Below are 142,249 nucleotides of genomic sequence, written 5' to 3' on the forward strand. Positions count from 1 at the left end.
CATATGGACAACAATATATGAAAACACCCTCCTCTAACTTCCTCCCAAGGACTGAGACAATCTCATTCCTTCTTTAATGGTCCCAAGCATGCAAACACTCACTCACACAGTTTTACACACACACACATACACACCCCTCAATATATAATATTAAAATTTTTTCTCTTTAAAGCCCTCTCATGCTTGCACCCACCCCCAGTGAAGGATGAGCGTAGGGACGAGTGTAGGAACATTTGGCAGCTTTCCGTCCCACTACCCCCTTCCCTAAATAACATCCACTAGCAGTCATACTCCAGGTATTTAATAAGGATTTGCAAGGTCCTCCAAACAGCTGACACATTCTCCCCTTCCCATCCCCCCCCACAAGACAACAGCCCCGGTTCCATGCACGTCAGTTAGTGGTTCTCTCCCCCACCCCCCCAAAAGTCTCTTGGTGGGCTTTACCGTATCCTTGTGAAGAGGTTAAGAACAGAAACAGACTCCTAAGATTAAAAAAAAAGAAGAAAAGAATGATTAAGACCCACATTGTTCTCACTACCTGATCACCTGTATGTTACGAGGGCTGCACAACAGAATGGTTTCTCTTTACAGGATGGCACAATCAACATGGAGGCAATTTTAATCATGATTTATAAAATACCAAGGAAAAAGAGTTTACAACCTTGATTAAACCAATTTTTTCTGTTTATTAAGACACTTTCTAAATTAAAAGGTGTAAAACAAGCTAGTTGATGGTTAGGCAATCAAAAACATTTTAATTAACACTGGCTGAGCCCCACTGCAGTGATTATTCAATTAACTAGGCATAAAATAGGGAGTAGAATAGATCTTCCATACAGATCAGTGAAGGACATCTGGAATGACTTGTTGCCAGTTCCTGCCTAGTCTGCAACACCAAGCCACAATATAAAAGGACAAACTGTTGTGCAGCATGTCAACTGACAAAGGTGTTTTCTCCACAAAATGTTTTCTTCCCAGGTGTTTTCTTTGCAAAAGAAAGCAGCAGTTCAGTTTTTAGAGATCACCTGTAGGCATTAAGTTCAGCTTTCATTTTAAACCCAGTTATTTTAAAAGAGAGGTACTTTTAGCAAAACTTTTTAAGTTACTGGTTTTTAATCAAAGCTATTTCTCAAGGATTACCTCCTTCAATATAAAATTCCCATCCCTTTAGAGGCTATCCTCCATAATCCACCCCCACCCCCCATATTTGGAGTGGGTTCACTAACCAGACCTTGCCAGTGGCAGCACTGGCTTTATGGAATTCCCTTCCAAGGGGACCATGCCCAGCTCCATTCTTAACCTTCTGCCCATTTCAAGAGGGCATTTCTGACTGCTGAGAGACTGTGCTGCCCTATGGCACATTGCTTTATTACGCAGCAATTTTTATTGCTGTAAGCTGCCACATTGGCTCAAGACAACAAGGCAAAATATCCAAGCTCTTCAACATGAAAAGCATGTATCTGTGCCCTGTAAACTAGTTAAGCAACTTGGCATGGATTTCCATGATCCAGTGCAATCTGCCTTGCCAGTGGTGGGGTGCTGAAGCTCTATCCAAACACAGTCTTGATTCAGCCTCTAACTACAGAGATTATGCCAGACCAGTACACTTATTTGCAAACATGCGCTTGAAAGATGGGCAAGAAATTGCTTCTTGGTCTTAAGTGGTGCAGAAATTCTCAGGAAGCCAGATTCCACAGCAAATACCTTTTGGACTTTGCACTCCAACAGACAGCATGTGAACCTGCATGCTTATCTGGTCAATAAGATGTGCAACCAGTCTGTTGATTCACTCATCACGAGCTCCACAGAGTGGAAGCAGGTTGCAACTGATATAGAAGCACAAGAAACAGCTTCCCACCCTGAGGGGCAGGCAATTCAAACATGTCTCTGCATCATAAACTCCCAAAGGAATGTTCTACTGCCAAATGCAGAGAAAGCTCAACAGACACAGAGTGACCCAACCCCAGGAGGAGGCAGAGAAAAGTAAGAGGTTCCCAGAAGCCCTTCAACATTCCTCACAGCACACTTGCCATTCTCAGAAGCGACACTGTTGGCCTTGCATGCAGTGAGAAGACAGCTCAGCCCCTGAACACAGTCATTTTTACCTTAGTGGAGCGGGTTTTGCTGAAGACATTCCAAAACCTCAACGTCTCATCCCCGGCCCCTGTGACGATGGCCTCTCCGTCAGGTGACATTGCCTGTGGTGAAAAAAGATTGTCAGCAAAAACCAGACAAGTGCATTTCTTGGAAGTTGTTTTTGCCACAAACATGGACACTACATATGTAAACAGGTAGGAAGGAGAGGAGGCTAGAATTCATTGGCTCCCAAAAGCCTTTTCAGATGAGGGCGCAAACCTCAGCCACTGCATGTAGTCAGTAAGATTAAGAACAGCACCATCCTTCCAAAAACACCCTTCTCCTGCAAATTAATCCTCGTAGGTTGGGGGGGGGGAAGAAAGAGGAAGAGAATCAGTCATTGTAACAGACAAACACAATGCAGGTCACAGGAGTTCAGGGAACAAAAGCTCACCAAGTAGAGGACTCTGTAAGAATGCCCAGTTAGCTTTGCCACCTGAGTCAAGGACGGGTATTTCCAGACAAGGATCTGGTTCTGTGAGTATCCATGTGTGCTCACCTGTGGAAGGAAAATCCTTTCAGGTCACTGTCATAAAGAAGAGCAGGCCAGCACAGAGTTTAAGAGGGAGGAAGGGGTTCCGACACCTTCCAATTCCAAACTACAAATGGAACTACAGTACTATCAGTTGCTGGTACCCTCTAATTGTAGAGGACAGTACTTTCTAGAGCAGCAATTTACAATCTTTTTCATCTCATGGCACACTAGCAAGGTATTAAAATTGTCAAGGCACACCATCAGTTTATTGACAATTGACAAGACACATCATGCTGTTGGTGAAGGGCTCACATCCCCCAAAGGCCCTACTAATAAATGAGCCTCTCCCAAACTCTCACAGTACACCCGCAGACCATTTGCAGCACATCAGTGTGCCATGGCACAGTGGTTGAAAATGGCTGCTCTAGAGGTACCACTCCAGGGGATAGTACCCTCTAGTTGCCAACTCAGAACCTAGTGGGTGCAAGAGAAGCTCAGACAATAGGACTTGCTGCAGTCCACGCAGAAAGGGGGGGCAGAAAAAGGCCCACTCTCCATCTCTCTACAATGGTCTCCATCAGTAAAACGTAACTTCTAACCAGGGAGATTAAGCAAGCAAGAACTGAAATTCCTAGTTCAAAACTCAAGATCAGCCAAGAAATCTCTTGGCAGCTGAAAAACTTGGCAGTGCCCCTTACTGTGTTGTGACATTACTGAATATATGAGAAGCACTGACATGCACTTGTTACATGCTTATATAAAATGCCAACCATGACAATAGACTGGGACAAGGAACGGAATCCATGTCTCTAATAAGTGTATTTTTATTCCAACATCCCTCTAAAGAAGCTCAGGGCAATGAACATGGTTCACCCCTGTGCCATTTTATCCTCCTCTACCCTAAGAGGTAGGTTTAGTGGAGAAAGTACATGGCCCAAGACTACCTAGCGAGCTTGAGCTAAGTGGGTGGCTGCAATCTCCCCCGCCTAGGTCCAAACCAGTTATCACAGCAAATAAAGTTAGGAGAGGCCAATAGAGACTACAACCCCAGCTCCCTATATGGAACACTTCTACCATCCCATAATTGACTAACCCATCACCCCCATGAAGAGGTCCTTACTAGTTCATTGGCATGTTTGGACCAAGCGAGATTGCAGACTTGCGAGCCTGTGTCAATACACTGCAAGGGCTGCCCGGTTAACGTGTTCCAGAAGCGGATGCAGCGGTCTGCTGTCCCACCCCCTGAGGCCAGCAGCCCGTGCTGGTGGGGGGACCAGGCAATGGCTTTGACAGCTGCAAGGTGTTCGGTGTACTGCTGGACGGGGCTCAGACTGGAATGATTCCAGACAAGAAGCTGGAAAGAAAGCAGAGAGAGGAGTGTGACGTAAATCTCCTTGTTTTTAATAGGCTCCAGCAGCACTAGCATTAATGGGAGGTAGGCCCATTCCTGCCCTCTCCACCTACCTCCACCCCACCACCCCTCCCAATATAAGATGGTCACTTTTATTGTAACAGTAATATTGAGACAATGTATTGAATTTCTCAGGGCAGACCAAAGTAAAACTGTCTTATTTAGTGGTTGCAAGGTGAGAGTAACTGTCACCGTGAACACTCTTTCTAGTGGCCATCTGCTGGTGTTTCTTCTGCATCTTTTTAGATAGTGAGACCTGTAGTTTGATTTTCTTTGCAAACCATTGTGAACCTTTTTGTTGAAAAGTGGTATGTAAATATTCTAATTTATCTATGGTTAACAGACACAAAGCATACACAAGCCATCACTAATATTCCAACAAGTTTTGAGAGAATATGAGTGCGCAATCCCAGTCCAAGAGTTATGCTATGAAGAGAATACATCATGGAGAGCCAAGCAGTCTCCCAGAAGTTCTTGCATCAGAGTTGCATACAAATATGTTGTGGAGAGTTCTAACTCCCTTCAGCCCCGAAACCCACCTTTGCATTTTTCCTTCTGTCCTGGAGCACCGTGATAGCCTACCTCCCAGTCTAACGTGGGAAAGGAACTTCCCTGCAAGGGAGCCCTACTGCTACTATTCCCATTATTGATCTGTCATTATCAATTTGTCACCTTTATTAGCTTTAGGGCCTAATTAAATGCCTGGGCAACACCTCCTGCTTTTGCACTTTAACATCCAATATTAATGGAGTTACTGGTTAGTTACTGTTCTCACTGGGTTATCTCTTCAGCTTCTTCTATGCTGTAATATCTTTGAAATCTTGGATTGCCTTGGGGCCATCTTACATAGATGGAGTTGGCACACTGGTTAACTGTCAAGTGTTCTATGAAGTTGATGATGCTCGAGAACTGGCCTATGGGGGAGGAGGAGAAGTGACAGAGGCTGGTCTGGTCCAAAGTATTGTGCCCTTCCCCCCCCCCCCGAGAACAGAGCCAAGAAGCTTTGCCTAGCTGAGATTCAATGTAATCCATTCAGCTTCTCTATTTAGAGATCTAAACTATTTCGAAGGCTACATTATATACACATAGGAAGCAAGCCCCAGTCACTGTACCTTGTTATCGTTGCCGCCAGATGCCAGGAGCTGGTGGTCTGTGGACCATTTCAGCCCACACACCTCTTGCCGGTGGCCTTGGAGGCGCCGCTCAGTTTGCATGGGAGGCGTTCGGATGTCTCGCTGAAGGATCATCCTGTCTCGACTGCCAGAAGAAAGCTGATCTGCGTTCCAGGCTAGAGCACCTTGAAGATTGAGAAAAAAAGTGCTCTACATCACGTTAGACAAGGGGAACACACATGCCTCCTTCTACAAGCAGGAGAGCTGCCTGTCACTTGCAGAGACTCTCCCTTCACCATCACTGGTTGAACAAACATGCAGCCATGGACATGTTCATAAACATTCCAGATGCTCAGAGGAAAGCTGTCGAGCAGCAGAATGTTTCCAACTATAAGTTCTGTCTGTTTTGACTGGGCTTTAAAGAGGGCTTTAAAATGGACCTTCTTCCATTCACAAAAAATTGTTATCTCAAGGCAGACCATGAGTACTCAGGTCCCAAACAGTTTAGGGTCACTATTTATAAGACATCAACTGTCTACATAATGTTTTATTTTTCAAATTCTGCAAGGGAGAAAAGGCACTTGTTTGTCTTGTTCTGTTTTTCTTACCTACTCTGGCTGTGTGACCCTCCAGCATGGAGAGCTTCTTCCCAGCTGCAGCATCCCAGATCTGTACAAACCCCTTGTGGGTTCCAACCGCTACCAGGTTGCCCTGAATACAAAAGTGGATGTAAAGCACAGTTTATTCAATGGCTTGCCCAGAACACCTCCAGAAATAGAGGTGGAATCTCTGCACTGTTTCTCCCCCCCCCCCCCCTACACCCTTTCACTTCAGCTGTAGAACAACTCTGGGAAATAAAACCACCACTCACTATGCCTGCCCCCTCCAAGGTGAGAATTTAAGGCATTTTAGAAGATCACAGTAACACATTTTTGATACAATTTATAAGATTCAGTGTTTCTGGAACACATTTACATGCCACAAGATTATGGTTTATGATTTATCAGATAGAAAACCACAACAAACTCATGAAGTAACACCATTTAAATAAAGCAAACTGACTTGTCACTTTTTAAATACATCTAAAAATTTAGATTTAAAATTTTATCTCAATTTAAAATTTTAAATAAATCTAAATACAACATTGCTTAACTTTATGGCCAGCATCAGATTTTGCATATTTTCTGCACTTAGAATATGCACAGCCCAGACTACACTATTGTTACAAGAAACTGACTCAGCTGTTGGGCTCTGCTCCCAAATCTCACTCCCTAGCTGCAACGGCAGCATACTGACCCGCTCCGACCAGCCCACGGATGTTACAGAATCGCCTTCCACAGACAGGTCACACAATCGGGTCACCTTGAAAAGGGAAAACACAAGCAAAAGTCAGCACAGATCTCTAGAATTGGGGAGGAAAAAAATGACTCTGTTTCAACTCGGAAGCCTTCCAAGCCATCGCCTGCATGGCAGCTGAAAAGCAAGGAAGGGCAGCTGTCAAGAGACTGCCAACATCACTCAGCTTTCTATTACCAGATACTCAACTTTATTCTGGACTGAAACAGGAGCAACACTTCACATTTACACCAGTCAGGCTTTTTGAATGTTTTGCTAGAATGTGCAATCCTAAACGGGGGATGGCCCAGTGCAAGTTCCTTGTGCCTGTCCAGGAGAGTCACAAACATGCTGTAAAGCACGTTTGCACCTCCTCTGGTGTCAGCCAGGCCGGCGCAACAATGTGCGCTGGCCCATGTAGGCTGTATCCAGCTTCCACAGTGATAGAACCATGTAAGTTCACACCAGCTGAGCTCGGCTGGTACAGGGGTCTGGGAGGAGCGTGGAGAGGAGGTGTTACAGGGTGGAAGAGGGCAGGCAGGCCTGTGGGCATGCGGTGGGGCCAGGATCCAGCATTTGTGCCAGGCAGCCCAGCATAGCTCAGGACTGCTTGGATCTGTGCCACCTCACACTGGATATGGGGTGGGTCAGCCAGCCTCTCCATTCCAGGACAAGTTAGGATTGGGCTGCCTGGCTTGCCTGTTCTCTTAAGCATTTAATGCAGGAACCACAGTGTGCACACACACACCTGGGCTGACATTCCACACAACTGACTGCCTATTAACCAAGGTTGGAAGAGAAAGCAACAAACACTGCAATCCTAGTAATGCTTACTCATAAGTAAACCCCAACAAATTAAACGAGGTTTAGCCCCTAGTAAGCATGCTTTTTCTTAGACTTGCACTGCAAGTCTTTTTGAATGCAGAAGATAGGAACATCACTACTCCCACCTGACTGGTACAGGCACTCCAGAGATAAACGCATGTCCCAAGGCCTACGCTAAGAACATTGAGGGATGACCAGTCAACCAGGTTCAAGTAGAAGTCATCCTGCAGTTCAGGAGCGTCTAGGACTTTGAATGGAATCTTGGAAATCTTTCTTGTTGGTTTTCGAGGGGATCGTAGCAACTTCTGGCTGTAGATAGAAACAGAGTCACTGTTAGCCCTGCAAAGGCACCAGATGCATTTTTACTTCCCACTAGAACATAGAAAACACAATGATCTTAATATTAAATGATCTGTAGTGTTCAACGTACAAGCACTAAAGTGTATCAAGACATCTTAAAGTCAGGAGCCCCATTCAAATGCAATGTTAAACTATGGTTTAATCAGGCCCCAATGCAGTATCCTGGATCATTAACCTACTCAGAAGTCTGGTATTACAAAACACAATTCATAAGAAATAAGGAGCTACATTTACTAGACTTTATAGCAAGTCAATTTAATATAATAAATGGGCTTGCAAAGCTTATCTTCTCCCCTTACATGCAAGACGGACATATGAGAACAAGAAGCTCACGTTCATAAATACCAAGCCACATTTTAGCATTAAAACTGGATCAAGCAGTTGTTAAACAGCATTTACCCCAGAGTTCCCCTGCAAGGCAGTTTGGTCTGGTTTGGTGGGTAAAATATCATTCCAACAAACCACTGAACTGGAATGAGCAATAAGCTTTAATTAGCCTGGTTTAAAAGAAGACTTCCTGGTTTGTAGGAGGCACTCGGACATCACACATCAAAGCAACATTCAGCAGGAAAAACCAGGAAGTTTTTTTATTAAGCTAGATATGCAAGGGGAACACCACAGCTTATAACTTAATCCTGATCCAACCATTCAAATCGTTTGACTGGGAACATAAACTAGGTTTTTATTTGCAATTCAGAATTTGCTTCCTTTCACACACAAAACTTGCCAATTACAAGTAAGAATTGGATAGTGAAGCAGTTCCCAACGTCCAGCTTGGACCTTGGGACCGCAGTAAGTCTTTGTGGGGATGGGGTGGGGATGATAACTCAATCCCCAGGATCATGCTGCTGGTGGGGCCAAAAGGGGGACAACAGCAAGCACTGGTGTCCTGGGAACCCCAGGAGCCCCTCAATAGGGCTCCCCAAGTAAACAGTAAAAATGCGCCATCACAAACCACTTCCAGTTTCATGCAAACCAGAAGTGGTTTGCAATTGCACTTTTTCACTATTTACAGGCTTGGGGAGCCCTGCAGAGCCCTGCCAGTGCTTGCTATTGTGAGTAGAAACAACCCCCCTCTGGCCCTGACAGCAGCATGATCCTGGGAATCGCATCGCTGCCATCCCTCACCACCCTGAGTCTTAAGGGCCAGGGAGGAGTGCTTCCCTGTTTGGTGGGTCATAACCCACCAGTTTGGGAATCACTGAGATCTATGGGTGTTTCCACAGTATGCTTTTGAATGCTAGGCCAGGACTTTTCTCCTGGCTCTACTAGCTTTCTAAGTTCTGTTTTAATACGAGGAGGCATTTAAACCTAGAACCTGCCACCTACAGTCCCGAGTGCTAAAAACTAATCTAAGGTCAGTAAGAAGGAGGTAGAGAAGAGCACAGCAATGGGTGGATCAGACAAGACAGACAAACAGCACTGCTCCATGCGCTGCTCCAGGCTCTCCTCTACCCTACTGACAATTGGAAGGGTGATACCAGTTCCAGCTCCTAAATCTCTTAGGGGCAAGAAAGAAGCCTCTGGAACCTTTACCCTGTATTACAGTGAATGGGGGGTTAAGCCAACCTTTTGTTGCTGACAGGGGAGAGAGAATATGGAGAGACCTCATTGCCGTCATCCGGACTGGAACGTTTCGTGGTGAGGGAGTACTGCATGACAACATAGAAGAGGAGTGTTGTATAGAATAATCCCAAATGGGCAGCCAGAAATTAAAGATCTTGTCTCTCTCCTTCTGCAAATTCAAATATAAGCATTGGTCCTTTACTGGAGGGGTAGGCAGGCCAGTCCAAATCCCACTGACCAATTTCTAAAACTGCAATTCTATATGGCCAGAATTCTGCCATACCTGTGTGGCCAGAATGTATCGTTCATGGCATGCAACAGGCAATTGCTTCTGACCCCGTGCCACCCTTTTACATCTAGTTCTGACTGGTAAAGCCCAGGCATCTAGTAAAGATAACTTAGATCCTACAAAGTGTGGTACTTTTACTATGTGAAAACAAAGAGGAAGATTCCACCCAAGGACCATTTCCTTCAGCTGGCACACTTCAGGGTCACCCAGGTATGTAGTTGTCAAGAGCCTTCCTTCCAGGGAGGACTGAAAGGGAGATTGTGGCCACAGTAGATCAGCAAGACAGTTAAAGCAGACTGCCTTGGCCCTGGTCCAAGGTTCAATCCTTCCTTATTCATCTACCCTACCGTGAACAGACTCTTCTTTTCGGGTGTGGAGGGCTGCAGCCGCCTGTCCTCGGTCTGGGGGTCCTGCACCTTCTCAATCCCAGCTCCCAGGAGTTCGTTCTTTAGCAAGGCCGAATAAGCAAGGCCATCTACACAGAGAAGAAAACCAGGGAGACCTTGAAGGTGGCTCAATAAGGCATCTAGCAAGTACCAGCTGCAAGGCATTAAAGACCTGGTTTCACTCCCTCTAGTGGAAAAACACAGAAGGTTCCCCCCACCCAAGACAGCACCATCCAAAGATCAAGTTGTTCAAGAATTAGGTCCTTCCCAAGGTCAAGAGATGCCCAGATGCAATATATCCAGTATTCACAAATGATTACAGATTCAAGAACAAGAGATGAGCAAGGAGGACACTTCTCTACCTTTGCCATTGTCTGAGGTGGCGTCTTTTGCTTTCCTGTTCTGACTCGGAGACTTCTCATTTTCCTAAAAGGGGAAAGAGATGTACACTAAGCCAGAGGTTTCCAAGATCCAACATCCAGCATTAACTCAGTTACTACAAACTGAAGGGAAAGAGTGGCAGATGGGAGAATGTAGCTTGTTTTACTTATAATTTATATTCCACTTTTCAATCAAAGCAGCTTACTATTACAATTATCACTATAGATGGGGCCTCAGTATTCAAAATCTCAAGGTCCAAGAATGGGTCCCTCATGCACACCGAAAACCACAGATAAGCAAATCCATGGATTTTGGCCCATTAAACCCTCCGAAGCGGACTCGAGCTCTGCTCCAGACACTTCTGGAGGGCTTTCAGATGCCTTCAGGGGCTGTGTGCATCACCTGCAGCCTCTGTGGGCTTCAGAATAACCAAAAAAAGTTATTTCCAATTTTGGAGGACTTTTTTTTCTCCTCCTTTCAGCCATTCTGAAGCCCGAAGAGGCCGCAGGTGAGTGCGCAGCCTCTGCAGGCTTCAGAAAGCCCTCCTGTTCCCTTCATCTGCACTACTCAAGAGTCAGAGGGAGTACTCAGGTGCTCTTCTGTTTGTTTTTGTCTACTACACTTTATTTCCCTACTTTCTCCAAGGTGGAACTCAAGACAGCTCATGAGGGGTTCCCAAATAGTCACTCATCCAAACACTGACCAAGCAGACTGAAATCTGCCTAGTTACACAAAGAGGTTGCATTACAGAGCCTCAGACCATACCCTGTGACCTTGGGGTGCCTTCTATTGGTATACATGGAATGGCAGTGGCTTAGATTAGTGGTTCCCAACCCAAGATACATGTACTCCCAGGGCTCCTTGACAGGACCTTTAGGGGTACTCGAAAAAGAACTGAATAATGGCAGAAAAAGGCAGTTTTGTATTAGAATGCCTTGAGGGGCTGGCAAGGCAGAAAGGAAGGTAGTTAGCTGGTTGTGAAAACCCCACCAACTGTTAGTTTTTGGTCATGCTGAAAAAGTTGTAATGTAAAAACAATGCTGAAAAAGTTGTAAAAAAAAGCTGTAAAAAACATAAACAAGTTGAAACAATGTGGAAAGTGATCAATCACTAAGAATTTCTCAGGACATGGATAACAGTTTGGTGCAAAACAGTGAAAAGGCAGTCTTCAGTTCTTCAAACAAGTAAGAAGAGAAAATACTGCAATGAATACAATACAGGAAGTATGCAGTACATAAAGGTTTTAGGATATAGGAGATGAGGACTGTCCTAAGCCCCAGCGTACAGGGTAGCACAAAACCTTCCTTACTCTTCTGGCATTTACAAACAAAACATGCCAGCTGTACAAACAGGGATATGGAGCTGGTAGACAGAGCTCTCTTCTTATGCCTTCATAAAAAATAAATACCGAAGTAAGCTGAATGCAGTTCCAGAATTAAGACTGTATCTTACATCAGTTGAACCTGATTTCAAAAAACTATGTGCCTCAAAACAAGTTCGAGGATCACACTAAATATTTGTTGTGTTTTATAAAAATTATCCCATTGCCTTTTAATCCCATTATTGGATTATTTATTTAGTTACGACATAAATTCAAAATAACAGCACCTATATTACAAACATTTGCTAATACGAGGGGGATAATTTATGGAAATGGGCTGCCAAGGGGTACGAAGTGAAAAAAGGTTGGGGAACACTGGCATAGATGGTGTGCTCCCTCTACTCCCTTCCTCCTGGGGCTAGAGATCTTTTTAACATCCTAAGGGACAAAGCAGGGAAGAGTCAAGGTGTCTGCTGCTGCTGATCTCACTGAAGAACTCCTGATGAGCTTCCATGGAACTCCAGGGTTCCTGGAATACAGCCTGAAAATTCGTTCAGTTAGGGTTAAAAAGGAGAAAGTCCCTTGAGAAAAATTAAGGAGACTTATCACCTACACTCTATGCATAAAACAGTGCCCAAGAAATGCATGCTGAGTCACAAGGAAGGAAGGGTAGCTGAGAATCAGCAAACAACCAGTGACCTGCTGGAGGTCTGCTACTGAGCTTCTTGCAATGAAGTGGTCCTCCCCCAGGCTGGTTGAAGCCAGTCATTCCTCCCCATCAGGCACAGACTCCAAGAGGCTTTATTTGCAACACTTACATTTATTCTGTGGAAGCTTATGCTCCAGTTTGCCCCAGCTCTAGAAGGAATAAACCTGTCGCCATGTTTGCTAGGGGAAGAAACTGGGGAGTTGGAAGGCGTCAGAGTTCGCCTCATGTCTGCTACCTGCAAGTTTGGAAAACAAAATAGGAAGAGGAGAACATGGTAATCTCGCTTTTGCCTGATACAGCTTGGGTTTCTTTCCCACTACAAGAAGAGCAGCTGGACTCAACGATGTCAATAAAGCTCTTAGGATATTTATATATCATTTTTCAACAAAAGATTTCTCAAAGCAACCAACATTACAGAAGCAATGAGAAGTCAGTTCTCAGTCCCCAGAGTTCATAACTGAGAAGGAGACACCAGCAAACAGTCACTGGAAAATATGCTATGCTGAGGTCAATTGGAGAAGGTGGTCCCCTCCGCTAAATGTAAACACTGTAAGATGTTATCTGTTTGGTTCTACCAGATTATGCTCAATTCCTCTTCTTCTGCATGATCTTTCATAGTACTATTACGATAGCAACTACTAGGTTCTACAGCAGGGGCAGGGAGCAGAGATAGGGATCTACTAATAGATCTTTAAGTGATCTGCTACAGATTAGCATTTCTTAGTCTGTTCTGCTTAATGGCAGCAACAGCAGAAAGGCTATAGTCTCCTTTTCTCCCCCTCTGAGAGATTCAGTGCTCCCCAGAGATAAATTTTTCATGGTTAGAAATGCTGACAACTTGCTGCTCCATAAAAACTGGGAAGCTCTACCAAATAAGGAAAAACTTCCACTGTGCTTTTTCTGACATTTCCAAAACTCCTGATAAACAGGATGAACAGCTTGTATGATACCCAGGGAAATGTAACATCAAGAAGCCATCCAAGATGACTTCTCCTTTATACTCATATCAAGTGAAAAATTTGTAAGTAGTTTTACAGGACTTACACAAGGCATCATATTTTCATTCTGGATGTTGATCTGACGAAGAAGGCGCCTCTCGTAATCTTGGTCCATGATGGAAAGGTGGGGGAGGAAAGCCAAGGTATCTGACAACTGCCTTATGATCTTTCATTCATGGAATCCCGAGTGTTACCAATCTGCTACAAAAAAGAAGTACCAACATGTCAAGTGCTGTCCTCATGTACATTGCAGAAATCATCACCAAGGGAAATCACTACACATTCCTTGTTCAACTCCTCTTCAAGAGTTGGTAAAGAGCTGTCATCAATGGCATTGAATCACAACGCAACGTATGTGTCACCATTTTATATCAAATTAGTGCTCAAACGATCCCAGAGGTTTCACAAACCAGGTGCCTAAACTATGCAGTATTTCCCAACTCCACAAATACGAGCAAGGCTGAGTATAATCAAAATCAAACAGTACTAAAAGCTGGAACCATGACATATTAATTAGCTCACTTCTCCACTCACCTCCCCCCCCAGTTCATGTAATTTATTATGCTTGTTAGCTGCAGGCCAGGAAAAAGCACATCCTTCTAACCATGAGGGCTAGAAACTTATGGTGTTTTAAAATTAAAAATGAAGATTCTTGGGAGGCTGAATTCAAGGCATGGGTAGAGTTACACTCCTGCAATAACAACAGCATATACACTGCCCTGAAAATATGCTATCCTCTCCACACCTATTCATGCACTCTCAGCACTCCTACTCACCAGGGAGTGAACTAAGTGATCACAATTCAGTTCAAAAAGCCAGGAGCCAATCACCAATGCTTACTTTGCAAGAAGTCTTGCTCAAGATCTATTCATTGCTTTAAAAGTCAACCACTCTGACCCTTGATCTTCCAAACAGCCCTAGTCAGTTGCCATTTAAAAATACACCTCAACCAACAGCAAAGGACATGACTTGAATTTCTTCTGTAATCTCATGTCCTCACAAATTTTAAAAATGCTTTCCTAGTACCCTGTTCTAGCCATACTGATTTGAGATCCACATCCCCCCCAAACTGAGAGATTAACAGTCTAGTTTATCAAATGAAAGACACCCCCCCCACACACACACAAAGCAGTAGCCTCTGAAACACAAAGTTACTACATTAACAGCTGCAAACATTGCCTTCCTCCCCAGTCTACATTATAGATACTATGTCTACCCACCCTTAAAAATCTCCTCAAATGCAAGACCCCGTAAATCTGTACACCCATGTACCTTTGCCAATCCAACCTCCCAAATATAATACTGTTCTCCATACAACCACCAGGCCCACAAATATTAGCACCTACCCAATTATTCAAGGGCAGCTACACCCTCATTACACACACATACCCAAAGGTAATTTTCGTGAGGCAAACCGTGTATAGCAAAATCAAGACAAACTCTTGATTTGGAGACATGGATTTGTTTTGGTGGGGGATATCATGGGAGTAGTGATATACAGTATTTGGCAGGATATATTGATCTGATCTATAGGGAGGAAACTGCTACATCTGAATAAGTGGGCAGTTGCAAGGCAATTCTACTTGCAACTGCCCACTTATTCAGATGTAGCAGGTTCCTCCCTACAGATCAGATCTATACATCCCACCAATAGCCTGCTGGAAACCTGGCAAATACTGTATATCACTACACCCCATCATAAGTTCCCCCACAAAAATAAATGCATATCTCCAAATCAAGTGTTCTCCCACCCATGCCTTCAGCAATTATGCTCCATAACCTAGTCCACTTATCAACACAACACATTCAACTGCCCTTGCATTACAACCATTCTTCTCCCTTTGTAGACTAAAATCCAGACAACCCTGCTTAAGGACTGTACCCCTGAAAAAAGCCTTCTAACAAAAGCCTCCCCAACCCAGCAGATACCACGCAGCCAATGACTAACATTGCCCAGGTTAGGTGGGAGTCACAACCATAACTTGTCCCCATAATGACAAAGGTGAGTACTACCACCTTTTCATCTCAACTACAATTTAAACCCTCCCTCCACAATGAGCTTCCATAAGACACACTACACTAAAGCAAGGGTTATCCCCTTATCCCCATAAGACACACTCCACTAAAGCAAGGGTTCTTTCACACAACACCCCATTGTTCAACAGAAGGGAGGAATCCTCCATCACTCCCAATTTGAGATGGGGGCTTCTCCAAGAAGACCAAAGTCCCCTTACACTTGAGCATGGGGCGGGGTAGACAAAGGAGGAGGGAAAGAAGCCTGGAAGAGGAGTACTACCTTCTTTCATTCACTCAACTGCAGTGTGGTCTCCCTCCCTATCAATTAACCTCCCTCCTGCAAAAAGTTCAATGATACAATTCTCAACACAGAAAAATAAGTAACTTCTCCCAGACACTCCCAATTCTTATCTTCACGTGTGCTGGGGGCAAATGGAAATGGGGCACCCCTCCTCCACTCTCTCACAAATTAACACCTGTATATTAGCTCCTCTTCCCGGAATAGCCCCATCTCTTATGAATAGCCTATTAATCCAACCCATGCATCAGAGCCCCCTTCTTATTGCAAAAATGAGCAGAGGAACTCTCATCCCTCACTTGGGGGGGCCAAGAAGGAAGTAGGGCAGGTGCCTCACTTTTACAGTCACCCCACTGAAGTTTAGTTCTCCTACCCCAGTAATACAATCCCCCACTGGATCAAAAGCCTTCAGGTATTAACTCCCCTTAGGGCTGGAAAGAGAGGGTTCCCCTTCCCACCCACCCCAGACGTTCAGGACTAAGACAAGACAGGAAAAACACCTCCCTTTCTCCTACACATCGGCACCCTAACCACATCACCCTCCACAGCATGACACAAAAGCTTCATACCCATTCACAATACTGCAGAAAAGGGGGGGCTCACTCCCAGACTCCTCACCTGAGCAGTAGGAGGGGAGGGAAGAGGATACTTTTATTCTCTCAGCTCCAACTCACTTGCCCTTCCCCCCATAAAACAACTCCAACTACCCCACTGTGTTAAACCCCCCCTCCTGCTTAGTGCTGAATGGGGGGGTTCCTTTCAAGCAATACCCAGAAACCCAATCGCCACCCAGGGTGGGGGGGTAAGAGGGGGGGCACCTCCTCCCATCACAGCTGAAGCCCCCCACCTTTCAAGAAACACCCCAATACTACAACCCCCCTCACCTCATTTCATTCAAGGCCTCCTCCCCACTGCAGGCAACAGAAGGAAGCCCCTCCTCCCCCATGCTCCACCCCCCTTCACCTGGGCAAGGGAGGAGTAGGTCAGATGGAGAACCCAGGAGGGCGCAGGGCCCCCCCTCACCTACCCAGACAGCCCTCCTCCCTTCAGAGCCATCCAATATGGCGTCGCTCTTGCTCTCTGCCCTCCCCTCCGCGGCCCCGCCCACTCCTATCCCCACCCTGCGCGCGGAGCATCACGGGAGAAGCCGGCGCCTCCGCCCCTCCCTTCAGCCATCGACGTTCTGTGATTCGCTCGGTTTGAATGAATACAGCCCGAGGGTTGCGGATGGGGGGAGGAGGGGAAAGGCGTGCTCGTTGCCCTTGGCAACCGTTTCAGGCCTAGCAGCTTCAGGGGCAGCCTCCCACCCCTGTGAAAAGCAAAACAAAGATGACAGTCCACCCAAAGCAACAGCAGCAGGGGGAATAAACACATATGCTCGCTTCTAGGACGAGGGGGGGGGAAGAAAAACAATGTGCTTGGGGGGAGGCCTATGTGCTTGGGGCTTGCTTATAGCTATACTATAAAGCTATAGCTATGCTATAAGCAAGACACTATACCAACTATAGCACGGACGTGTGGTGGGTGGGGAGGCAGGTGAGACAGTGCCTCCCCACCGGAGTCCTTCAAAAAGCGCTACCACCGTGTGAGGTGTCCCACGCGTGGCTTGTGGGTGCTTGGGCACCTCACAAAGTGGTAGTACTTTGCCTCCCCACCCACCACACTTCTGAGTACTCACACACCTCACACCGTGGCAGTGCTTTTTGAAGGACACAGGTGGGGAGGCTGTGCCTCACCTCCCTCCCCACCCATCACAAGTCCCTATCTCACAACAAAGCACATGGCTTGTTGGGGCTTGGACGCCTCACACACTGGCAACGCTTTTCAAAGGACTCCGGTGAGGAGGCACTGCCTCACCTGCCTCCTCACTACCAAGTATATTTCTGAAGTGATTATTATTTATACTTATAATCTAAGTTTTGAATAAAAACACATAACATCGCTTTCTGCGCTTCTACCTTTGGAAAATACTGCAATCCGCGAAAAAATAAAACTCTTTTCTCCCACCTTTCCTTAATAGATCGGGGTCTCCAAACTTTTCAGTACAAGGGCCACATCATATATTTTACACTTTTTCACAAGTCAAAAAAAGATCAGTTTTATAAATGAATGAATGCAATTAGAATGACTGAATAAGTTCGACTTGGATCTTTTTGGTAAGCAGCATGATACGATTCAGAACAAAAGAGAAATGTGACCATTTCAAAGATGGAAGGCTGTGCTTAAATGATATAAATGAGAAATGATATATATATAAGGAGTAAAAATGTCAAACATTAGGAAATGCTCTGACAAAAAAAAAATAAGCTACTGCAGGCCAGTTAAAACCTTGTGGTGGGCCAGATGTGGTTCCTGGTCTGCAGATTGGAGACACCTGTTACAGATGATACACACAGAGACACACATGGGGGGGTGTATGGTGTCTGTTTAAATGCAACAAAAGCATAAGCCTCACAAACAGAGGAGGGAGTAAACAAATAACTGCATAATCCTAGGCATGCTTACTTAGGGAGAAGTCTCACTGTGGCTTACGGAACTTACTCTCAAGCATGCTTGCATAGGATTGCAACCTAAGGGCCCAATCCTATCCAACTTTCCAGCTCTGGTGTAGCCACAATGCAGCCCCGTGGTAGGGGAACACATGTTCCCATACCTTGAGAAGGTCCCAGTGACTGCCCCTCTACCACAGGATGCAGCGCACACTGCACTGGCACAACTGCACCAGCACTGGAAAATTGGATAGGATTGGGCCCTAACTCAGGCTGCGATCTTATACACACTTACCTGGGACTTATGTCTGAGTGCATGTGCCTAGGATCGTGCTGCATATAAATGGGGAAAGATGGATTCTAATATTAGGGGGATTTACCGGTGGAAAAATATATTAGAGCATTTTTTTAATAAATGAGTTCTGCTCTTTTGCATATTGTCTTGATTTTTAATAGGCACGCTCCAACTACGACCCAAAGGGCTCTCAATCTAATGTTGCAATCCTTTACACCAGAGATTTTCAATCTTTTTCATTTCACAGCACACTGACAAGGCACTAGAATTGTCAAGGCCCACCATCAGGTTTTTGACAAGACAAGGCACACCATGCTACCAGTGGGGGGTTCACATCCCCATTGGTCCTCCTACTAATAAATTACCTTCTCCCAAATTCCTGTGGCACATCTATGGACCATTTGCAGCACACCAATATGCTATGGCACAGTGGTTGAAAATGGCTGCTTTACACAATTACCTGGGAGAAAGCCCCACTGAACTCAATGGGGCTTACTTCTGAATAGACAAGCTTAGGCTTGTGCTGCAAAAGAGACACAAGGGAGATCAGAAGGAGAGTTCTGGCTCAGCCCAAGATAGCTTCATATATTCTCTACCTCTCCTCTCTTAACTGTGCCCAATACTATAGCCAAGTACCTAGAAAATTTTCTGTACACAACAGAGGAACACATAAATAAGATGAACAGGTCTTCTGAACATGTGCAGTGTTCTCTACAGTCAGGGAGTGAAGCAGTCAATTTCTGTACCTTTAGATTTAATGAACAGGGCTTCCCTGCAGGGCTGATGGTGATACTCCCACTCAGGTCTGAGGGAACTCAGTTCAAAAACTAAAACTTTTAAACTACTACTAAGCTCTATTCTGATACTTCTTATCTATGTCTGTTCGTTTTCACCACTGCCAGTTACTCTTAGATAATGTACATCATATGCTTTTGAACATTTGAAATTTGCTATATACTTGCTAAGCATTTTTTTGTATTGGCAACCTTCAGTCTCGAAAGACTATGGTATCGCGCTCTGAAAGGTGGTTCTGGCACAGCGTCTAGTTATTTGCTAAGCATTATTCATTTTCAAAATACCAAGCTAAACTGCAAGTAATTTCAGTTCCTCTTATGCAGTTATCCAGTCATCCCCTTCCCAACGTTCTTCCCATATCAGTACAACAAACAAACAAACAAACACACACGCACGCGCGCACACACACACACCAAGGACTTAGCACAACAAATGAACAGAAACAAGTTTGTGTGCTTTTACCATACTTATATTAATTTGTTTCTATAAAAGAGTTCCTGCATCTTCAGAAGCAAAATAACCACTTTCCTCATCACTAAAATAACTTTTTATTTCTTTTGGTCCAGTACACAAAACTACAAAAACAAGGGCTTCTAAAACTATACACAAGTGTCAGAACTGGTTTGCCAAGAGTCAGAGACATAGACTGGGGTTTGTGTGTGTGCATGCGTAAAATGTGTGAGGAAGGGATAGCGGGGGGGGGGGGAACTTGGTACAAATAAATAAAGCCAAATTTTATTCCAAGGCAACTCATATTCTCTGCTGACAAATCAGTCTCTGCAATGAGCTATAAATTCTGTGTGCAAATTCAATAAACCCCAAAATATTTACTATTTTTTCCATAAGTTATTCTACCCTTTTTACCCATGGGAAGGAGTGAGGATTGTTGAAGGCCTCTTCTTAGATAATACTTCCTATTGGTATTTTGGTACAAATTGGTATTCAGTTGCAATCATGAGGACTAGAAACTTTAGAAACTTTATTTTTCAGAAAAGCAAAAGGTCAGGATTCTTGTGATGCTGCTTTCAGCATCCAGCTGATGTGTAGAAACAGAACGCACACTGGTTCAGAAAACATTAGATTAGTTGGGAACTAGAGACAGGTACCAGGTCAGGGAAGGGCAGATCAATCCCCAAAACATCAAGGTAGACACACTGCTCAGTGGTGGGTAGAGCACATGCTTTGCATGGAAATGGGCCCAGGTTCAATCCCTGGCACCTCCAGTTAAGAATATATGAGTAGTCTTGATGAACATACAAAGATACATCTAGTCCAGCATCCTGCTTCCCAAAGATGTCTTGGAGAATCTCTCAGGCAGGGTATGAAGGCAACAGTCTTCACCCACTGTTGTCCCCCCGTTTCCAGTATTCAGAGGTAAACTGCCTCTGAACATGGAGAGTTTATTTTCAAATTTTTAAACTGTCTTTCATTCAAAGACCCCGATGGTTTACAATCACCTAAATGTCATTAAAACAGCAACAATTCCAATTTTTTTAAGAAATAAAAATATATGACAAGGTTCTATATGGCTGCTGATAGACTTCCATAATTTCAAGTAACAGAGCTGAGAAAAGGCCCCCTGAGATCTGCTGTCATATGGAGCAGACAATACAGGGCTAGATGGCAATAGCTGGACTCAGCACAAGGCAGCCTGATATGTTTCAAAAAGACTCACAGAGCTCAGAGACCAAGCCAATACTGTAATGCAGACAGACCCAGGTTCAATCTTCAGCCAAAACAAACTCAGGCAGCAGGGCTGAGAAAGACCTCTCTCTGCCTGAAAAAACTGTCAAGTCACTACCAGTCAGGTAAGAAAACACAAAGATGGGTGGACCAATGGTCTAAAATGCAGCTCTTCCTAAGATTTGAGAGGACCACAATTTAAACAAAGGATGGAACACCCAGCTTGCAAAGAATAACAGGCATGATGTTAAAAACAATGCTATTGGTCAAGATGCTACCAAATGCTTTCCACTCGAATCACTGATCGCCTTCTCTATTACTCACGGGGTCCTGTTGAGCTCTGAACCCACAATAAAGTGAAAAACATTGTTAGAGATGTTTGAAAATGGTGTTATTTATTTTACTCAGAAGTAAGCCCACCATGTTGAGTAAGACTCAGGCTGTAATCCTCTCTTATTCACCGGAAACAAACACCTTTGCTTACTGGATAGTGAACCTCGTTTTATGATGGCAAGCCCATTGTAAAGTGAACCCACTGTAAAGTGTGGCTCCACTGTATTCATCCCAAGGCATATCTATATAGACACGGTCTTCCCAAGAAGACTGAAAATTTGGCTACCCTAGCTAACAGTCACTGACACCATCTGTGGATTGGTGGTTATCTGCACCAGTGGCACCCATTGCCAAATAAAAAATAAAAATAAAAATAAAGCCACACAAAACAATCCAAGGGTGGATTCAAAGTGAGAATAAAAAATGAAACAGAATTCCACAGCCCCAGAACTGAGCGCCCTGCATGAGCAAGGAAATAAACCTGAGGAGAACTGTTTTCTATTGTTCTACCAAACTACTGTCCCTCCACACAACTTTAGGACAGGGAGGGGGACAAGAAAGAGTTGTTCCTACAAACTGCAGGAGCAGGGAAGGGAAGGCTCCCTGAAGAAAAGAGGCACAGAAAGAAGGCCAGGGAGGCGAAGGCAGCCCATGGATTTGGAGGAGCATCCAACAGCATGGCAGGGTCACAGATGAGAAGTCGTCGTGTAGCACCCCAGAGATCCGTGGCTCCTCACAGGTGCTCACTGAGTGCAAGGGAAAGAGAAAAGAAGCCATTTTGCATCTGCTCTCGAGTGCAACGTATTTAAAGATCTTCTCTCCTGACGTTCTACTGTGACCCCTCCACATACAATGATTTATTTTTTTAGCGTACATCTCACCTTTCCAATTCTGAGCAAAGCTCAAGGTAGACAACCAGTTATGTCAAAACAATCCAAACTGCTAGGAGAATTTAAAAAAAAGAAAAGAAAAAAGACCCTGTAGAAAACTTATATAAAACTGACAGAACCATCCCATCGAACAAACAGCAAGATAGATTGAGAAGATGTGTTTTGCCCCGTGCTGTTTACAAGCACTGAAATGTCCCTCATCACAGGTGTGGAAATTTCTGCCTTCCAATTCTGTTTCTTCTGTGACCAACAACGTGTCAGCACCAGTCTACTGGGTTCCCAGTTCCCAGCCATGAAGTCCCCCTCCCCATCTCCTGATGAAGCATGGGGTGCTACCTCTGCCACCAGCACTGAGTGTTCAAGAAATGGCCTGGCCAGGTAAGCCCGCTGATTGGTGTGGACCTTGATGCCATCCTCTTGATACCACCCTGCAACCACAGCCAGTGGCACCAGAACAAAGAGTGGGAATTGGAAGGGGTAAGCCTGGGGGGGGCATTAAATTTCTTAAAGAGAAATAACAGTGCATTTCACATTAACCCCTTTTTACCCTGCCAACAAGTGTACATATTTGGTCCTCCTTGTGTATGTGTAACACTGGGCAGAAATGGCTTAAGTAGTTCCACCCTGAGCACAATAAGAAGTGAGCTTAAGAATTGCTCTTACATATATTGATGTTTTTTAAGCATTGGGGCCCAGCAATGGGGAAGCAACCTACTTATTATTATAGATGCCTCCCCCACATCCCTCAGTGCTGCCTATGACCCCAATCAGTCATGTAGCAGGTAATGGCTTTGCACTTCTCATGTGTAAGGGAAATCGTCTACTAATGGCCCCCATGTGCTTGGTGGAACCAATAAGGGCCAAAGATCAGCCGGCACATCACATGACTTCACATGAACCATACAGAAAGCCTCCCATGGAGACGCTTCTGCCCCACAATGTACTAGGGCTATTATGCTAAAGGCCTGTCCCTCTTGGCCAGAACAGCCCCTCCACAACTTTCTTGTTGGCAGAGGTCTGTGGGTTCACACTCACCTGGCAATGCGGGACAGGATCTCCTTGACCCGGACAACCAGTCTCTCGTGTTGCTGGGGATTGCTCTCAATAGCACTGTGCAGCTTAGCCATATAGAAATCCAGGGTGCCCAATGTGGGAGTTTCACCTGTGCCTGCCAAGGGGAAAGCCTGTTAGCTACCCATTTGCCTGACAAACCCATCATTTGAGTGGTGGGTATTTGCCTATTCTGGTAGTTCTTGGGAGTGATGAACAACTCAGCCCTGTCCCCTAACTGCTAGAAATCTCATTCAGTTTTTGAGATACTTTCATGTAGTTTCAAGCCCACCTTTGCAGCATTAAAGACTAGCAACTTTATTTTTTTTTTTAAATTTAAACATAGAAAAAGTCAAGTATTCTGAAGTCTGTACTCCACAGCCTTTTTTTTGTATTCATGCAGTAGACATGCAGAAAACACACAGTTCTGGTCTCTGAGAGCATTAGATCTGCCAGTGGACATACAAAGCCATCTCAGTCTGGTCATCTATCTAAGTTGACTCTTAGCAGCTCTCAGTACTTTTCAACTTTGCTGCCAGAGGTCTTATCTTCAGTTAAGGGGACTGAACCTGAAACTTGCTGCATTCAGAACAGGTGCTGTGCTACTTAGGTACAACCTTCTAATTTTATGTGGGATTGCCAAGAGCTTCAGCTCAGTCAGGGGGCTACAGGATTGGCCACTTTGTGCTTTTCCTGCTGTACCTGGGATGGGGAGGCTGGCAAAGCTGGTGGTCAAGGCCTGGCGCACTGACTGGAGCTGTTGCTGCAGTGCCAGTGTCTGTCTCTCCTCCAGGGCAAGCTCTTGCTCCAGGCGGTCCTTGGCACAGCTCATGCTTTCTGTATGCTTCTGCAAGATGGCATTCTGCTCCTCAAACTCCGTGTTCATCTTACGCAGTCGTCGCAGCTCAGCTTCCCGTGCTGCTCCAGCAAAAAAAAAAACATATCATGCCACAAAGATGTGCATCAGGGTCTGGATACCTATCCCCCCCCCCCCCCACAATCCAACTCAAGGCAAATACAGGCAGTCATTTCATTTACTGCAGTCTGTGCACAGCCACCCAGAGGGCTGCTCATCCACAATGTCTGCCAAGCACTGAGGAAAATTTTACTTCTGAGAAGTGGTAAAACTCTTCCCATAACTCAGTATGCGTGTAACCACTCAAGGATAAGGTTGTCTGTATCAGCCACCACAAATTTTACCACAACAGAATAATTTGACCATATGGTTTTTACCACACAGAATTCCTCAAGACTTGGCATGCATGCAAGTTAGAACCAGCCTAAGACTTCTTGGTGCTTGAGGTGGTGCTGATGTTCAATACCTGGTGATGTTTCTCCCACTCCCTCGAGCAGAAAAAAAAAATGGGAGACTAGTAGGGCAATCCTATGTGTGTCTACTCAGAAGTCCTATGGAGTATACTCCTAGGTAACTGTAGGATTGTAGCATGAGTGGAAGAAGAAGTGCAGAGGAGAGGAGAGTGGTGAACTAAAATGTTGGGGGCTGCACTCCTCCACACTTCTTCTCTGTCTCCCTTTTCCAATCTAGAGAGAGGGAAGAAGAGCAATGGAAGCAAATGTGCTGACAGAAATGGGCACCGCTTGCCAACCTGTGGTGTCTGAGGCAACTACCTCAGCATCCAGTCCTATTCAACTTTCCAGCGCCAATGCAGCCCCAAGGTAAGGGAACAAACATTCCCGTTCCTCGAGGAGGCGACTGCGACTGCCCCTTCTCACTGCAGGATGCAGCGCACAGCCTGTTGGCATGGCTACCTCAGTGCTGGAAACATGGTTAGGATTGGGCCCTCAGTCAGCCTCATGACTGGGCTGGCACTGGCATAAGTCCAGGGGTACACAGGCTGACTATACTGTGCAGCTAAGCACAGAAGAGAATTTGGAACACATTAATGGTAACATTCTCTTACCAGTCAGTTTGCATGTAACCATACAGGAACACTGTATCAAGGACTTGGGAGAACTGAACTGTAGAGAGATGATAAAATTCCCCTCTCGTGACACAAATGTAACCACTTGAGTAGGCTAGTTGCCTGAATGGCTTGATCAACTTATATGCAAACTGTAGCTCTGTTGCCGCTCCCCCTGACAAAAAGTCACTATATCCCTACCAGCCATCTTGCAGTCAGTTGTGTACCTTTATTCTGGTCCAAAAATTCTTCTGTAAATATGGGGACATCAAAAGTTGAGAAGCCATCGCTGCCGCCTTCTCCAGGCTGGAGGTGAATGAAGACATGATGGTCAGGGATACAAAATAATCCATCTTTGTCCACAATCTCCAGAGACAGATTTCTTACCTTGTACCCATTCAGCAGAGTGTTTATAGCCCCAGATCCAGCATCCTCTAGAAGAAGTTAAAAAAAGGGGGGGTGAGAAAAAAAGTCAACTGGGGCAAAAAAAAACAGTAATTTGTTGGACAGCGCACAATGAACATACAGCATAGGAAGGACTTGAACCCAACTTTCAGCTTCAAATCCAACTCTCAGCCCCAATGATTGCTTTTCTTCAGGATGAAAACTGGAAGCACACTGTCAATATCACACACACACCCACAGAATTGCCTGCCCTCGTACAAGTCTGCCCTGCCCTTGTGTTCTTGTACCAGCTGCTGTTTTGAACATGTAGGTTCAAATTAATTAGGTTGCTAATTAAGAAGCAAGCCCACAGAAGCAAATCACACAGAGACACAAGAGGCAGACTCATTTGAAGGCAAATAGTTGTTAGCACATCAGGCAATGGTTAGATCATTTCCTCACATATTGTCTCAGCAGAAGTACCCCCTCCCCCCCCACACAGGAAATTGTTTGGAAGATTAGAAGAGAGCAGCAAATCATACAGAGACACAGTGGGCACACTGCTCCATTGGTAGGTACCTTGGGCTCACCAGAAGCTTTTCATGCACACCAGTAATTTTTCCATAGCACATTGGCAAGTCCCAGTACACAGTCTAGGAATTCCTGCTTTATACTGGCTTCTCCAATCTCCTCTAGTCTCTGCTGCTTGTCACCCAACCTTCCAGAACAGCCTCCAAAGTTACATTCAAAACACACCTTTCTTTATCTTTTTCTCCTGGATCTTTTCAGCACACATTTTGTAGGCTTCTGACTGCTGGTATTCCCTCAGCTCCTTCATATACTGCTGCTTCTCCCGCTCAGCCTCATCTAGGTACCGCTGCAACCAGAAAAAGAATTTTTTTTAAAAAAGAGCGTTACATCAATACATGCTTTTTTTCTTCTGTTTATGCAATAAAATAAAATTAAAAAGAAAAAGAATTAACATCTCCAAAGTGTCAAGCTCTTCAGACACAACCATTTCTTCTTTCTGCTTTGTGTAGTTATTATATAAATGCCTCTTCAAGGAATATGATGGTTTATGAGAATGCCATAGGTGGGGGGGGAAGCAGAACTCTTGACCTCCAGGGCCTTACAATCTAAATTTTGACACAGCAGGGAGACAACAGAGCTGGGAAGCAAGAGGAATGAGATTCATGTTACTCCCGACTAATGTTCTATACAGTCTTATTAAGAAATGAAATGCCCTCATTCACCTTCCTTCATTTACCTACTACCGCGTTTCCCTGAAAATAAGACACACATTTTTGGCTCAAAAAAACTAGGTCATTTTCAGGGTAGGTCTTATTTTTTTTTAAATGTACAACAATCCACATTCATTCATGTACAAAAATATACCTTACAAAAATATCCCCTCAGCAACCCAGGAGGATGGATGCCTGCCTGCCTGTCTACTCAGAAGTCAGTCCCTTTACAGTTAATGGGACTTACTCCCTGGAAAGTGTGGAGAGCCTCAGAGCCTGGGGTAGCCTTGCTTGCTGCTTCCCGCATCAGCTCCTCCTCAGTGTCTTCTGCCCAAAGCAGCACAGCGGGAGTTTTCTAGGTGGCGCGTGGGAGTGCAGCGTTCTGGTCACGTTGTCCACCCACCCCACCCCGCCCAACGACCCTCCCCCCCGGCCCTGATCACAACTAGGTCTTCTTTTCGGGGTAGGTCTTATATTTCAGAAATTCTCAAAAAACACAGTAGGTCTTATTTTCGGGGTAGGTCTTATTTTCAGGGAAACACAGTATTGCCTCACACAACACTTGGGAAAAAGAAATCAGCACTTTACATACTTGCTTCTCCGTGGGCTGCAGTTTACTCCATTCTGCCCCTAGCATTTTTGTGATCTCTGGGAAGGGCAAGTCTGGGTGTTGCATCCGGATCTGCTCCCGCCGTTCATTCAGGAAGCGAACGTAGCCTGTCACTGGGGCTTTGGGCCCATTGGGGAGAATCTTCTTCCTCTTCTTGCCCTTTGGCCATCCTCGTTTCTTCACTGGCTATGAAGGAAAATTCATTGGGTTTCTGATTACAGTATTTTGCCTAATGTCAATGTGTGTATCCCAGAATCCCATAGGAGCACAGAAAAAGCAAAGGATGCGATAGCAGGATTGGGATTTTCAGGCACAGTTAAATGACACTGAGCACATGTTTGTCCCAAAGAGTCATGTTTCCAGCAACCCCATCCTTTTCTTTGGGTCACTGCTACTGCATTTACATTTTCCCCACATCGATTAGTGGTAAAAGCAAAGGCCATAGTGCTGCAACACGGGGCTTACCTCCTCTTCACCATGGGACTTCTCCCCAATTGGCCGAGGGGCCTCGCCCTTCTCTTGTTTAATAGCCACCAGGAAGCTCCCATGCTGGGTTTTCCCAGAGGTGTTTCTGTAATTAAAGTTTAAGATATTATAGCAGATTTTTTTTGTGGCAAATGGAAACCTGGGCCCTCATACCTTCCCAAACTTCCATTAAGTCAGATCCTGGATATTTTCAGAATCCTGGATTTCATTAAAAACAAAAACAACCAGCCTCATGGCTAAGAATATCGGTTTAATAGGAGCAGTATTTGAAAAATTTCAGTACCAAAAGAATAACTGAATAAGACTTTCATCAGTTTGAGGAAGTGGCTCCTGGTCTCCCCAGTGAAATAATTGATATAAAAATATTAAATCTACATAATTTATTTGGAATTTCTGGTTGCAAACTTTGGATTACCCTGGTCTAGAGCTTTGTTTCTTTCAGCACAATCCCATGCACATCTACTCAGAAGTAAGCCCAACTATATCCAGTGGGGTTTACTCCCAGTCAGTTGCGTCCCTACCATAGACTTCCCTGGGGTAAATCCCCAGGCGCTGGCTGCTAGGACCCCACGGAAGCCTCTCTGAGGCTCCCAACGGGGCAGAAACTGTGCTTCCGGTTTGACAGAAGCACAATTTATAGCGCCGGGGAATCTCACAGAGCTTTCTCCGGCATGGGCTGTGGTCGCGCGAGGCTTCATGAGCCTCTGGTGAGTGGGGGGGGGCAGTAGATATCTGCACGGGGGGGGGTGGCAATAGCCCAGGGTGCACCATCTCGGAGCTTTGCCCCAGGTGCAGGGCTGCGGAGGTCCGCGGCTGCTCCCAGGAAAAGTGTACATAGGACTGCAACCTTTATCTGTTTTTTAGTGGTTTGGTCTTCAGCATCTCACTTCTTCACATGAAAGGGTTTGAAATTCAGAGGTTTGGACATAAAACAGAGTACCAGAAGGATGGTGTGACTGTGGATGTGTGTAGAAGTAGATCACTAAAGAGTCCCAGTTGAAGAAATACAAAATTCAACACTCACAGCAATCTTGTGGCCTGCTGTTTGGAGCCATGGGACATGGCTGTTCTGTCACGTCAAAAACCGCAACTGCTGCTTGTCCCAAGGGACCTGGAAAAGAGAACTCAAGAGTTATTCCAAGATACGGGGGCGGGGGGGGGGGAATGGGAGTTTTCACATGACAGCCTGAAATACTTCCAACACTCTTTGTTTGCACATGTGAACACACCTCCTGCAAGACAGTGTAACCCTTCTCCCCCTCAAGAAAACTGCACAATACAGAAAAATGAGCCCAAGCAGTTCAGCTTTGAGTTCCCCACAGTGACCAACCACATGCCTCTGGGAAATGCACAAACAGGGTCAAAAGGTGATGCTTTCCCCAGTTGTTTGCTCTTAACATCTGGCATTCAGTTTCTCTGCATGGGGACATTTGGTTGTAAGTGGCTTCCATAGACAAAAGGAAGAACATCTTCACCTAGTGAATCTGTGGTGGAATCAGCAATTAATTCTGGAAGAAAGTACTCCATAGAACATGTACTGTGAAGTAACGAAACATGAAATAATTTATGGAATTCTATGGAGCTGGCTGCCACTAGCTTGGGTGCCTTTTAAAGGGGGGGGGTAGATGCATTAATTCACAAAGGAGATGTATTAACCCCATGTTCAGCAAGTGTCTACCTCTACATGCCAGGTGTTGGGGGACAAGCAGCAAGCCCTCAAGCCCTGCTTCCAGGCTTCCTTGGAGGCATCTGATTGAACACTGGTGGGAAACAGGATGCTGAATTAGGTGACCTTTGTCCAAAATTAACAGGACTCTTCCTAAATAATTATATGCTCCAATATGGATGAGTCTATCAATTGCTGCTCATCAGGATTGCTGAATGGAATTCAGCTCCAATTACTAAATGCTGGGGGCAAAACAATGGGAGCCATCAGGTTGTCTTTTGGGCCCTGCTAGTGAGCTTTCTACAGGAATCTAGCAGGTCACTGGTGAAAACTGGAGGCTGGACTAGATAAGCTTTGGTTGGATCCAACAAAGCTCTGTTTTTGATGTTTGTACTGTACTCAAATCTGGACCAGGGCAGGATCCAAGCTTCCCAAGGTGTTTGAAATATTACCAAAAAGACCAGAGGGGAGCACATCCTCTCGGAAGGAGGCCCACGAGGATGGGAAACAGGATCCCACAGGGTTGCCTCCGAATCCCCCATTATCTTTCCCTCCCAGGCTCTCTCCCAAAGTCTTGCATTCATTCTGCCTCTTGGATCTCCCTTAAATCCACACTGCCACCCCCTCTGGATTCCCAGATCTTCCCCCCTCCCCCTTTCCACAGCCAAAAATCACAATCCCCCAAACTTTCCTGGTCTTGTTCTTGGGCTCTTTTCTCTCTCTTGTCTCTTTCACCAACAGAAGCTCCTCCCAGTCTCCTCCTCCCCAGCTGGTTTCTTATGCTAACGAGATCTTCCCAGGCGCTGATTGGAACGGAGCGATCTCCATCATCCTCGAAGACGCCGCTCTCCCCAGCCAGCCAGCCAGCCCTGAGCGTAATGGGTACGCGTCATGCTTGGAGGCGCACGGTTGGTGGCGATCAGCCAATCCCGGACTGGATGTGTGTTACAAAACAAAAAGTGTGAATGTGAGGGGCGGTGCTGATGCTCTTAAAGGGACCAGGGACAACACCATCCCTTAATCAGTGTTTCTCAAACTGTGGATCGCGAGCCAATTTCAGGTGGGTCCCCATTCATTTCAATATTTTATTTTTAATATATTAGACTTGATGCTATCATGATATGGGACTGCATTTGGGGAAATGTTACAGACCTGTACTTTTAACAAGCTACTATGAATATTCTTTTAATAATGATAGTCAATGGGACTTACTCCTGGGTAAGTGTGGGTAGGATTGCAGCCTAAGATGGGTAAAAATTTTCCTGCTTGATGATGTCACTTCTGGTCATGACGTCACTTCCAGGGGATCATTCTCATTCTAAAAAGTGAGATCCACTGCCTTAAATGAAATGAAATGCTTTCTGCAAAACATCTGTGGCCCAAAACGGAAAGCGTTGTCACCAAAGAGCAAAAGCCACAAGGCTTTCCCATCCCTGCAACTGATGATGTAGGTCCCCCAACACATCCTGAACATGGGTCTTAGTGCTGCCAATTTTCTTCTTGGCAAGGCTCCTGTGTCTTAACAGGGGGGCAGTAAGTGTCTACTCAGCCAATTAGGCTTTTCCTGTTGCAGGATCTGCATCTTGGAAGGCAGTGGCTCTCACACTTTTAGCACCAGAACCCACTTTTTAGAATGATAATCTGTCAGGACCCACCGGAAGTGATGCCCTGACCAGATGTGACATCATCAAGCAGGAAAATTTTTAACAATCCTAGGCTATAATCCTACCCACACTTACCCAGGAAAAAATTCCATTGACTATCATGGTTAAAAACATCTACATAGTGGCTTGTTTCAAGTACAGATCTGTAACATTTCTCCAAATACACTCTCATACTATGGCAGCATCAAATCCAATATATGAAAAATAAAATATCCAAGTGAATGAGAACTCACTGAAATTGGCTGCTGATGCACCTAGTGGTTCCCGACCCACAGTTTGAGAAACACTGCTATAAGGTTGAAGTGCTGGCTTTCTGCAATTGGGGAAGAAAACAGCTTTACCAGGAGAACAGTTGGTAAACTCACAGGGTGGGCAAAGCCACACTTTGGTTGGTCTTCAGAGCCCCTCTGGTGTCCCAGTGGCTAGGAATTTTCTCCCCAACAAATAGGGTGCTGTATCTAGAAAACAGTGTTCCAATAGCATAATCCTTTGCACATTTACCTGGGAGTAAATTCCATTGTCCAAAGTTGGATTTATTTCTAAGTAGACATGCACAGGATTTTGCTGTTAATCTCATTGGGCTCCAGCCACTGATATCGGGCTGCACCCATTGCTTCTGGGACAAAGAAGAGACAACAATGACTCTTCCCCTGTTTGTAGAAAATGCAGTTTTTTTCTCTGTTCTGATGCTAGATTTTTATATTTTCTTAAAACGGGAGAGCGGGTTGTGAACTTCCTGGCTTTTGGTTGGATGCTGTTGGAAACGGGACATTGAACAAGATCAATCTTTGGTCTGTTTCAGCAGACCTCTTCTTAGGTTCTTTTAAGTTCTTTTCTGCTCTTTTAGAAAATGGATCTATCAACAGCTATGAATCAGGGTAGCTCAATGGAACTTCCATGCAGAAGAACAGTCTATCCCTGATTACCAAATGCTAAGGACAAGCAATATGGGAAGACTGTTGTCTTTATTTTCTTTCTTTCTTTTCACATTTGTATTCTGCCATTCTTCCAAAGAGCTATGAGCTCCTGCCCTCCTTTTGTCCTCATGACAACCCTGTGAGGTAGGTGAGGCAGAGATAGGGTTGCCCAAGAAACTTCATGGGCAATCGCCATGCACAGGGATTTGAACTTGAATCTTTCATGACTTCCAGGTCTAAGTTCAACTTTCAAACCACTACACCATCCTGGCTGTCATGCCTTGTGTGTTGGCCTCTCATTGTGAGAAACAGAAAGCAGGACTAGATGGAGCTCTGGTCTGATCCACTATGACTCTTCTTTTAGCCTTACTAGTCCCATATCAGGATCAGGTATTAGATCTATGATCTGAATGTGATTGAATCTGTGGACTTTATTGAATAAAAGGGTCATTATATAATAAGTGATCAGGCTGAAGTGGTTAGAGTCTGGGTTTTGTATGCTTCAGGTGTGTCAGCAAAACACCTGTACTCCCAGGAGAGTCTGAGAGAATCTGGAAAAAGAAACTAGAGGTAGAAATCCCTCTGCAGCTGTGTCCTGTTGAATTGCCCATCCGTCCACTTAGCCCTCCTGCATCAGTGACCTTCTGTAACTGGGCGTAACTGGGCAGAGGGTCCTGCTCGCCTCACTGAATTCTCTGGTTGAAGGAGGGAGATTGGATTTCCAGGCAGCACACCAGACCTGAGATCACCTTACGGACCTGCCGTTCTACCTGGAGGCTGGCGGCATCAATAATTCAACCAGGTCCGTCTCCTGTTGTTTGAAAGCTGACTGGCACAATGCTGCGCAGGTCTGGCCAGCAGGGCAGCAAGGGAGACGGCAAGTGTCAGAAGGGGACACCCATGGAGAACGGTGTGCCCCGGGAGACTGGGGGCTCCCAGAACTCTGAGGACGGAGGCAAGAGCACCCCAGTGCAGGGCAGTACTGACCCTACACCACCGCCCCATACCCCACGAGTACGTCCAAGGCTCGTGTTCCACACCCAGCTGGCCCACGGCAGCCCCACTGGCAAAATTGAAGGCTTCACTAATGTCAAGGAGCTATACGTCAAAATTGCAGAGGTCTTCAACATCTCCCCGACTGAGGTGAGGAGGGCAGCTCTCCACCCAGAGAAGCTGGGGAGGGGCAGGGTTGGAGTCAGGACTGGGTCTAGCAGGGCAGTGGCCAGGGGCTAGTGTCCATCTTGGCCTACCTACAACATTGCAACCCTCAGTGCTAGTGGTGGTAAAGTGACCGATATGCCACTGGGGGGAGGCAGGGGGGAGCCTGGTGTAGGGCCTTTCCCCAGGACCCCCAGTAGCCTGGTGCTGGCACTGCTTGAGGGAAACGGGGCCACAGGGTGGGGATGGGCACAGTGATTCAATGCAGAGAGAAAGCCACTCTGCACAAGCTCAGAGTCTCTCCTGAAAGTCTATTAGTTAAATCAGAATTAAGGAGTGAGATTCCAAAACAGTAGAGGAATAAAATGAGGAGGAATCTGCTTGTCTGGAAACAAAGAAGACATGTACCCTAACTCTGCCCAAGTCATAAGAACAGCCCCACTGGATCAGGCCATAGGCCCATCTAGTCCAGCTTCCTGTATCTCACAGCAGCCCACCAAATGCCCCAGGGAGCACACCAGATAACAAGAGACCTCATCCTGGTGCCCTCCCCTACATCTGGCATTCTGACATAGCCCATTTCTAAAATCAGGAGGTTGCACATACACATCACGGCTTGTACCCCGTAATGGATTTTTCCTTTTCATAGTGCTGTTCTGTCTCCTCTAGATCCTGTTCTGCACCCTAAACACCCACAAAGTGGACATGTTGAAGTTATTAGGTGGCCAGATTGGTTTGGAAGACTTCATTTTTGCCCACATCCGCGGCGAAACCAAAGAGGTGGAGGTGACCAAGACAGAAGATGCACTGGGGCTGACCATTACAGATAACGGAGCTGGATATGCCTTTATCAAGGTGGGGAGAGAGCAGAGGAGGCATCAGGGGTGGGGGAGAACTGGTGATACTCAAGAGACTATCTTGTGCTGAATTCAGGACTGACAGAAGGAGGCACTGCTTCACCAAGCCCTCGTAACTTGTGAACTCATTGCCACAAGACATGAGCTCAGATGCAGGGCAGTTGCCATGCAGGTGGTGACCTCCTCTTGATATATTCCAGACCCTTCACTGAATGTTCTGTTTTCATGAAAAAAAGTGATTCTCTAGTTCTTTTTACTTGTGGAAATTAAGGAAAGAGCATGCAGTAGGGTTGATGTGCAGTGGCTCCCAAAGGAGTAAACTTACTCCCTCCTCCCAGTGTTTTGTCCAGTGAGGGTAAAAGTATTAGGATGACTGACAGGCATCAAACCCTTGTTTGTTTCTTTTTTTAATGTTATAAAATTATAATGTTTTATATTATTGTAATTTAATCCGTTACATGACTTCAAACATAGTAGGCCACCTATATTTATGTCCTGCTATGATTCTTTGTTACCACCACTGTAGTTATGTCTTTCCTAAGGGAATACAGAGTTGGCTTTTTAAAAAAAAAGAGACAGATGCTTGGGAGAAAGGTCAGTCTGTGCTTATTAACCACAACAGAGCTTCCATGTACAAAGACACTCTGCCACTGGCTACCAGATGTCAGGGGAGAAGCAATGAGGGAGGGCTATAACTTTTATTGCCTGCTTGTGAACTTCCCAGAGGCATCTGGCAAGCCACTGTTGGGGACAAAATACTGGACTATTGCTCCAATCCAACAAGATGATCCTCATGTTTCTTATGACTGGGCTCATCATCAGGGATCACTGGAGTGGTCTGTTGATCCCACAGCCAATGTCCCACTTCCACATTTGAACTCAGAACTCAGAGTTACCTTTGCCTCAGAGACGGGAGCATATTAGACACAAGATGCCACAAGATGTTTTGATAACTTTTAACCAGAAGGCTAAATTTAGGGAGCTGTGATCTGGTGAGTTTTGAGAACTATGCCCTCCACAGAGGCAATCTTCCTCTTGCAATATGCTTGGTACTTTGTGAAGAGAGAAGGCTGGAGGTTCAATGGCATTTTTCGTGCTATTTATTTACAGCTATGGAAGCTGACTTAGGAGCAGTCAGGCACCTAGGCAGTGCTGACCATTAAATCAAGCATCAGCCCCCTCCCCAAATCTAACAGCACACCCATGAATCTCATTTTTTGCTAGCTAGTAAAAAAAAGTCAAACTTTTTTCTTCTTTGCTGGCCACTTTGAGGCAGCTGAACCATTTATCTCTGTCTGCTACCCAAACAAATGAGAGGTGTCCAAAAGCTGGTCACCTCCAGCCATTAAACCTGGAACACTCAACTAGCAAACTGCATGTAAGTGTCAAGAGATAATAATTTTGCATCTCTAAAAGAGGATGCTGGTGACTGTCTCAGGACTCAGAGGAGTAAAAATGCCACATTGACCATGGGGGCTGGAGAGGAGGAGGGCGGCTGCAATCCCTTCTTTTTTTCTTGGTCTTATCCTCACTTTCTCCGCCAATGAAATCCAACAGCGCATCAAGGAAGGTAGCATCATCAACCGGATCCCAACTGTCTGTGTTGGTGACAGCATTGAGGCCATCAACGACCAGACTATTGTTGGATGCCGCCACTATGAAGTTGCCAAGATGTTGCGTGAGATGCCCAAGTCTCAGCCTTTCACTTTGCGCCTGGTACAGCCCAAACGAGCTTTTGGTGAGTGGATGTCGTCTGGAAAGGAAGATACAGGAACTCAAGATGGGATGGAAGAGGGTGGCAGGTGGGATTTCCTTTGCTACCTGTCTAGTTGAGTGACAGGTGCCTGTGTAGCAGGAGTTGGCAGCCAGCTTAGAGCCCCAGAGGGAGACCCAGGTCTGGTAGCCTCTCTCAGTAATGCTTTGGCCAATATGAGGAAGGTCTTCCTGGTGCGGGACTGATTATCTGCAAACTCCTGATTTCCAGGAGGATTCTGGGACATGCTGCTAGCATTGTAGTTCAGCTGCCCTTCTGACCAGTGCCCCCGGTGGTGCAAGGAGTCACAAATTGGCACCTGAGCTTCAGGCAGTGTTTGAAAGATAGAAAAGTAAGTAGGGAGGCCATGAATGCTATCCACGAGACACACCCTCTATCCTCCCAATTTAGCTATGTTATGCCTGCCTCTCCATAGCCTTTGAAAAACAATCACTAGGGGGGCTGGAACACAAGCTAAAGGGACTGTAATTTTGCAGTTTAGGCCTTGACCCACTCAGACACACTCAGTCATTGTTTCACAGCACAGTGTTCGTGAGCACGCATCTGTCTATGAACAAGATGCATCCTTTCCCCAACCAGAGATTTAACTGCTAGAGAACTTGGAACTAAACCCTGAGGAATAATGATTTTAGAATCTTATGCAAACAAAACCTCAGCAAGGCACAGTGCTGACTATGCCTCCCAACACCTTGATGGTGCATGTGATGCTACCCCTTCCACAGGTACTGGCGGTCCCCAAGAGGCAAAACATCAAGATAGTGATTTTTCCAGCAAAGGCAACCAGAAAGCAGGGATAGCACATGATAAGCAAGTCCTATTATTCCAGTAGAACTAAATTGAACATATGAAGCTGCTTTCTCCTCCTCGGGCCAGTATTGTCTACAACACTGAATGGCAGAAGATGCCAAGGTTTCAACTGGCATCTACCGGAAGATGCCAAGGATTCAATTTGGAGACTTCTACACGCAAAGCACATGCTGTGTCCCCAAGCTATGGTCTTTCCCATGCCCTATATTCCATATAAATTAGGTCTGCAGTACTGCTTGGTACACTGACATGGATTTCAGAGCTGTATTTATTACGGGTATGGTTGGAAGTCATACTGCCAGTGGGTGAGGTATAGAATAAGCCTTCTTGGTACATGGTCATGATTGCTCTCTTGGTGAGTGGGACTCTTCTTCTTAATACTTGCTAATTTAAAACGGCAGTTCCTTGACATTTTGAAGTGACGCAGTTTTGCAAAGCCTTTGCATCAATTCAGGGGATTCCCCTGAGACAGCAGATCATGCCATTAAAGCCAGTTCAAGTCCCCTCCTGTTGCCCAACCTTCCCCTCTGTAGCTTAAAACAGAGCTAAAAATATTCCATCCACAATCATTGTGCTGGGGATCCTCTCTCCTTCCATGGTGTAATAAACAGCTTGCCATGTCTTGGAAATTGTGCTGTACCAATTCCCATGAGGCTCACAGGCAGAAACTGATACATGCAGTGACTATACAGTAGGAGGCTGTGATATCAAATAAGCAGAGGAAGAGTCACTCCAAAACATAATCTGGAACATTCTGTGATCCACTCATTCCCAAATTATATACTGGGGCACATCATGTACCACAAGAGGATTGCAAGTGTCCCACAAGAAGTAAATTAATTTAAAAGTTCTGGGAGTCCAAAGTATTCACTTAGGCAAGAGACTGCCTACTACATCACTGAATGGGTTTCTGCTCTGTTTCTCTCCTTGTTAGCAGTCTCCTCTGGGGCTTATGCAGTTCTATTCTGTCGCCATGTGAGATGTGGGTGGAATATTCATTTACTCCCAATACAATTTATCCACTTTACAAGGAGCTACCCATTGAACCTCTGCATGAGTCACTGATCTGTACTTGCCTCTTTCCCATCAGCCTCTGCTGGAGAATGCATAATTCTGCCTTGTCTCTATTGGCTGAAACTAGAAAATTCACTCCCACTACAAAGACACAGCAGAATTAACCATGCTAAAAGGAGGCTGCTCATCGACCCTCTGCATGAATCACTGTCTCCTACCAATTTGGAAGCATGCTCAGAATCCAGCAAGTAGACCTTTCATGATATGGCCTGAAAAATTTGTCAGCAAGACTCCATGTGAGAGCCTTGATCTGCCCCTAATTCCTACCTTTTTTGTGTGCTCCCGCCTCCCCATTAGACATGATCAGCCAGCGGACACGGAGCAACAAGAGCCCCAGCGAGGGAAAAATGGCTAGCGGGAGGGAGACACTACGGCTTCGTGCCAAGGGCAGTGCCACCGTGGAGGAGGCGGTGAGTCAGGACTGGATGGTGAAGGGAATAACGAGAAACAGGCTGTATTCATCTGGGTCCCATTTCTCAATGGGGAGGCAATTACTGTGGCAAAATAGGAAACAGATGGCTCATTGTACGTAGATGATCACATACGTTCTGACTGGGACACAGAACTGAGATTGCTGCAAAACCAATCAGTAAATGTTTATACTGACCTCCTAGCCAATCAAGGACTGAAATCCCTGAAAGTTTATGGGAGATGGCAAAAGGTTTTTTGCTTCCCAGGCCTTGAATCCTGGCTAAAACTGAATTGGTCATATGGAGTCATCTTCAGACCAGGCATATGAGGTGCAGACATATGTGCAGACTAGAAGGGAACTGCTCTAACAAAAGGCTGGCACACAATTTAGAGAGAGGATCAGCCAACTAGTCAGTGTTTTGTAAGGTAACCTGTTGTCGGGATCTGAAATAGCAATAAAATCCAGTATGCCAGCTCCATGCACTATTTACTGTCCGTGAGATACACAATAGCTCAACCCAATTAGATATATATTTATCCCGCCCTTCCTCCAAAGACTGGAGATGGCACACATGGTTCACTTCCCATCCCAATTTTATCCTTACAACAACTCTGTGAGGTGGGTAGAATAAGTGAGCCAAGGCCATTCATGTCCTTCCTAGCTTACAAGGGATTTGAACTCAAGTCTCCTCAGGTTGAATGCTCTGGCAATGTGCAATACTGTTCTGGCTTCAGTTAGTTCTATCTAGGAGGCCAGAATCAAAACTTGGCAATCCTACAGAGAGACACCCCCAAATCACAGCATTTTTTTTTCAGCAACTGACACCCCTCCCTCTCCTTGTACAGCCTAGTGAGTTTGAGGAAGAAGCTGCCCGGAAGGTGGACGACCTGCTGGAGAGCTATATGGGCATTCGTGACGTGGAGCTAGGTGAGTAGAGAGTGGATGGAGCTAGAGGTGCCCCTGGCTTTTAAGGACTGAGCAATTGCTGTTAACCATGATGGCTACTTGGAACCTCCATGTTCAGAGGCAGGCTACCTTTGAATGCTAGTTGTTGGAAGAAAAACAATAGGAGAGGGTTATTGCCTTTATGCTGTGCATGTGAGCTTTCCTGAAAGCATCTGGTTAGCTGCTATATGGAAACACATAGGATGTTGGTAGACATTTGGTTTGATCCAGAAAGGCATGATGATGTCTAAAATATCTGTAATTTCAGAGGTAGATTGCCTCTGAAAATGGAGGCTCCATTTAGCTAGTATGAGAAAGGTCCTTCTGGATCAGGTGAAAGGTCTATCCTGTCTATCCTATCTGGATGGCCAACCAGTTGACTCTAGGAAGCCCACAAGCTTCAAGGGTATGAAGGCAGTAACCCTATTTTGCTCCTGCTTCCCATCAATATTGAGTGATATACTGCCCCCAAGCATTGAGGTCCCATATTCTAGTACATATATTCTAGTATTATGAAGCAGAGAGCACCTCCCCATAGCCATTTTCGCTGCACTCTGCACACTTGTCACAATGACCCTGTAAAGCAAGTTGGTATTATTATACCCATTTTGCAGAAGAGGAAGATCATGGATGAGAGAGACAGCATGCCTAAGGCCATCTAGTAAATCCACGGCACAGGCAAGTTGCGAACTGTGGACAGCCTCTTAGCTATTTGACAACATGAGCACCAAGTTAGGTATTATACTGGCTTGAGAATTCCTGTGTAGTTAAAAGAGAGAGGTCAAAGAAGTGTGCTATCATTAGAAAGTCTAAACATCATTTATAAAAGCAAAATTATTTGTCCCAAACATCTGAAATTTGGCACACAGAATTTATACAGCAACTTCAAGAAACTGGCCGTATTCCAAAACTGCATTTAATTGCAGTTCAAAAGCAATAGGACTGAGATACAATAAGATTCAAGATTTCCCCTTGGAATGCAAACCTAGCCTTTTGGTGGAAATTTGGTATACACCTATAACATACCTTCCTTTTTTCTCTCCTTTCATCAGTTTAGACTCTCTCAAAATGGAGCCAGGATGGTGTAGTGTAGTGGTTCAGAGTCAGACCTGGGAGAATCAGGTTCAAATCCCTGCTCAGCTGCAAAGCTTCCTGGGTGACCTTGGGCCAGTCACTCTGTCTCAGCCTCACCTACCACACAGGGTTGATGTGAGGACAAAAGGAGGGGAGGAACCGTGTACACCACCCTGAGCTCCTTGGAGAAAGGGTGGTATAAAAATGCAATAGATTAGATAAAATACTGAGACAATTTCAGGGAATCTCATCAAAGCCAGTTCCAAGATTTGAGAGAACCTTCGGCAAGGTCCCCCCCCCCCCAGTAGACCCCCAAGCCAGGATGTCCCCTTTCCTGATTGGGTAAGAATCCACTTTGTGTTCACAAAAATGTATCCTTCATTTGTTGAGGCCCTGCCAACAGCCAAGGGTCAGAATTAGGGGATGATCCTTGCCAAATACGAACTGTGTTCCCTCTTTCTTCAGCCTCAACCATGGTAGAGATGGCCAAGGAATGCCAAGGTTCTGAAGACTTTGCTCGCGGCCTGGACTCACTTCTGGGTGAATTTGCCTTTCCAGATGAGTTTGTGGCAGAGGTCTGGACAGCCATCTGTGAATCCAGAGGCGGCTCAAAGTAGCAGGCAGGACGTGGGCTGCGGAGCACTGGTTGTTGGCTACTTCATCTCCCCAGTCACTACCCCCCTTTTGCCCCCTTCTCCCCAACACTGAAATTCCTCATGTATCCCACCTATTATTTCTATTCTGGAGTTGGAAAGTTTTTAAAGAAAATTATCACTCAAAGATGAATTTCAGACATGCAGATGTGGAGAATCATTAAGGTAAACTGGAGTTCTGAACATCTGCCTGATTCCAAATGTGGGCAGAATTTCATTCTATACTTCCTTTCAACATTCTTGGAGGGGAGTTCCCCAGCTAGGAATGAATGGATTCTCCCATTCCTTTCTTTTATTATTATGGAATTTTTCTCTGGACTGCATTCTACTCCTCTTAAATTCCTGTTTAACTCAGAGATTTTTTAGCTGTGATAACAGAAGTGGAGCACCTCAGTTTACCATGGTTGTCAGGGAATTTTCATCTTTCTCCCACCCATGTCCAAGTGTGCACATTGATAAAACACTACAAAAAAAACAATTTGGAGATATTATATGCATCGGGTTTGTTTTTGTGAAGTGTTTTACTGATGCACACGTGTTATCCTGAATTCCAGTTTAAGTAGGATCATTTTAAAAATTAATTCCTGAATTGGAGCAGGTGCAGTTTACCACAGTTTCCAGTTAATTTTTCATCTTCCCCCATCCCAGTGTACCAATCTATGTGTAATTGATAAAGCACTGCAAAGAAGCAATCTTGACAATATGTACAATTAGATCAAGATTCTTTTTGTGCAGGGTTTGTGTGGAATCCTTGAGGCAGACTTTGCTCTGTACAACATTCAGAAATAAAGGAACAACAGAGGATTCCTAATGCATAGACTGCACTTGGGAAACAAGATGAGGTTATTCAAAACTCCAAAATCCAGGGGTGTCAAGGGGCTGTGACAGCAACCCTTATTTGCTCATTGTGTACAGCTTCCTTCCATCTCCAAAAGACAGCAATCACACACACAAATACCATAGGATTTATTAATGCAATAATCATGCATGCAGCTACATGCACTTTGAGCTGACTTGGCCTTGCATAGTTCACTCTTTCCATTCATAGTATAGGAATCTCCTTGCCAGTTGACCAGTCAACTGCCTGTTGGGAGCAGCTGATAGCATCCACCCAGCTATCCATCTCAAGAGCAATAAACTGTAAGATCCCCAGGGGGCATACAGGCTAGTGCTCCCCAAATGTCTACGGACAAATCAGTGAACACTCCTCCATCAGTTGCCAAGTTGTCCTTGATGGAAGAAGCAAAGCATTATGAGAAGGGTTCTTTCTACTCAGGGAGTGTTTCTTGAGAAGTCTGTTTTAATGGTTCCTTCTACATTAGAGAGTATTGGTACAGCCAATACTTGGGGCCTTCTGGAGTTGGAGATCAGGCCTGACGGAGAGGCACAAGGGGAGCAGGGGCTAGCATGGGGAGGGCAAGACTGAGAACAGGCTCCCAGCACTTTCACCCTGTTACAAAGGCTGGGTTAAAGCAGTGAGTGGTATATCAGAGCAAAGCCATTTCCCCATTTCTCTAACCAGTGGGCCTTGTCTTATTGGGGATGGACCACCACCACTAACAAATGATCCCTATTGAAGCACAGATTCCTGGGTAAACTTTCGCCGCAGCGATGTGTTGAGCACAGGGTAGAGGGAAATAATGGAGGGTCGGGTTTTGAGGCTGGGATAGATGCGCTTCAGCACTGCCCGGCGGAACAGGATGTAGACCCAGGGGTCAAGGATCTGATTCCAGGTAGCCACACGCACATAGATGAGCAGCAGTGTCTCCTTTTGTCCGGGAGCCTGGTTGAAGATCACGCCAGTAGGTTGCCCCTGCAGGACTGTCTGTGCAATGAATATCTGCAGCAGAGGGAGAAGCAGAGAGAAAATGTCAGGGTCATGTATTTTGGATCAAGGTAGGGATGCTTCTGAAATGTTCCTCTTTCTAACCCCCCCCCCACCCCGATTTTGGAGTTCCAAATTGTCAGGTCTGGTTTTCAAAGGGAAACAAGTGCAGTACGAACTCTCAGACAACTGTTTTCGTCTCAGTGTGTCGTCATGATATGGAACAGGGATGTCCAAAGTTTTTAGCAGGAGGGCCACATCATCTCTCTGACACTGTATTGGGGGCCAGGAAAAAAGAATTAATTTACATTTAAAATTTGAATAAATTTACATAAATGAATATATTAGAGATGGAACTTATATGACTGAATGAAGGACTCGCAACAGCTCAAGGCCTATAAAAGAATTTGCGCAAAGCAAGGCCGGCCTTTCCTTTGCTGCTGCTGCTGCTTCACAGATGTGAAACAGCAAGCAGTGGAGGGAGCCTGCAGCTCGCGTGAGAGGTCAAATAGTCAACCCTCGTGCTGAGAGTATAGTCATATTGGGCCAGTGCAGGCTCCAGCAAGTCTCCAGAGGGCCAGAGGCTCATTAGAGACTGGGGGCTCCCTAAAGGCTGGATTTGGAATCCCCAAGGGCCACAAATGGCCCCTAGGCTGGTGTTTGGACACTCCATGGGAGATGGAGTAAAGTTGTGACTAATGGCACACATTCCCATTCCAGAATTCATGTTATTCTCCTAGTTAAACCGGAATAAGAAGGAGTGGGATGCCTCACAGAATGAAATCCTTAATAAAGGAAGGGAAATGGGGAAAACCTATTCCTCCCTAAGCGTTCTTTATGAGGATGCATCCAAATCTTTCACTGGTTGACTTCTTTCTTCTGAGTTAGAATTGGAGACACGTCTCACTCTTGCACTCCTCCCACAAAAGTTTACTTCTGAAGAATAAACCACCCTCAGGGAAGACTATCACCCATGGGTGTCTGCATGAGTCACAGATCTGGGTGTGATTCCTGCCTGGTGCAGTTACTCAAGCAGAGACAAAATGCACAGATGCCACCAAGAGCAGGTGATGCTGGATACTTCAGTTACTCTCAATGCGAAGGTGCAAGGCCTGATGCAGAAAAGTGGCAGAGTGAATGAGAAGGCTGATTAAAGGAAGGTGAGGCCAGTCTGGTAAATCATACAGAGATATAACAGGTAGACTCTTCTCTAATAGCAGCATCTCTGCACTGGGTATATTTTAATTAGCTACTTATACCTAATGCAGAAATGTGTCAGAATTACCCACATTTCCAGTGAAGGCTAATTGGAAGAAGGCAAGGCCAGAACAGGAGATCATGCAGAGACACAACAAATAGCCTCTTCGGGTCGTGGGTAATTTGACTGTGTCTTTGCATTGGGTTGGAGCGATCTACACTTGATGCAAAGATATAGCAAAACTGTCCACCCTCTAGAGCAGGGGTGTCCAAACATTTCTGGCAGGAGGGCCACATCATCTCTTTGACACTGTGTTGGGGGCCGGGGAGAAAAAAGAATTAATGTACATTTAAAATTTGAATAAATTTACATAATTGAATTTATTAGAGATGGAACTTATATGAATGAATGAAGGTCTTGCAGTAGCTCAAGACCTATAAAAGGTCTTGCACAAAGCAAAGCCGGCCTCTCCTTCACTGGCAGTACTGCATCACAGATGTGAAACAGCAAGTAGTGGAGGAAGCCCTTATCCCACAGCTCAGGTGAGAGGTTGAACAGTTGTCCTCATGCTGAGAGCAGTTGCGTTGGGCCAGCAGGGCTCCAGCCAGTTTCCAGAGGGCCAGAAGCTCATTGAAGACTGGGGGCTCCCTGAGGGCCTGATTGGGAGCCCCTGTGGGCTGCAAGTGGCCCCCGGGCTGGGGTTTGGGCATCCCTGCTCTAGAGGCAGCTACTGGAAGGAGGCAAAAGCAGAGCTGTGAGTCATTCAGATATACAACAGGCAGCCTCATCTATACATAAGTACCCTGGGCTCACAGGTTTTTTTTTAACCCTGTCTTTATCATGACATATCAATAGTTCTCTAAGAATAATGCTTTAAAGAATCATTTTGTAGCACCATCTATCAGTTCAAGAATTTTAACTGAGATTCAGTTGACAGCACATTCATGGAATAATCAGCAATCCATTACCAAGTGGCGCAATTACCCCCCCCCCAAAAAAAAAACCCGCTAGAGGAGATTTTTAAAAAAACCAAAGGAAGGGGATGATAACAGTGTTATCATGCAATCCTATGCATGCCGACTCAGAAGTAAGCCCCGTTGATGTCAATGGATAATTGTGTATAGGGTTAGGATTACTGCCACCATGAATAAATCCACTGTTTAAACCAATTAAAAGCTGTAGCTATAATATTTGGAGGAAGCCTTTTTCCTTCTGAGTTTAAAAAGAACAAATATTAACAGGCAACTCTCAGAATGGGTACTAAATCTAAATTCTATTTTTTTTAAAGTGGCATAGCTTTTAAATGCCTAAAGCTGTAGAATTCCAGCCATGATGGTGATAATAAAACACACCGAAGCGAGTTGTAAAACTCCAGCTGCAACAGAGGAAGCAGAAAGTCTGGAACGTTCGTTTTATTCTGTTTTATCCAGACAGCCCAGGAGCTTGATTTAGGACAATCCATATGGTGTTCCCTTTTTTATTAATGCCCTTTCCTAAGTCTGTTTAATTGGCTGTTTATTGTTGGAAAAAAAGTGTGTTTTTTTTTCTATGAAAAAACTAATGGAAGAGTAGTAGAGGTGGACGTAAGAAGCCAAAAAGGGGAAAGGGTTCTCACTTGGTGACAGAGCACTTGGCTTGGCCTCCTAAAGGTCTCAGGTTCAATTCCTGGCAGCATCTCAGACAGGGCTGGGAAAGAGCCTAGTCTGAAATCCTAGGGAGCCAGTGCCAGCCAACCAGACCTGGCCCATCCATGAGGCCAACTGAAGCAACTGCCTCAGGCAGCAGGTAGGTGGGAGACCCCCATCTCTGTCCACCTACTTGCCTCTGCTGCTGCTCCTCCTCCTTTCACTCCCTGGATTGGAAAAGGAAGAGGGGGAGAAAGAGGAAGAAGGAATGTGGAAAGGAGGAGAGTGTTAAGCTAGAACATTGGAAAGTTGGAGGAGCTGAGGCTGGCACATCACTGGGGAAAGGGAGGAAGCATTTGACATGCCACCTCAGGTCTCAGGAGATCTTGGGTCAACCCTGCAGTCAACATAGATGATACTGAGAAAAGCGGCAGTCCTTGCCACTGTCCCACCCCAGGGCAAGCCTGGCAGTGCCACCCCCGCTTGCGTGACTTACAGAGGCCTTCTGAGGCAGTGGGAGTGGGGTGGCACGTAGGGGGTGGCGGCACACCCAGCTGTGTCACCCAGGAGCACTTGAACCTACTGACCCTCCACTGGTATGCCAGTGGGTGAACCAACAGTTTGACTTGGGGGAAGGCAGCTGCATACATTCATGTTACTCATTCATTACATTGTCTACATTTTAAAAAGCCATCCAAGATAGGATTCATCACCTCATCTCGTGACGGGGAGTTATGTACGTTGACTACGCATTGTGCATGAAGGAGGACTGCCTTTGGCAGCCCTGAGCCGGCCACAAATCAACTTCTTGGGGGGGGGAGGCAGAGGTCCTGAGTTTTTGTGCTATGAGAGAGGGTAAGACATTTTTCACAAACCCCACACAGTTCTTGCGCTTCATCATTCTGAAAACCTCTTCCATGCACCCATTTCACTCTTACAGGGCAACCTTACACCTGTCTACTCAGAAGTAAGCCCCCTGAGTTCAATAGCATTTATTGCCAGGAGAGTCTGCATTGGAATTATAGCCTTAGTCATACGAATGTAAGGACTCAGCAGGAGTTAACAGAATTGTGGCAGGGACAGCAAAAACAGGCAGGGAAAAGCTATGCATCCCCCGTTGGCACCCTTTGAACCCTGGGCTGGGACGTCAAAAGCCTGACCCAGTGCTTACAACTGCAATAAATCAGTATCTCATTTTCATGAGCCTCTCACAACAACTCATGGATGAACTGACAGTTTGTTTTTTTCCCTTAACGTAAGCCAGATGGGGACAAAATTTATCTGTTTAGTTTAGAATCATATGAGAGCAGTAAAAATGCAGCTTTATTGTGCCCCTGAGTTGTGGCCTCAGATGATGGCTTCAGACAGGAGCAGAACTACAAGCAGATATGACTAGGATTGCAGCATAATTCACATTGTTGGCTTGTGTCTTGGCTGTTCCACTTTGTATCGCGTGTGGGTGCTCACATGACCGAGCACTCCTCCATGTGAGCTCCCCCATGCAACTTAAGGTGATACCACCAGACACAATTCTCCTCAAGGAGAACCATGCTTTTGAGTCCAGGCACCAGGTTGGTACCAAGTCATAAGAACATCAGAAAAGACCTGCTGGCTCAGACCAAAGGCTCATGAAGCCAGCATTCTGTGTCCCACAATGGACAACCAGACACTTTCAGGAAGCCCCCAAGCAGGGCATGAAGGCAACAGCCTTCCCCTATATGTCTCTTGCACCTGGTCTTTTGGGATAAACTGCTTCTGAACATGGAGAGTCCATCTAGCTCAAATGAATAGACCTCTCCTTCTCCACGCATTTATCTCAGCCCCTTTTAAAGCCATCTAAGCCCGTGACTTCCATGCATTTTCTGCATGGTGCCAAATCCTCTCCCTTGCTGGTGCTGATTCCATTGCCAGTCCGTTTCTTTGGGATCTGCTGTGACAGGAGAGAGAGGTTTCAGCTGTGGATAAAGAGATTTCAGCAGACAAGATTCACAGTACAATTCAAAGATTTGCTTCTGGATACTGCCATGATCAAGCCTGAAACCATAAACACACAAGGGAGTACTGGTAAATATCATCTGGCACAGTGGACTTTTTAAGTAAACATACACTGGATTGTACTCAGTGGTAGAGCACTTTCCTTTCATGCAGAAAGTCCCAAGTTCAATCCCTGGCATCTCCACCATGGATCAGCAGGTAGGGGATGAAAAGGACCCTGGAAAGATGCTGTCAATCAGGGTTGACAATACAGGGTGAGATGAACTAATGTTTTGTCCCTGTGTAAGGCAGCTTCTTACAGTTTGGCATGCTCATATGAGCCACTCACCAGCAGGGGGAGCCAGCAGACACTCGCAATGACCATGATGCCCACAAGCTGGACCATCATCTCAACTTCGCTGTCCCGACGGCGCTGCACAGACTCAGAGTCATGGTAGACCCGGCAGAGGGTCACCACACTGACTGTGTTTAGGATAAAGGAGAGACCCACGCAGAAGATGCCCAGCAGTGCAAAAATTAGGGAGAAGGCCATGTTCTTGCCATCATGGAGCAGCGTGAGGAAGCACCATGAATTGGGGTACTGTAGGCTATAATCCCCAAGGCCCAAGATTGGCAAGAGGCCCACGAAAAAGCCCAAAGCCCACACCAGTCCCACCAAGGTCCAAGCTCGGCGTTTTGGCATGCTAGTAGAGCGGGAGAAGGGCCGATTGATGCCCAGGAAGCGTTCTGCGGCCATGGTGGCACCCAGCAGCAGTGGGCACTGCCCGAAGAAAACCATGGCTAGGCCCATGAAGTTGCAGAGGTGGCAGCCAGGGTCCACCTCCATCCAGTTGAAGCGGGTAAAGTGGTATGGGACCACGATGGAGGCAGTCACCAGCAGGCCCATGAAGTCTGTCACCACCAGACCACAAAGGAAGACCAGGAAGGAGGACCGGGAGCGGCTGTGCATCTTTTGTGAGGAGCTGACCAGCACGCAGAAGGCAAAGAGGTTGGAGCAGAGGCCAATAAGGCCAAAGGCTGTGGAGAACCATGGGGAAGAGAGGCGCCTATCTTGGCTGAGATTGACCTGGTGGAAGCAGGAGCCCAGGTTGCTGGAGAGGTTGACATTCTCCAGCTCCATTCTCAGAAAACAACAGGGTTCAGTGCAAAACACCGCTGAGAAATTCAGTGAAATCCCATGGCTCAGGGCCTGGTGAGAACTTCTCCGGAAGGCAGGATGCTCCCCCTTGTGGGTCCTGTGCCTTCCATCTTTTCATGCAGCAGGATTAGTGCAAGTTATGTTGCAGACTCTTGGGGGCGGAGGGGGAGAGAGAGAGAGAGAGAGAGAGAGAGATTATTTCCAGTATCTGTCACTTATTTTTGTGATGATCAATCGACATGTATAAACTCATAACTCCAACATTGCACAGATAAGGACAGTTACACTTCTTGTATCAGTTTGCTCTTAAACAAGGATACAATCGCAGCGCCTCTGTTTTCTTCTTCTTCATTTCCTAGGGGAAAAAAGTTACCAAAAAAGAGAAAAAGAGCAAATGCAAATTGCAATCCCATCTATAATCATCAGTCAGACCACACTCAAATATTTATACATGCAGCGATTAAGATAATGGATATGAGCTCATGACAAATTAATACTGTTGGGTTTGCAGACTAATTTATCATTCCATTTTAGAGTCATGAAAAGACTGCACAGATTCTCAAAATTGACAATTCTGGAATATAACAATTAAAACCCACTTTTCAATCAATTTGTCCACAGATCTTTCATTATGGCTTCTTTATTTCTCCTTCATGTCCATATTTAGATTGTGCACCCCTCGAGACAGAGACCTGGCCTCTCATATTTTGCAAAACATCACCTATACGGATTGGCACTAAGGAAGGATTGATGCCTCATGATTATGATTTTGAATAATAAATCATGTTTTGTGCTAACTCCCCACTTCACTGAGCAACGAGAAGATCCAGGGGCAGAGCGTTACTCCAGTTCTGGTTTTCTTTGAAGGAGAGATAACCAGTACCTTAGACTAATTTCCTCACACCTGCTTTATTTACAAATATGAGCATAAGATGGAGGTATATAGCTTATTACTGCTGTAAGAAACATCAGGTTATATCAGTTCTAAAGACATCTCTGAACTCCACAGTACTCGGGGCCCTGGACTGTTCTCACCCAGCTTCTTTATTCTACTCTCAGTGATCAACTCATATTGTCTCGCTCACCATCCAGAAAATGCCAGCCTGCAGCTCTTTGCTTTCTTACTAATACCCCTCCTCTGCCAAGATGGGGGTCAGGATACACTTCTGCCTAGGGCTGGCCCATCCATGAGGTCAGCTAAAGCAGTTGCCTCAGGCAGCTGCCTCCTTCTGCTCCCTGGAGTAAGAAGAAAAAGGAGGGCAAAGAGGAAGAGGAAATTTGGAGGGGAAAAGTATTCTGAACAAGAATATTGGAGAGTGGGAGGGGTAGAGAGTGGCGCATTATCAGGAAAGGGGGGCAGCGTTTGGCCTGCCACCTCAGGTGTTAGGAGGTCCTGGGCGGGCCCTGCCTCTGCCACAACCTCAGGTAACCTGAGATAATATCAAACTCTGTTGGGGCCTTTCATACTGCTTTCATACCAGTGAAATAATCAATGAACGGACCATTAAGGTTTCTACTCTCTACCATTAAGGTTCCTGCCTCTACTGGGCAGGAGGTCTGGTCTAGAGGGTAGAGCCTCCGTCTGCCTGAAGATAACATCCACAAGGTCGCCAGTTTGAGGCCACCGGCACCGTGCGACCTTGAAGCAGCTGACAAGCTGAAGCCGAGCTATTCCATCTGCTCTGAGAGTGGGAGGATGGAGGCCAGAATGTGAAGCCAGATCGGAATGAAACACCTGAATGTAGTGGTTCTTGAAAGAAAGAACCTTCTTTCAAATTGTAAAAATCCCTATTTAATAAGGGATTTAAATAAAGCCTGCCTATGTAAACCGCCTTGAATAAAGTCTTGAATAAAGACCAAGAAAGGCGGTATATAAATACCTGTTATTATTATTATTATTATTATTATTATTATTATTATTATTATTATTATTATTATTATTATTACTCAACCTAACAAAAGCCAGCGTTCCTAATTGCTAACCCACCACAAAAGGTCATAATTATTATTTGCATATCAAGGATTGTTGCCCAGGCACTCCCACCCCAGCTATTCATTACACATTTCTTAGCACTCTGCTTTATTCTGCCTTCTGCATGCTGTTTGCTTTTACTCTGCAAGTCTCCCATTCATTTTCAAAAGAGCCTTCTGCAGCTGCAATGCATGAAGTGGCAAGTTGTGCACTCCATGGCACATGGGTAATAGTAATGCACACGCATGGATTTGCCTGTGCGTTAAAGACTTGGGCCTCACATGGCAGCTGAGAATCTGCAAACAAGTTTCTTTCAAACAATACCCAGAGAGGGAATTATCATTCTGGCATCACTTCCTCCAGTATCTGAACTGAAGGTTGTGATACCAATGCTCTACTATACAATCTTCATTCCCCCCCCCCTCCCCACAGGAATCAAGGTATTGTCATTCACTGGACATCTGCACTTTGGATTTCTTAAACCGGTTTCAGGTCCATGTGGTTATAGACTATACCCTACATCAGCCATTTTCAACCACTGTGCCGTGGCACACTGGTGTGCCGCGAATGGTCCACAGGTGTGCCACCGGAATTTGGGGGCAGGTCATTTATTAGTAGGGCCAATGGGGGATCGCAGCATAGTGTGCCTTGTCAATTGTCAAAAAGCTGATGGTGTGCCTTGACCATTTTAATGCCCTGTCAGTGTGTCATGAGATGAAAAAGGTTGAAAATCGCTGCCCTACCTGTATATTGCTGCCTTGCATTGACAGAACTAGTGTTCTACTCCCGGGCTGTGGCCACACACCAGTAATGGTGCACTCCAGAGGCTTCCATCAGCACTGGTTGGAGGCGTGTCATGGGTGGCAGTAGGTGGGTAGCGGAAGTTTTGGGGTGGGAAGGGAACAGGGCAGAGAATAGGGAGGGGCCAGGTAGATCCTGGTGCAATAACTTGTCCCAGGATCCTATCCCTTATTTCCCAAGCTGCCCCACCCCTTTTCTTTCCTTGGACATATGCAAGCAAAATGTTGTAAGTCTGAGGAGACCCATAGGTGATAGAGCAGCCTACCAGAGGGGTAAGAAAAAAAATATTTTTAAAATACTTAAAGCATACTTTAAGTAAATATCGTCATATTTTTGGTCATATGTAAATAACATATAAGTAAAATATTTCACTTCCTGCTCTCTGTCTGATCAGCCTCCCACCATTCGAAGCAGTGTACAATTTGCCAGCACAACTGCAATGACACCAGTGGCAGGGATACAATTGGGCAGTTAGTGCTCATGCATGCACAGTGACATCCATGTGCACTAGAGACAAGATGCACATAACAGCTCTTTCAGAGATTTCACTTACAATCCCATTGCGGAGAGAGATGAAGCCTGAACATCAGACATTGCCTTCTGGTGTGTCAATCTATTGGTCCTTCTCTCTCAGTACTGTGTTCACAGACTGGCAGTAACTCTGTGGATTTCAGTCAGGGGTCTTGTTGCCAGCTCTGCCTACTTGGGAATGTAAAGGGTTGAGCCAGGGACGTGTGAAATGAGTGTTCTACCACTGATCCATGGCCCCAGCTGTCAGAGACAATGGATAAGAACTCTAGCCACGCTAATCAAGCCTCTCTGTAAGGCAAAAATAGGGACAGCGATTTTGTTTTCCGACTAGCGGGCATCAGCACACACTCAAATGAACCTGAAACTGATTTACTAAATCCTAACTAAATCCCCACAAGGTGATGCAATGGCACCACTACAGACTATGCTGCATGGGGGATTTTTGGCTGCTGGAGGTTTCTTCAGGGTAAGAGGATATTTATCCCCTTGCCCCAGAGTAAGCCCCAGCAACTGCAATGGGTCAGCTCAGATCTGTGCAGGCAGATCAGATTCAGGAAGGGGGTTAAGAACATAATAAGAGCTCCGCTGGATCAGGACATAAGAAGAGCCCTGCTGGATCAGGCCACAGGCCCATCTAGTCCAGCTTCCTGTATCTCACAGTGGCCCACCAAATGCCTCAAGGAGCACACATGGGAACTGCATCCTGGTGCACTCCCTTACATCTGGTATTCTGAGGTAGCCCACTTCTAAAATCAGGAGGTTGCACATACACATCATGGCTTCCAACCCATGATGGATTTTTCCTCCAGAAATTTGTCCAATCCCCTTTTAAAGACATCTAGAACAGATCTCATCACCACATCCTGTGGAAAGGAGTTCCACAGACTAACTACATGCCGAGTAAAAACATATTTTTTTTGTCTGTCCTAACTCCCCCAACATCCAATTTTAGCGGATGTCCCCTGGTTCTGGTGTTGTGTGAGGGGGAAAAGAGCATCTCTTTTTTCACTCTATCCATCCCCTGCAGAATTTTGTATGCCTCAATCATGCCCCCCCCCCCTCAGGTGCCATTTTTCTAGAATGAAGAGCCCCAAACGCTGTAGCCTTTCCTTATAAGGGAGGTGCCCCAGCCCAGTAATCATTTTGGTCACTCACTTTGCATCTTTTCTATTTCCACTATATCCTTTTTAAGATGTGGGGACCAGAACTGGACACAATACTCCAGGTGTGGCCTTACCATGGATTTGTACAATGGCACTACAGATGTATGCCACTTAACAATGGGGGGGATACGTTCTCTGATCCCCATTGTTATGCAATTAGGTTGTTAAGCGAACATCCCACCCAACCTATGCCTTTGATGTGTAAAAAGACACTCCCTGCCGGACACTAGCTGGCTACACAGGCTAATGGAGAGGGATAGCCTCTTCTTTGCATTAAGAGCCTCTCTATTGTGTACACCAGGGGTCTCAAAACTTTTTAGCCAGAGGGCCGCATCAAATATCTGGCGTGGTTTGGAGGGCCGGAAAAAATTTAAATATAAAATTAAAATAAATAAATTAGCAATGGAACTTAGATGAGTAAATAAATGAATGAATGGGCTCATTCATTCAACCTCTCTGGCCCTCAGAACACCCTCCAGACACAATCAGAGCACAGTTCTGGTCATGTTCAGTTGAGTGGGCCAGAGGCTTTCAGGGGACAAGACGTTGGTCGTGGGCCGGAAAGAGGCTTGCTGCGGGCCGCATCTGGCCCCCAGGCTGGGGTTTGGAGACCCCTGCAGAGACGTGATTGCCTCATTAAGAGCATCTTTATTGTGCTTTGACCACCGTCATACAGTCTGTTGTTAAGTGAATAGCTGTTAAGCGGCGCATGCCTGTATAATATTAGCCATTTTATTCTCAATCCCTTTTCCAATGACCCAAGCATAGAATTAGGATATGGTGTGTGCCAGTGCTGCCTATTCCATTTCCTCCTGGGCCCAATCTGCCCACCTTGCCCCATCTCCTCTCCATTCCACCCCTCCCTGCTCTCCGCCCCCTCCCCTGCTCCTGTGCTGGACTTATCTCATATGGCAGCCTCACTGGCACACCAGCTGTCTGCTCCGTCGCAAATGCTTTATGGCACTTCTGCAACAGCACGCACTGGTGGAACACATGTTCCACTGGCAAAGGCCCTGCATGGTATTGGACTGTTAAGTCTACAGCGTGGACATCCAAGAAATCACAATGCCTTGAGAACTGCAGAAAAAATAATGATTGGGCTGTATCTAAAAAAGAGAATCCTGACTAAGCCCCATGACTAATTTAAGTCCCATTAATTTCAATGGAGCTTTGGTATGATTGATTTTTTTTTTATATACAGCCTTATTGTACCGAGAACTGGGATCACAGCCTTCCACTCAGCCGCCAGAGCAAAGCCATTTGGGGAAAGTTATGCTAGAACAATAATCCCCTTCCTACACATTGTTTAAAGAAACTTGTTTTCAAATCCTCAGCTGTCAAAGTAGGTCCAACATAACCCGAAGCGCTTGGTGATGGACAATCTTATTCCGCCTTGAATCAGGGCCCAGATGAATCCTGATTTCGTCTTCGATGGAAACATTCTTCTGCCTTGGGGTTGTGGTGGCAAAGTGCTTAAGGCAGTATGCCAAATGCTGCCCCCCTTTCCTGATGGGGCTCCAACCTCTGCTCCTCCTGCTCCCTAGATTGGAAAAGGTAGAGGGGGACTGATCAGAAGAGAAACCGTGAAGATACTCTAGCCCAGCAGTTCTCAAGCGCTTTGGTCTCTGGGGCCTGTTACACTCCCAAAAGGAATCTCAGGGAGTCCCACGGGTGTGGAGTTTTGGGGAGACCCTGAGTGCTAGCGCATGCATGCAGCACTGCAGCGCTGAGTCCAGTGCCGAATCCTGGCAAAGAGCTGGAACAGGAAGTGAATGAGGAAAGAAAGCTGCAAACAGGAAAGGCTGGAGGAACAGATGAGCGAACTGGGCAGGGCAGATGGTGGCTGCTGAAAGGGACTCAGGGTGCCCCAGGGCTCATAGAAGTGCACTTTGAGAAATAACCCTAGCCCACCACTGTCCTCCCTCTTCTGCTCCACCTCCCTCTTCCTTTTCCAACCTAGGGAGCGGGAGGAAGAGCAAGAGCTGTGGAGGTGAGGAGGCAGGTGAAAGTGAGCAACCCCCCCACCCCCGCTGACCTCCTGCCTGAGGCAAACTACTCAGTTGGCCTCATGGCCATCCCTGCATGGTGGAAACCTTCATGACAGCATCAACACCATGTATGGCAGCGGTGAAAAAAAGATGAATTTCATGCTGCAGTTCATGAGGAAACACAGCCAATATTATAATGCTCTCATACAAATCTGTGAAGAAGCCATACTTGAGAATCCTGACCACCGTTCTGGTTTGTATTTCTCAATAAAGGATATGACTGAGCTGGAAAAGCATGGAAATGGGCAACCAAAAGGATCAAGGGAATGGAGCACCTTCCCTGCAAGAAATGTGGGCTACGTAGTGCAGAAGAAAAGGCATGGGGGGGGGCATGATTGTGGCTTATAACATTATGCGCAGTGTGGAGAGAGTGGAGAAAAATAAGTTTTTTCTGCCTCTCAATAATAAAACCTCACGATTGTCCATGATACTATTCAGCAGGAAATTCAGAAGAGGCAAAAAGTACAATACTTCACACAGTACAGGATTAAATAGGGGGTTCACTGCCATAAGATTCAGTGATGGCCATTAGCCTAGATGATTTGCAAAGGGGACTGGACAAATTCACGGAGGAATCAAGAACTAAACATGGCTACTAGTTCTGATGGCTTGATGTTCCTCCAGGTTCAGAGGCAGTCTACCTCTGAATGCCAGTTGCTGGGAGGAGGGCTGGCCCATCCATGAGGCCAGCTGAAATAGTTGCCTTACACAGCACACTGGAGAGTGGGAGGAGCAGTTACTGGCACATCATGTAACCAGGCCCTCAGTTTGGCTGTACTTGTCATAAGAGGCAACTAAACAGCCACCAGGTAGATGGGACTCATCAGCCTGGGAAGGCAGCTCATCTGAGAGAAGGAAAACTCTGATCCCAAACCTCCACTGCCTTGTGGCTACATCCAGTTATGGAAAAGTCTTCAGGAGTCAACCTCGAGGCAAAATCCAGAGCCGGAGTCCCTGAGGCAGTTCATGGCTGAATGCAGTCATGTTCTGGCAACTCCTGCGACGCCGCTGGAACCAACCGTATTGGCTTCTGCCTTTCCATTGGACCATTTCAGCGACGTGGAGAGGGGGGATTTGCTGCATGGGTAACAGCCTATCCTCCATACCTACTTTACCCAGGCTTCACGCACTGGAGAGGACACTCTGTTCCAGAACCACCATTCAGAGCGTGACACCATAGTCTTCCGAGACTGAAGGATGCCAACAATGTAACCAGGAAAGGGGGGCAGAATTTGCCATGCTGCCTTAGGTGACAGGAGGTCCTGGGCTGCCTCCAGCTGGGAGGTAAACAGCAAGGATGGGCTGTTGTTTTCATGCCGTCCTGATGTGCTTCACAGAGGCATCTGGTTGGCCACTGTGGGAAGAAGGATGCTGGAGTGATCCTTGTAGTTAGGGCTTCTTACTTTGGTGCCCAAGTCCATAAGCCATATGAAAAGCGTCCTTCCACTGATTGCTCTGCTTCCACCCCCACACCTTTCCAACAGTCCTGATCCAACAAGGCTCTGCTTATATTCACTTCTGCTCTTTACACACTCAAAGAGACATTCACCAGAGTAAAGCATTTGCCTGCTCTACTTCTGGAAATTGCCTTGAAGGAGGGGTCTTGCTACTTGGCTCTCAAATACCAATGGGGTGGGGAGGGCGGACCTTATCCACAGGCATCTGCCCCACAGATCACAAACATCTGCGTCAGTTTACCCTAACCCTAAATCAAAGAATTTCCATTAAGAAAGAAAGAATTTCCATTAAGGACACATTGCGCAGTAAGAAGGCAGCCAAGGGATCCCAGCCAGTGGAAGCCAGGCATTGCCAGAGCGCCCTCAGAGACTCATCCCTCTTTAAGTGGGGAGCATTGTACCGGGGCCAGGATCAGGAACAGAAGTTGCACAGCACGATCTTGCAACTCCTCCATGGTCTGATCGGAATGTAGCCACTTGAATAAGAACCAAAAGCACTGGGCTGGGCTCTGGTATCTGCATTGTTGCCAGATTACAGTAAGGGAGAACGCCAAATTTGGGTAAAACTGGAATTTTGTGGCAGATTCCTGGATGGTGAAGAACTGGCAGGGAGTAGATCTGAAAAGCCTGATTTAGTCCTGGCCTCCTCCCCAATCTTCCTAAATCCAGGCTCCACTCCCAATTCCTGGACTATTCCAAATTCCTGAACCAGACTCTGATCTTAAGGTATGAGGTTTCATGGCCTTGCCCCTATACAGCCTTCACCCCTGGCTCTGCCCATAGGGCCACTGTATTTCAAATACACTCCAGAACATCAGTACAACTACTCACACATTCCATTCAATGAGCAGGCAGTCTGGGCACAGCGTACTCATGATCTGCCCTTCCAGTTATTCACAAGTTCCACTACATGCATGCACAGTAGCACATGCAATTTGTAGTTTGCATTTTTGAAGGCCTTCAAAAATGTAGTCTTCAGAAAGGAATGCAGGAGAGCCATGTGCACACAAACATGTACATGGATATGGAAGTGGAGGGGCTGCAGCTCAGAGGCAGAGTGCCTGCTTTGCCATGTACAGAAAGCCCCAGGTTGAGCCCCCGGCAACAACTCCAGGTAGGGCTGGGAAAGACCCATCTCAAACCCTGGAGAGCTGCTGCCAGCCACAGTGCAATACTGAGCTTGGTAGATCAATGTTCTCAGCAAAGCCACTTCTTATCCTTCCAGGTTCAGCTCTCCACATGTCCAGCAACAGCTGGGAAAGACTTAGATCTGAAATCCTGAAGAGCCACTGCTAGTCACTGCGCAGGATCAGCCTTACGCACCCACACTAATCCTCCTCAGTGCCATAGCAAGGCGAAATGCTGCCTCTTCCCCCCTTGGCCTTCAGGCAGGGCTGGCCCAAGACCACCTGACTTCTGAGCTGGCATGCCAAATGCTGCCATCCCTTACCGCATGATGTGCCAGCCTCTAGTCCTCCCACTCGCCAATTCCTCCTCCTCTCTGTCCACTAGTTCCTTTTCCAATCCAGAGGGTGGAAGGAGAAGGAGGAGCAGTGGAGACAAGCAAGTGAAAAGGGAAGAGCATCCCGTGCAAACCTGCTGCCTGCTGCAACAGCTTCAATTGACCTCATGTGTGGGCCAGCCCTGACTTCAGGTATGCAGTGCCAAGGGAGAAGGCTGTTCACTGCTCCCCCAAATCCCCAAGGGACTGTCTCAACCTGCCCTATCAACTAGCTGGTCCTGAGCCAGGGCAAACAAGACTGATTCAGATGGAGCACTTATCCAATGAAGTGAAGGCAGCTTCATTGGCTCACTCAATACTCAAGCGCCATGCAGTGCACACCCTGCCATTTCTTGCACTGTGGCCGCTGAGCTCTGTTTTGAACCATTTGAAATCACCAAAGGTCATGCAATGCAGATTAAAGAAATACAGGAGATGAAGTTTCATCCTCAGCAATGTAAAATTGGGGCTCGGGCCAGAGGTGTAATGGGGGGGCTGAGGGGCACCTACCTCAAGCGCAACACCAAGTGGGGTGCAATTTTTCCCTTCCACCCCCAGAGGTAGAGTACAAAACACCCCCCGCTGTAAAGTACAAAATGAAATGCAAGATGTCTGCTCACTGACCTGCAGCATCACTGCAGTTGGATCCTGGACTTCTGGAGAACCTGGAAGTCACAGAAGAGGAAGTGCTGGCAGTGGCTGCTTCATGATCTGGCTGACACCCCCATTCCCTCCTTAAAGGGGGAGCCCCACAGGAGAAGGAACAGGGGCAGCAGCCAGATCACCAAGCGCCTGACACCAGCGCCGCCTCCTTTTCACCTGGAAGTGACATCACACTGTCACATGCCAATGTGACATCACGACTTCACTGTCCTGGGCATTAGCATCATTAGTTATGCCTCTGGCTCATACAAGTGATCTTTGGGACAAGAACAAGCACATGCGCATGTGCGTGCATGAAAATCATTTCTGTATTTTAATAATAATAATAATAATAATAATAATAATAATAATAATAATAATAATAAAACTTTATTTCTATCCCGCCCTTCTCCCCAAAGGGACCCAGCTGTGAAATGCTGGAAGGAAGGCCAGCTTGCAGAAGCTACTGCATGAAACTTCCAACAAGTACATAATTAAACCACCACTCTGGGGGACACCCCCCCCACACACACACACAAGCCCACAGCACCACTCCTCATCTCTGAAGACATCCTGTGCTTACCACAACAGGAGAAACAGTAGCACTGCTGGGCGCAGCACTTTGCGGGAGGCCCACAAGCTTTCCCAACACATTTCAGCCCATCACGGCTCACAACCGCAATTCTTTAGAGGCTCCCAAAATGGAGCTTAATGGTTCGCAGCCATCTCAGAAAGAGACTCCAGCCACCAAGGAGCTTGTTAACCACCTCATCAAGGACTTCAATTAAGCCTGAGGGCAAAAAATTAGAGCTGCGTCGGGCCCAGAAGGTATTGATACCAGATGTGCAGAGAAGCATCTTGGGAGGGAGTTTTAGCAGAAATGAGGCAAGTGCTTCTTTTGCCTCGCTGCTACTATTTCTCTGTTTCTGACAGTCTTCTGCCTCTGTCACTCTACAGCAGGGGTGCCCAAACCCCGGCCCTGGGGCCACTTGTGGCCCTCAAGGCCTCTCAATGCATCCCTCAGGGAGCCCCCAGTCTTCAATGAGCCTCTGGCCCTCCAGAGATTTTTTGGAGCCTGCACTACCCTGACGCAACTGCTCGCAGCATGAGGGCAACTGTTTGGCCTCTCACGTGAGCTGTGGGATGAGGGCTTCCTCCACTGCTTGCTGTTTCACGTCTGTGAAGCAGTAGCGGCAGCAAAAAAAGGCCAGCCTTGCTTTGTCCAAGGCCTTTTATAGGCCTTGAGCTATTGCAAGACCTTCATTCATTCAAATAAGTTCATCTTTAATATATTCATTTATGTAAACTTATGTAAATTTATTCAAATTTTAAATGTAAATTAATTATTTTTCCCCCCCCCGGCCCCCGACACAATGTCAGAGAGATGATGTGGCCCTCCTGCCAAAAACTTTGGACACCCCTGCTCTACAGCAAAGAAACTGCAGGCTTTAATTGAGATTATTTTCCAATTATGTTCCTCTTTTGTTCCTTTGAACAAAGCTCTCCTTTAAGGAGAAGCAGGGGAGGCAAGCTAGCACACAGAAATGGGTGCCTCTCCCTATCTGCTACCTGAGGCAACCATTTTAGGAGGCCTGATGGATGGGCCAGACCCTGATTCCACTCCTCCTGGATTGCAATTTAACTAAGAAGAACATTCATCCTGACTGCAAGCAAAGAAGCCATACATGGCCAGAAAGGCTGCTGATCAGCTGCTTCCACAAATTAGTCCAACCCCCCTTTTCAAGCCATCGAAAGTGGTGGCCATCCCCACATCCTGTGGCAGTCAGTTCCACAAATCGGTTCTTCAAGTAATGTTGAAACCACGGTGGTTCCCAAACTTCGGTACTCCCTGCACTAAGAAGTTCACATTGCCTGTGGTCTTTTGGCCTTTAGATGACATCTAAAAACTTGCTTATTTCACTGTGCCTTTGGGACAGAAAGGGATGGGTGCGCTCCCAGTAACTGTAGTGTTTGTTTTGGTTTCTGTCTGCCTTTCCTTATATTTTAACCCTTGCATCTGGTGTAATCAAAGTTTTTGTCATATCAATTTTGCAATAAATACACATACATTAAATCATGTCTGAAGTCATCACAGACCCCTGAGATCATTTCTATATATGGTAATGCCTTGCGCTACCCAAAGTCAAAAATCCACTTGTTTTGCCTTACATTGGAGTAGTATTTATTCATTTTTTAATCAACTCTGACTTCGCCATATCAACAAAAAGTTTCTCGCAAGCATTCGGGGTGGGCGGGATTTAATCCTGGTGGATGGAAAGGGTGAGGCTCTACAGCAGAAGCACAGGAGGGTGCATCAAAGCCTCTAGCACAGCAGATCATAAGTCAAGGGGTAAGCGTTCCTGTCACTGATGTTCACTGGGCAGAACCATCACTTCGTCAGTTTAGCACGATGGCGCACATCCCAGGGCATTCCATCTCCCAAATAGGCTGGAAATAGGACATTGCCTTATTAGCTCCCAAAATGCCACATCTGCTTCACAGCTGGGAGAAGCAAGGAATTCCAAAAGGGTGGAGAACGTGGGCTAATGCATACACGCCACTCTTGTTGCAACACAAGGTCTGGTTTGGAAATACTGAAAACGTCTGTCATCGGAAGCTCTCCTACAATGCTTAAACTCTACAATGAGACATGCTGGGGTTCAAGACTCCCTGGAGAAATTGTGCTGTCATAACCAATGTTTCCCAGGTTAAAACAGAAAGGGGCTTAGAATTATCTTTAGTTCCATACCAAAGAACACTGCCTAATTGAGCCTCCCCTGTTCCATGTACCATGGTCTAGGCAGGATCACATTCAAATGGTACTAGGACCCTGTTGTTTGCTAACCAAACACCCCCCACCCCACCCCCCCAAAAAAAAATGAAAGAAAGAAAAACTACAACTCAGAAGGGAGCATGTACATTTAGACTTAAAGAACAGGAGGCTTCTGAGTCCAGGAATTTGTTTTCATTCGTAGAACTGAGTTCTAAGTACTTTCCTTTAAAAATCTACTCTTGGTTTTCCCCAAGCTTTCTGTGTTTCAGCAGCATCATTTAAGGAGAAAAGGGTATTTTTGTTGTTGCATTCTGCCTCAGACACTTGGTTCATCCAGCTCTGTGTTATCATCACTGATCAGCAGCAGCTCCCCACTGGACAGACTGGAGTCTTTCCCAGTCTAACTGGAAAAGCCAAGGATAGCCAAGCCAAGCCAAGGAAAAGCCAAAACAGGATAGCACCTGTTATGTATGTAAGTTATGCAGGATCAAAGTCCTGCATAACTGATTGGCCCAGACTTATGGCTGGCCAATTGGGTGATGGATCGAAATCCTACCATCTGATTGGCCCTCTAGTTAATGTAAGTTCTGGCCAATAGGGTGATGGATCGAAATTCTACCACCTGATTGGCCCGTTAGTTAAAGTTTCAATTGCACTAATTACAGGAAGTCTGGGAGGAGTTAAAGGCTATTAAAAGCCAGGGGCTTGTTTTGTTTTTGCCAGGTTCTGTTCTGAAGATGGAATAAACATATTGAGCTGTTATCACTATGCCTTCCTTGATTCACATGGACCCACTATATAACACTGGCGATGAGGATGGGATCGTATTCCTCCATGCTGAACAACACTAGAACCAAAAGCTGATTCACTCAGAGCTGATTCACCACTGGGGAATTGTCGCCCCAGACAAAGAAAGAAGACCGGCTTCCATACGTCTGTTGAGCTGCCACCATGACCACCCAAGGTCACATTGGGGAATTCGATCCAGCGTCCCCAGAGCTATGGGACACTTACGCAGAACGTCTTGAGTTCTTCCTGGAGGCCAATGCAGTTAAAGATGTCGCCCTAAAGCGGGCCACCTTGCTCAGCATCTGTGGCTCTGCCACTTTTGAAATTTCCCAGAATCTTGTGGCACCAGCAGAATTAAGGGATACCAGTTATAAGGATATCGTGGGTCTCCTGCAGAATCACTTCTCGCCCCAGCCGTCCCGTATTGCATGCCGCCATACCTTCTACAAGCAAGGTCAGGCTGCCAGTGAGTCTGTTCCAGCTTACGTGTCTGTGCTTCGTCATCTTGCACGAAGATGTGAATTCCGAGACCCAGAAGAAATGCTTCTCGACTGGTTCGTATGCGGCCTCTGGGATGAAAGGATTCGGAGGAAGCTCTTTGCGAAGGAAGAGCTGACCTTTCAAGAGGCTGTCAAGGAGGCGCTGGCATTTGAAAAAGCAGAAGATGCAGCAAGGGAGATTCGTGCCTCTCGCAGCCCAGCCACAACTCAAAAAGCCGAGGCAGTCCACCATGAGGACACAGCCGCAGACCGTTTGGAAGAAGGGGGGGTGCTACGAATTGAGGCATGTCAAGATGCAATGATCGCCAGGAACCACAAGCACCTAGACCCAGGGTCCGGCAGGCCTCTTATGTCTCCAGTTAGGGCCTTGTGCCAGCTGTGGGGAACCACATGAATGTCAGAGTTGCCGGTTCTGTGATGTGACTTGTCAGGCCTGCGGAAAAATGGGCCATATTGCCCGCGCTTGTCGCAGTAAGCCTTCTCAAGCTCGGAGCCAGAAGGTTCTTCATGGGTCTGTCAGCCAGGAAGAGATCTGCACTACTTCAGTACACCCCATCCAGAGCATCCGGTTGCCAACCAAGGAAAAGATACAGGTGACAGTAGAAATTCAAGGCTCTCCCTGTGTAATGGAAGTGGACTCCGGATCAGCGCTCTCTATTATTTCTACAGAGACTTTTCGGCACATTTCCCCTAGAAAGGGCCCCAGCCTGGAGCCAACTTTTGCTTACGGATTTTCAGGGTAACCATGTCCCTGTTTGGGGTGCGGGTAAGTTTCAGGTTCGTTATAAACACTTTGATGGGCTCCTGGATCTGGTGGTCGCCGAGGAATGTTGCACCAGTCTCCTCGGTGCCTCGAACAGGCCTTGCTGAGGGAGAGTCAGCATAGCTTCTGTAAGGGTAAGTCTTGCCTCACGAACCTTATAGAATTCTTTGAAAAGGTCAACAGGCATGTGGATGTGGGAGAACCCGTGGACATTATATATCTGGACTTTCAGAAGGCGTTCGACACGGTCCCTCACCAAAGGCTAATGAAAAAACTCCACAGTCAGGGAATTAGAGGACAGGTCCTCTCGTGGATTGAGAACTGGTTGGAGGCCAGGAAGCAGAGAGTGGGTGTCAATGGGCAATTTTCACAATGGAGAGAGGTGAAAAGCGGTGTGCCCCAAGGATCTGTCCTGGGACCGGTGCTTTTCAACCTCTTCATAAATGACCTGGAGACAGGGTTGAGCAGTGAAGTGGCTAAGTTTGCAGACGATACCAAACTTTTCCGAGTGGTGAAGACCAGAAGTGATTGTGAGGAGCTCCAGAAGGATCTCTCCAGACTGGCAGAATGGGCAGCAAAATGGCAGATGCGCTTCAATGTCAGTAAGTGTAAAGTCATGCCCATGGGGCAAAAAATCAAAACTTTAGATATAGGCTGATGGGTTCTGAGCTGTCTGTGACAGATCAGGAGAGAGATCTTGGGGTGGTGGTGGACAGGTCTATGAAAGTGTCGACCCAATGTGTGGCGGCAGTGAAGAAGGCCAATTCTATGCTTGGGATCATTAGGAAGGGTATTGAGAACAAAACGGCTAGTATTATAATGCTGTTGTACAAATCTATGGTAAGGCCACACCTGGAGTATTGTGTCCAGTTCTGGTCGCCGCATCTCAAAAAGGACATCATGGAAATGGAAAAGGTGCAAAAGAGAGTGACTAAGATGATTACGGGGCTGGGGCACCTTCCTTATGAGGAAAGGCTATGGCGTTTGGGTCTCTTCAGCCTAGAAAAGAGACGCCTGAGGGGGGACATGATTGAGACATACAAAATAATGCAGGGGATGGACAGAGTGGATAGGGAGATGCTCTTTACACTCTCACATAATACCAGAACCAGGGGACAGCCACTAAAATTGAGTGCTGGGCGGGTTAGGACAGACAAAAGAAAATATTTCTTTACTCAGCGTGTGGTCGGTCTGTGGAACTCCTTGCCACAGGATGTGGTGCTGGCGTCTAGCCTAGATGCCTTTAAAAGGGGATTGGACAAGTTTCTGGAGGAAAAATCCATTATGGGGTACAAGCCATGATGTGTATGCGCAACCTCCTGATTTTAGAAATGGGTTATGTCAGAATGCCAGATGCAAGGGAGGGCACCAGGATGAGGTCTCTTGTTATCTGGTGTGCTCCCTGGGGCATTTGGTGGACCGCTGTGAGATACAGGAAGCTGGACTAGATGGGTCTATGGCCTGATCCAGTGAGGCTGTTCTTATGTTCTTATGTTCTCGGCCTTGCGTGGTTTGATCCTATGGGCATCCAGGTGACGGGGGTCCAGAGTATCAGCAAATTAGACTTTGATGCAGTCTGCCAAGAGTTCGCTCAGGTCTTCGAGGGAACCTTTGGCTGTTACACTGGCCCCCTGGTCTCTCTACACCTAGATCCGGCCATCAAGCCCATCCGCATGAAGGCACAGCGGGTTCCCTTTGCACTCAAGCCCAAGATAGATGAGGAACTGGATCACCTTGTGGCTCAAGGGGTCTTAGAGCCAGTGCCGCACGCACTCTGGGAGACTCCAATCGTTACCCCTGTCAAGCCTAATGGGGATGTGAGGATCTGCGGGGATTACAAATGTATAATCAACAAGGCTCTCCAGCAGCATGCGTACCCGGTGCCGGTCATCAGCCATCTCCTCGCCTCCCTTGCAGGCTCCAAGGTTTTCGGAGAATTGGACTTAGCCCAGGCTTATTAGCAGTTGCCAGTGGATAATGACACAGCAGAGGCACAAACGATAGTTACCCACCGGGGTGCCTTTAGGGTCAAGCGCTTACAGTTTGGTGCCTGTGTGGCACCAGGAATTTTTCAGGGCCTCATGGACACACTCCTCAAAGGAATTCCTGGGGTCATTCCCTTCTTTGACGATGTGCTGATTGCCAGGGCATCAGATTCGGAATTCGCCAGGCACCTTCATGAGGTCCTTCGCCGCTTCCAGTCTGCTGGACTTAAGGTAAAGAAAGAGAAGTGCATCTTGGGAACCCCGAAAGTTGAGTTCCTGGGATACCTCATCGATGCTAATGGTATCGATCCTGCACCAGAAAAGGTTCAAGCTATCATGAATGCCCCACCTCCAACATCCAAGCAGGAGTTACAGGCATTTTTAGGACTCCTGAACTTTTACCATTCCTTTTTGCCACATAAGGCAGCATTATCAGAGCCACTCCATCGCCTCCTGGACAAGAGGACCCCCTGGGTCTGGGGCCGCCACAAGGATGCTAACTTCTGAGAGGTAAAGAATTTACTCACTTCCAACTCTGTACTGGCTCACTTTGATGAGTCACTTCCTGCTGTCCTTGCATGTGACGCCTCTCCATAGAGTATTGGTGCAGTCCTCAGCCACATACTCCCAGATGGAAGAGAGGCTCCAGTAGCCTATTATTAGTGCACCTTGTCTCCTGCTGAACGGAATTATGCACAGATAGACAAAGAGGCTCTGGCTATAGTGGCGGGCATCAAAAAATTCCATGACTATCTTTATGGTCGACAATTTTTGATATTGACAGACCATAAGCCTCTGCTGGGTCTTTTTGCCCCAGATAAACAGACGCCACGGATTCTGTCTACTGGCATCCTGCATTGGTCCATATTCCTGGCAGCATATCAGTACTCCCTGAATTACAGGCCTAGCAAAGCGATGGGACATGCAGATGCCCTCAGTCGCCTTCCGCTGCCTGCTCATGGACCCAATCCGGCTCCAGCACATGGCATCATGCTCCTGGAATCGCTTCCAGAACCGCCACTCCATGCGTCGGACGTGGCTTCACACTCAGCCAAGGACCGTATCCTTTCTCGTGTTCTCAGCTGGGTGTGAAGGGGGTGGCCTACGGACCACATGGACGCAGAGTGTCTCCCACCAGCACGAACTCTCAGCCCATAAGGGTTGCCTCCTCTGGGGAAGCCGGGTCGTCATTCCGACTAAGCTCCGTCACCGGGTCCTAGAAGCCCTACATGAAAACCATCCGGGCATCGTACGAATGAAGGCACTAACCGGGAGCTACATCTGGTGGCCCAGAATTGATGCAGCCATCGAAGAATGGGTGAATCGATGCAACACCTGCCAGGAGTATCGGCCAGAAGCACCTAGAGCGCCCGTACAACAGTGGGAGTCCACTCGCACCCCGTGGTTCCGACTACATATAGACTTTGCAGGGCCCTTTCACAGCCAAAATTTTTTTCATTCTAGTGGATTCCTACACCAAATGGCTAGAAGTTGTCCCAGTAGCAGCTATGACATCCCGGGCAGTTGTCAAGGCTCTCTGCAAGATCTTTGCTACCCACAGCCTACCTAATACGATTATGTCTGATAACGCTGCCCAGTTCAAATCAGCAGAATTCAAGGAGTTCATCGGCAGGTATTTGATCTGCCATGTGACATCAGCTCCTTCCATCCATCCACGAATGGTCAAGCTGAACGCATGGTGAGAACCACAAAAGAAGCATTCGCCCACATCATCCAGGGTGAGTGGGACCATCGGCTGGCAGTGTTCCTTTTCAGCCAGCAAGTCACACCATGCACTGCCACAGGCCGCAGTCCAGTGGAACTTCTTATGGGGCGGCACCTGACAATGCGTCTTGACTAGCTGCACCCAGACAGGACTTCGGAAAGACCATCGACCTCCAAGATACGAGAGGGTGTGCGTGGGTTCAGCCCAAATGACCCAGTGTATGTATGGAACTATGCAAATGGTCCAGCATGGATCCCAGCAACCATCATTAGAATCACTGGTCCCGTCTCATACGAGGTGTCCATTCCAGACGACCGAACCCTCCACTGTCATGTGGACCAGATGCATCGCCGCCTGGCTGACTGAGCACCCACCACGCCGATTTCAGTCCCCGGTAGAGAGCATCAGGTCTTGCCACAGTCTGGAGAGGACATCAGTCCAGACGTGATACTGCAGGAACAGGAGACCTTCCTGGACTTATCTGAGCCACCAGATGTCAGCGCACGTATGGGGAGTCCCTCTGCCATAGACGTGCCAACCCCAGAGCTGACTGAGGAACCAGAGGTCCTGATACTGATGCCGCGCTGTTCTTTGCGAATGCGGGTATGGCCCCACCACTTACAGGACTATATTAGTTAATCTTGAACTGTACTGGGGGGGGGGAGAGGTGTTATGTATGTAAGTTATGCAGGATTGAAATCCTGCATAACTGATTGGCCCATACTTATTGCTGGCCAATCGGGTGATGGATCGAAATCCTACCATCTGATTGGCCCTCTAGTTAATGTAAGTTCTGGCCAATCGGGTGATGGATCGAAATCCTACCACCCGATTGGCCCTCTAGTTAAAGTTTCAATTGCACCAATCACAGGAAGTCTGGGCGGAGTTAAAGGCTATAAAAAGCCAGGGGTTTGCCTTGTTTTTCCAGGTTCTGTTCTGAAGACGGAATAAGCATATTGAGCTGTTATCACTATGCCTTCCTTGATTTGCATGGACCCACTATATAACAGCACCTAAGACCTTTTCAATGCAATTTAGGTCCACAATCACTGAGCTATGGCCCCCATCCTTGATTGTTCCTATTACAAATCTATGGGGTAGTCAGAAAACCTTGCCGATGATTCCAATATCTACTAAAAACAACAATTTGCATTTGATAAGTCTATGAAAGTTTCTGCTGAAATAAATGAAGCGGTCTTTAAGGTGCTAGCAAAGTCTTGTATGTGTTTGCTGTAAGATTCTCTGTCTGGAAGATATTTACCAAGAGATCCTGTTTTATCTTCGGAACATTCCTGGACTAGATTATCTCCACTGTTTGTTGTATTCATTATCTCTTCTACAGTCTGTGATGTCAGCTTTAAAAGTCAAGGAGGTGTCTCTTAGGTGAACAGTATGCTGGGAAAAAACATGTACATTGCCCTATACAGTACTGTATTTGCTAACAACAGTTCAAAATGAGACTCACACGCATACGAAAACAGCAGATTACCACTGCATGGTTCATGAATGTGCAATTACATGGGCTGTGCTAGAAATACGACACATACCCACACTTATTCATCAATCGCTCAGACATTTAACTTCTGGAGAATCAAGGATGGAACTGAAACACTACAGGCAAGTCAAGCAGGCTCACAATGATATCACGTGACATCCCCAAAGGCAAAAAGCTGGACCAGGGCCAGACCACCCATGAGACCAACTGAACTAGCCGACTCAAGCAGTGGATTGGTGGAGGGGCGCCCATCTCTGTCAGCCTACATGCCATCACTGTCTTTTCCCTGGACTGGAAAAGGGAGAGGGGGACAGAGAGGAAATGTGGCGGGGGAAACAGAGCTGAGCTGGAACATTGGGGGGTAGGAGAAGCAGAGGCTGGCACATCACTGGGTAGCATTTCACTTGCCACCTCAGGGTCAGGAGGTCCAGCTCTGAGAGGGACAATGGTTTTATCAGGGAGATGGATCAGAAAATATGGACCATCCTTAATAAATAAATGACACTGGGGCAGACTTGAAGTCTTCTTGCAGGGTGTTGTTCCACATCAAGAGAAATGCACTCAGCACATGCTCAGGGCTATTCTTTAATTCAGCAACTCCAGAGTGACTGACTGGCGTTAAAAACTAGCCTACAAAAAATGATGAGGGCTGCAAGTCTGTATGCACTGACCCGGGAGTAAGCCCCACTGAACATAATGGGGCGTATCTCCAGTATGCCTAGGATAGTCCCCTCTGTATCCCAGCCCTACCACAAATGATCAAATTTTTAATGTCTGGAGCTGCACCAGCAATCATTTTGCCATCCCTGTCACGTCCCCTTAGCCAGGCATCCTCCTTGGGGAATAACTTCTCCCCTCACCTTTGTTCAGTCCTATTGCCAAATAGTAAACTTTTACCTCACGTCAGGAATCATCAGAGGTCGAACTGGGGAAAGGGAGCAGAAAAAGTAGAGTCTCCCTCCCTCCCTCCCTCCCTCCCTCCCTCTCTCTCTCTCTCTCTCTCTCACACACACACACACACACACACACACACACACACACAGCCTCTGCCTCTGCCCATGTCAGGCCCTGGAGTGCCCCTTGCCATTCCCCAGATCCTCCAGCCCACCGCCACCAGCTCTGGATAGCCCCCCTACCCTTCTGGCCCCCAGTCGGCCCCTAGCTCCTGGGCTATGTGGCTTAATTCCCCTTTTCCTACTGCTGCCCATCTCCTTCCCACTTCCTGGAAAAGGCAGACAGGATAGAGCAGAGAAGGGAAGGAGGAAGTTTTCTCTAACAAAAACCCTTGACTTCCAACGGGCGGACTTCCCTCAAATGAGGAGGCTGGTTAGAAGGAGGTTGAAAGGGAGGGTAAAAAGAGTCCAATCTCTCCAGAGTGCATGGAGGCTGCTTAAAACAACAGTAATAGAGGCCCAGCAGAGGTGTATACCGCAAAGAAAGAAGGGTTCCACTAAATCCAGGAGGGTGCCCGCATGGCTAACCAGCCAAGTTAGAGAGGCTGTGAAGGGCAAGGAAGCTTCCTTCCATAAATGGAAGTCTTGCCCTAATGAGGAGAATAAAAAGGAACATAAACTGTGGCAAAAGAAATGTAAGAAAGTGATACTGGAGGCCAAGCGAGACTATGAGGAACGCATGGCCGGCAACATTAAGGGGAATAATAAAAGCTTCTTCAAATATGTTAGAAGCAGGAAACCCGCCAGAGAAGCGGTTGGCCCTCTGGATGGTGAGGGAGGGAAAGGGGAGATAAAAGGAGACTTAGAGATGGCAGAGAAATTAAATGAGTTCTTTGCATCTGTCTTCACGGCAGAAGACCTCGGGCAGATACCGCTGCCCGAACGGCCCCTCCTAACCGAGGAATTAAGTCAGATAGAGGTTAAAAGAGAAGATGTTTCAGACCTCATTGATAAATTAAAGATCAATAAGTCACCGGGCCCTGATGGCATCCACCCAAGGGTTATTAAGGAATTGAAGAATGAAGTTGCAGATCTCTTGACTAAGGTATGCAACTTGTCCCTCAAAACGGCCACGGTGCCAGAAGATTGGAGGATAGCAAATGTCACGCCTATTTTTAAAAAGGGAAAGAGGGGGGACCCGGGAAACTATAGGCCGGTTAGCCTAACATCCATACCGGGTAAGATGGTGGAATGCCTCATCAAAGATAGGATCTCAAAACACATAGACGAACAGGCCTTGCTGAGGTAGAGTCAGCATGGCTTCTGTAAGGGTAAGTCTTGCTTCACGAACCTTATAGAATTCTTTGAAAAGGTCAACAGGCATGTGGATGCGGGAGAACCCGTGGACATTATATATCTGGACTTTCAGAAGGCGTTCGACACGGTCCCTCACCAAAGGCTACTGAAAAAACTCCAAAGTCAGGGAATTAGAGGACAGGTCCTCTCGTGGATTGAGAACTGGTTGGAGGCCAGGAAGCAGAGAGTGGGTGTCAATGGGCAATTTTCACAATGGAGAGAGGTGAAAAGCGGTGTGCCCCAAGGATCTGTCCTGGGACCGGTGCTTTTCAACCTCTTCATAAATGACCTGGAGACAGGGTTGAGCAGTGAAGTGGCTAAGTTTGCAGACGACACCAAACTTTTCAGAGTGGTGAAGACCAGAAGTGATTGTGAGGAGCTCCAGAAGGATCTCTCCGGACTGGCAGAATGGGCAGCAAAATGGCAGATGCGCTTCAATGTCAGTAAGTGTAAAGTCATGCACATTGGGGCAGAAAATCAAAACTTTAGATATAGGCTGATGGGTTCTGAGCTGTCTGTGACAGATCAGGAGAGACATCTTGGGGTGGTGGTGGACAGGTCGATGAAAGTGTCGACCCAATGTGCTGTGGCAGTGAAGAAGGCCAATTCTATGCTTGGGATCATTAGGAAGGGTATTGAGAACAAAACGGCTAGTATTATAATGCCGTTGTACAAATCTATGGTAAGGCCACACCTGGAGTATTGTGTCCAGTTCTGGTCGCCGCATCTCAAAAAAGACATAGTGGAAATGGAAAAGGTGCAAAAGAGAGCGACTAAGATGATTACGGGGCTGGGGCACCTTCCTTATGAGGAAAGGCTATGGCATTTGGGCCTCTTCAGCCTAGAAAAGAGACGCTTGAGGGGGGACATGATTGAGACATACAAAATTATGCAGGGAATGGACAGAGCGGATAGGGAGATGCTCTTTACACTCTCACATAATACCAGAACCAGGGGACATCCACTAAAATTGAGTGCTGGGCGGGTTAGGACAGACAAAAGAAAATATTTCTTTACTCAGCGTGTGGTCGGTCTGTGGAACTCCTTGCCACAGGATGTGGTGCTGGCGTCTAGCCTAGACGCCTTTAAAAGGGGATTGGACAAGTTTCTGGAGGAAAAATCCATTACGGGGTACAAGCCATGATGTGTATGCGCAACCTCCTGATTTTAGAAATGGGTTATGTCAGAATGCCAGATGCAGGGGAGAGCACCAGGATGAGGTCTCTTGTTATCTGGTGTGCTCCCTGGGGCATTTGGTGGGCCGCTGTGAGATACAGGAAGCTGGACTAGATGGGCCTATGGCGTGATCCAGTGGGGCTGTTCTTATGTTCTTATGTTCTTAAGTGGGGAGAGGAGTCAAGGCTGGCAGCCTAGAGGGGTTTCTCTTCCCCTTTCCTCCCTCTTTCCCTGCCTTCTGTGTCTTTTCAAACGGTAGTCAGTTGTGAGGATGAAGAGGAGGTGGGCAGTAGTTGCAGTTCCTTAATCACTGTACCACTTCCGCTGCCAGGTGACTACCAGCCAGACCATCCCCTTAATGTGCCACTGCGGACCCCTGATCTCTCTGGAGCTCATTAGAGCTGTTTTCACACACCCTGCTCCCATTTAAAAGTAAAGAGGGTGTTTGTTCTTCAAGGTTAACGTTGGCCTAGAAAACCAGCTGCCAAAATTCAGCTGACCCACAAAAACCTCTGCCATGCTAGATTTGTTAATCGTTACATTGCTGCAAGACACTTTCTGATTTGACTGCAGCAACAGACAGACCTGCCTGCCCTTACAGAAAAACCAAATTGCCCGATTCACAGATGTTGGCAGGGGCAAGAGGGGAACACTTGCATCCTCTGAAATACCCACGCACCTGTGAACCTTGTGGTTTCTCTTGAGCTTCATCTATATAACAGTGCAAGAAGCGTCACTGATACAAGACTGCAGCGTGTCAGGCCAAGGAGTGGTAGTTACAACTGAAAGACTTTATTCCCATCACTACCAGCAACAGGGCTGGCCCCATCCATGAGGCTAACAGGCAGCAGATTGGTGGGGGGTGCCCATGTTTGTCTACCTACTTGGCTCCACTGCTCCTCCTCCTCTCTGCACTCCCTGCACTGAAACAGGAAGAGGGGGCCAGAGAGGAAGTGCAGGGAGGAGAATACTGAGCTAGAGCGGAAGGAGCAGAGGCTGGCACGTCATCGGGTGACAGGGGCCACATCTGGAATGGAGCTCTTGGGCTGGACCTGACTACCCAGAATGATTTCTCCATACGCCCTTGGCTCCATTGTGTGTTATCAACTGCTCAAAACAAATCTCACCAGCTGGAGCCTGCAAAAGGAAGCCATAATATATTGAGTCAGACCATTGCTTCATCTGCACCAGTATCATCTCCTCTAGCTGGCAGCTGGGGAGAACTGGATTTCCTCCAAGCCATTCCTTGATGGCTCTCTAGAATTCCTCTCTGCGCTGCATTTCACTCCTCCTCAATTCCTGTTTCATTTGGAGAGATTCTAAAGCTAATTCTGAAATTCAAGTGTGGGTTGTTCATTGCCATGTTCATCTGATGTGGGACATCTGAAAGAGGAACATCTTTTCCACTTTCTGTGGACCAATATACATATTATGATAAATATGTGCACTGGCCCTTTAAAGTTTTTGTTTTTGTTAACAAAAACATGGGGCAATGTATTAAAGACCCCCCCCCCAAGCTCCTCTGCACACACACCCATTTTTAACAGAAGAAAATAATCAAAGGGGCTTAAATGATATGCATTTAACACATATCCTGTAGTTTGGCCTTGTGCATGTGATACAATACCAGAATGCATGTGATATAATACTACAAAAAAGAAATCTTGATGAGATCAGATTTATTTGTGCACTCATATCCTCCCTATTTTATCCTATTAAAAGTGTGCCTTGGGTGACTTACAGAAAGGAGGGAAGGAACTATGTACACCACCCTGAGCTCCTTGGAAGAAGGGTGGTCCAAAAATGTGAAAAATAAATAGAAATAAATAAAATTAAAACCCAACAAACACAGAATCCTTGCATATAAAAAGAACATAAATAGCAAATAAAATATGCAGCAAAAAAAACCCGATAATAAAAACAGAAGTGAAACAGCAGGAATGAAACATCATAAATCCTGCAGGACTGAACAGCTGTCAAAACCAAAATCAGCTGTGTGCCTGATTGCATCTGGGTTATTTTTGAGCTGGTGTTTCACGGATGCACCTGTGTGCTCCTGAGCAGTGATAACAAAACTACACAAAAGCTGTCTTGGTGCAATCAGGCTTACTACGCTATCAAGACTGATTTTTTTAAAACACTATTTTATTAATCTTGTGATCATCTGTATGACAGCATCATGTTCTACAGTGTATTACTCATGCTCAGGGGCACATGTGTGCAGCAGTAAAGGACAGCCTTCAAAGTGCTGGATCGTACACACTATCACATCTTTCTAAACAGATTTTCCTTTTGCAGTGTTTTGAACAATGCACATGTATAGAAGAGGGGGAATGACTCAAGGGAAATAAACATTGTGGCAAACTACATGCACAACTCTCTACAAAATTAGGAAATGAAAAGAGGAAATCAATATCTTGGTTCTTCTTCAGAAACAAAACCAGGAAATGCAGAAGCCCAGAATCCAGATGGGATTAATTTGCAAGTAACCCTAACAGCAGCAGCTGTCCAGGGTATGAAGCAGAGAAAGATTTTTCCTAGTCCTGCCGAGATGACTGAGATGTCAGAATTTTGAACCTGGGACCTTCTGCATGCAAAATGTGTGTTTTGACACACTATGCTAAGGCAGGATGCATCTTAAATATACTGTACAAGGTGGTGGGCAGATAGATGGATCGTGCTAAGTGTAGAAAGATCTTTCGGAAGGGCTTTTGTTTTGATTTGTTTTGTAATTCAGACAAAAGTCTATTAAGGGAGAACTGGACTTTCTTAAACATCCAGTCTTGAAGTCATTCTAATTAAACCAACTTGTAAGAAAAAACAACTCCCCCCCCCCCCACACACACACAAAGGATACAATATAGGAGGATTTGTCAGGATTGCTTTAAAAATGAAACCTCTCTGAATTGGGGCAAGAAGCTGGGAACAAACAAGAAATGGCTGTCATGACCTCTCTTGGGAGCTCCTTGGGGGCATTCAGTCAGTCACACAGAGGACAAACGCATAACTGGATCTTCAGCCTGGTGTCCCAACAAAGTAATTCTTACATTTTAGGAGGAAAGCAATTTCCATGTGCGTAGTTTGGCACAGTGGCACATAACCAAGAGCATGGCATGGGAAGTGCCCTAGGGGAAGCAGGGTGGAGCCTTTCTTGTGCAGACTAGCGCAGGGTGAACTGTCAGTTTCTTTTAGCATTTAACTCTCCAGATTTTTCCCACTGCAAAGAAAATAGCACCCCCCTTTTCACTCGGCCAACCTGGAAACTGCCGCAATGTGCAGAGAGCAGTGGGTTTATTCCTTTCTCAGCACTGGGTAACCACAGCTGCAGCTTGTATATTCTCCACCTTGAAAGAAAGGGGCTTCCTGTGTGTAGGCAGCTGAGCTTCATTCTCTATTACAATTCTCTATTGCAATTCACCACTTTGTCCACAAAGGACACAATCCTGTCACACAATGCCAGGTGTAGAGGTACAGTACTGAACTCTAGACTTTGGTTTTCTTCACATGTCAAGATCTTTCCTCAGTGAACACTGGAGGTTAAAAGATGGTTCCTTAATGAGCATTGATGGTGATGGCTACTACTAGCAACTGATGCTGAACTCTCTTCCCCCCCCCCATGTATGTGTGTTGTCAGTGGCGTAGCTAATGATCGTGCCAAGCTCAAAATGTTGCCCCGGAAGTGATGTCACAACTGGAAGTGACATCATGCCTGAGCTTTTTTAAAGGTGAAAATTGGAGGGAAACCTGCCTCCTCCTCCCCGCCAGACAAAATCAAAATTAATTAAGTAAATAAATAAAAAGTGTGCCCCTGACTGGTTCAAGACACTGTGTTGGGGTAAAAAGGAATGGTTATTCTCCCCCTGCTAAATATAAGAGGGGCACCACTTGAGTAAAGTGCCTTTTTACTGTGGGCAGGAGGTCTGGTCTAGAGGGCTGAGCCTCCATTTGCCTGAAGATAACATCCAAAGGTCGCCAGTTTGAGGCCACCGGCACCGTGCGACCTTGAAGCAGCTGAGAAGCTGAGCCAAGCTATTCCATCTGCTCTGAGCGTGGGAGGATGGAGGCCAGAATGTGTGGCCAGATCAAGAAAGAAACACCTGAATGTTGTGGTTTCTTGAAAGACAGAAACCTTCTTTCAAATTGTAAAAATCCCTACGGGGATTTAAAAATTGCCTGCCTATGTAAACCACCTTGAATAAAGTCTAAGGAGAAATCTGAGGACCAAGAAAGGCGGTATAGAAATACCTGTATTATTATTATTATTATTATTATTATTATTATTATTATTATTATTATTATTATTTTACCCAGTTAGCAGGGGTAACTATATTATGATACACGGAAATGTGAGCTGACTCATATTATCACCTTATTGGTTTCATGCTGTATCATGATAACATGTCATTGGCTCTCAGAACAATCAGTCTCATAGGTCAGTTTTGAGTTAAGAAAATCCACTTTTTGTTCCATAAGGCTTTTCATTTTCTAGTTAATTGGCCTTGACTTTTGACAGAATACAGATATTCCAATGCAGTTTGCTTCATTGCATTCAGCATTAAATTACCTTTCCAATGATATGTAACATGATGGTATTATCCATACATACCAAGATTTTCACAGTTTTGGTCACTAGTGTCAAGCTCAGCTTGTTGCCCCCCTAAAGCTTGATGCCCAGTGCAACTGCTACACCCTGCACCTCTTTAGCTACGCCACTGGTGTGTGTGTGTGTAAATGTTATTTTTCAGAAGCATTTCCTTAATTGATTTTGTTATTTCCCTTGTTTTATGTCATTGTTTGGCATCTTGATTAACTCAATAGAAAGATGGGAGTAAAACAAAACAAAAGAAAAATGAAAGAAAGAGAAAGGTGGAGAGGCAAAAGACAGACGAAAAGCTGTCACATAGTTGAACAGGAATGGAGGGTTGTTTAAGGAAAAGGAAGGAATGTGTGAACAAAAGAAATGAAACTAAGGGTGAGGAGGGGTGTGTGTGTGTGTGAGAGAGAGAGAGAGAGAGAGAGAGAGAGAGAGAAGGGAAGAATAGGCAAACATGCAGGACAAGATTATGTACAGATAATAAATAAATAAATATATATATATATATATATATATATATATATATATATATATATATATATATATATATATATAGGGCTTGATGTAGCCCCTAAATGAATCAGAAGCCTGGGGTTTTGCAGCTGACTGGGGCTGGGAAGTAGGGCCAGGCTGTGTGTTTTGGGGAGATCTGCCACTACCTCACACTTCTTATCTGGATCCAGCTTGTTCTTTGGCAAACAAAGAATTTCTTGCAAAAACTATTAAGGCACCATGAGTTTCCAGTAACTTTCTCCTTCCAAAGAAACATGACTTATCAAAAAGCATCCCTTCTCCCCTCCTCCCGAACTCCCCACTGCCAGGAGAGACAGGGAGTATGGAGACAGGACATCTGAAGTCCTGTTATCAGGAACTTTTGTCTCTGGAGATTGGGTGCTGATTCCTGCAAAGCCCTGAACCAGATGTCGTCAAACTTTATCAGCCAGTTTTGCAGGGTGATTTCTGCTGCCTCCTCACCAGCCTCAGTCTCCACTCAGGGCAAAGAAATTTCCTTAGTCCAGTGAGTTTTATAGAACTGCCCCTCTTGCCCTAAGTAGACGGTACATAAATCAAACAATCCCAAAGTGTTCTACGAACTGGGCTTTCCATATGGAGCCTTAGACCCATCTTCTTTTCCCATCTCATCCTGTTCCCTCTCAGGAGCAGTTAGCAACAAAATAAATAATAAATAAAAAAACTAAACCAATCCACCACCACCACTGCTCTGGGATCTTTATCCAGCTTGCTGAATGCAAAGAATGTTCTGTTTTTCTTTGCAACGCCAACATACAGATGCAACCCTAGCCTGGGAACAGACACACCAATGACCTTGTAATGAAGCTCACCAAAAAAGACTCCTTGTTTCTCCCTCCCACCCTGACTGATTCCCACTGCCATCTTTCCGGGCACTGTATTCCAGGCTTTCCTTTCTCTTTTATTTATCCATTTTTATTTTAAACATTTTCACACACACACATCCTCAGCCGACAAGGCTCCCATTACCTTCATTATTCCACAGGCTCCAAGGAAGTTAAGATGACAGTATTGACCAAAATAGAATAAAAGCCTTTAAGAGTCATGCCATATCAGACCTCAGAATTCATCTTGACCCAGTGCACTTTCCCACACTAGTCAGTTGGATGCCTGTAGAAAGCCACTGGCAAGGTGTCAAGAGAGTAGCTCTCCCCTGTTGCTGCCTCCTTGGGCAGGAGGTCTGGTCTAGAGGGTAGAGCCTCCGTCTGCCTGAAGATAACATCCACAAGGTCGCCAGTTCGAGGCCACCGGCACCGTGCGACCTTGGAGCAGCTGACAAGCTGAAGCCGAGCTATTCCATCTGCTCTGAGCGTGGGAGGATGGAGGCCAGAATGTGAAGCCAGATCGGAATGAAACACCTTGAATGTAGTCGTTCTTGAAAGAAAGAACCTTCTTTGAAATTGTAAAAATCCCTATTTAATAAGGGATTTAATAAAGCCTGCCTATGTAAACCGCCTTGAATAAAGTCTTGAATAAAGACCAAGAAAGGCGGTAAATAAATACCTGTTGTTGTTGTTGTTATTAATTATTATTATTATTATTACTATTATTATTATTATTCCTAGCATTTAATACATCAGAGGTAGACTTCCCCTCTACACAGAGGTTTCATTTAGTTAGTTTGTTAGCCATCGACAGACCTACCCTCTATAGGAGAATCTAAGCAGAGCCCTAATCTATGCCAGCACCCTCCTGTTTTGGAATGGTCAGCCAGGTGCCTCCTGTGAAAATTCTATTTAGCGCTGATGGCTAATAGCCATTGACAGAACTGTCATGCATGAATGTATAATATAAAAAGAATCCTAGTATCACATAATATGCTACGAGACCAAGAGTTTGGCTATTCCAGTATTTTCTTTTCCACAATAGACTGATACATCCCGGTAAACCTCTTTTGTTCTGCCTCCTAGCAGCCACTGGTCTCCAGGAGACACTGCCTCTGAACATGGAGGGTCCATTTGGTTGTCATGATTAACACTGTGTGAATGTATCTACTCCCTTTCAAAGCTATCTAAACTAGTAGCCATCATCAACACCTTGTGGCACAGAGTTCCACAAATTATCAATGAATTACAGTGAAGCTTTCTGAGAAAAGAGCCAAAATGTGTCACCCATTAGGCCAAAGTTCTACTCCCTCTGTTGCCCAGAATTGCTTCCCCTTTTCTCCAGGTGTTGCACCCCCCTCTGCTTTTGCAAAGTGCAGTATCGGAAAGCTGCAGTATGCTCGTGGCACACAAAGAAAGAACAAGCTACCAAACTAAAAGAAAGGAAGTGGGACAAAGAGCCCCAAACCCCAAACCAGGCGCCAAAAGAGACAGCTGCGCAACGTCCAAGGAAATTCAGAAATCCGGCATTAAATAAACAGTCTTGGTGGGGAAAAGAGAACAACAATGGTTACAGTGCTTCTGCCTTTAATCATAAAGTCAGCACTTCTCCAAGAGCCATGGCTGCTTCATTCCCCATATTCAGTTTCAGCAGACTTACAGAATGCAACTCCCTCCTCAGAGGTACCTATTACTCTTCATGATCTGCGCAGGGCAGTGTAGGAGAACTTGCAGGACAGGCTTGAAGAAAACTGATCCATTTATTAGGAGCACTATTGGGCAGAATCCCCCTGTGAGTGAAAAGTCTGACAACGACATGCACAGAATACATGACTGTTACAGGATCTGGGGATGAGATCATGCCCTCACTTACTGTATACAGAATCATCATATAAAAAAGTTACACACAGATCTAACTAGTGCCCCCTGCATACAAGAAACACAGAAAGTGGTAATAGCAAATAAGAACATAAGTGGGCTATGACTGGAGTAGCTAACCCCCCTAAAGTCTGGGGTAAAGTTTGAAATGTCCCCCCGTGATGTCACATCTGGAAATGACATCACTTCCAGGAGTGATTCACACTTCCACGGTTTAAATATATATATATATTGCTTTGGGGGGTAGGAAACCAGGAGGGTGGTGAAGCAAGGGATGAGAAGCCAAAGTCACTGCTTCACAGTCACTGCCCAGTCACTGCCTTCACAGTCACTGCCTTCCCCCAGTGCAGGGGGTAGCAATCGAAGAGGATGCGGTCTGGAGGTGCCAGGTTGCTCCCAAGTAACATAGCCTGGGGAAATTGCCCCCCAGCCCCTGCTTAGCTACACCATAGTCTATGAATGAGGACAGGAAGATAATAAAAGTTACTAGTAATGGCAACAAAATTAAGAAGAAACATCTGAACAGACAGCTAAAGAGCGTCAAAGGATAGCAAGATGTCTGAATTAATACTAAAAGTTATGTAGTCTCTTGTCTGAGGCCTGACTCCAACAGCAGACTTTTATGAGGTCATATACTGAAGCTCATAGTTTTGAACTCTCAACATGACTGCCTGAGCTTGTGACACACAGAGAAATAAGAAATAAAGCTTCTTCTCTCACAGCAGCCCACCTGCCCAGTTTGAGGAGTGTTTTGCAAAGTGCCCTCTGATGGGGTCCCAAGGTTCCTTGGAAGACTTAGATTTGTGGTGGCACAGCAGATCTGGTTCTTACTTTTGATGGTAGCAGCAATAGAGTTCGCCCCAGCAGCCACCAGCAAGCAGCCACCATTTTTCCCCCACAATGACCTAGTATCATTATGGGGTAAAGTTTGAAGCAAATGGTGGCTGTCATTGGGAACTGTCATCCTGCCCCAAGGACTTAGGATGGCTTTAAATTTGGGGTATCACAGGGGAAAAAATGGTGGCCAAGCCCATTCCTCCTCCAGCAGATGATGATGGCTGCTTCTTCAGCATCAACTGTGGACCCTGCCAGAGTTGCCTGATGGTACTGACTACTGATGCTGGTCCTGGATCTGTGAATAATTCTTGACGGAATGGGAGCAAGCCAAGGGGAGTAACTCATGCAGAGGTGCAACGGATAGCCTCCCCTGAGGATGATTAATACTGCTGCTTCTTCATAACATCAATGCAATCTTATGCATGTCTACTTACTCCAATGCCAATCTTATAGTGTTCAGTGGGATTGGTTTTTAATTGCTTTATTGATTATTATTGTTATTGTTTTTTCTATTGCAGATTTGTTGTTTTTATGGAGCTTTGTGAGCCATCTTGGGCAGGATATAAATTTTTTAAATACAGCCCGTTCTCGTTATTCGCTAGGGTTAGGTTCCTGGAAAACCTAGTGGATACCAAACCAGCAGATGCTGAATCATTGAGCCTATGGGGAAAATGGGTTTAAGTTCCAGGGGACCCTCTTCAGCTACAATCTATGAATCTGGATCTTAACAAAGTCTATGGGGCTGGGTGATAGTGAGGGCTCATCAACATCTCCAACATCTGATACGTCCTTTTCCTGATACGTGCTGAATACCTATCCATGTGTTGAAGGTTGTGGTGATGCTGATTATCTCAACTCACTGAAGGTTGCTGACCCAACAACAAGGCCTGAAAATTCAGCAATGAGGAGGGGGTTGCTTCACCCATCCTCCTCCTCTACCTGTCTCTTAGCTCCTTCCCTTGGCTTGGCCCAGCCCCAGAGCAGCCCTCAGGTAGCCTTCCAGAGACCTCTCATCATCAGTCTCTCATCATCACCAGGGTTTAGCTGGAGTCCCCAGAATGGTGGAAATCTCGAAGCAGATACAAGTCTAGAAGCAGACACAAATATGTCAAATAATTCTCTACAGGCCAATACCAATGTCTGTTTGATGTGGCACTGGCACAATATTCGCAGGTAAAGAGAACAGAGTCACGGATGGCAATTCTGCCCCATGCAGAGAAGCAAATGCGCAAATAAAAAAAGCTGACTGTAAATAAATTTGCTCCCAGGGAAGTATACAAAGGATTGTAACCTGTGGGATGGTAAGCCATGGGGGAAGGGGTTAGCATCCCCACCCATGGGCCCCTTTTGCTCTTAAAATGACCAGAGCTTGCATCAGAGCTGGGGGGGGGGGGAAGGATCTGTGGTGGGAGCCTAGCCATACCCCTCCTGTTAATGTTCAAATTTATTATCCAAAGACAAACCTCTAGTCCTTTATAAGGAAAAGCATGTATTCTACCTGTTTCATAAGACGACAACCGGGTCCTGCCTCCCAAGATTGTGTCCAATTGATGCAGAGGTGCTGGGGATGATTGACAGGCAAATGGGTCCTTTTTTCTTTTTTTAACATTTATAACATGACATTGAATTTGCTTGAAATTTGATGCGCTTAAGGAAATTTCAAACCTATTGGTTAGACCACAAGTCTGGCTGTGCTGCAGCAACAGCAGTCTTCATCTGCCTTTACCACCACACACACATGTGCACACTTGGACTCCCTAATTTCAATATTTCTGGCTTCTGGTCCACTTGCAATGTAAAATACCTCGCATTTAGGGAAGGAGGGGGCCCAGAAATCTCCTGGGATCTTACATTTTCCTATCTACTCAGACTTGTTCCCACGGGGTGATGGGGACACTAACACAAGCATGCGGCTGAAGCTACTGGCAAGTCATATCTGCTTGGCCAAGGAATGCATAAATGACACTGTTGTGTTGGCATCCTTCAGTCTCAGAAAACTATGGTATCACGCTCTGAATAGTGGTTCTGGAACAGTGTCCTCTCCAGTGTGTGAAGCCTGGGTAAAGTAGATATGGAGGATAGACTGTTAACCATGCAGCAAATCCCCCCTCTCCTCGTCACTGAAATGGTCCAATGGAAAGGCAGAGGCCAATACGGTTGGTTCCAGCGGCGTCACAGGAGTTGCCAGAACGTGACTGTGTTCAGCCATGAACTGCCTCAGGGACTCTGGCTCTGGATTTTGCCTCGAGGTTGACTCCTGAAGCCTTTTCCATAACTGGATGTAGCCACAAGGCATTGGAGGTTTGGGATCAGAGTTTTCCTTTTCTCAGATGAGCTGCCTTCCCAGGCTAAGGAGTCCCATCTACCCGGTGGCTGTTTAGTTGCCTCTTACGACAAGTACAAGCCAAACAGAGGGCCTATTCTTATCCCCAGCTCCCAGGGGAGGGATAACTCCTTTAACACAGTGTCAAATCTGGGAGGAAACTGGCCGGCTACAGTAGCTCTTTGGCTTGTGGATCTGCTTACCATGAAGGAGTGTAGAGGAGCTCACGGACACAGCTGCAAGACTACAGCTGCTGCAGAAGCAAGTTTTGGGACACACAGAGCACTTTCCATTCTAGTGTGAGACTAAACATGATGATGCTAATTTTCTGCATGATTTTCCGTATTTAAAAGATTTTAGAGAGACCTAGGAGCTTTGTTTGGTTTTCTTTGTTACTGTATTTAGCTGCCAATGCCACATGGTTGGGTAGTCCTGGGCTCCCAGCACTTTTACAGCTGTCTCCACACTCCCACCACCGTTTTACCCCCCCGCCCCATTCTGCTCACCTGTCACCACCATCCCTCACTCTGTTTCACCCCTCCCCCTTTGCAAAGGGGCCCATTAGAAACTTTGTACCCCCTGATAAAATTTCTTTCAGAGGCCTTGCTGCCAATCATAGAAACTGACATTTCAGGCATGCATTCCTCTTCAGAATGAATGAAACCCCAACTAAATGAGGCCCATACAATCCTACTAGACAAGATAAACCAACTACAGGTGTGCACCACTTTAACGACAGGGATATGTTCTCCGATCCTGTTGTTATACGATTAGGTTGTTAAGTGAACATTCAGTAGGATCTATTGCCTTTGTTGTGTAAACGACACTCCCTGCCAGACACTAGCTGGCTGCAATCTACTGAAGATAGATAGCCTTTTCTTTGCATTAAGACTCTTTCTGTTGTGTAAACAGGCACTCTGCTGCAGCCTTTGGGAGACACATTTGCCTCATTAAGAGCATTTTTATTGTGCTTTGACCACAGTCATATATGTGGCCTGTTATTAAGCAAATGGTTGTTAAGCGGCACATGCCTGTATAATCTGCGTGGTGGTGGTTAAACACACACATACACACCCCTGCATTTGAGGCAACTGGTTGTCTCTGCTTCTAGGTAGGGCATTTCCTGATTATCTGAGCTCTCCCCCTGCTCCCCAACACACCCTTCATTTCATTTTGGATGTCCGTCTCTCCAGTCTATCCCTAAACGAGGTTTCGCCTTCGAAACTTCTGGGAAGACCTTTTGTTCATGCATACAATGGGGTTTTTTTGCAATCAGTCTTGACAAGCTGGAAAGAATTCAGGAATTGCTACGAAGACAACTGCAGGGCTAGGAGGCAAACGACCATATGAGGGAAAGTTGGCAGGAGAGGAGATAATTCTGGAATCAGGCAGTGCATGATACCTGCAGGCACGGATGAACTTAGCTGACCCCCTCCTCATCTCTCCCACTCCAGGGTGGTTTCTGCCCTTTTTTGTTTTGTCTCCTTCCCATGACATTTACCTTATATTAATTCCTATATTCTGTTACAGAATCGACCAAACTTGCATGAAGCATTTAAATTCATTTAAGAAGCAATTAAATTCGTAAATATATTTACTCATCATGAATATTGAACTTCAGTGAACTCTCCATTTACAGCCGGTAAATAACTATAAAGCTTGAAAATTTTTTATTTACCTTTTATATTAATTGTAGTGCAAACAGAAGCTCAACCAACATATTTCCATGAGCCGCACATTATACATTGAAAACCCACATGCGGCTCATGAGCCATGGTTTGGCCACCTCTGTTATAATCAGAAGTTACTCAGAAATTACCCATTGAATTCAATGGAGCTTCCTCCCAGATTAGCGTGTCTGGGATTGAAGCTTGGACATGTGCTTCATTCTCTTGAGTGTGCCACTTTGTTGAGACATATCCCACCTTGGCCTCCTATAATCTGTCTCCTTGGAGTCCTTGGCCCTCTTCAGTCAGCAGTGGCATCACTAGAAGGGTGCAGAGGGTATGGGCTGCTCTGGGTGATGCACTTGAAAGGTGATGTGACACTACTACTGCCAAAATTGTGAACAATCTTGGTATTTTCAATCAATACCATCATATCATTTACTGTGTAATTTCATGCAGAATTCAATAGAACAAACCGTGTTGAAATATTTGTGTTCTATCAAAAGCAATAGCAAAAAAACCCAGAGAGAACACAACTACCTTACGTAACAAAAAGTGGATTTCCCTAACTCAGAACTGACCAATGAGACTGATTGTTCTGAGAGCCAATGAGGTGTTACTATGACACAGCAGGGAACCAATAACGTGTTAGTATGAGTCAGTTCTCATTTCCACGTATCAGAGCTAATACCCGAACCCTTATTCAGTTGTGTGTGTCATCAAGCTGGCCACTCATTTTTTGTTGGTTACTGATTTGTTGGGTGACCTGTACTGTTATGTATTCAAATAAATAAATAAAGTGGATGGGGATTACATCAACCCTAGTGATGCAACTGTATTTAGGTTGCATGTATTATATTGTAATTTATTCTGTATGGTGTGGTACGGGATGCGGTCCATCATGGGTGTGACACAACGAACTCTCGCACTGGATTACGCAAACCCTATTATTATCAACAACAACAACAACAGTATTTATATACCACTTTTCAACAAAAGTTCACAAAGCAGTTTACAGAGAAAAATCTAATGACTAATGGCTCCCTGTCCCAAAAGGGCTTACAATCTAAAAAAATGCAGAAGAGCACCAGCAGACAGCCACTAGAAAAGACACTGCAGGGGTGAGGAGGGCCAGTTACTCTCCCCCTGCTAAAAAGAGGAGCACCCACTTGAAAAAGTGCCTCTTACCCAAATAGCAGACGTCACCCTAGTGATGCTTCTGAGTTCTGCTCTTCTGTAGGATGAGAACATGGGGCTGGGGTGGCATGAGGTTGCCAGGCAGCCCTGCCCCCAGCACCAGAGCACTTCATAACCCTGCCCCCAATTAAATGCTGCGGCCCAAACAACAGCAACACCAGAAAGGTTTGACGCAAAGCAATCAAACATTCAGAATTCATCAGTATGACTAAATATTAGATTTCTATCCTGCTTCACAGTGCAAAACACTCACAAAGGACTTTCTATACTGCAAAATCCATGAAAAGATGGTTCCTTGACTGAAAAGGGTCCACAATTTAAAAAAAAAAAAAAGGGAAGGACACAAAGAGAATACCAGCAAAGAGCCACCTGGGAGAGACAACCTGCTGGGATGAACTGCGATGGTTACCCTCACCCTGCTGAATATGTGAGAGATGCCACTAAAAGATGTCTCTTAACCCACTTGTCTCAAGCATTGTGACGAAATATCAGTTCTCGTTGTCAACTCACGTTCACTGCAAGGGCTTTGAGGTGGTCTCAGGCAACATCATCTGAGACAAAGAGGTAAGAATCAGCAGGAAGAGAAATTAGAGAGGATGCACTCATGCCAAGTCTCACTGAGTCATGCCAAAACACACATGTGGTTCTCATTAGAAAATAAATGTCTGGTCATGAGAGCCACTGAGCTCCGCATTGTAAGCTAGGATTCTGCTGCCAATATCAGCCAAGCAGAAGTCTCTGGGCAGCCCTCAGCGGCTATTACCTATCCAGCAACCAGTATTCAGAGGTAGACTGCACCTGAACATGGAGGCTTCTTGTAGCCATCATGACTGATAAACCATTTCTCCTCCATGGACTGGTCTCTAATGCACTTTTAAAGCCACCTAGATCAGTGACCATCGCCTCATCTTGTGGCACTGAGTTTCACAAGTCAGTGCTGACGTCTGTGAAGAAGTACCCTCTTTTGCCTGTCTGCCCTCAATCTCCTGGCAGCAAGAGGACAGCAGGATTGAGGAGGGAGGTTAGTGATGGTAATGGCTGAAGAATGGCAGAAGATTGGGTTGCATATGCCATCACCAACACCAACTACATGTGGCACAGATGCCAGGGCAGCAGGGACCAGACATCTTTTTTTCTTAACCTCAGGATGATAGCTTTCTGCTCCAGAGCAACAAGTTAAGTGAGATGTGCTCTTCCTTTTAAAAAAATAAGCAACAAAAGCAGAAATGGATTAGGAAAACCAAAACAAATGAAAATAACAGTGACACAAAAATAAATGGCAACTGAAGAAAAACTAAACAAATGACGACAGAGAACAAACCATAAAGTTTGCGCAATTTTGTTCCAGGGCAGTGAAAGAAAAAAAGAATGTTGCTGGGACTGTATCTGGAGCGATTGATTGAATTATGCCTGATGCTGACGTGGGGCAGGCAGCAATCTCAGTAGACGTTGACCGGAATGGGGCAAGATTAAAGACAGACTCAGACAGACATGTAACAGCCAGCTTCTAGGGAGCAAGCGATTTTGCCCCATCTCTGAACTAGAGAGTAAATTCACGATCATTCACAATCAGTGCTGGGATGTCAGTTGAGAAAAAGGAAGCTGGGGGAGAAGGAGAAGGGTAGCAAAGTGGGGTGGGGCTCTATATGTGGGGAAGGCCCTTAAAGGATGGCATCGCAGGGCATGAAGCCACCTGTTGTCAATTCTGTGCGGGAGATGCGGCATTCTATGAAGGCTGCAAGACCGAAACAGCCTATCACACAGAGACATAACGGCCACCCTCCTCTGTGAGACTGCACATTGGGTCCACGGGAACTTCAGTTATTTTGTCTGCTACTATTTAGCCATCTTTCAGAAATGATGTGTTCCCCTCCGATTTTGTTTTGTGTTTCATTTCTGACATGTTTTGAAAATACAGCATTGATGGATTTTGGCAGTCTTGGATCATGGTGTGCTTTGCTCTCTGTTCACATGCTACATCGAACCCTGTTGGGACTCATCCTGGTTCTGGGAATCGACTGTTCTTTTTCAGTCCCCCCCCCCAAGCCATCCCACCCACACTGACCCACACACAGTCACTTCGCCAGAACTGCAGGGCAACCCTAAGGAACACACAGCAGAAAACTGAAGTGTTTGAAAATGAACGGCGTTGATGGATGAGGAGAGAGATTTCTCAAGTGAAATGTTTAGATCCAGGCTAAGGAGATGGCTGAAAGAAACTCCCAAATATTTGGAGGCCTGAAAGCTAGGGCAGAGAGGGAGAGAGATTTGTCATTTTGGTGGGTGGGATGGGGTGATGAGAATATAAGAATGTAAAAAGAGCCCAGCAGGGAAAGACTCCAGGGCCTTTCTAGTCCACCATCCCGTTCCCCACAGTGAGCAGCAAGAACCACAAGCAATAAGCCTCCCTTGTTTGTCACCAGGAACTGTCATTGGCAGGTAGACTGCCTTGGAACCTGGAGGTTCCTTTTAGCCATCTTGAATATGACTTCTCTTCCACGAAGTTGTGCAATCCCCTTTTGAAGCAGCCTAAGCCAGCAACCAACACATCCAGGTCCAAGCTAGGAGTTACAAACCAAAAGCAGAGAGTACTATGGGCGCTAGGTTGCTGGGGGGCCCTGGGGCAAAGAGATTGAGGGCTATGGGCCAGATGGGTGGGCCCTCTGATGGGTGTAGGCCCCAGGTCAAGGCCCAGTTTGGCCAATTTCTGACACTACCCCATCAGAGACTTTTTCTGAGGATGCATCATGATACTGAGAGCAAGCAGGTTGGAGGAGAGGGGAAGACAGTATCATATTTTCCAGCATGCAATCCTGGGTAAGACCAGGCATGGAGACAAGTCAACTCTACATTAATTTGCACTGTAAAAAAAGTCATAGAAAATGCTGGAGCTCATACCTAGCTTCATTAGGCTGTGCTAAACGCACTCTGTGTGTGCTCAGAAGCATATCCCCATTATTGCCATTTAGCATGTTCAAGAATTGAACACAGCTGGAATTGAAAACTAAGGAAGTTTTCAGGCTAAGGAAGCCCATCTTATCTTTCCCCCTAATTCTCAACATGCAAGGACTATCTGTTGTACCCAGCAGTTCTAGAAAAACATCCTGCACCACTCAGGCCTGCCTGAATCCATACACATCTCGCCAGGTTGCTGTTTTGACACCAGTTAATTCCAGTCCGTTGCCAACCGGGCCTGAAGCACTGGCTGTTTTCTCACACAAAGCGGCAAGAGGAGAAAATCTCTCTGTCACTTTACCAAAATGTAATATTAGAGAACTGCCTTAAAAGGAGAACGAAACTAAATATTTATAGATGGGGAAAGCACTGAAGCAGTGAAGAAGGCTAATTCTATGCTTGGGATCATTAGAAAAGGTATTGAGAACAAAACAGCTAATATTATAATGCCATTGCACAAATTGATGGTAAGGCCACACCTGGAGTATTGTGTCCAGTTCTGGTCACTACATCTCAAAAAGGACATCATGGAAATGGAAAAGGTGCAAAAGAGAGCAACTAAAATGATTCCTGAGCTGGGGCACCTTCTTTATGAGGGAAAGCTATGGTGTTTGGACCTCTTCAGCCTGGAAAAGAGACACCTGAGGGGGGACATGATTGAGACATACAAAATTATGCATGGGAAGGATAAAGTGGATAGAGAGATGCTCTTTACACTGTCACATAACACCAGAACCAGGGGACATCCACTAAAATTGAGTGTTGGGAGAGTTAGGACAGACAAAAGAAAATATTTCTTTACTCAGCGTGTGGTTGGTCTGTGGAACTCCTTGCTACAGGATGTAGTGATGGCATCTGGCCTAGATGCCTTTAAAAGGGGATTGGACAAGTTTCTGGAGGAAAAATCAATTATGGGAGGAAACATCCATTATGGGTTATAATCCATGTGTATGTGCAACCTCCTGATTTTAGAAATGGGCTATGCCAGATGCAAGGGAGGGCACCGGGATGCAGGTCTCTTGTTATCTGGTGTGCTTCCTGGGTCATTTGGTGGGCCACTGTGAGATACAGGAAGCTGGACTAGATGGGCCTATGGCCTGATCCAGTGGGCCTGTTCTTATGTTCTTACATGGCAGGGCAGGGCAGTTTCAAATTGTCACCTCCAAACCAGCCTTACTCATCTCCATTTTTTTTACAAAACGGATCAAGCAGGGAACTGCAGGAAGTTCACAGAACCAACCAACCACCCCACAAGGACCTACCCTGAAAACAGAGTCTGGCAAGAGACTAGAAATCTAATGGTGGCTAGCATCTGGAGTTACCCTTCCTCTGGAGCAAGGAAACCCTGGTTCCTGAAAGCCCCTCTGAATGTGACCCATATATGATCATATTTAAGTTTCTAAAACCAATCAGCTTAGAGTTTGTCCAGAAAGCATGCCCTGTAATCATTACATACTCAGGTGCTCACTTTGTGATTGCTCGGTTCTTGTGACCGTGTGCTCTGTATGTGGTCAGAGGTGCTCTCTGTTTAATGACTGTATATTCTGCAAGCTTGAACCCAAGCCTGGAACAGTGAACCACAGTGCCACGCCCCAGATGGCATTATGCCCCACAACCCAATAGATAAAATTCACTTGGGCTCAGCATGAAAGAACATAAAAAACACCTTACCAGATCGGATCAAAGGTTCATCTAGTCTTGCATTCTCCCACAACAATGGCCACCCAGATGCACCGGGAAACTCATAAACAGGGCTTGAAGGCAATAGTTTTTCCTGGTTGCTTTAGTATCCTGTTGGTACTCAGAGGTATACTTCACCTGAACATGGAGGTTTTATTCCTAATAAAATTGGTAATAAGAGGAGTCCTGCTGGCTCAGACCAAAGGTTCATCCAGTCCAGCATCCTGCTTACTGGTTATCCACATACTGCCGAGATGCCCTCCAAGCAGAATGCAAAGGCAGTAGGTGTCCCTCACCAGTAACTGGTATTTAGTAGCAGACTGCCTCTGAACATGGAGGTTCCATTTAACTATTATGACTAATAGCTACTGATAGACCTCTTCTCTATTAATTCACCCAATCCCCTTTTAAAGCCATCTGTGCAAGAAGCGACCAGTATAGTAGCAGAGAATTCCACAAGTTAATTATGTGACAGAGACTGTTCAAAATGATTTTTCTTGCAGATAGGACTGAACTGAATTGGAATACATCAAAGATGAGCCCTTGGGTGTCTTTTGAACGTTGGGAGTGGCTGTGCTCAGGGGAACTGCTGAAGTAGAGCAGTGGCATAGCAGTGGCATGAAGTAGACCCTGGAGCCGGAAGCAAAGTTTGAAATGTTGTCCCCCTCATGACATCACACCCCCAAGGTTTAAAAACAAAAATTAAAAAGCCAAAACCTAAAGTGGTGATTGGCTTCAGGGGGCAACTGGGAGGGCGGTAGAGCAAGCGGGCAGCCAGCGGGCAGCCAGAGACTGCAATCACTTCTTTCAGCTCCAGCAAGAAAAAGCAGCATTTTAGAATGCCACTTTTTTTGCTGGGGCTGAAAGCGGCGATCATGGTCTCTGGCCGCTTGCTGGCCACCCACCTTTACTCCTCAACTTTGGGGGGACAACTGGGAGGGTGGAAGAGCTAGGGGACCTGCCAGGTTGCCCCTGGGCAGCTTTAGCCCAGGGCAATTGCTCTCCTCACCCCCCCTTAGCTACGCCACTGAAGTAGAGAGCACCTCTGTTCCTGTGCAAAATGTCTCTTCCTTGCCATTCAGTTATGCCTCCTGGACCCAAACAGGTATTATTATTATTATTATTATTATTATTATTATTATTATTATTATTATTATTAACAGTATTTATATACCGTTTTTCAACTAAAAGTTCACAAAGCGGTTTACAGAGAAAAATCAACTAATTAAATGGCTCCCTGTCCCAAAAGGGCTCACAATCTAAAAAGATGCAAATGAATACCAGCAGACAGCCACTAGAAAAGACACTGCTGGGGTGAGGTGGGCCAGTTACTCTCCCCTTGCTAAAAAAAAGGAGCACCCACTTGAAAAAGTGCCTCTTACCCAATTAGCAGGGGTTCGAGGATCCACATCTTGGTTAGAAGAAATTGTAGCTTTACTTCCAGGAAGTTTTTTTTTTTTTCCTGGTTGAAAATAAAATAAATTACAAATAAAATAAATAAGATTGTATAGACAATGAATGAGCCACCTACCTTTCTCCCTTTGTCCTGAGAAGGTTGGTGTAAATGAAGGAGCAGATAAGAACTTGTGATCTGTTTGTCTATCTCTCTCTGCTGAGAGCATGTGTGTATGTGTGAAGAGAAAAGAAGAAAGAGTTGAGGAGAAAAGAGGAGGGGCCACAGAAAAGAGGCTGCGGCTTTCCCCTTCCACAGACAGAGCCCCACGTGGGATCCTAAGCATCACATTGTCCCCAGGGAAGAAGCGGAAGGCTAGTTTTGACTGATGACATACGGGAAAGATCCTAGTAGGGTCAACACAGGATGCCTGGGGAGGGGGCCATGGCTGCAGAGCCTGGAAAAAGATTAGAGTGCCTGCCTACCAGCCTACGCCCCCCTCCTTGCAAAGTCCTGGGATCAGAGTTGAGGACAGGTCTGAGGAAATGAGTCACAGCTGATGAGGAAAGGAGAAAACCATCCGCTGGCTGTCAGGACCCTGGAGCGTGCCATTTTCATGAGGGTTTTCTGACAGTGTGTCATGCAGCAAACTCTAAAAATTGTTGTCTTTATTCTAGGACAGGAAAACATAAGGACCCTGAGGAATCAGGTTAGAGGTCCCACTAAACCAGCATCCTGTTTCAAACATTGGCCAGGTAGATACCTGCAGAAAGCTCACAAGCAGAACAGGAAGGCAGAAATCCTTTCCCACCGTTTACTTCCTAGTAATTGGTATTCAGAGGTACACTGTCTCTGAAGCTGGAGGTTCCATGTAGCCACCATACCCAACAGCCACAGGTAGACCTATCCTTCCTGAATTTATCCGTGCTGTCTTATGCTATGTATCCCTGGTTCGTTTAGCCTGGCCATTTTCAACATTTTGTGTCACCTGAGAACTGTGCTGGCCCATGCATGAGGCAAACTGCAGCAGGCACCTCAGGCAGCAGATTGGTGGGGGGGGGGGGCATCCCTCTTTGTCTACTGACTTGCCTCCACTGCTCTTCCTCCTCCTCCTCCTCCCACTGCCTGGTTTGGAAAAGGAAGGGGGGGCAGAGTGGAAAAGGACTTATGGAGGGGAGGGGACTGCTTAGCTAGAACATCAGAGAGAGGGAGCAGCAGAGGCTGGCCTATCATCAGGTAAAGGGGGCAGCATTTGGCATGCCACCTTAGGCATCTGGAGGTCTTGACCCAGCCCTGTCTGAGAAGAAGAAGCACATGAAGGTCACACCCCTCCCCTATTCCCTGTCCTCAACATTTGGTAATGAAAACAGAAATATTAGAGAGCCAAAATGGTGTAGCTGAACTTAGACCTGGAAGATCCAGGTGCAAATCCTCGCTCAACCATGAAGCTTCCTGGGTGATCCTGGGCCAGGTACTGTCTCTCAGCCTCATTTACCTCACAGGGTTGTTGTGAGGACAAAAGGAGGGGAGGAACTATGTACACCCACCTGAGCTCTTTGGAGGAAAGGCAGTATAAAAATGTGGAGGATGATGATAAATCCATGGAGGTTCCATATACAGTAGCCATCCTGAAAAGTAGCTATCGACTAACGCACTTTGTATAAGAACCCAAGGAGAGCCCTGTTGGCATTGAAGGTCCATCCATTCACATCTAATTTCCAAGAGTGACCCATCTGGAAAGCCCATTAGCAGAGACAGCCTTTTCCAGATGCAAGTCTCCCAGTACCTTATATTTAGAGGTACACTGTACTGACTTTGAAGCTGGAAGCTCTTTTGGATAATAGGCCCTGACATCTCGGAACCCCCTATTTTATCTCGAAGTGGTGACAGGAGATAGCCCGGGTGCAACTGGGATAGATATGCCTGCTGGTTTCTCGGAAAAACTATGGCTACTCACAAGTAAAGAAAAAGAAACAGGGCAGGGTGCAGGTTGGGAGCTACTGGAAAGGAAGGGAGGGGCTGAGGTGGAACCTTCTCCAGTTCTGTACTGAATTGAGGTGGGGAGTTTTTGCAGCCACTTCCGTCTCATCTTTTGCAGCAAAAAAAAAAAAAAAAATCCTTGCAAAAAACACCAGGGTAGAAGGTGGGGAATTTTGCAAATTTTTTGCACTCCTTGACATGGTACCTTTTGTGGCAAAAAGCAAAAAAGAAATCAAACCTCATGAAAATTTGGAATCAGCCTAAATAAGCACAATATGTAACTCTCTCCACCTATGAGAGACTCAGCTTGGTCTTATGCGCAAATTCGTTCACAGCCCCGGCTGAGTGGAGGCTCGGGCCACCCATTTCCCAGCCCCTCTGGCCACAGCTGCCTCTTGTCCATCCTTCCCTAACTCTGCTGATGCTGTATGTTCATCTCCTCGTGACCCCATCCATCAGCACACTCATTCTCTGCAGATTTTTTTCTCCGCTGGCCTGTATGGAGATAATATAAACAGCAACACTAGCAAAAAACAGGCAAGTCAAAGCCCTTTAGCTCTCAAGGACTTTGACAGCCCTGACAGTTCTTCAGCAGAAAAGAGAAAGTGGAATTATGTGGCTAAAAGGTGCTGCCACATTTAAGAGGAGAATAATGATCCACAACTTTGGGCTGGTTAGTTTTGCCAGAATAAATCTGCTCTATCGGACAAGTGGGGCATGCATTCTCTGATTTATCTTGGAGAAAGTTTTCACTCATACACCCAAAAAAGGTAGAATACACACAACCTTATGTGTCTGATTTGCCTCTGGCATGCTTCCTGTATTTGGTTTTTTTAATAGCAATCGTGGGAGGATTCTAATCCGGATCTGGATTGGGGTGGGTGAGAGGGTTAAAGCTCCCCATGAGTCCCAACTTGGATCAGCCCTCCCATACAAAAAAAGTTACTCAGAGTGCCAAATAATAATGACCCACTTTCCTGCAGACTCCCCCAAAGTGCTTCTGCATGAGTCACTGCTCTGGTCATGGAAGAAGGCGAATGAGAACAGCATCTCATTCAGAAATGCAAACTGCAGACTCCTCTGAGAGATATTTTGTTGCAATTCCATCTCCATGGCAATTTAAGGGTCCAATCACAACCCACCTAGAAATGCAGCAGAATTACGGTAATGCCCTTCCTCAGAGATTGAGGGGAAGGAGGTAAGAGTAATGTTTCTGCCCAAGCAGAGCTTCAACAGGCAGCCTCTTCTGTGGGTGGGTTATTCTCCTGTGAATCTGCACTAGAAATGCAGGTCTACTTATGCCCAGTGTAGACCTGGGACAGAATTAGGAGGCAGTTTGGAAGGAGGCTGTTAGAGCTGCGGCTCATGCAGAGAGACAGTGATTTTTGTCTCTGCATGAACTGAATGAATGAGTGATTAGTCTCTCTTCATGAGTCTTACTGAATAATCTCAGAGACCAGGTTATTCTGTTGTGTCTCTAGTCAATGGTCCAATCACACCGATGTTCAAAATATGTTCCAGGGCTCAGTTTTGATGAGCTGTGGTTCAGATCAATTCCCGCCTATGAGAACTAGACTTTGACCTGCGGAACTCACCGTCACAAGATTTCAATGGGAAGAATGAAAAAAGATACTGTTCCCCATCACACATGCTTACGTTCAGCCCTCAATGGCTCAAACAGTTGTGATATGCATGTTCAAATCACTGCAGTTGAGGTCAGTACTGGTTCCAGGTTTGGGGGAAAAAACCTCAGGAACAATGGTGTCAGTGCAGCCACCTGGCCAGTGACAGCTCCTCTTTCTGGCTGTTGCTGTTGCCCGTCCTCTCACTCAGTGAAAGGGAGAGGGCAACGGCACAGATATCATTTTTGGTTACAGAGCCAACCCATCCATGAGGCCAAATGAAGCGGTTGCCTCAGGTGGCAGAATGAGGAGGGGGAGCGCTCATCTCCTGTTTGCCTGCACTGCTCCACCTTTTTATTTCACTCCCTGGACTGGAAAAAAAAAAGAGGGACAGAGAGGAAGAAGAAATGTGAAAGTGCTGAGCTAGAACTTCAGCGAGTGGGAAGACCAGGCCACTACAAGGGGAGACACAACCATGAGGCAGGCTCAGGTGAGCAGGCCAGTTGGTGGGCCCTTCCTACAAGCCCCTTGTCTGCATGTCCTCCCTGAGGCCACTGCTTCTACACTCCCTGCATTTTGGAAATGAAAAGGGGAACAGAGCAGAAGAAGGCCTGGGGAGGGGAGACCTTCTCCTGGGATGAGCCTTTCCTCTCTTCCACACTATCTGGAGCATTGCAATGCGCCACAGCTTTCTGTTCCTGCCATTAAATAACATTTTTTCGTTCTCCACATGCACCCCATGGAAACAAAAACAGATTGCTGTTTTGTAACACTCACACCTGTAACTGCAGCAACATACTTTGGGGATGGTGTTTTACTGAGGTGCAAATGTTGCTCTGCACATTGGGGCAAATGCAAAGAGGCTCTTGAGGTGCTCCCATGCACAATGACATATTACAATTGCTTTTTTTTTTTTTTTTAAGCACATGAGATGAAGCACATTCAGGTGCATGGGTCCATCAGTAGTAGCAGAGTGGAGCTGCACAAAGGAGCTGATAGCTATGGCCAACTATGCACACAGAGGGCTCCGTACAAACTTTAGAAATAAAATGCCAAACAACGGAGAGGAACAGCTAAATGCACTGGTTCTACTTTGGAAACAAGGCAAGGTTATTCAAAACTCCAGCGTGTGAGGGGAATTGCAGATGCCTCTCACTTGCTACTGCTGTTCGTCAGTGATGAGAAAAGTCTCTCTCTGGTTTATCATTTCACTGAGGAGAAAGGGGTCAGTGCCCTGGAGGGAATTGTTGAACCTTCTCTCCATTGCTTCTGGGAAGTCAGCTCAGAAGAAGAGTCAAGAGGATTGCAAGCACGAAGAACAGAAGAAGAATCAGCGGACATTCCAGCACTGTTGCCTTTGACACCACTAAAGGACCTTTGCATCAAGCCGCAGAGCCAGCCATTCTCCATAGAGGGGAAGATGCAACTGGAAAGGCACATTGAACCTCAAGTCCTCACAAAACTGAGAACATTAGTAGCCACGCTGGATCAGTTCAATGGTCCATCAAATCCAGCATCCTGTTTCCAATGGTGACCAAACAGATGCTTCTGGGAAACCCGAAAGTAGGGCACGAATCCCGGCTTGCTAGTACTCAACGATGGACTGCTTCAGTACATGGAGGTTCCTAGCTATCATCGTTATTAAGAATGTAATGAGGGACTTGCTGGACCAGACCTCAGGTCCACTTAGTTCAGCATCATGCTTGCCTCAGTGGCCAACCAGATGCCTCCAGGAACCCCACAAGCTTGACATAAAGGCAACAACCCTCTCCTGCTGGTGCCCCACTTCACAAACTGATATTTGGTGGTATACTTCTTCTGAACATGGGGGTTATGTTTACTTTTTGTGGCTAATAGCCTCTGACTGGGCTGTGAATTTGTCTCGGTCACCTAGCATCAACCTCAGTCTCCTCTCCAGGTCAGCATAGCCTGAGTGGCTACAAGTGTGAGCCTGGGGGTGCCCAGTTCAAATCTCACCACAGTCAAGCATTCATGAAAAGATGGCATTGGACAAACTACTATTGTAGTGGTTCCCAAACTGTGAGCTGTGGCTTCCTGGGGAGCAACGGAAGCCAGCCAGGGGAGCCATGGAATCCTCATGAAAAACCTGTTACCCTATACATTGTATAGGATTGTAGCCTTAGTGGGGAAGCAGCGCCAGTGGCCCAGTAGATCAAGGGAGCTACCAGTCAAAAATGTTTGGGAACCATTGCACTATTGGTTCAATCTTGGTTCTCCCTCACCTGCAAAGACAACAACATTACCGGGCAACCTTACAGGGCTGTTGTGAGAATTGATTAATTCACGACTGTAAGTCATGAAGCAGCCATGAATTAAGGCAGGATGGTGAATTCTCCCCTTCGGCCCACCCATAAAGCCCTCACTTTGGAGACTTCACCATTTCAAGCCAATTGTTGATGCGTTCAGGACTATACACTGGTTTGTCGTCATTTTAAAAAGATAAACACATTTTCAGGATGCTGAATCCTACTCACCCATTTCCAAATTCAGTTCAAGTGCAGCGTCATCATGAGGAAACAGCCAGCGGCTCTGGCTCTATGGACCACCCTCAGGGGCTCAAAAGAACTCCTCATGAATGTTTCAAGCCTGCCAGAATTGCATGTAGATCTTTAAAGCAGCTTTCAGAATCGAGGCCTACGGGTCAGCTTGGAAGGCTCTTGCAGACCCTCCTTCCTACTTCCCCAGAACAGAACGCTTGGATGGTCTATCTTTCGGAAGCAGAGGGCCACAGCTGCTCACTTTTTAATGCCCAGGGAACCATATGCATGATATTTTCTTGCTAGCTCTTTTTTTTTTTATTTCCCCTGAGTCTGACACAGTTGGCAGAGCCCAAACCAGAGGAAACCCACAGCTCCGATACTGACAGGCGTCTGCTTCAGCAGCCAGAGGAAGGGAAGTTCTCCAGAGCCCTTCAGAGACTGGGTATATTGTAGGTCAAGTTAATGAGGACTAGCATGCTGTGCATTTGCTATCCTGCCCAAATTCAGCCTACCTTTGGCTATGCAATGCAGCGCCACCACTAAGCTGTTAGGCAGGAAATGACTAACTGCCCAATCCTGAGCTGCCTGGTGCGCAGGGCTGCAGCAGCACTGAAAATGGCAGTCGCCGCATCCAGCGCGCTCCAGGCAGCCACTGGCGGCTCCTCGGGAGAAGAGAACTTTTGTCCCCTTCCCCTGGGTAAAGCAAGTAGCCCCACAATGGGGCTGGTCGATTCTATTGTGACCCAAAGGTCGGTGTAGAATCAAGAGCCACTGTGTTGGACGGTGAGCCCGACGCTGAGGCTCTGGATATGGTGGAGCAAGCTCCACTGATCCCGCCTCCCTTCTCCCCTGCCCCTTCTCCCTGGAACGCCTCCTCCCCTCTCCCCGCCCTCCCTCCCCCTCCCCCCTCCCTGGAACACCTCCTCCCCGCCTCCCCCCACACCCCCACCTACCTCTCCGCTGCTTGGTGATCCGCGCAACTGTCAAGCAGCAGAGCTCTGAAGCTCGCCCGGCACTAGCCCAACGCTGGGCTAGAACTGGTGGAGCACCAGTGCTAGGGCCCGCGACAGTGGATGCCAGCAGTGAGCCTTTGCACTGAGCTCAGGATTGGGCTCTAAACATTCAAAGAATGGCTTTGCTTAGCTTCTAACTGCAGCCCTGACTGCCCCCCCCCCCCCGTAAGTGGCAATAATGTACAGTATAAATAAGAGACTGTGGGCCAAATCCTAGTCAACTTTTCATCCCTGGTGTAGCCATGTGCGCTGCATCCTGTGGTGGAAGGGTAGTTATGGAGGACTCCTCAAGGTAAGAGAACATTCGTCCCCTTGCCTCCGGACTTCATTGCAGCTGCACCAACACTGAAAAATTGGATAGGATTGGGCCCTGTATCAGCAAGTCTTTAGTGGCTCAGTCTGTACCACGTCTTACGTATGCCTGGAAAGCAGCCACCCCAGACATCCCACAGGGTGGGCCCAGAGCGATAAAGCTGTTCCATAAATCTGAGTCTCATCAGGGCCCTCAGTACTCCCCCCCCCCCTCCTGAGACATGGTTGTCGCCAGCCAGATGGCATTTCAAGCATGCTTAAAAACTTACAGGAACTAATTTGGACCGTGTGCTGCTGCAAGGTCCCGCCCCCTGTGGGACTGAACTACTCTCATCCTGGCTTTCATTTTTGTTTAAATGTAAAAATCCAGCCCGCATTACATTGCAGATACTGTTCCAGGAAATCCATTATGCAATTATGAAGGCTCTGGCCTTATACATTAGCTCCCCTTAATAAGGCAATGCATCTTTTACGCCCCTGCTCACAGCATCATCACGTATGGCTAAGAACAGATTAATTCCGAATTCCGAGAACCTTTATTGGCATACAAGATTAATTCAAGTCTTGTTCATCAGAGCCAGGACTCTGGGTGCCAGGAGCGCAGAAGAAAATAGAGAAAATGGTGAAAGGAATGGGATTCTGCTTTCAGAATAGTTTTCCTTAAAACAAAAGCCCAAGTTCCTGGAATTCATGGCGAAGTAAAAGCATGCAAGCTTGGAAGCATGCAAGCAACGGCTCCTGAAATTTTGATATTTGAAATTTTGTTTTATAAAGGTTAACAGCATCCAGAAGACTTTGCCCAGAAGACAGGCAGTGCATGGGTTGTAACCGTATATATTACATAGATCTCTGTGGAAGAAAGCTTGCCCCATGTTCCATATACTTGTTTAGGTTTCAGCAGCACAAAAAAAATGGAAGATCTTGAATACATTTATAAATGCCTCATTGACGTATTAGAAACAAAAGTCCATCTGCACTTTGATGACAGATAAAAGAAATGGGTCAAGCTGTTTGAGAACATTTGACTTTCTACAAGTAATTTAACACCGATCAGTCCTGCTGATCTGGAGGGGATCGGGCAGTAGCCCAGCCCAGCTCAGGATCTTATTGAGTCTTGGAGAATGAGAGTCTGCAGACAAAAATACTGTTCATGTGAATCAGTAGCATACAAAAAGGGTGACCGGGGGGGGCTCGTCCCCAGATGCCAGGCTGTAGGGGGTGTCCAAGAGGCCACCCCAAGATGTTTAAACTTCTTTTTCAAGAAGAAACTTATTTCTTTTCAATAAAACAAAATGTTCCCTGTCTGTGCTTCTTCTCTGGCCATTATTATTATTATTCATTTCACATAACAGCTATTACTGAAAATAATTTTGTCAGAGGGGACAGCAAGCTTCAATGAACTGGAAAAAGAGACTAATTTTTAAACCCTTTCTCCAGCCTTTTGCATTTCTGTCCCTGGAGCCACTTGCTCCATCTAGATTGCACCAATGCACCATTCCAATGTTCTCTCTCACTGGTTTCTTGGCACAGACCAATGATCTTCAACTTGACCGGTCTTTTTTTATCACCATCTTCTCATGTCCTTGGCTGCTTGTAATCCTACAAATTGGTACAGTCGATATGTCTGAGATATTTGAAAGTCTCTCTCTCTCTCTCTCTCTCTCTCTCTCTCTCTCTCTCTCTCTCTCTCTCTCTCATTAAGTCAAAGGCCAATAAAAATTCCTAGGGCCATACTCAATCCTCAATCCTCAAATTCATCTCCTGCCATATTGGGATCTTTTAGCCTGTCTCCAGCCATGTTCTCTGGTTCATGCATACTCGCATAGACAAGTGCGCTAGCAGGGTATCTCAAAAAAATGTACACACTTTTCAACTAGCTAATTAATACACACAGGCATGTCTCCATATCTGCGGGGGTTCTGTTCTGGAACCCCTGGTGGTTAAATGAAACAATGGATATGGGCAAAACCCTCCCCACCCCATCCTTCGGAGCCCTGCAGAGACCGCAGATGTCCTGTTAAAAAAAATGCAGCTTTCTGTTCAAAAAGCGACTTCCAGTTTCATGGAGAAACCAGAAGTTGCTTTTTTAACAGAGAAGCTCAGTCTCAGCCCAGTAGAGGCCGCGGACAGATTTTAACGGAAAGGCCGCTCAGTCTCAGCCCAGTAGAGGACCCTTTAGAGGCAATGCTGTTGGGATGCGCACACAGAGGGGGCCACGGACCTGATCTGCGGATAAGTGAATCAGTGGATACAGGATCCACAGATATGGGGTCCCCTTGTACTTCATTGCAGAAAACTTGCAACACTTAAACATCTAGGGAAACAGTTGAAGAGATGTGAGGAACCACTGCAGCACCCACATTAGTGGATGCCTGCAGATCTCTTAGTCAATAATGGCAGTAGTGGATGGATGCCAGTGGAGAAGAGTTTGAGCACTTGATCTAATTCAGTGGATCTCAATCTTTTTAGCTCCACAACCCACAAAATGACCAGTCTAGTTGAAGATCATCTGGCTGTGCCAAGAAACCACAACCCACAAGTTTTGGCACCTCCAAAACTTCCAGGTTGCCAAGCGTTCACATTTTTTTTTTAAATGTAAAAAGTCCATCTCTGGAGCATGTTTTCATCAGCGAGAACGCAATGCAATTCATCTCAGTGTCAACTGGCCTGCTCCAGGCTGAGTCACGTCATGTTCTTGCTGTCAGAGACACATTCATTCACAAAAACATGCTTGAGAGGCAATCTTTTTGCATAAAGAACCATGTGAAAGTTCAGCAACTCTGAAGCTCAGTAGTACAGGTCCTACCTTGTTATACGCGAATTTTTTATGCCCGGATTTGACTCAGCACGAATGATCCCTGCAAATGAGAAGGAATGTGCTGATCCCTGGAGAAGGGGAAAAATACATCCCTTTAAAATCACAGTTTTAAAAACTGCTTTTCTTACTGTTGTAGAGAGACAGTCATGCAAGTGATCATTCTTCCGCTGAGCCAGGTAAAGGCAGGGGGTCCTTTGCATTTCAAATTGCTGACTGCCACTCTACAACAGTAAGAAAAACTGTTTTTAAACCACAATTGTAAAGGGATGCACTTTCTGATTTTTTTAAAACTGCTTTTATTTATTTTATTTTATGGTATCAGCAGGGAGTCCCAGAATCAAACCCCTGTGTATGTCAAGGCACGACCTTATTCCATTAGGAGCAATGGAGGGACAAGAAACCTGGAAGTAGGTCTTTAAATCTATTTTTCCACTGTTTTTTATCCACTGATTGTTTTTATCCACTAGCAGTTCTGGAATGAAACCCCAGTAGATAAGGAGGGACGACTGTACTTGAGTGGCATTCCACAACGTACCAAAAACTCAACGTACTTGCAACTCACAGGTCCAATTCATTTACTAGTTGTCTGGGTCAAGCTACTGCTTGTGTGCGCCATATGCAGTATATGTGTGAATAACAGCATAATAAATTTTATACTCTAAAGTGTATGTACATTTTCTTGAGACACCCTTTATGTGTCTAATAGTTATTCAGACCTCAGACCTCTAACCATGATTTGTGCCAGTGCTACTTAACAGCCTCCCAACAGTGGCTCTTTATGGCTTTGTCCCTGCTGGTTTTTCAAAGGTGTGAAAACCACATTTCTTTTTTGACTGAATTTCAGAAATTAAGCATCAATAATTCAATGCCTGGCCCGATACTGGGGGGGGGGGGGGGAGTTTACTGCTATAATTGTTTTTGGCCGACTTTATTGTTCCATTTTATTGTGGATTTTCAATGCTATAAAACTGCAACTACACCCAAATAACACTATAAAATTGATTTTAAAATAAATACCTCCCATGTTGGCATCAGCTGTCACAATTCCCTTAACAATTGAGATAATTGACCTGTACTCATCAATAAGGACTTTGCTCTTGCTCATTTGATGTATTTGAGGGGGATGTAGCTCAGTAGTGCAGCCCTGCTTTGCATGCAGAGGTTCCTGGATTCAATCCCGGGGCACCTCTGGGTAGGACTGCTGTGGCGGAGTGGTGAGCAATCAGCCTTGTGGACTAACCACTTTTGCTTTTTTGTGCGTTTCTCACCAGACACGCAAGAGGTGATCATGCTGCTGGTTACGGCAATCCCTTGCCCGAGCTCCAACCTGACTTACTGAGGTCCCAGCCTACATCTCTCTTCACCCAGTCACCCAGCATAGCACCTTGCCCAAGTACTAGTGAGGCTCCTCTGGCCACCTATCCTAGTCACTTCCTTGGAAAAGAGACTCCTTCCACAGAATGAACAGAGCTTCTAACCCTTGCCCTACACAGTGACCTATGTGCTTACTTCACATGGTATTCTCTCCCAAGGGAGTAATGCTCCTCCTGTTGGTCTGCTGTAGTCAGAAAGGTATTTCTTGGAAATGTGCACTTTTGTCAATGACATCATAAACTGGGTGCTGAGATTCCTAGCACTTTTCTGCGTTTGTCTCCTTGCTGTCTGTGGCATAGCAGCCCCTGCTAGAAAGAGTGCAATGGTGCACACCTGTATTTGTGTGCATGCATAAGGGTGGAGTGCAGTAGGGCATCACCCGATTGGCAGCAGTGGCTGTGATGTTACTCATTCCTGGGGGTTGCTGAGGGGGCATCAACCACCTGATGGCCATTCATTGGACCTGCACCAGCCACTGTCCCCTGCCTGGTTCACATAGGCAGCACTTTTGCAGCGACTGACTCCTTGCACATCAGGCTGCCACCCCGTGATTGGTGGGCTATGTCGGGGTTTCCATGGATGCTTTGTGGGAGGGCTGCATCAGAATGGAGTTGCCTAGGCTCTTATTTTCCCCTGTTGGGGCCCCTCCCAGATGCCCTGACCCCTGACTTACCCTGGAGCAGGCACCCCACGCCCAGGGTAGGGAGGCTTCCCTGCCCTTGAGGGGGGGCAAAGAAGGTTGGCTCACCCCAACCAGACAGAGGGGGCTGGCAGGGCAAACAAGGAACACAGAAGGAAACAAGCCAGGAATAGGAAAGGCCTTTTCTGCCCCACCTGGAGGAAGGGGAGGGAAGCCATAAAACAGGGAAGCCAGGGATGAGAGGCAAGCAGTGTGAAGCAGGGAGTTGTGAGGTGAACAGTTCCTGCTACCAAGCCAGGTGTGGCAGCTCTGCTGAGGAGGAGGACAAGGGTGCTGAAACCCCCTCCAGCCAATCTGAGGCCTCCCTGGGGGTGGAACAAGTCTGCTCCAGGCCCCTCCAGGGGTGGGCCCCTACATCCCCTTTGCATTCAATGGACATTGTGGGGATATAGCAGCTATGCCGGCATAACTTTGGCACAGGATTGCACCATAAGAGATTGCATCATAAGACACAAAAGAAGACAGCTTCATATGTTCATCAGGAGCACCCACCAGGTAGCATGTTCTTGGCATGGCCAGTTCAAAAGAACATCAGATAGCAAATGACAGGAAAGACCACAAAACCCAGAGAGCCAATGCTAGTCAGCGCAGATAAGCGTGAGTAAGGATGACCAAAGGTCAGTAGAAGGCAGCTTTGTATGTTTTCACCATCACTTCAATACTTTTTTTCAAGTTTAAATTAGTTTTTAATCTGACCAGATTAGTTTCAGTTTCACTGAATGGGTTTCCCTCTTTATTTTACTGTGAATGTTAACATTTTTATTTAGAATATTTATATACCACTTTCCAACAAAAGTAGTTCACAAAGTGGCTTACCTAGCAAAATAACTCAATACATGGATCCCTGTCCCCAAAGTGCTCACAGTCTAAAAATATACTTTAAATTGTGGGCACATTTTAGACTTCTTATACACAGAAAGATCAGGGTAAGTATATTTTGAAATAACTCAATAGAGCTGTGTAGCTTTGGCAGCTGGTCAATTTTGTGGGTTTACATGGTTGGCCAGAAATTTTAGATAAACTCTTCTTTGCACTGTGTGAGCCTTTTTTCCTTATTACAAACTCTACCCAATTCCAGGACAACAGACACTAAACTATTTCAAAAATTTAATTTTATTGCAACTGGATGACTTGAGCAAGAGTCACCCAATCAGCCGACACTGATAATATTGGAAAACATTACAAAAGGTCCATTAAGAATCAAGATGGTTTTGTGCCACTGAGAGAATATACATATATTAGGCAGGTCCCAGAGAAAAAGCCGCTATAAGCAAGAGAACAGCACCTCCTAGTGTTGGAGGAAAGAACTGCACCTCCATGTACAGCTGAAGCTGGGAGTGGGGGTCATCGGGGTCCTCGGGAGAGTTGTAAGACCCACAACAAACATGCCTGTCATCGTCCCCTCCCGAACTTGAGGGCATAGCACAGAACACAACCAGTGAAACCTTCCCCACAACAGTTGATGGCCACAGTTTTGGTCTAACCTCACCAACCGCCACACACACAACACTGGTCGCCTTGGACACCTGGAGAAGGAGGGCACAGGAAGGAAGCCCAACATGCCTCACCGCCGGTACCGGTAACGCTTGAAATGGAACCACAGCTGGAAGATGCCGTTGGCAAACTGGCAGCGGAAGCCGTGGCGATGGGAGTACTCCCACTCGCGGTTAACAATCTTGAAGGCAATGTCCTCGTAAGGCGGGCCAGCATGAAAGCGCAGGGTGGCAAAGTCTTTGTTGTCAGGGCAGGCCTCCAGGAAGTACTCGGGAGTGGAGCGCTTGTCGATAAGGTCTGGGTAGAAGATGTTGAACTTGTACCCTTGCACAATCTTAGGTGGGGGGTTGTCAAAATCGTAGTGGGTCTGGTTGTACTTGTTCCACTCAAAGCCTGTGTGGACACGGTTGAAGAAGCGGGGCTTGCGGGGCCGGTACTTGTCAGCCCACAGGTAGGCCTTGCCTGTCAGGGGCATCTCCACGCTGAACTGGGCCTCGTCAGCCCCCATCCCCTCCTTGGCACGTCGAAAAAATATATCCTCGGCACTTTCACTGGCATCACCTATAGTGAGAGAGAAAGAGAGAGAATGAACAGATCAGAGGCATTTCTTTCCTAAAAATCTCAGTATTTATTTAATTTTCAAAGAGCTAGTTTCTAGTCCTTGTTGGCACCAAGAAGAGAAACTATATTGTAATATAATCGGCCCTTGGCATCTACAGCAGTTCTGTTCCAAGAACCCGCACAGATGCCCAGACCTGCAGATAACTGAATCTGTGGCCTGGGCCCTCACCTGACCTCAAGACGCAACTAGAAGACACTTCCAGTCGCATCCGGGAGATCAGGTGGGGCTCTCCACCACGGGTTCGGAATGTACGGTTAGCCTAATCTGCAGGTTCCAAACCTGTGGGTAAAAAGGGCCTACCTATAATAACAATGATAATTATTTATTTAGTGCCATCCATTTGCATGACCCTTTACTCTGAATGAGAGGGCAGGACCCTGACCCAAAAGGCTTGCAATCTGAAACCAAAACAGAAGTGATCCAATGAGGAGGAAAGTGGAGGCAGTAATAAATCAGAGAAAAGTGCCATGCAGTATGATGGTGCTATGAAACAAAAAAAACTCTTTAATCCTGCACCCAGACTTTGCGTGACCTGTACCTGTGACTTGCAGCTGTTGACGAGAGAGCAGGAGGCGCTGGAGGTCCTCATCGGCCTCCACAACATGGGCATCAAAGGGCAGCTCGTGGGAGGTCAGCAGCCGGGGGCTGTACTTGCCAGCGTCGTAATCATCCAAGCTCTGCTGGATCAAGTCCTCCTCTATCAAGACAGCCTCTCCGTCCCCCTCAGCTTTGGCCTCCGACTCTGGCTCAGCCCCGGCCTCTGAAGAAGAGGGACCAGCTTGAGCTGGAGCACTCTCCTCTGGTTCCAGCCTGCAAGAGAAAAGGAGGGAAACATTCTCCTCTGGGTCACAGCCACTGAGAAGAGGCACCCCATTTTGGTCACTGCTGGGACAGAAGACTTTCCCATAAAGTCTCTGGCTTGGCCGCTTAGTCTTCAGCCCCAACTGCTTCAGTTCATGAAAACACCTCTGTCCTCCCTCTCCATTCTGAGGTGTCTTTCTGTGCTAGATCTAGACTGTAGGCATGCCGGGGCAGGGATCTTTTGATGTCATTGCTCAAATTACTCCAAGTACATATGGCCCTATAACACATTGTTATACACTATAAGCACTATACACTATGAGCTGTTGAAGAAGCGATACCCCACCACACACACCCAAGCTTTGGTTCCACCCTGTCTACCTGCTGCTGGTGCTGGCACCCGGGGACTGTGGCTCCTTCTTGATAATGGGGAAAAGGGGCTCGCTTTCCACCCCTTGCTCCTGCTTCAGCTTGTATAATTTCTGGCGCAGAACATCCTGGTGTCGCTCTCGCAGCCTGCAATGTAGGAGACAGGGAAATCAGTGCATTAGCAACAAAACCAGCTTCGGCAAGTGGCCAGCCTGGAGCTCAAACCATAGGCCAAACCTGGATGTCTGATAAGGGGATTCAGCCTCTCTCACGAAAACCCCAGCAAAACTCACAAAACAGTCACAGTATTTGATTCCACCACCACCTGCGGCAGTTGCACTGCCGGAACAGTTTACCCACCTGGCCCGAGCCATGTAGGCCTTAAGCTGCTGCAGCAAGCTCTCCCAGTAGCCAATGTCCAGGTTGGGGCCACCAGCAAGAATTTTGCCCTCAATTCCCTGGTAGATCACTTGCAGCTGGTTGTACGTCTTCCCCTTGAAGACCGACTGCACGTCGGAACTGACGGAAGCGTTCACCCCTTCGCGGCGCTCACCTGCAGGGAAACCCAGGGAAAGGCACATGCCATCACCATGGAATGAAACGACCAAATGTTTCTTGTACAATGCCTCGTCCTTCAAGTGCAGGCCACAAACCACAACCTGAAAGTTTAAGGGCTATGCAACATTGAGCTTGGAACATTCCACATGCAAAGCGCATACTCCACCACTGAGCTAGGGCCCATCCTCACACATCAGAACATGAAGTGGCCTTCTAGGGAGTCAGACCATTGGTTTCTCCAGACCAGACCTGTGTATTCTGACTGCCAGCAGCTCTCGAGGATCTCAAGAAGAGAGAAAAAGATTTCCCAGACTTGTGACCTGACATTTTATTAATTGAGGAGTAAACCCTGGCACCTTCTTCATACACCACTAAGCTATGGACTATCCCCACATATATATTACCAACTTAACACTGGGTCCCAGGTTGCAGATCATTTATTTATTTTTCACATTTTTATACTGCGCTTCCTCCAAGGAGCTCAAGATGGTGTACATAGTTCCTTCCCTCTTTTTGTCCTCACAACAACCCTATGTGGTAGATTAGGCTCAAAGATCATGACTGCACCAAGATTACAGCTACAGCGCCAACCAATCCTTCCTTCACATTGATCCTCAGACTGATTCCTCTCTGGCAAAAGACTACCATTCTTTCCACAGCCTCACTTCCCATTCAGTGCCCATGACCCAACAAACCACCTTACCTGGTCCTTTTCCAGAAGCCTCTAGTTTCCGGAGCTTGGCTATTTCATCTTCAGTGATGATGGTCATGTCCCTCCAGAAATCTACATTTTTCCCTTGCTCCAACTCCATGTAAACCTGATATGGGGGGACGGGGGACAGACAACAGGCATAGCTGTGAACAGGTCATGTCACATCTTTCCCAAAATTGATCCCAAACAAAGCCAAAGTGTATGACCCCAAAACACTGCATGATTAATCATTTTGCACTCCCATTGGGGAGGAATGTAAAATCTGCCTTGTTGGATCAAACCAAAGACTTTAAAAGAAGAGCGCAGGATCAAGACGAGAGCAGACAAGCAGAAACCAAAAGGAACAAAAAGAAAAACAAGTATTTGCCATAATTGATTAATTAAACTTCCATGTTCAAAGGCATTCTACCTCTGGACATCTGTTACTGGGGGCAAAAATGGGAGAGGACTATTGCCTTCACACCCTGCTTATGAGCCTCTTGGAGACACTCAGCTGTTAGAAGGATGCTGGACTAAATGGACCCTCTGTCTGACCCAGTGAGGCTCAAGCTCTTATGGAGCTTAAACAGAATCTCCACTTACAAAGGCAATTGATTACGGGATGCTGAGGACAAAGATGATGGGAGGGCTCTCACCTCCACCCAGAAGAATGGCATGAAGGCATCTGGCTGGCCACTATGGGAAACAGGGCGCTGCATCAAAAAGACCTTTAGTCTGATCCTGCAGGGCCCCTCTTACATTTTTACTCATGGCAGCTAAATGGAGCCTCTCTATTCAGAAGCTGTGTCTTTTGGAACACCAGTGAAAGGAGATAGACAGCAGGGATGAGCTGCTTGTGGGCCTCCCAGAGGTATCTGGCTAGCTACTGCAGTGATTGGTGTGATAGAGCATATGGACTTTTGTTTCGATCCATATGGGCTCTGCTCATCTCTGGTTCTGGGAGGCAATGCAGGGTCAGAGGAAGAGTGCCCCTCCCCCGACCTGGTACCTGGATATCCTCCAGCAGATCCTCCATGTCAGAGACAGTGAGGCCATTCAGAAAGGTGTATGGCTCATGCATCTCCACAGCCAAGTCATCGTCCTCAGCACTGATGTATTTTGCCAGGAGGTCAATGGGCTTGGCCCGTCCATCCCGGATCCGGATTTTGGAGCTACCAGAAAACACACACACACACAGAAAAGGCAAGAAATCAGATTTGCAAATAAGCAAATGCAGCATCCCTGAGTGGAAAGATGGAGCCAGCATGTAAGACACCTTCTTTGTCCATCCCTACCAGGGATGAACTGGAGTTCAGTGGCACCACAGGCAAAATACCGGAACTCAGTGGCACCAAAGGACGCACCTAATCAGTGGTATTTGCCAGCCACATCCCCACTATGTCCTCAGAAGACCCAATACATTAGAACAGTGGTTCTCACACATTTAGCACTGGAACCCACTTTTTAGAATGAGAATCTGTCAGGACCCACCAGAAGTGATGTAATGACCAGAAATGACATCATCAAGCAGGAAAATTTTTAACAATCCTAGGTTGAATCCTACCCACATTTACCCAGGAGTAAGTCCCATTAACTGTCATTGTTAAAAGATTATACATAGCAGGTTGTTAAAAGTACAGATCTGTAACATTTCCCCAAACGCGGTCACATACCATGGTAGCATCAAGTCTAATATATTAAAAATAAAATACTGTAATGAATGGGGACCTACCTGAAATTGGCTCACGACCCACCTAGTGGGTCCCCATCCACAATTGAGAAACACTGCATTAGAAGTAGCCTCTTGCCTAGGAGGAGTAGAATCCCCTCAAAGCAGAGAACGTTCTACATACTGGAAGAAATTTTGGATACAATTCTTATGCACTTCCATGGGAGTAAATGTCACTGGGTTGTGGGACTTATTTCCAAGTAAACATGCATCAGAATCAGCTACAGGTCCTTGTTCACCTGCCATGTTATACTGTCAACGTTCTCCATCCAACATAAGTAAGCACAAGCAAATGGTATCTACCAATTGCAAATGATTTGAACTTTTATAGGGTCTGATATACAGTAGCCATCAGCTGGAGAACATTCCCACCTCTCCTTACACCTGCTGCTGCTTGAGACCCACCTGCTACTTCCCCTACCCTGGCTTACCGTAACTTGGCTTGCTGCAGGTGGAAGTTGTCCTCTTGCTCCTCCCAAGTCTTGAAGTGCTCCGCCTCCTTCTCTCGCTGCAGCATCTCCAGCTCCTGCTCCCGCATGGCCTTCTCCCGCTCCCGTTCCAAGCGCAGCTGCTTTACCTGGGGGCAGGGAGAGACAATGAATGGAGCACTTACCCTTCTTCAGGAACCTAAACCTCATGCCTGTGGCCCCAACGACCATAATCTGACACAGAAAGGACATCCTTGGAGGCAGTGGCTGAGTCACCAGCCCTTGAAATAAGCTCGCAGAGCTCCTAAAATACTGATATTACCTGCCCCAAGCAGAGAACAGAGAAGTACTGCATTTAACTTATGTGCCGATTTTCTATTTTTGGGTAACTGCCTGCAACTGAAATCCTCTGGCCTAGAGTCTTTCTTGCCCTTAACACTAGAAGTGCAGGGTTGGGGGTATTCAGCTGGGACAGAAAGGCACTCTGCACATGCCCAGGGATGCTTCCTTCCATGCATCAAGGTTTTTGAGGCCCTGAGCCCAAACGTCAAAGCCTAAAATGCCCTGAGCCAAAAAGCCCTGGGCCCATCAAGGTATTGGAGGCCCTGAGTCCAAAAGTCACTTGACCCCGAGTCAGGGGGTCAAATGAAGTCCTGGAACAGAGGGCTGACCTTCACAAGGGTTATATGTAGAACAGAAGGCCACTCTCCACCTTTCCTTTCACACTCTTGCAGTACAATCCTGTGAAGGTTTACTCAGAAGTCCTAATGCATTCGGTGAGACTTACTCCCAGGAATAAATACATAGAACTGTAGATTTACCTTCTGCAGCTCCAAGCGGTTTTCCTCTTGGATCCGCTTGTTTCGGTCCTTCAACTCCTTCTCCTCCAGGTGGCCGATTCCCTTCTTTTCCAGAGCCTAGATGCAACCAAGAAACAAGCTGAGGTCAACAACCAGGAAACCACCCCTAGAAAGCCTTTTCTTCCCTCAAAAGACCAGTTCCTTCCCTGCATTATGGGCTAGTTCCTCAAAATGCCAGCATCATTTGGCCTTATACAAATCAAAGCAGTCAACGTGGAATACCGTGTACAGTTCTGGTTCAGTTAAAATGATCGAGTGGGTGGAGCTGCTTCCCCATGAGGAAGGGTGAAAGTGGGTGAGACTTTTTTGTTTAGAAGTGTTTTAGTTTCGTTTCATTCACAAAGAAAGGCAACGGAGAGCATGTGTGGGTGTGAGACAGAAGTTTACGAAATGAACTTTTGCAGGCAAGACAAGGGCAGATGTTTTACTCCCTTTCCCACAATACCAGAACCTGAGATCATCCAATTAAATTGATGTACAGGCAATTTTAGGGTAGATAAAAATGACATAATTTACCCCTGCTAACTGGGTAAGAGGCACTTTTTCAAGTGGGTGCTCCTCTTTTTAGCAGGGGGAAGAATAACTGGCCCTCCTCACCCCAGCAGTGTCTTTTCTAGTGGCTGTCTGCTGGTGTTCTTCTGCATCTTTTTAGACTGTGAGCCCTTTTGGGACAGGGAGCCATTAGTGATTTGATTTGTCTCTGTAAATTGCTTTGTGAACTTTTTTTGTTGGAAAGCATTATATAAATGCTGTTGTTAATAATAATAATAATACTTCACACAATGCAGAATTTATGGTGATGGTGACTAACTTGAATGGTTTTAAAAGGGGATTATACAAAGCCATCAATGGCTACAAGTCATAAAGAAAAAATAGAACTTTCATGATTAGAGACCGTTTAACACTGAATACTAGATGCTTTGAAGTAACAGCAAGACTGGACCGTTGCCATCATGTCCCACTTGAGAGTTACCTGGGGGCAACTGGTGCCCGCTATGGGAAGCAGGACGCTGGAACAGAAGTCATTTGGTGTGATCCTACAGAGGCTCTTCTTATGTCCTTAAGAAAGCGAAAGCAGCTCCCAATAATAGCTCACAGACAAGAATTATGAACATTCTGTGTTTGTGGAGGGAGAACAATCTCTCCAAGTCTCCCAGCTAAGGGCCCAATCCTATCCAATTTTCCAGTGCCGCTGTAGCTGTGCCAATGGGTCATGCACTGCATCTTGTGGTAGGGCAGCAGTCACAGAGGCCCCCTTAAGGTATGGGAACATTTGTTCCCTTACCTTGGGGCTGCATTGCAGCTGCACCAGTGCTGGAAAACTGACTAGGATTGGGCCCTACTACTACTGGGCCCTGACAGCTACTAAGTTGAGAGATAAACTCAGATAACAAACACAGACTCAAGACTTGCCTTACTCCAGATGAAAGCACCCAGCAAGTTGTTGTCCCCAAAGGGGTTATCTGTGTTGGTGTAGCCCATATATTCTTCCCCCCAGCCCATCTTCTCTCGCTTCTTTCGTTCCTTGGCTTCTTTCTTGGCCAGGCGGCGAGCCCGTTTCTCCTCAGGAGTCTCAAGAGCCTTCATCAGCTCCCTCTGTTTCTTCTTGTCATCCTTCAACCTCAGTCTCTCCTGGAGGCTAAGCTGCTCATCCAGCTTTTCTTCTCGGGAACTCTGGGAGTGTGATGGAGAAGGCGACGTCACAGAGGACACCGAAGACCTGGAACCAGAACGCTTCCGGCTCCTCTTTCCCCCTCTCGTGCTACTGCGGCCTCGTTTTTCTAGTGAGGAATCTGTGCTGGGGGAACGGTTCTGGGGAGGTGGAGAGTGAGTCTTGTATTTCTTGCGGTGGTGATCTCTACTTTTTTCTTTCTTCTTTTGCCATTTCTGGCTCTCTTCGTCTGAACTGAAACAAAACACAAAAAACCTTTTAAACATAATTTTAGGCAGAAAAGTCATCCATAGCCATAAAAACCCCCAGAAGTTTTCCCCATCTAACAAAGGTAAAGAAGGTAAGCATTGTTGGAATGGTAGGGAGAAGCTATAGTCTTGTTTTGCATGCTTAAAGTCCTGGGTTCAAAACTCATCATCTCCAGACAGAGCAGAGAAAAATTCCAGCCTTAAAACCTAGAGAGCCACTGCAAGTCAGCAAGGATAGCACTGAGCTAAATGGTCTGAGGGCCCAATCCTATACAATTTTCCAGCACTGATGCAGCCGCAGTGCAGCCCCTAGGTAAAGGAATAATGTTCCCTTACACTGAGGAGGCCTCTGTGACTGTTCCCCAATGGCAGGATGCAACACAAGCCCTGTTGGCGTGACTACACTGATGCTGGAAAATTGAATAGGATTGGGCCCCTGACTCAGTAAAAGGCAGCTTCCTGTGGCTTCAATCCTAACCACACTGTCCTGAGAACAAAACTGAACTGCCCCACTGAACAAAACATGACTTACTTCTGAGCAGACCGGGTTAGGATTGTGCCCTATGTTCCACAAAGGCAATTATGTTGTTGCCCTCTACATACCTACTTGAAAAGGGAACTCACTGAAACCACTGTCTCCCTGTTGATTCATAATAGCTTTTGATTGCAAGGATGGGGGGGTGCTAGAATAACCATATGTGGTCACCCTGTTCATGACCCTTCGGGCTCTCTGAAGCCTTGTATCCCCCATTACAAGTGCCTGCCCCACAGTGTTCGCTCCTTACAGACGTTTTGATTTCTCCTCCTTCATTACATGCTCCTGGGCTGATCCAGCACTAAGAATACTGTATACGGGTTAAGCCTGGGGTAAATCCACCAACCCATATCCCAACCCAACATTAATCAGGGAGGTGCTGCGGGTAGGGAGGCAGGTGAGGGAGAGCCTCCCCCCAGGAGTCCTTCAAAAAGCGCCGCCACCGTGGGAGCCTCCCACGGTGGCGGCACTTTTTGAAGGACTCCTGGGGGGAGGCTCTGCCTCACCTGCCTCCCCACCCGTCACACCTTCACTACAAAAAGGTTGGGGGCCTCAACAGCCTGCAGCCCCTGGAGTGGAAGACCTTCCCCCAGACCCTGAGAAGGAGCTGAGGGGTCTGGGGCCCTCCTGCCCCAACTGAAAACAGGCCTTGGGGAAAACAGCTGGTGGGGCTGAAGCCCCTCCAGCTGTTAACCCTTTGCTGCCCCTAAGCTACTGCAGAGGGAGAGACTGAAGCTGGGAGAACCCCCCAGTTAGAAGTTGAAGGGAGACGCTCCCTCCCATCAAGACTCTATGATCACCCCATTAAGACCCCCCGCCCCCTTTCCGCTTCCCCTCCCCGAACCTTTCTCCCCGTCCTCTCCTCCGCCGCCTGTCTCTCTCCTCAGACCCAGACCGTCTCCTTCGCCGCCGTTCCCTAGAGCGAGACCTGGACCCCATGGCCACTCTAGACCAGCAGCTTCGTCGCTTCCGGTTTCTGAGTTGGGGTCCTTCCTTTCCCTAGTCGCGATGCAAGGCTGTCTACATCAGTGCCTGATCAGGAAGTAAAACTCTTCCCGTCGCCTTCCAGCAGCGTTATCCGCGACGAGCAGCGGCCTCCCTTTCGTTCTCTCTCCTCTCTCTCTATCCAAATCGGATATTTAGGTTCGCGTGTAAAAAATAATTTTTCAGTCAGTGCTTTAGACAGCCGCTATGAGGGACTCAAATGGAGAGGGTCCTAGAAGGGAAAACAACAACTGCTCCTCCTTACAGCCCGCCCACTTCTCCTGGATTACCCGGATGCAGGCCTACCTCTTAAAGGGACAGGCACCAACAAGTGACGTCATTCACTCAGGTTCTCTTTCCAGGAATTCTGGGACTTGTAGTCGTAAAGGGGAAATACAGTAGAGGCACAACAAGGTCTAGGAGAGACCTGCAGCAGTTCTTAAGGCTGCAAGACTAGTGTGCAGACTTACTAGGGATGGGGAGGAGGTGCCATTGAACTCCATGGAGATTACTTCTGAGGAAATGTCAGGGATGTGCAGTGGGGGGAGGCCTTCCCATGCGCAGAGCGCATGGGTTGAGTGTGCTTGCGCACCTTGCACAGTGCCGCCACTGCTTTTTGAAGGGCTATGGCGGGGAGGCTCTGCTTCTCCTGCCTCCCCCCCCACCGCACATCCCTGGTAAGCATGTGTACAAGTGTGCTGTATGTGAGATTGTTTTGGAATCGAGGAAGATCTGGCAAGGAGGTAGGATGTGGTGTCAGCAGTGGCCCCTTTAAGGGTCAGGCCTGGGCATTCAGCAGGGAGTGTGCTATACAGCTGCAGCCACTTGAAGGCAATAGGGCCCTCAGGCATAAAAGCACCTGATGAAGGGCGAGTTGGGTGTGGGAAGCAGAAAAGTTTGAGGAAGGACAGGCTGGATTAATGGACTACTAGAACTGTGGCTGGACTGATTGGTGAGTGGACTTTGGAGACTGCTGGAGACACTGAGATTGGTGTTTGGCTGCCACGCCCAAGACCTGTGGAGGACCAATGTGCTGCTGTAGTGGTGGGAGGAGCTGCTGGCAGGAGAGGGGAGGAAGGAGGCCCTCTGCAGGTGGCACAAGCTAGCTACCCTTTTTGTGGGGTCCAGCAGTGCTGTAGGGCAGAACTAGGGTTATTCTTGGGGAAAGAAGGAGTGCTAATTAGCTAAAAGTGGGCATGATTTTCTAGGCAGAGCTTAGACTGGGAATCTGGCAAAACAGATTCTGCTTCATTCTGGGGAAAGCTGTTCATCCATTAAACTGAATAGTGCAGCCATTTTCAACTGCTGGGAAGGAGCAGGTTCTCCACTTTACAGGGGGATTATACAAGTTCATGAATTAAGTTAGTCAAGAAAAGCTAAATAGAGCCTCCAGATTCAAAGGGAGTCTACCTCTGAGTAACAAGATACTGCAGACCAAGAGCAGGCAAGGGCTGTTGCCTTCAAACTCTGCTTATAGACGTGCCATTGGCTGGCTGCTGCTGAAAACAGAGTGCTGGAGTGAAGAAGGATGGGAAATCTGGAGAGCCATTACCAACCATTGTAGACAATACTGACTCAGTTGAAGGCAGCTTCGTATGTTCATTGTGAGCATCCATAGATCAGAGAGTTCTGTGTTTAAGCCAAGCATAGAAGGAGCTCAGGTCGCAAGTCCGGAAAAGACCTTGGAGAGATGCTACCAGTCAGTGTAGATGATATTGGACTAGATCAGGGGTCGGCAACCTTAAACATTCAAAGAGCCATTTGGACCCGTTTTCCAGAGAAAAGAAAACCTCAGGAGCCACAAAACCCTCTTGACATCTAAAATGAAGATAACACTGCATATATAGTTTTTTTTTTTACCTTTATGCTATGTATAAAAAAACTATAGTGTGTTAAAATCAATGGGATTTCGTTTGACTCCAAAGTGGAGTCAGGGGAGGGGGGAAAAAACCGACAGATGCTGCTTTGCGCTGAATCGAAGCAATGGGAAGACTTATGCAGGCTTACTCAGAAGTAAGCGCCTCTCTGATTTCCATGGGGCTTTCTCCTTAGTGTGTGTAGTATTAGGATTGCATCCTCCACTCTCAGACTTCTTTTGGGAAGTCTGCCCTGTCAGTTTCAGAGGGACTGACTTCCATGCTCAGGCGCACTGACCAGGAGACAAATCGCAGGAAGGCCAGAGGGGCTGATTCCGGAGTCGGCTCCCAATCCTAAGCATGCCTCACGAAGCCTGCCAGACTCAGAGGGATGGAGCCGAAGGATCCCCCTGCCTGCTCTGTGCCGGGGGGGGGGGAACGGCGCTAGGGTCAGAAGAGCCCAGCCTGGGCGCAGGGGAGGCACACACGCACCTCGGGCTGAGCACTCCAAGTTGTGGGGAGGGGTCGGAGGAGGCTTCGGAGCGCAGTTTATCTGCCTCGGAAATGCCTTTGTATTTTTACGTAGTAATTAGTTTAGCAAAGGGGGTGACAGAGAGGCGTTCTGTCACCGCCTTTGCCACTTTCACCCGCCCTTCCCCGCTGAGCCCATGCGCCACCAGCTCTCCCTGCCCGGCCACAGGGGTCCCTGCAAAGCGCCCCCCGCGCCTGCCACCAGCAGTCCTGTCCCACAGTTCAGCCCCCTGCCCGCTGCAGGGAGAAGGAAGAAAGGGCGCAGAGAAGAGGTGCCCGGCTGCCCCCGTGCCTGCTCGCAGAGGGGCATGGAGAGCAGGTGCGGGAGAGCGCCGCTGCCCCTTCCTTTGATGCCCTTCCCCGCTGAGCCCATGCACGGCCGCGCCAGGGCTGCCAGCTCTCCCTGCCCGGCCACAGGGGTCCCTGCAAAGTGCCCCCCGCGCCTGCCACCAGCGGCCCTGTCCCCCAGCGCCTGCTCGCAGTGGGGCGCGGAGAGCAGGTGCGGGAGAGCGCCGCTGCCCCTGCCTGCCGAAGGAGCTGCTGTGGGCGAGGGCGGCGCCCCGACCCTGCACTCACCAGCAGCCAGCGCCCGCAGCACATCGCGCTGGAGAGAGGCGCCCTTGGGGCTGGGCTGGCTTGGCGGCCAGCACCCCGCTTCCAGCCCCCTCTTGGGAGCCGCAGCAGATGGCTGAAAGAGCCGCATGCGGCTCTAAAAACACAGGTTGCTGACCCCAGGACTAGATGGACTGATGGTCTGATTTGGTAGGAAGCAGCTTGGTAAGTTCAGTTATGTCTCCAAAATAGGGCTAGAGGAGTGAGAGTTTAATTAGCACTTGATGCAGCGTTAATATTTCTGAATTAAGAATTTCTAATTCTTTCTGGTTCCCTGATGCCTGTGGGTCACATGGGCATCCTTTGCAGGTTTTGTGTGTTTACGTGCAGATAGCAGTCCGCTCCAAGACGTTCTCCCAAGCCAGAGACAGACTCCGCATCTGTCAAGACTGAAATACCAGCCCCATGCCAACACTTCTGACTTTTCAATCATCTCCTGTGGTGCGTTCAGAGAGGCAGACGGGGAGGTTTGTTTGCTATTTCTGTCATCAAAGTTGGTTGATGCATCCTCCCTGGAGCCCTGCTGAGTGTGGACACAGAACTGCCAACACTGCCTCTTTGAGAGCCAATGGAACTCCTGGCCACTTCTGAATGCCCTCCCCCTTGCATTGGAATGGGTTTACAGCAGTTGGCAGAGAATCAGTTATAACAGGTTATAACCTGACTGCCCAAATAATCAGAATTGCTTTGCTTCTTCAGATCCAAAGTCCATCATCCTGTGATCCAAAGTGGCCAAAGAGATGTGGCCTAGAAGGCAAAAAGCAGGGCAAAAAGAAAAGAACCCTCCCCTGTTGTTTGTTCCCAGCATCAAGGAATGAGAGATGAGACTAATCCTGTACATTGAGGGGCTGATCCTATCCAACTGTCTAGTGCTGATGCAGCCCTGAGGAAAGGGAACAAATCTTCCTTTATTCTGAGGAGGCCTCCAAGACTCACCACCACCACCACTGGATGCAGCATATACCCCATTGGCATGGCTCCATGTCATGAATAAGTCCATGTTAGGCCTAAGTTGGCCTGAGAAGCCTGAACCAAACTAAGAAAGAGTAACTGAGAAGTTGCTAGCAGTTCCCTGCTGCAGGAATGTGGATAAATAAACAAAGAGGAAGGACAGATAACAGGAATTACGACCGATTGGAGTGCTTGGCACCTCAGCAGACAGTCTCCTTATCAAGGGTGATTGAGTGCAGCTGTGGATCTTCAGTTGGGAGGGGTAAGAACTATGAGGGGTTAGCAACCAGGCCAACTTAGAGAAGGTTCTGCTCATCAAGGGTTCTGATTGGACAGTCTAATAATTATGAAGTCACCTCAGTACTATTAGCATAAGAGGTATAATGATGAGGGCCCAGGGTGTTAGGCAGTTCCTTCTTGGACAGAGTGTCTTGGGTGCAACAATCTGCACACGTGTAAGCTCCATTGTCCATCATGGGCACCTGGCCCCATAGGTAGCCCTGGAGCTAAGAGATCTACAAGAGTAACTGACCCAGGTGAGAGATATCAGCAATAAAATAATAAAGCTAGCTGGCTATGTTTCCAAATGCCTCTAGCATTTGCTGCCTTATTGTAGAGTGTGTAACCTTATGTACTTAATAAACTAAAAAATCTTTTACTAAGTTGTTTCATTGTCTGTTGGGGAATCCTATGTTTTCTCAGAAGAAAGTTCAGTGGGACTAGCTCTCAGGTAACCATGTATAGGATTACAGCTAAAGGTTATATAGGCCCAAATCCTAACCCACTTTCCAGCACTGGCATAGCTGTGCAAATGGGATGTGTGCTGTATCCTGCAGTTGGGGAGCACTCACAGAGGCCTCCTCAAAGTAAAGGAGTGTTTGCTTCCATATTTAGGAGCTGCATTGCCCTTATGTTGGTGCTGGAAAGTGAGTTAGGATTGCGCCATTAGAGAGGTGGGCGACAAAGACCTGGGTTCAAACTAGGATCAGTCTAGGCCGAGGTTGACCAGGTGGCTCCCTTCCTCTTCCTGTAAACACTTTCTGATGTTTGTGGGGCTGTGCGAACCCCAAGTATATGAAGGCATGGATTCAAGAGCGACAAATACAGTCTCCATTTGCTTCACACTCTTACATGTACAGCGCTATGGTTAACAGTGGAGTGAGGCAGACACCTTTCTTTTTCAAAAACTATTAAAGTTAGAATGAAAGAAAAACACCCTCAAAATACTTTCCTGCCCAGAGATCAGCCTCTTTTCTTTCAAGTCCCTTTTTCAACATCTGGAGAACTTTTAAAACAAATCTACGCTTTTGAAATGGATGGTTTGTCAACATTAAGTGTTTTAAAACATGTCATTAATATTTATTATCCAAATATTGGGATGATTTAAGAGGCTGAAGGATCTTGAAAACAAATTGAGAAAAGTATCTTTGGTCTCTTCTTCTCTGAAACCAGCCTGCGGTTATAAACAATAGGCCTCTGGGGAGGTTAAGATACAAAGTCTGGGCCTGATTTATACACAGCTTGAAAAGTACATCGAAAAACCAACCAAGGATGGAATTTGGGTTGCTCTTTCCCGTCTCTCAGTTTAATTGGGTACATTTGATCACCTAAGGCTTTGGAGTCAGGAATTTTTGGTGAGCAAAAGGGTGTTTTAGCCACGACCCATTATTTTTGCAGCAGAGGCCATGGGGGCAGGACCAACCAAAGGGGCCAATTTGGTTCAACATCCTGTTTCCTACAGCAGCCAGCCCCTGATGCCTCTAGGGAGCTCACCAGAAAGGCCCGAAGGAAATGGCCTTTGGTCTCAGGATTTGGAATTGGAGATAGACTGTCCCTGTGTTTGGACGCCCTGTTTCACTTTCCTGATTAATAACCATTGATAGACCCACTGTCTATAAGAGAGTGTAAAAAGAACTTGCTGGATTGGACCAAATGAGAGGATACAGTTATTTTGATTATGTGTACAGTACTTGGGCTTAATTCAATTGGGGTACACTGACAAGGAAGTTGAGTCCATGGTTTCAGAGCTGTGGTGGATATCCCTGACTTTCCTCTAGGTTTTTATCCATTTTGGATCTTTGTTTCACCTGGGAGGCTTCTGTATGGAGTTCAGCACCCAGAAGGGGCTGCCAAGTCATCCAGATGCAAAAGCCATTGTTCCTTTGCTGTTGACCTTCTTTGCCTTCTTCTTTCCAATCAGTCCCAACAGAGCTGAGCAAGATACCTTGAAGCCCACCTGATTTCCAAGAGCAGCAAGCGCTCAGGCAACATCTGCTTAACTAGTGTCCAATCCCATGGATTAAGCCTAGTTAACACCCACAGATTGTAAGACGTGATGTGCCATATGCTCCCCCCCCATGCACATTGCCTTTGGTCTATCAGCTGGAGCATCAGATGTTTTGTTGGGGATCACCACCTGCCCTGCTAGGCGTGGGCACAACAACCAATATCTTGGACTAGCACAAGTGCCTCTGGTAGAAAAAGTACCCAGTAAAGCATGATAGGGTTTTATTTTTCAACTTTCCTATTCATCTTCTGTGCTAATTTATCCACTTAAACCTTCTTTTACTGTCCCGTGGTGGTTCATGCCTTATTTTTCCCCCTTTTTACTTTACTCCTTATTTTTTGGGCTTTAAAACTCTTTTTATTGGACTATTTTAATTTGCCTGGTCTCAGTTCATTTGCCCCACCTTCCCAGATTGCCAGCCTCTGAAAACGTCTAATTTTTAAGAGGACCCACAGGGATTTGGGGGCTATCTTCTGGGAGAGTGGTCTCTCAAAGCAGCCTCCTTCTGTTTGGTTTACCCTGGCCTTGGATGGTGGCAGCAGGTTCAGGAAGAGGCAGGCTGGGAGTGCAAGGCAGTTGTTAGGAATGGAATGCCAAAGGTGAGTTTTGTGGAGGGACTAGAAGGAAGTAAGAGAAGTGGAGCGCACAGGTGTTCCAGGAGGGAACACCCAAATCCTCAACCTCATGCCCAAAATTATCCTCCAAAATTCTACAATTCTGTCGGATTTAAACTTTTCGATTTTTCAAAGCAAAACTTCCTCGCTCCCATGGAGCACCTTGCATTATAGCAAAAGAGAACCTAGTCTGTAGAATGCTAGAAAGAAAGCAAAAATTTCAAACCCAAGCCACGTTCTCCTGGACCCGAACAAAAAGGATCAGGTTCTGCTCCTCCCAGCTCTTTTTCGCCTTGAAGGAGTCCTTTGTTTTCCCTCGGCTGATCGTTTGTCCAGAGGTGAGCAATGGGAGCTGCATACTTGGCCAGACCACAAGGAATTCATCGGCAAGTGGGAGGAAGGCTGCAACAGGACTATTTTTATGGGTAGTGTCGAGAGTGCCATACATAAAGCTGGATTAAAAACCACACACCAGTGGTTTGCATCTCAAACCCCTCTGGTGTATTACGGCCTAGCTGGATGACGCCACCTATGAAAGGGACACTTTGATGTTGGGATGCTTCTGAAATCCTCATCTGAACTTCTGTTCAGATTTTGGAATTTCAAATGATCCAGCTCATTTTTGAAGTAGAACCCGATGCATTTGGAATCTTCCATTGCTCTGTATACTAATTCTGAATTTTGTACATGGCACTGTTTGCCACCACTATCCATCCATCCATCCCTTCCTTCCTTCCTTTGAAAGAATACTAACTCAAGCAGCAGAGAGGCCGTTTGGATTCTGTGGACTAAGGTGTGTAACCTGTGCAGATGCGGGGCCCCAGAATGCATGCATACATGAGAATTCTCATGCAAAACTGCTGTAGGGTTAATGAAAAAGATTAACACTAATATTAATGGTTTCTTGTCTGCCCATTAAGCATGAAGTACCTGGCTCAAGAGGCAAACCAAACAAATGTACAACAACAAATATGAGGTGTTCTGAAGCCTATTGTTAGTTATATTGGGTCCAGCTGCTTGGGGGGGATGGATAGAACTGGGCCGTGTGACAATCTGGGAATCTGAAGACTCAAAGACCCACAGACCATGCTTGGGAGCCAGAACTTCTGCTAGGAGTGTCTTCATGTGGGAGTAAATGACTTATGCTACGGTCCTTCAGAGGACACAGACAAACAAATACATGGCTAAGGAACAGCTTCTAAAGATGCATTTCTCACCTGTGTACTGTATATTTCATATACATATTATTTTATTCATTTTTCTTCCATTTCCCACCCTTCCGCCATCTGCTCATGGCAGCATAGATTATTCTCCTCCACACATTTTACCTTCACAACAACCCTGTGAGGTAGATTAGGGGAGGGGGGAAAAGAGAGAGAATGTGGAGCTGGCCCAAGGTCACCCAGTATGCTTTCATGGGCAAGTGGGGATTTGAATGCAAGTCAGTTCAGACCTATAACTTTACGCATGATGTGGATACAGAGATGTTTTACACCCTCTCTCACAATGCCAGAACCAGGGGTCATTTAACAAAACCGAGTGCCAGGAGATTTAGGACAGACAAAAGTGGCCACTTCACACTGCACAGGATTAGTCTGTGGGATTCAGTGCCACATGGTGTGGTGATGGCCACTAACTTAAGAAGGGAGTGGATAAATACAGGAAGGACCAATTATCAGTGGCTAGCTACTAGTCATGATGTCCATGTTCTACTTCTCGACCCAATGACAATATGCCTCTGAATACCAGTTGCAAGGGAGCAGTGGTGGGAGACAGTCAACCTTTCTTTCCTGCTTGGGACTTTGGCTTCCCAGAGCCAGCTGGTAGGCCACTGTGGGAAACAGAATGCAAGTCTAGATGAGCCTTTGGTCTAATCCAGCAAGGCTTTTGTTATGTTCTGCATCTCCCCAGCCCAAGTCCAACCACTATAACACATTGGGTCTATCAGTGCGCTTCTGCCATGTCTGGCTCCCAGAAATAGTGGGAGCTTGGACAAAGGGGCCTAAAATCATCTCAGGAGCACTAAGTCAATTCTCCCATTTTTTTAGGGGTTGGGCGGAGCGGGAGGGCAGAGGATGGGGTGGAAGAAGCATTTTACACGTTTGCACCAGGCTCAGGGAAAAAGGACTTGGGCACTGAGTATGTTCCTGGTTTCATCTGTAAGCACTGGAGGGCTTGCTATCTGGGCATTGCGGCCAAACAGCGTATGCTTGGCAGAGCGTGAGGGTGCCTCAGAGCTACGTCTGTGGATAAATTACAGCCTGTTTACAATTCAAAGCAATTGTGGCTAGTTTGTGACGCTTTTAAGGAAACCACAACTTGCTGAGCCCACGCCTCAGGGCACTTGCATTCTCGTTTCAACATCTTCCATCTTTCCCTCTCATTTTTCCTCAAGCCTCTCATTATGCTTGTCCCAAGGAAGCCTTCGAAGAGCAAAATTGTCTCTTAGGTCAGCCTGAAAGGCACTAGCGAGTGGAAGGAGGCTTCCAAAATTCTCTTCAACCAAATTTCTTCCTTGCTTCCGGCATTCTGAATTACTGATCTTCTTTCCAAAGGATGGCCATGGATTTGGAACCTTCCACTATTTGTTCTTTATTTACAAATTTTCTACAGAGCATGGCTGATGAGCCTTTTACCACACTTTTCATTTACATGTATTTTCCCCCTCCTCTACATTAATGATGCACACATGTTGATAAAACTACAAACAAGCAAAGCAGTCTTGGCGAGATGTACAGGTACAACCACATCAAGATACTTTTTATGTGGTGTTTTACCAATGAGCACATGGCCACATCAGTCAAATCAGTGCAAAAAATAATCTGGATGCAGTTATACATACACACATGAGTACTATTTCTTGGCGTTGTTTTCTCCATATACACATATGCACATTTAATGATTCACACATGGACATTATGAAAACACTATAAAAATGCAGTCTTTATGTGTCTAGATATATGATTGCAGCAAGATTCATTTTTTGTGGTGTTTTAGCAATGCTCAACGCACACAGTAAAAACAGTGCATTTTGATGCTATCATAAATAGGAGCATGTGAAGGTTGCCATTGAGCAGTGTTAACATGCACTTGGCCAATAGACTGAGGCAAAGAGGCAAAGAAGGAAGGCCCATAGCCAGGGAGACAGCCCAGGGACACACTACACTTGCTCCCAGTGTGGAAGGGATTGTCACTCCCAAATCGGCCTTTTCAGCCACACTAGACGCTGTTTCAGAATCACCATTCAGAGCGCGATACCATAGTCTTTCGAGACTAAAGGTTGCCAACTCAAAAACATGCATACATAGTAGCATGGGGGGAGAAAAGAAATGTGACAAATAAGTGAGTGAGGTGCAGCCTACTGTGCTTTCTGCAGTTCTAGAATTATTGTCAGTAAATTCTCTTCGCTAACCTGGAATTAGGGAGGAATGAGAGGCAGCAGAGAGTGAAATTCCAAACCAATAAAGGAGTGATACAGAGGAAATTTCCTAATCCCTAAGCAAATGTTTCCTACTTAGAGGCCACCAGCGGTTCCTTAGTAGCAGCTGAGGACGCAGGGAAGGAAATCCAAATCGTGGAGGCAGCATCTTGTTCATTTATCTTGGGCTACAGCCACTTGTACATTCAGATGGAGGACAGCATCTGCCAGGCATGATGGGGAAGATGGAATGGGACGGCTGGTTGACTTTGGTCTGTCTTCTGTTTTCCCTCTTTTTTATGATCTCCTTCTGGAAGCATCAGATGGTAACGACAAGCATCTAGGGCCAGCCAGAGCCTCCCAGACTCAAGATACCTCCTGCCTTCATCCCTCCACCTGTGTTTCTCATCATCATCGCTTTGCTAGCCACAAAACACAGCAGATAAACAAAGCGAGAGACGGGGGTGGCAAGGGAAGCCAAACCACAGGGCCAGAGCATCAGACCACTTGTAAAATTGAACCGATCCCATTGGGTGGAGTTGGGCAAGGGCAATCAGGCACGTTCCTTCTGTGTTAAGTCAGTTATTGCTTCAAAGGCTCCTCTCCAAAAAGAGGGTTGACAGTGGAATGCCTCCTGCTTGCTGGCTACCCAATGTTTATCTCAGGGGCACATTGTGGAACGGATACGTTAATCAGGAGGCTGATGCCTGGACTATCTTCACAACTTGTGTTGAAAGACAAATGCGCTCACAACATAAAAGGTTTATTTTTACAGACATCAGAGGAACCTCAATAGATCAGAACAGATAGTCTGACAAGTCAAGCATCCAGTCTCCCCTGCTGACCAGCCAGACACCTCTGGGGAGCTTAAAAATAGGACAGGAACAGGCCATCATCAGCACCTACAGCAGCTGGTACTCAAAAGTGAACTGCCACTGAATGTGGAGGCTCTGTTTTAAGCTTCCCTAGCAAGTAGTCATTGATAGACTTGGCATAAGAATTGGCTTGGGAGGTCAGAGCAAATATCCAGCATCTTGTTTTCTACCAGCTGCCTCAGAGAAGCTTGGAAGCAGGACATGTAGGTTAGGTGCTCTCTCCTGCTATTGCTATCCAGCAATTGGAACAGAGGCACATTGCCTCTGCATAGGTGGGTTCAATTTAGTGATCCTGGCTAATAGCCACTGACCACAAAATTGCCTTATCCTTCTTTAAACGCATCTGTGTTAGTGGCCGTTGCTACGTCTTGTGGCAGTAAGTTCCACAAATTGATTATGCATTGTGTAAAAAAAGGATGTTCTTTTGTCTATCCTGACTCTTCTGAATGATCTCCAGTGTTATAAGAGAGGGAGACAAACTTTTCAGCATAGGCATCTTGTGGTGATAGTAAAGGAATCGCACAATTCACCACTCAGAGAGGAGAGGGTCCAAAAAATAACAAACTGACTCCATGTACCCAGACTGGCCATTGGCTCCCCTCAATAGAAGGGATAACTTTCTGTTCAGGTTGGGGCTTTGCCTAGGTAAAGATAGTCTTTCCTGGTTCTAATCTTCAGCATCTCTAAGTCCTGGCTTGCCCACATGATTCTTGGGTGGCAGCTGCCGGTAGCTCAGCTCGGATGGGCTTTCCTTTTCACAGCACTACAGCAAGCTGAACTTTCTGAGCATTCAAAGCTGAATCCAAGTAATATTTTTGTGCACGGGGGTGGATTTTTGCTATTTTCTTGTGGCTTCCATAAGAGCAAGGAGGAGAGAGGCTCAGGCTGATAACTTAGGGGTAGAGATCACATTCAAAGGTCCCAGGTTAAAAGGCAATGAGATGGCAGGAAAAGACCTCTTGAGACTATGAGATGTCTTTAAACTGATCTGATATCCTAGTTTGCTGCTGCCAGTCAGACAATATTTGGTTACGGGCAGCCCAATCCTAACTTGTGCTGGAGCAGGCAGCAAGTGCAAGCTTGGAGTGCAGGCAATCCAGTGCAAGTTTGGGGCCAATAGTAGCACAACCTAAGGCAAGGGGAAGCCTTTCCCCTTACTCTGTGTTGCTCTGCAGTGGCCCCAATGATGAGGTGGCACAGATCTGAGCAGAATGGACTGGCCAGGGGCTGTACTGTGCTGCCTGGGAACAGGGTCAGGATCCGGCATAACCACCGGATCCTGGCCCTTCCTCCTGCTCTCCATCCACCCTGTCCACCCTCCCCTCACCCCAAAATGCCTCCTACCTGCCTTATCCCCACCTCCCCATGCCCCTCCCAGATCCCTGCGTTGGCCAATGCAAACTTACCCTGCCGAGCCTGGATCCAGCAAGGGGAGGCTGGAGGCCAGCACACCTCCTTGCGCTGGCTCCCCAGCTCTTAAGTCAGCGCCAATGTGCCTCACAGCAGGGATGCGAGGTGTGTGTGCTTTATGGCACATTTCCAACACCCCTGGTTCAGCGCATGTGACTTGCACTGGCCTAACCCAGGGGTTAGAGACCAGTGCCCTTAGAGATCAGTGGGCTGATTCAGTATAAGCTTTGCAGTTAACAAGTCACTCCAGAGGTAGGACAACTATTCAAAGCAACACATGATGTTGCCTTCTGCTGAGTCTGACTTTGGGCCATCAAGCTCAGTATTGCCTGCACCACTGGTTCCCAACCTGTGGTCTGGGGACCACAGGTGGTCTGTGAGACCCTGAGAAGTGGACTGTGAAGCCTCGGGGAAAAAAGATTGTCTTGGTTCACTTCCAGTGTGCTCCCCGACAGACCACCAGAGAGGGCGGAGAATAAACCGCCGGCAGCTACAGCCAGCAACAAAAGCAGCAACTCATAAATCCTCTATATAAATAATAAATCTAGTAAGGGCGCAATCCTTCCCTGTGCTGGAACAGGCAAGCCAAGAGGCTTGCACTGTATCCAGTGCTGGATAGGGGCCCAAAGTGGTTCAGCCAGAGGCAAGGGGAAACTTTTCCCCTTACTTCCAGGTAAGGCATACTGGCCCCTATGGGACTCCTCGGACCTGTGCCACCAAGGAGAGTGGAGCGGCTTGAAGTGGCTCCGAATTCCCCAGGAACGGGGGTTGCAATTCAGCCCCACATCCTGTTCCCCACCCCCAGGGCTGCCCACCGCCCACCCTCCCCCTGCCCCAGAAGGCCTCCCTCCCACCTCCTCCCCGCCCACCCCAGAGCCTTGAGGGTGTTTGTACCTAGACCCAGGGTCAAAAAGGGGACCCAGGAACCAAAGGTGGGAGCCCAGGAATTTCCTGGGATCTTATATTTTCCTACCTCACCCGGACTCGCTAACCACATGGAATGCTGGGTGTGCAGTGTGGTAGCTGCTGCAAGACTTATGTAATGTGTTTGTGTGTAGGGGGGTGGGGGTTGACGTGGCCTACAGCGATTCTAAATTTTGCCTCAGTGGTCCACAAGCTCCTAAAAATTGGGAACCACTGGCCTACACAGCAGCTGCTGTCCCAGGTTGCAGAAAAGGACAGATCTTTCCCTGATGGACCTGAAGGGGCTGCCAGGGATTGAACTTGGGACCTTCCGCACACAAAGCAAGTGCTTCACTCCCGAGTCCCAGCTCCAACAGGGCCCGAATCTTACTGCAAATGATGTTATGGATTGCTCTGTTGATTGTGGCACAAATATGCTCCATGCCCTGCAGTTACCTTTGGGGCACACCTACAAGCTGGATGTTAGTTCTGTTCTTTTGGTTGTTTTTTCATGGGGTAATCAGTCAAGAATGTTTGGCTGTGAAGCACAAATCCTGCCTTGCTGGAGACATACGGGCTTTCAAGGTCTTTGTCCAAACCTTCTTTGGTCCATCATATAACGTTTCACAGTTTGGCCTGCAAAGCCATCCTGCTGATGGATCCGTTTTGGGGCGGGTGGCCCAAGAGGGTTGTGGTTGTCTGGCCAAGAAGCAGACAAACACCAGGAATTTCCAGCCCTCCGTCTCAGCCAACTGCCCTGCATGTTCTCCTCCCACTCTTTCTGAACAGCTTTGCCACATCTCTGCACTGAAAGCAGACCTGAATCAGTTCACATCCAGCTTCACATACCTGAACAGCATCCACACACAACGGAGCACTCAAAAGCCTCTCAACTGTGATCCCACAGGGAGGGTGCAGCCTCCCTGCAAGGACTCAAGTGCAGCCTAGTCTAGTAGCATGTATGCAAAATGTAGTTTCTGGGTTGGAGGGAAATGCGTGTTCTAAGTCCTGAATAAATCAAAAGTGTGCTCCCCAGCTTTCCTACCGGAAACATTCTTATTCTCCATTAAATGATTCTGCTCTTTCTTCCTTGTTGCCCCTTATGCCTGGATGCCAGGGAACATCCGCTCAAATTGAGTGTTGGGAGAGTTAAGACAGACAAAAGAAAATATTTCTTTATTCAGCGTGCAATTGGTCTGTGGAACTCCTTGCCACAGCATGTGATGATGGCATCTGGCCTAGATGCCTTTAAAAGGTTATTGGACAAATTTCTGGAGGAAAAATCCATCCATGACACATACACAAGCCATGATGTGTATGTGCAACCTCCTGATTTTAGAAATGGGCTATGTCAGAATGCCAGATGCAAGGGAGGGCACAAGGATGCAGGTCTCTTGTTATCTGGTGTGCTCCCTGGGGCATTTGGTGGGCCACTATGAGATACAGGAAGCTGGACTAGATGGGCCTATGGCCTGATCCAGTGGGGCTGTTCTTGTGTTCTTATATTCTTAACTCCCCTCCCAGAGCCCCACAGAACGTTTGCTCCTTTCTCCCTTGCTGCCCCTATACCTGAAGTCCCCTCCCAAAGCCCCACAGATCTCTTGCTCCTTTCTCCCTTGACACCCATATGGCTGGAGCCCGTCCCAAAGTCCCTTAGAACCACTGCTCCTTTCAGTGACTCCACCCTTCCTCCCTTGCTATGCCTCATGCCTGGAACTTCATTCCAGAGTCCCATTTGAAGCTGCCACATACTTAGGCAGACCACCTCAGTGTTTACACTAACTAGCAGCTACTCTCTATGGTTTCAGGTTTCAGATTCAAGGCAAGCCCTGGGCAGGGGTGGGAAAGACTAGGGAGCTGCTGCACAAAGAATGGTGTTAAGAACATAAGAACAAAAGAAGAGCCCCACTGGATCAGGCCAAAGGCCCATCTAGTCCAGCTTCCTGTATCGCACAGTGGCCCACCAAGTGCTTCAGGGAGCACACAAGATAGCAAGACACAACCTGCAACCTGGTGGCCTCCCCTGCACCTGGCATTCTGAGGTAGCCTACTTCTAAAATCAAGAGCTTGCACATGTGTGTTCTACCACTGAGTGAGTCCTTCCAGGCAAGCCTCTCTGATTAATAACCTCCTTTCTACCTTGCAGCTCCTGATGCCTTGGACCCCTTCCCAGAGTCCCATCAAGCTTCCTCTCTCTCCTCAATGACTCTGCCCATTCCCTCTTGCTTCTCATTCTGCCAGAAACCCTTTCCAAGAACACCTCCATGACAACTCTTCTTTCTCTCCTACTTTAGCCAACCAAAAGAAATCGCATCTGCTGCAGATCTACAGTTGCTTTCCTGGAGTGTTTCCACACCCAGTTTAGCAGCACAGCCCACCCTGAAGGGAAAGTGAAATTAGACATGGGACCACCATGCTGGTGAAAACAGAACCATATATTTTGCAATAAATAACATATATCAAGTTGTTATATTTTGCCACAGCAATATGGGAACATCCTATGTAGAAAATGCTTCTCTATGGGCACTCCTGCCTCACTTCCTGCCCCCTTCACCTCTGTTCCCACCCCCCAAAATGTCATCGTTAACTGGCAGAAGCATTGGTCAATTTTGTCAATTTATTATACAGCATAGCTGTGCCAATCCAGTGACAAATCCATCTTCCACCAATGACTCAGGCTGCCAGTCTGAATGTGGGCACTGACCAAATAGCAAGTGTTGAAATTCAGTTTTTCAGATGCAAATGTCCACAGGGAGACTTGCTTTCTGAAAAAATCTGAGAGAGAATTTTGTTCCAGGGGAACTCCACCAAACATGGCTCAAAACCATGAATCTTCCTCTCTTTTGTGATTTCTGAGAACATCTGGCGTTTAATAAGATAGATGTTTGATGTTTTGGGTTCTGTCCACCACTCTAAATGCTGAGTATCCACTCGCACAGAAGCACCTTGTCAAAGGCTGTAACCTAACTTAGGGTGAAGACATCTGTCTAGTTCCTTGTATCTGTCTTAACCATAACACTTGGTATTATTATCTCTATCTTCATTCATATTTTAATGAGAGACAGAATATAAAGTGTCATGATGAAGAGGGATGTCTTACAGCCCAAGCCTTTGCATGTCTACTCAAAAGTAAATCCCTTCAGAGTCAATGGGGCTTACTCCCAGGAAAGTATGGACAGGATCGGGCTGTTCGGCTGCAATATTGCCTGGACTTGCCTGGAAGTAGATCCCATTGAACTCAGTGGGACCTATTTCTGAGTAGGCTCGAGTTGTTGTATAGGGAACTAGGGTGATGATAGATATAATACAAGGTGATGTCAGGGTGAAGACAGTTAGCTAGGATGAAGATAGATGATTTATGCAAAGAATTAGGATGCCGACAGATGTAATATAAAAAAGAGCTCATATAGGTTGACTCCCCCTAAGGTTTGCAAACTGGCATGACATATGTGTATCATCCAATCAAATCTTAGCTCAATCAGTCTTGCTCTTCACAGGCTGTCTGGTTTTTTAAAAATTATGTAAAGTGCTGTGTTTTTATTTGTCACTTTGTGCATTTTTTTAAAAAAAGTTCTTAAACAGAAACCCCAGGGATGGGGTAGGGAGGGAGAGGTTCCAAAGTGATGGCACAAGCATCCTCCAGTCTGTGCTGTGCACAGTTAGTGCCTACTGCAGATTTGCATAACCCCGCAACTTCTTCCCAACTCTAGAGTGCTCAACTCTAGAGAGACAAAAGGTATACTTAGACTTAACACAGTGTTTCCTGAGTGACACTGTAGCTCTGTTACATCTGTCTTCACCCTCCAAAACACAAATGACAGGTTTTCAAATTGGCATTTTCAGTTTTTAAATCCAGACAGATTTTCAAGAAGAATGCAGATATGAAATGGGAGATTATCACTTCCCATAACATTAGATTTTGTAGAGTCATTGCCAAGCAGAGTAGACAACGCTGGGCTAGATGGCTCCATATATTTAGGGCCTATTGCTCAGTGGTTCAGCTCATGCTTTATGCTGGGGAAAATTGTGACTTTTGCCTCTTGTGCTCTGCCAAAAAGTACCTGGTTGGCCACTGGGGGAAGCCATGATACTGGACTAGAGCTTTGGAGCTTTGGCTCCTACATTAGGGGATCTGACACATTCTTGGAGGAGAGATCTATCAATGGCTATTAACCATGAAAGCAAAATGAAACTGCCGTATGCTTGATTACCATAGAGAAGATGAGAGGCTGTTGTGATTCCTGCTTCTCCAGTGCTGAAACCAGGACCCTTGGTCCAAAGTGACCATGGACCTTTGGTCAGATCTGGCAGGGTGCATGTAGGAAGGTAAAGAACCCCTCCCGCTTGAGTCATTTAAGCTGACATTTGGCTTCCCTTGAAAATTCATAGGTGCTTCAATTAGGGAGAGACCCAGAAATTTGCCCCCAATTTCACTTTGTGGAACAGTGCCAACTCTAGGATCACACCTAGGTTCACACCTAGAATAAGCAGTTGTAGAATGGATGGGTGGTTCTAGAGCCCTAAGTAATGTAATGTAGGGGGACCTATTTTTATTTGTAATAAGTGACTATTTGGTAATATGTGACTTTGACAGGCAATGGTTGGTAAATCTCTGTCTTGGACAAGAATCAAGTCATCCTTGACAATGGCAGAGCCAGGGGTCTGGCTAGTAGGATCACTAGGAGGAGACGTGATTCAGAGGTTAGGAGGGCAAGATATAGGAGGGGGTGAAATTACAAGAGGGAGCAACAGTACATAAAAGATGTCAGGCAATTGGCAAGTTATGTCAATGAACAATGTGGCAAGTTCTGGGGTGTTGGTTTGGAAGAAGCAATTAAGCCTCCCATAGTGAGTTACTCCCCATCAATGCACTCAAGTTTAGGGTACTTCAGAATGTGACGGGGGAAGGAACAAGACCAAACATTCCTCCAGGCCGCTCACTGTTGCATCCGGGCAACTCTTACTCTCCTTCGGCTGCTGGGGGTCCGTCGGGTCTGCGTGGCGAACATGGTCCGTAACCCCGATGGGTAAGCAACCACTTGCGAAGGCCCCCGCAATTGTTCATTGCCTCCCATCTCACGACGGATCTCAGTCAGCGTCTGGGCAGGGGATTCAAGCAGGCGCTGGAAGAAGCTCTTGTGCCCCACGGGCTTTTCGTGGCAGGTGAAAGTCAGGGCTATGCCCCTCTCAGACCTCATTTCGCGCGAGAAGCCGTCTGACGTGCCATCGAAGCAGCGCCCAATGGCAATCTCCTTGGCAAGGCGGGGGTTCTGGTCTGTCACGGTGTAGATGCCATAGTTGTGGCCCAGTGGATCCACCGGAGCCAACATGGTGAAGGCTGCTGTGTCATTGTTTTCCACCACAGGTGGGTGGCGGCCTAGGTATTCTCTTAGGTAACTATTGATAGCGGTACGGCGGCAACTTCCTTGAGGGATGATGGACACCAAAGTCCTGTCCACTATTCTTTGATCAAACAACATCCCACTACACTTGAATTCAACACAAGCTGCTGAACTGTTATAGACATCAAGGTCTCGGACACTACGAGAGTCCCGCAGGCCGTAGAGTTGTCCCCGAGTCCTTGGATGGCTGCCACCCACATTCCGAGACCTCACCATGTATTCTTGAGGTCCATTAATCTTCACTTTGATATAGCAGGCCCGGAACTCCTGAGGGTTGGGCCACCAGGAGAGGTAGTCCCCAGTCCATGTGGTCAAGTCACTCTCCTTGAAAGGCACAACATTGTATTCATATTTGTCCTCTTCCACCCGGTAGAACCGGAAATGATTGGCTGTCACCGGTGCCTCATTGCATTCCTTCAAGCTTCGGTAGGCATATATTGGCCCATTGGTCTCATCAATGTTGTTCTGGTTGGGTTTGGCCAGGTTAATCTTGAAGGCAGTCTTTTTGAGGGCTGGGTCCTCATGGTCACTCCTTTGGTAGCCAAGCTTGTTGAGATAAGGCTGGGAGACTCCCACAGCACTAGGATTGAGTTTGGGGCTGGATGGTACTGCTTCCAACTCCTCCCCTCCGATGGTAGCTGTGACGTAGGCTGTGTAGGCGTCCGCTCTCTGGCCATCACAGAATGCAGGCAAGCAAGCGCCATTGGGACCCGTCACCACGCTGTCAAATCGACCCCAGGCCTGAGGGTTGGATGGGTAACCAGGCCTGGGCTCAAGATTGATGAGAGTCACCACGACCCCTTCTAGTTGCTCACTGGGGTTAAACTTATCATTGATGTAAACCCGGACTTTGACAAAGCAGCGGCGGTTCTCTGGGACATCAAGGTTAAACAACCGCCTTTCACGGATCTCCAGGTTGCCAATGAGAAAGCTCCTCTCTTCACGCTTGCCTCGCCTCTCCTTAGCTGGCTTCAAGGAACCTTCCTCCTCCCACAGGCCTGTGACAGGGTTGAGGGACCACAGCTTCATTTTCTGGATATGTTCCGGCACCTTGATGAGCTCAGCATTCATCCTCACCTCCACACGTCCCGTTTCTAGACTCTGGTGGGTTTCTTCCTCCCGGAAATCCATTGAAAACATGCCATAAGTCCGGAGGGGGAAAAGATCACCGTCAGCATTGACAAAATTCAAGTCACTGGATGCAGAGCTGACAGAAGCAATGTCCCGGGGATCCAGGAAGGTAACACTGGCCTTTACAGTGCCATTGTAAGCTTGCCCATTAGGCCTGAAGAATGAACCCGGAGGGATGACTATCTCTCCAATAGGGTCCTCGCCAGCCACCTCTCCCAGTGGGATGATGTTGGTCTTTGTGGCTTCCAAATCAATGGGCATCTTCCTCCTCAGCAGCTTCACATCCTGGTAGACAGCCCCACCGCGCTGGTTGAACGGGAAGACCTTAACAGCATCCACAAATTTCTGCATCCGGTCAACAAATTTGACAACCAGCCTCTGTGTGTCAGGCGGCACCTCAATGGTGAAGGTACCCTGGTAACTGGTAAAACCGATCTTCTTTGCCCCCAGGTAGATCTCACCAAAACGCAAGGGTTCTCCATTGTCAGCAGCCGAAGCTCTCCCACGGACTAAGACCTTGGGCTGGGTGCAAGGGGCACACCCACACTCTGCGACCACCTTGATGGGCAGGATGTAACCGATGCAATGGATCTCCCGCACCTCCATGCGCCGTGTCCCACAGCAGTGTTCCACATCATCTCGGCATTGCAGGCTGTCTATCAAGCTCCCAGCACAGCGGGCGTTGGGACAGTGGCCAACATTGTAGAAGTAGGAATCTGTCTTCTCTTGGAAACACTCATCAGGAAGTCTGATGAGGTATTCTTCTGGCTGAGCTATACAGGTTGGGACTCCAGGGTCTGAAACAAGAATGAGAGAAAACAAGAACAGAGATATGTTCAGAACTATTGGGGGGTTCTGGGGTGCATAATATAGCCACCTTGCTGAAGCTATAGGTCTAGTTAGTGCCTGGATGGGAGACCTGAGGAACTCTCCCCCCATACATGTTGCCTTGAGTTCCAGCATGGCAGAAAAGGATGATGATGATGATGATGATGATGATGATGATGATGATAAACAGAACCCAGAGTTTCTTACACAAAAGGATGTGACCCACAGTACACTTCCTGGCTCAGAAGAGATGCATGCACCATCTTGTAAGAGAGCCCATGGCACAAGTAATGGTGTCAGATCAGGATCAGAGAGAGACCTGAGTTCAAATCTTTGCTTAGCTCAGCCACAAAAATCCTCAGAGGTTACCATCTCTCAGCCTAACCAACCTCACAGAGGGTGAGGGGAAGAGAACCATGTAGGATAAACCTGAGCTCCTTCAAGGAATGACTGGATTTTAAAAAAAGTGCCATAGAGATAGGAAATAGGACACCTAAGACTTGAACTCAGGAGTGTAGCTTTGGGACCTAACACCTTCTCACAATTGCTTGGTAGAGGAGGAAGCTGATGAGCTATGCTGCACTGCAGTGCCACCACTGGCCAGACCCTGATATTGCAGTTCTCAGTTCAGAAGGGGTCCAATGTTAACACACATATAGGATTTAGGGCCCAATCCTATTCAACTTTCTAGCACTGGTGCAACTGCAATGCAGCCCCGAGGTAAGGGAACAAATATTCCCATACCTTGAGGAGGCCTCTGTGACTGCCTCCCCACCACACAATGCAGTGCACGTCCCATCAGGCACAGCTGCACTGGCACTGGAAAACTGGATAGGATTGGGCCCTTAATCACATGTATTTGGCCCAATAGGAAAAGCAAGCATCTTATCTAGGTTGGTCCTAAGCTGATCACAGCCTCCCCCCCTCCCCCCCAACATAGCATGTCCTCACCTATCACCCTCAAATGGGCGATGGATGATTTGATGGAGCCCAGGTCACTGCTTGCTTTGCAGTGGTATGAACCAGCCTGGCCCTGACTCAGGTCTCGTAGCACCAAGCTGCTGTCATATGTGTACCTCTTACGGTCCAGGAGAGTCCCATTGTGATACCTGTAGAAGGAGCAGAGAAGGGGGGGTGAAGACTGACCAAGAGAACTGATGGACAGCACACCCGTTCTGGCAGAAAGTCTTTGCGAAGAGGTCTACTGCAATCAATATCGATGGTTTACCCCCCCCCCCCAAATTAAATCTTAGAAACCATGGGAGAGGGTTCTTCAAAGTTTGCCCCAGGAGAGAAAAGATCCTTGAATATAGAAAAGTTGCGTTCACATCATCCCCACTGCTCCACAAGGGTTATCTCTATGCAGTGGCATAGCTCGAGGCAGTGCAACGCATCCCACAAAAAGTCCCACAGCAGCATGCAAGGGGCCTCCCCCCCTCCCCTTCAGAGTCATTCCAGGAGGGAGGAGCAAAACAGATACTAAACAGATATGCCTCTATTTTGCTCCCCCCACCTGGAATGGCTTCGAAGGGGAGGGGCCCCTTGCACACTGCAGTGAGGCTCACTGCAAAACATAGTGCTTTGCACCAACTCTATGCCACTGTGCCTGTGTCCATCTGCCTACTTATTTTAAACTGCTCTGTGTCCGAGTCGTTATAAATCTTATGTGCAAGGATGCTGTGCTTCAGGGTGATGTGCTCTTATTAGTCTTCCATGCCTTTTCCTCCCACCTGCCCTCCCCAAACAGAATCTCCATTTTTAATTTCAGTTGTCCAAGCATTCTCGGGGACTATTGCCCAGCTTTAGGTAAGTGCCGCAACATTCAGGGACGGTGCCACCGTGGATCAGTTGCAGCAAAGGACTCCAGCTAGCATGATAGTTCCAGAGAAATAGCACTCTCACAATACTCAGAGCTGGTCCACCCATGAGGGAAGGTGAAGCAGCTGCGTCACCTACTCCATGCATTTTATTGTTGCAGAGGAAATGCAGTTTCCATCTCCCACCTAACAAGTTCTTGCCCTAATTCAACACAACACATGTGGTTATGTTGAGCAATACTAGCCAGTGTCTATACCATCACTATTGCTAAGAGAGAGTGTTAGCAATAGTAGTAGTGATGGTATAAGCACTGGCTTGTATTGCCCAACAACATTGTCCCCAACCAAGTCATTTTGGAAAGTATTTTAACAATTTTTTTCCCCTTTGAAAAGATTGTTATTCAGCTCAAACAGTGGTAGGGGAAATGCTATTGAAAGTGCCTCCAGTACCATGAAGCTAGGGGGTCTCACATTCCCTTAGCGCGTCACTCACCAGTAATATTTCTTTGGTTCAGGAGTGCCCCGGACACTGCAGCAGAATCGTACCTTTTGTCCCACTGTCCTCACTTTGGATTCGGGATGGGACACCATATAAGGTTTTTCTGCCAAGAGGTTGCAAATAAAATGTTATTAATCAATTTTGAAAAGTATATCCCATCACTCTGCCAAAACAGCTTATGATAAGGAAGTTGATCAAAATTGTAGAGATGATCCCCATTCAATTATTGTCCCTCTCTTTGCTCTGTTGGCTGTTCCACTCCTCCTTAATTTCAGTTCAACTAGGAAAATTCTAAAATTAAATCCAGACCAAGAGTGTGTACAGTTTGCTTCAGTTTTTGGTTCCTTCCATTCATTTGCCTCTCCCACTCCCCACTACACTGTCAGTGTACATTGATAAAAACACACTGCAACAAAGCAATCTTGATGTGACCATATGTGGTGGAAGATAAAGACCAATTTTCACACATTAGTATCCCCTTGATACCACAGTTAAGAGTAACATACATGCATGTTCAAATCAACTCTCACACACACATCTTTGTCCACATTTTATCATAAAACACTATTACATCTCCTTTCTTAGCCGGTTCACATATTCAGCTAGTAATTAAGTATAGATAAATAAAGTAATGCACATGAATGTGTGAACCTGCACCAAGGACCAGCTGGACTTGATTTTAAAGGCCATTAACACTACAGCACAAGATAGGAACTCAGGATGTGGACAACTGATTCAACCCCTCAGTTTATCAAGCTCAGTATTACCTACACTGACTGACAGCTGCTCTAGAGCAGGGGTCTCCAAACCCTGGCCCGGGGGCCAGATGCGGCCTGCAGTGAGCCTCTATCTGGCCCGTGGCCAGCCTCTGATCCCCTGAGAGCCTCTGGCCCAGTTGACCAAACACAACAAGAGTTGTGCTTCTGGGGTGGGGGAATGGGGGTCCATTTAAGTGTGTGCTTTATTTCTTGGGCTGTGTTCATTCTTGGAGAAGTCCTGGACATTTTAGCCCATTCATCTACTCATTCATCTAAGTTCCATCTCTAATGTGTTTATTTAAATTTTATATTTAAATTTTTTTCCGGCCCTCAACACCGTTCCAGATATTTGATGCGGCCCTTCAGCCAAAAAGTTTAGAGACCCCTGGTCTAGAGCATCAGGCTCAGGGATCTTTCCCAACCCAACCTGGAGATGCCACAAATGGAAGTTGAAACCTTCCATCTGCTAAGCCAGTGATCTACCACTGAGCTCTGGCCCCTCCCAGTACCCCCCTCCATTAATTCAGCAATTACTCCCTAGACCAGTGGTTTTCAAACTGGGGCATCGCAACACCCCAGCCTGAAGGCCCTGGCCTCTGCCCCCTTAAGGAGCGGGGACAGGGAGGAGGCTAATGGGGCTGCAGAGACTGGGATGGATTCACCAGTCCCCGCAGCAGCCGTCCTGGGGTGCGGGGAGCCCTGCACGAGCGTCTGCAGGGCTGCCCTAGACTCAAGAGATGTTTGGTCCCACAAGCTACAAGCAGTTGTTCTCCTCCCCAATATTACCCACAGTTATCTAACTAGGAGGAAGTGCAGCTCAGTAGTAGGGCACCCACTTTGCATGAAAAGCAAGTTCAATGTCCAGCATCTCCAGGTAGGGCTGAGAAGAGCTGAAAACCTTTGAAAACCTGGAGAGCAGCTGCCTGTCAGTCCAGTGACAATACTCAGCTGGATGGAACTTCTGACTCAACAGTAGGCAGCTTCTCCTATGTTCATATGCTTTTTAAAAAAATCTAACACCACCCTTGCTTACTCTCACCAAGTCTATGGAGCACAATCTCCACCAGAGATGTTTGAGAGCCATTGGCGACAATTGGGGCACTGCCCTGGGCATATCGCTCAAGCTTTGCACTTATGTTGCCACCGCTCCCAACACAGATGCCGTGAATGGTGAACTGGCCCCTGTGGTCACTGCGGGCTAGCAGAGCAGGAGGCTGATCCATAAGAGAGATCCGGGCATTGGCAAGAGACATCCCATCGGCGCTTCGGACATTGCCCAGGAGAGTGTGGTTGGGACAGCTGCAGCCACTGCAGTCTTTCTTGGGGATGCCCAGGTCACAGTTGAACCGGCACACTAGGAATGGAGAGAACAGGGCATATCAAGAGGCATGGCACACTGTACACATTTCATAAATTCAAAAATGATGGTGGATTCCTAATCAGTTGCAGTTTGGATAAGACCCCCAGACCTCAAAAATTCAAGGAGAATTTGAAATAATTCAAGTGTGATTGCCAAAGTAAAATCAAAGTTGTATCATTGTTTTTTCAACATTCCAAATACAGGCGTGAACTGCTTAATGACCTTCCACTTAATGATGGCCCACATCTACAATCATGGTCAAAGCACAACAAAGAGGCTCTTAATGAGGCAGTCAGATTTCCCATAGCCTGCAGTAGACTGTTTACACAACAAAGAGGCTCTTAATGCAAAGAAGAGGCAATTGGCCTCCAGTAGCCTGTGCAACCAGCAAGTGTCTGGCAGGGAGTGTCTGGTTACACAACAAAGGCACTAGATTGGGCTGAATGTTTGCTTAATGATGTAGGGTGCAATCCTAACCCCTTATGTCAGTGCTTTCCAGCACTGACATAAGGGCAGTGCAGCTCTGAGGTAAGGGAACAAACATTCCCTTGCTTTGAGGAGGCCTCCGTGAGTGACACCCAACTGCAGGATGCAGCACATGTCCCATTGGCACCGCTATGCCAGTGCTGGAAGGCACTGATATAAGGGGTTAAGATTGTGCCTGTAATCACATAACAATGGGGGTCGGAAGACATATCCCTGTCGTTAAGTGGTGCACACCTGTAATGGATACTGAAGGATGTGTGTTTCCTGAGCAAGTTGATTCTTAAAATTCATTTCAGAGCTGCGAAGCTTTAAGGCGAGCTTTAATGTTCCTTTCTTTAAAGTAGCACTTGAAAATCAAACTGTAATCCTGAAATGTCACCAGAGTTTAGCACAATACAGTATTTCATTTCAGCTTACTTTGAATAGATGGATTGGGGGGGGCAAAACAGACAGATCAAAGGACAAAAGAAAGGAAGGAAAACTAAATGGATGGAAAGAAGGTGGGTTAAGTTGGGGATATTTGACCAGCCATAGAGAAACCTTGTGCAAGGAACAAAAGCATGGAGCATACATCAATGCAAATTGAATGGCTCCATTTAGCAGTTACTTGCTGATTGCGCAAGATGGCTACAAGCTGTTGGTGATCAAGGCCCACTGGAATGTGGCAGCTCACTTCAATGAGCCCATGTACAGCACAGTGTCCTTCCCCCACCCCTTCTACAATTGGGGTACAATTGCTACTCTCCAACCTTGGCCCCCCCCATCCAAGGTCTTCACCAAGGAGGCACCGCAAGACTTTCAGCACCTGGACAGGGCGACTGGAAGCATTTCTGCACTTCGGAAGGGCGTCCAACACAGCGCGACAGCTTCGATTTCTGGCAGCTCCGCCTCCGCACTCGTTTTCCGCCACTACCACAGGTCTTGGAGCAGGGGCTCCATGCCCCCCAGCTGCTCCACTTGGCTTCTAAAGGGTAGAATTGACCATTATATCTATCTTGCCATTTATTTGGTGGTGGTGGTGGTTTTTAAAGATTCTGGGCCCTTTGGGGACAGGGAACCATTTGTCGATTTATTTTACTAAGTAAACCACTTTGTGAACTGCTCCCCTTGAAAAGCAGTACTGTATATGAATATTCTTAATAAGAACCACCACAGCAACAATGTGTAAGGCA

The 142,249-nt window shown here is 46.7% G+C and overlaps 7 protein-coding genes across 12 annotated transcripts in view; 2 read left to right on the forward strand and 5 right to left on the reverse strand.

The window, feature by feature from the left end:
- Window positions 1-380: 380 nt before the first annotated feature.
- FZR1 (fizzy and cell division cycle 20 related 1) lies at window positions 381-16,713 on the reverse strand. Of its 5 annotated transcripts, none has more exons than XM_066635274.1 (14): window positions 16,646-16,713; window positions 13,351-13,505; window positions 12,416-12,541; window positions 10,258-10,321; window positions 9,857-9,984; window positions 9,224-9,306; window positions 7,420-7,603; window positions 6,431-6,496; window positions 5,743-5,845; window positions 5,135-5,319; window positions 3,732-3,965; window positions 2,531-2,635; window positions 2,106-2,198; window positions 381-482 (listed from the first exon to the last, which is right to left on the reverse strand). In XM_066635274.1, the coding sequence occupies exons 2-14, from the start codon at window positions 13,417-13,419 to the stop codon at window positions 441-443; spliced, it is 1,482 nt and encodes a 493-aa protein (XP_066491371.1). In that variant the 5' UTR covers window positions 13,420-13,505; window positions 16,646-16,713; the 3' UTR covers window positions 381-440. The 5 variants fall into 5 exon arrangements, with proteins under 5 accessions (XP_066491371.1, XP_066491373.1, XP_066491374.1 ...); XM_066635276.1 differs by having other exon boundaries at window positions 13,351-13,502; window positions 16,646-16,696; XM_066635277.1 differs by lacking the exon at window positions 16,646-16,713 and adding an exon at window positions 16,582-16,601.
- A 3,016-nt stretch (window positions 16,714-19,729) lies between these two features.
- On the reverse strand, window positions 19,730-30,211 carry HMG20B (high mobility group 20B). 2 transcript variants are annotated; one of them, XM_066635205.1, is made up of 10 exons: window positions 30,153-30,211; window positions 28,821-28,906; window positions 27,776-27,881; window positions 27,293-27,496; window positions 26,216-26,336; window positions 25,463-25,509; window positions 25,303-25,381; window positions 23,856-24,071; window positions 23,139-23,265; window positions 19,730-21,959 (listed from the first exon to the last, which is right to left on the reverse strand). In XM_066635205.1, exons 2-10 carry the CDS (start codon window positions 28,856-28,858, stop codon window positions 21,947-21,949), a joined length of 951 nt encoding a protein of 316 aa, XP_066491302.1. In that variant the 5' UTR covers window positions 28,859-28,906; window positions 30,153-30,211; the 3' UTR covers window positions 19,730-21,946. The 2 variants fall into 2 exon arrangements, with proteins under 2 accessions (XP_066491302.1, XP_066491301.1); XM_066635204.1 differs by having other exon boundaries at window positions 23,139-23,271.
- Window positions 30,212-32,880: 2,669 nt separating this feature from the next.
- GIPC3 (GIPC PDZ domain containing family member 3) lies at window positions 32,881-40,761 on the forward strand. Its single transcript, XM_066635601.1, has 6 exons — window positions 32,881-33,186; window positions 33,871-34,056; window positions 35,616-35,796; window positions 38,011-38,123; window positions 38,971-39,052; window positions 40,610-40,761. Exons 1-6 carry the CDS (start codon window positions 32,881-32,883, stop codon window positions 40,759-40,761), a joined length of 1,020 nt encoding a protein of 339 aa, XP_066491698.1.
- Window positions 40,762-42,367: 1,606 nt separating this feature from the next.
- On the reverse strand, window positions 42,368-48,560 carry TBXA2R (thromboxane A2 receptor). Its single transcript, XM_066635602.1, has 2 exons — window positions 47,769-48,560; window positions 42,368-42,637 (listed from the first exon to the last, which is right to left on the reverse strand). Exons 1-2 carry the CDS (start codon window positions 48,558-48,560, stop codon window positions 42,368-42,370), a joined length of 1,062 nt encoding a protein of 353 aa, XP_066491699.1.
- Window positions 48,561-62,417: 13,857 nt separating this feature from the next.
- LOC136659262 (uncharacterized) lies at window positions 62,418-63,149 on the forward strand. Its single transcript, XM_066636397.1, has one exon. It carries the CDS (start codon window positions 62,418-62,420, stop codon window positions 63,147-63,149), a length of 732 nt encoding a protein of 243 aa, XP_066492494.1.
- Window positions 63,150-105,443: 42,294 nt separating this feature from the next.
- Window positions 105,444-115,315, reverse strand: CACTIN (cactin, spliceosome C complex subunit). The gene is made up of 10 exons (XM_066635952.1): window positions 115,200-115,315; window positions 113,314-113,806; window positions 111,862-111,957; window positions 111,044-111,189; window positions 109,893-110,055; window positions 108,896-109,010; window positions 107,995-108,187; window positions 107,647-107,781; window positions 107,003-107,274; window positions 105,444-106,403 (listed from the first exon to the last, which is right to left on the reverse strand). Exons 1-10 carry the CDS (start codon window positions 115,292-115,294, stop codon window positions 105,913-105,915), a joined length of 2,199 nt encoding a protein of 732 aa, XP_066492049.1. The 5' UTR covers window positions 115,295-115,315; the 3' UTR covers window positions 105,444-105,912.
- Window positions 115,316-133,733: 18,418 nt separating this feature from the next.
- Window positions 133,734-142,249, reverse strand: part of CILP2 (cartilage intermediate layer protein 2) — a 19,810-nt gene continuing 11,294 nt past the window's right edge. The window contains exons 5-9 of the mRNA XM_066636398.1: window positions 141,883-142,041; window positions 140,271-140,585; window positions 138,468-138,576; window positions 137,109-137,266; window positions 133,734-136,126 (exon numbers count right to left, since the gene is read on the reverse strand). Of these exons, the coding sequence (XP_066492495.1) occupies window positions 133,734-136,126; window positions 137,109-137,266; window positions 138,468-138,576; window positions 140,271-140,585; window positions 141,883-142,041 (3,134 nt within the window). The remainder of the gene's footprint in view (window positions 136,127-137,108; window positions 137,267-138,467; window positions 138,577-140,270; window positions 140,586-141,882; window positions 142,042-142,249) is intronic.

The sequence above is a fragment of the Tiliqua scincoides genome, chromosome 8 (genome assembly GCF_035046505.1).
Source record: "Tiliqua scincoides isolate rTilSci1 chromosome 8, rTilSci1.hap2, whole genome shotgun sequence".
Taxonomy (NCBI): domain Eukaryota; kingdom Metazoa; phylum Chordata; class Lepidosauria; order Squamata; family Scincidae; genus Tiliqua; species Tiliqua scincoides.

Bases quoted from the DNA above. Each gene is read 5' to 3' on its own strand.
- FZR1 (XM_066635274.1), bottom strand. From the start codon at position 13,419: ATGGACCAAGATTACGAGAGGCGCCTTCTTCGTCAGATCAACATCCAG. The intron at 12,542-13,350 runs GTAAGTCCTGTA...CCAAACTTGCAG, and splicing joins ATGAAAATATGATGCCTTGT to GTAGCAGACATGAGGCGAAC. The intron at 7,604-9,223 runs GTTGGCTTAACC...TTCTATCTACAG, and splicing joins TCCCCTGTCAGCAACAAAAG to CCAGAAGTTGCTACGATCCC.
- HMG20B (XM_066635204.1), bottom strand. From the start codon at position 28,858: ATGTCCCATGGCTCCAAACAGCAGGCCACAAGATTGCT. The intron at 26,337-27,292 runs GTATGTAAAGTG...TTCTGGTTGCAG, and splicing joins TGCAGCCCACGGAGAAGCAA to CGGTACCTAGATGAGGCTGA. The intron at 25,510-26,215 runs GTGTGTTTTGAA...AACTTCTTCTAG, and splicing joins GGAGAAAAAGATAAAGAAAG to AGGATGCTGGATCTGGGGCT.
- GIPC3 (XM_066635601.1), top strand. From the start codon at position 32,881: ATGCTGCGCAGGTCTGGCCAGCAGGGCAGCAAGGGAGACGGCAAGTGT. The intron at 34,057-35,615 runs GTGGGGAGAGAG...GAAATCCAACAG, and splicing joins CTGGATATGCCTTTATCAAG to CGCATCAAGGAAGGTAGCAT. The intron at 38,124-38,970 runs GTGAGTCAGGAC...CTCCTTGTACAG, and splicing joins GTGCCACCGTGGAGGAGGCG to CCTAGTGAGTTTGAGGAAGA.
- TBXA2R (XM_066635602.1), bottom strand. From the start codon at position 48,560: ATGGAGCTGGAGAATGTCAACCTCTCCAGCAACCTGGGCTCCTGCTTC. The intron at 42,638-47,768 runs GTGAGTGGCTCA...CCTCTGCTGCAG, and splicing joins TCTGCTGGCTCCCCCTGCTG to ATATTCATTGCACAGACAGT.
- LOC136659262 (XM_066636397.1), top strand. From the start codon at position 62,418: ATGACCACCCAAGGTCACATTGGGGAATTCGATCCAGCGTCCCCAGAG.
- CACTIN (XM_066635952.1), bottom strand. From the start codon at position 115,294: ATGGGGTCCAGGTCTCGCTCTAGGGAACGGCGGCGAAGGAGACGGTCT. The intron at 110,056-111,043 runs GTAAGCCAGGGT...GTTTTCTGGTAG, and splicing joins CTGCAGCAAGCCAAGTTACG to CTCCAAAATCCGGATCCGGG. The intron at 109,011-109,892 runs GTACCAGGTCGG...CCCCCATATCAG, and splicing joins ATCTGCTGGAGGATATCCAG to GTTTACATGGAGTTGGAGCA.